Below are 132,123 nucleotides of genomic sequence, written 5' to 3'. Positions count from 1 at the left end.
ACCTGCTGCAGCAGTGGAGTAGCTGTTTGACATTCTATTTGTACCTAGGCCCCAAAGAATGCAGCCTTCCAAGATCCATAAGCCTCAAAGCTCCTTGAACATTCCTGCTCCTGTGGATTAGGAGGGTTACAAAGCTTCACAAGATGGCAGCAATGAAGAGGCAAAGGAGACCAGAAGATGAGCGGAAAGAGCATCAGAGGCTCATACAAGGGTAGTGCTGGCACTTTGCTCTAGATCATTAGGGTCAGAGTGGAAATGGACAGGGATTTCTATGCTGTTGTCATAGAGCTGACACTGTAAGCACGGGAATGGTATCTTTAATGCTGACCTTAACTTCTTGTCACCCTGCTGGTAAGGATGAGATGCAGCTACTCATGGACACATCAGTCTGGTTTCATTGCTGAAGTACTGATCCATCAGATGGAAGGTTCTTTGCTTGGCTTTGATAAGAAGTAAGGACATTATAAAGGAAACTGTCTACAAAGGTATCTTGGATCCAATGCCCTCATTGTATTTCAATTTAAATTGAAAAGAAGAAGTTGGTTGCTGCTAAATTTTTCAGAGGGGGGATTTGGGGAAATGAAGGGGATTACTCAGGGAAATAAACTGAATGTACAACAATCTGAACTGCAACCCCAGGCAAGAGAGGAAACCTCTCAGGGGAAAGGCCGGAGACTTAACTGGATGAAGAATTACCACAAAAAGAATATTAGGGATGACCACAAGCCTGCAACGGATGGAAAAAGGGGTTAACCAGCAAAGAGAGGTTTATGTTAAAGGTCAGGCGGTGCAGGGGAATCACCAAAGCTGAGCTGTGTTAGATCTTGCAAAGGAAATTAAAACAACCAGCAGAACGTTCCTGAGCCATACAGGAGAGAAGAAGAAAGAAACGCGGCTTCTGCGTGCCCAGGGCAGGACCAGGGAGTCTGAACGCACTAAAACCGCATCCCTCGAACGAGGCGGCTGTTTGGTGTCAGGCTTTGGGAAGAGAGAGGATGCTGAATCTCAGGCCGGACTGAAGATGGATGAATGGACATCATATAGAAACAATCACATCTAAAGGGGAAAGGAACCTCAAAGAGCTGGGTGCATGGAAACAGGACCAGCTCCACCCCGGAGTCAGGGAAGAAACAGCCACGAAATTGCACGTGCAGCAGGAAGTATCTGAAATTAGCCTATGGCGGTTCAGAAGTGGTGCTGGAAAACAGAGATTGAAGAAAGATGCCCTGGGTGAGTGCAGCTCCGCTCGTCTGCAGTAGTTCTGCCAAATGGGATCCTTGCTAGAGAACTCCTCAAGCTTTCCCGGACCACCGATTTTCTAGGCAAAGGAAAGGCATTCAGGCGCATTTTGCTGGACTTCAGCACTTTCTGTTATTGTGTTCCATGTGAAATTATACCTGGTGGGAGGGAACTGTGAGATGGGCAGCAAATGGACTAAGGCAGATACCAGTGTTCTGCCCCAGTAAGGGCTTTCTCAGGCTCCTGGTGATCCTCAAGGGTCAGTGCTGGGGATCATTTGGTGCTTCTGGCAATGCCAGTGGCACAGAGAATAACACGTGAATGAGTTTGCTGTAAGATAAATGTGTAATAATTTTCACCAAAAAAACCCCAATGTCATTTTGGAGGAGCTGAACAACCCTGTGGAGTGGAATAGCGGAAATGGGATTAAATTTAATAGGACAAAAAACCTGAATTCATGGATAATGGCGATGTTCCCCAGCAAATGGCATGCCAAAGAGAGTTGATGGTGAGCCATCAGCACAACGGGGTCCGGGAAGACCCAAATACCACTTAACGGCAGTCTCCTGCTTTTGGAGGAGACATCCACAAAGAGGGGGAAACACAGCACATCCACGTTGTGGGAAATGACTCTAAACTGGGAAGGGTCCCAGGCTGAATGAAGCAACGCAGAGCATGCGCAATGCAAGGAGAATGCGGTGCCTCAGTTTCCAGCTTGCAGGACAGGGGCTGGCTGGGTGCTCTTGCCCTCTGTCAGAGTATGATGAGGGAAGGTTAGAAAGATGCCGAACTACAGGATTGCCCTTGGGATGGGGTCTTGCAGCTGCAGGGTCATTTCCTTCAGTGTTCCATTTCCCATTCCAAGCTGTGCCGGAAGGGTCAGGGGTAATCTCCCTCAGGGATGGATCTGTCCCCACCAGCAGAACATCTGCATGTCCCCAGTTTGTTCTCCCATCTACACGTTACACAGCAGGAAGCCCACAGGTGCTGAGCCAAGTTGCACATGAGATTTGAGATCACAGCTGAGGGCTTGAAGCACAGCCCCAGCTACCTCCCGGCACCATACTGGACCCTGAGGTTCTGCTGTGCTGCTCACGCGGCTGAGCTGCCTGAGCTGTGGCGATGATGCTGGGGATGCACCATGCTTGGACCACGTAGTGCTCAGCTCACTCCAGGAGCTGCTTCCCTGCTGCTGCTCCCCAATGGAGAGGCTCAGGAGCATCTCCTGCTGCATCAACTGTGATTTCATTTAAGTGCGTACTTTCATCCCGTTTCCAGTAGGAAGGGTCAGGAAGAACCTCTTGGATTTGCTGCTTCTAGAGGAAACACCATCCAAGCACATTTTGTCCCAGTGTTTCCAGCTATAAATACCCCGGCACCCTCCTGGGACCATGCTGGCCAGGACATCCCCAGGCTCAGGGGGGGAGCTGGCAGTGAATAACCGAGAGTGGATCCGCAACAGTGAGCTGATGTGATGGAAACCAGCCCTGAATGGTTGGAAACCACCAAAAGGCTGTTGAAATGCAATTGCTTTTTCCTCCCTGCTTTGAAACAAGAATGTTTTGAACAACGACACCTTGGGATACCCTTTTCCACCCTCCCTGGGTGGACAGGTCCACAGGGCCCAGGGCAGCAGAGCAGGAGATGTTGCTCTGAAGATTTGTGTGCTTTCCCAGCCTCCTTCCAGAAGGGAAGGCGTTCGGGCAAATTGGGCATCAAAAGCAGCATCACCCAAATGGCACCATTAGGGCAAAAAGTGCTGCAAACCAGAAACCCCAGGAAAGCTGCGGATTGGTGCAATGACTTCTGACCCCACCTTGGGAAGCCTGAGCTTGCTGAGCACTCAGGAAGGGAGAGCTGTGTGTGAGCCACATCGCTCTTTTAGTCATGAGTAACCTCAGCCTCAGAGAGCAAAGTGAATTGTTTAAAGGTCAACAGGAAAATGGTCAGAAATTAAAGCTTCTGAGGCAAAGTCCACCCCAATTTGGTCATTCCCCCTCAAAAAATAACTTCTTCTGAAACAAACTAAATGTTCCTTGTTATTTGCCAGCTCACTGTGGCCTGGATGCAGAGCCCACAAGAAGGCAGTTCTCCCACCACCCACCTGCAGCACTGAGCCACAGGCTTTGATGAGCTCCCCGATACGGGGAATAGCAATGGAAACCAAGAGCACAGTGAAGTGACTCCGAAAGGGCCACCCAGAAACCAAGGCATCCAAAGCCATGAGTCACTGCTGCACAGCTCAGCCCACCCAAAGACGCTTTCTGCCAAAACCCTTTGCCTTGCACTTTGTGCAGTGATAGTCATTAGATGGAATGAGATGGTCTTAATGTCCTTTCCAACCCTAACTATTGGTTCTATGATTCTATGGTGAGAGGAAGCTCACCAAGCAGCACGGTCCCTGGAGACCAGCAGCACGTTGCACACCCTGAGCATCAGTGTCATGCTCCATGTCCAACTGCCCTGGGCACACTGACACATACACATTTTTTCCAGGAGAAAGGATTCCCTACTGATGCTGTAGGCCTCTTCCCACCAGATCCCTGCCAAGAAAAGCAGTTGTTTAAGCAAGAGGAGAGGATTTGATCTGCTGAGACCTTGGCCCCTTTGCCCTGGGCTTCTGTGCCCTGAGGCTTGAGGAGGTGCCATTTGGGTGATGCTGCTTTTGAATTACACATTGCTGTATGCCTACCCAAAAATAGCTGCTGCAAGGCCCACAGAGCTATAACCAATAGTGGGAGTGATAGCAATAATCTCTTCATTAGGACTGCAGCAATAGGACAGGTTCAAACTTAAACCAGACAAGTTTAGATTGGATATAAGGAAGAAGTTCTTTACTGTGAGGGTGGTGAGGCACTGGAATGGGTTGCCCAGGGAGGCTGTGAATGCTTCATCCCTGGCGGTGTTCAAGGCCAGGTTGGACAGAGCCTTGGGTGGGATGGTTTAGTGTGAGGTGTCCCTGCCCATGGCAGGGGTTGGAACTGGATGATCTTGAGGTCCTTTCCAACCCAAACCATTCTGTGATTCTATGGTTCTAACATCAACCATTCTTACACATCCACCAGCAAGCTTAACTGTCTCAGCTCACTCATTTTCAACCAGATGTTGCAATAGGCAACACTGCAATGAGACCTGCTGTCTGGCACAGCAGAACTGAAAAGGGAGGTGCAAATGCATCATGACATGTAACACTTTGCAGCAAAAATCCACCCAAGGACCGTGGGTCATTTCCCCAAGGCAAAAGGACCTACCCATGCAGCACCATGAAAAGGATCTGCCTGCCATCACCAGGGATGGAGGTGCTCAGAGCCAGACCATTAAACCCATGCGGTCGCCATGGAAATACACATCTGTTTTCCACTACACCTACATGCCTCGGGAAACAAGCCCACCGCTCCAATGGACTTACTTGCTGTCCTTGAGACCGGCCCAAAGCACTTCCACAGCTCCCCAGGGAGCTGGAGTGGGGATCAGCTTGTGGATAAATCACAACCCTTCCACTTTTCATCCACAGAGATATAAAACAATCCATACAGAGGAGCTGGAGGGCCCTGGAGAGGTCCCAGGTTTGGGACCCTCATTCTCACTCTCAGCCACATCACCTCTTGGTGTCACTCACTCAACACACAAAAGGCACGGCCTGGGGGACCAATGAGACCTCAATACCAAATGCAGGATGCACTTTTGTACACCGAATCAAGGTCCTCGAGGTTGGACCCACATGTAGACTGTGGCCACTGCTGCATGGGAGGAAGACTGTGCCTCCCCATCAGTGATGCTGAGCCAGAGCATCCCAAGACAGAGGGACGGAGGCCCTGGAGCTGGAACGGAGCCATCCCCTATGGGCATGGGATGGGGTCTGAGCAGGGAGAGAGCTGCCTCTGGCAGAAACATGGTGATTCCTGGCGGGATGCTGGGGCTGCCAGGAGTCCCTCCAGCTCCCAGGGAAGCTCATTGTTTCCGAAAGCCAACAGAGCAAACCTTCCCTCCAGCTTGGCTGGCATGGGGAGGGGTGCTCAGCGCCAGAGTGTGATCAAAGGGAAGCAAGGAGAGGAAATGAGTCAGGAAAAGATCATTCCTTTGGCACAGGGAGGTAATGGGAAGGTTTAGCACTGGGCATGGGCTAATGCAATGGGGCAGTGGTTGCCCTGCTGCCCCTCCACCCTCAGCCGCTCCAGCGGTGAGAAGAGTACTAGAACTGGTCAGCCTTATAAAAATAACAGCTTTTCTTCTGGTTTTCCAAAGAAAGAGGGTTCTGTTCCTGGAAAAGATCCTGACAATAGAAGTGACCTTGATGTAAAACACTTGATTTCTGTGTAAACAGATTACTCTAAGTGTTGTTAAAGTATTCGCCTGTGTTACCATGACCCAACACATCACAAACACCAGCCAGCAATAGAAGCTGAAAGCTCCTTCTTTGTCTCCTGGGGATGGGTTTTCTTTGACCCTTCTGAATCAGAGTTGAAATGTTTGGCTTGACTCAATGTTTCATTTCCCCTCAAACTTCCATAGCTGGAGGCACATGGCAGGGAGCAGGGTGCTGTAGCCTTGCCTCTGTTGCTTGTGAGCTCCTTGCTCAATCATTGTAGAAGGGAGAACACAAGCAAAAGATACTCTTCAAACAAGGCACAGAAAGACGACACTGTCCTTCGCTCCTAAATGAGAGCTGTCCTGTGCCAGATAAACAGTGCTTGGCAGAGAGGAGTCAAAAATGCAGTGTGCAAATTGAGCATGGACAAGAGAATGTACAGTGTATATAAAGGGAGCTTGTTTTCTTTTCTTCCTCTTGGGATCTCTGGCCTTGCCTTGACCCGTTGCACTGTATCTCATAGCCTGTAACATGGAAGAGCCCCTGGTGCTGTAACAACAAAGAGGTCACGGCAAGAGAGATCACTGATGGGCAGATGAGGTTGTTTTGTCTTCATTGTGACCCCCACATTGTGCTGGGGTAGCGTTAAAGGATGGCAAAGACGCAGCCAAGTGAGCCCAAGGCCTGGCTTTGGGATCTGGGTGCTTCAAAGCAAGATAATACAAAATTGGGATGTTTTCATGAGCATCGGGCTCCTTCCATGTGCCTGGCATTGAGGAGAAGGGGGTGACCCCTGTGGTCTGTGTGGACCACACAGTGGGGACCAGCTTTGCCTTTCTCTAGAGTCAGGCATTGCAGGGGCAAGAAGAGGATTAAAATCCATAAGGAGAACACACTGGATGCACCCCTCTGCTGGCAGAAGCTGGTTTAGCTGGAGTACCAGCGCTGGCCCCACCACGTCCCTGCTGTCCCTGCTCTTTCGGCTGCATCAGCAAAGAAAACTTGTGGGAAGTTTCCAACTTGCTGACAAATCCCTTTCCTTCGGAACAGCCGCCACTGGATTAGTCCCATAATGAAGCCATTCGGCATCGACCCATCTCTCCAGAGCCCAACCTGCCACCTCCAATGTGCAGCTCTCAGATGCTCAGTTATTACTGTCCCTGTGGCTGGTGGGGACGGCTTGTTCCACCAGACTCCCTGCACTCAGCAGGAAAAGAGGCGGCTGACTCTGGATGTCCAGGATATTCCAGAGCGGGCTTTGGTTTATTGTTATTTCCACTTAGAAAACACACTTCGCTAAAAAAAGAATTCCAAGTATTCAGAAACATCTTGGTCTTGCTCTCCCGTTTACAGCAATGAGGACCAAGAATAACTCCGCTGCAGCCAGCGGTGTGACGCTGGGATAGAACCAGAGCCGTGCCAGTCACAGGACTGATGTCTCAGAGCACTGGTTTTCAAGCATTCTGGGATAGAAACTGGATCTTCAAAGGCTCGCAGCTCCCTTTCAGACACTCCTTCACTCGCTGCAGTTTCAGATGTTGGTCAGCATTTTCCTGGAGCCGCTGGATGCTTTAGGAAACCTGTTGGCAGGTCCCTGAACTGGTTGTCAAAAGAACAACCATGTGTGCTAAGACTCTGAAACGCATCCTTTGTGGCAGCTGAAGCAAGTCCTGCTGGTCTGTGAGAGCAGATTGCATCTGGTCATAGTCAGTGAGTTACCACCTCCTTGGCTAAGGCATCTTATAGGAGTGGGAAGAGCTGCTCTCTGCCTGCGTTACTCTGCTCATCTTTCCCCTTCGTCCATCACATTCTGATCTCCCAATCTCTTCCCTTAATTTCACCATTTAGTATTACCTTTAACTTCCTGCATCTGCTAGCTCTGCTCTGTGTCCATCTCCAGCTGAGCACAGTCCAAACACCCTCCAGGTCCAAGTCCCTCCTCTCATTCCCCTGCACCAAGGCTCCTCATGGCATCTCTGTTTTCTTGCTGCAGGCTCGCCCCAGTTCTCAGGTTTGATATTCTTGGCAAGGAGTAACTACTGGGGAAGAAATGGTTGAAATGAAATAACAAACCCACTCCAAAGCAACAAACGCCAAAGAGGAGCCAGCCAGGCAGGCACAGCAGTATGGAAAGGAGAGGCTTTATCCATAAACACTCCCATCTGCAATCAGCAGTTGCTAGTGACTTTCTATTAGAATTAAAATTGTTTCTGAGACAGATCACTGCCAATTGACCAAAACCATGTAATTTTAATAAAATCTTAATGCCAAAGGTCCTAACTCCCCATTCCCAGCCTAGATCCAGCCACGCTCTTGTGCTCTGCAGCTGAGCTATGGGCAGCTTGCAGACAATGCTATGTTCCAAGCCCTGTCCTCCTGCGGGGTTTGACCTGGAAGGCAGAGGTCTATAAGGGTTAGTGCCAGCCCAGACACATCCCAGAGGGTGTCTGTATCCCCGATGAGACCACTGCCCACCACCTAAGTGCAGCACAGCCGTTGTCTATGCCAACAAGCACCTTCCTGCACCTGGGACTGTCGTTTCTTCATCTCTCTTCAGTGCTCCACCAGACCGGCAGCAGACATCAGTGCCCAGGTCCTGCTGCAGGACCACAGCTGACCGATAGCCTCCAGACTGAGGGACCAAGTGCATGAGCCATGAACTAACCAAGGGACCAACACTGAGCACTTCTCCCTCCATCCTCTGTCTCGAGTACTAGCAATTCAGACCTCTTGCACCTCTGTTGTGAGCACTGGGGCTTACCAGATGTTCTAAGGAGGGTCCTTGCCTTGTTCCCCATGGTTCAGCACTGCAGGGGTAAAGGTGCACACCCTTCAGCAGGAATGGAGCCAGGCAGAGCTGGTGCGGCAGCACCCTGCTCTCTGCTCGGGTCCTGGAAGGGTTTACTTCCTGAGCTGCTCCTGCAAATGCACACAACTGCAGCAGAGCCCAAAACCAAACCTTCCTTTCCTCCCATCTGAGAGTAGAGTGGAAGTCATTACTTCACCCCTTGGCTGCATGTCTGAGTCCACCAACAGACCAAGTTCTGCAGCCTAAGTCCAACAGGGGGAATGCAAACCAGGCCACCATCCTGGGTTAGTGGCTACAAATACTTTCCGGAGTCCTGATCACCATCCCCTGCTCTAACGTCTACCTAAGCCCATCTTGCTTGTAAATGTGCCGTCTCTGGAGATGTCCAAGGCCAGGCTGGATGTGGTTTTGAGCAATGTGATCTAGTTGAAGATGTCCCTGTTCATTGCAGAAGGGTTGAACTAGGTGAGCTTTGAAGGTCCTTTCCAACCCAAGCTATGCTATGATTCTCTATTGGAACAAATGGCAGAAAGGGGTATTACACACAGAAGGGCTTTAATTTGCCTTTTTTTAGGAATTCTGAGTCTGGAATTGTCTAAAATTATTCCTCTCACTGCCTGCACTGAAAAACAGAACATAGCTTTTAAAAGCTGGTGTTTGAAAAGCAAGCCTAAATTAAAAAAGGAGGTAGGCATAAAACTGTCGCTATAGATTTCAACACCGATGGATAATTCCTAAAGCTCTCAGAAAACGTGATGCATTGCTGTTATCATCAGCTTACCGTTACCATCAGCTTAGCCGTGCCTCCAAATGACATGGAATCAGCCCTGAAAGTATTAAACCACAAAGATGTTGCAGTGAAGTGGCATCTAAACTAACTCACAACTTTCACCGTCTTTGCTGCACTGCGCAAAACAAACCCTGCAGTAGGAAATAGATCCATATATCACTAGCAGGGGTAGGTTTTAATGGGGAAAGTTGGGTTTTGAAGTTGGTGACTGAATTACAGTGGTTGAAGAACTCAGTGTTGGTTTTCTTTCATTTATTTTAAATGAGTGACCTGGACACCTATGACAACATTGTTGTTCTGTCTGCTTATCCCCCCCCCATTCAAAAAGAGAACTCAAAGGAGCCATTTTAGGCATGCCTATCTGCACTGTGATTGAACCATATCTTGGGGACATAAAGCACAGCAATGAGGCTTCATCTGTTTTTATCACTAACCATAATGATATGCCAGTCTGCCCAGGGAGAAAGCTGCCAAACTCACAACAAACCTAAGACTGTATTTCTCTGGAAAAAGCATCCCAAATTTTTTCTCCCAAAGGAGCAAGACAACATTTGGCAGAAGTTCTGCTCTTTAACAACAACTACCTTTCATTCTAAAAGCTGACAGCAGAGGGAAGGAGAACTTCCGTGTACAGTAACATTTCTGTGGGTATTTTCTTTCTCCCCCTGAATCTGCAAAGCACCAGGCATAGAGAAGGCAAGCAAATCAGAGAAGCCCTCTGTGTGATTCTGACTTTCCTTGGAAGAGAATTAAAGCTTCAGTCCCCAGCCAGCCCTGACTGCAGATACAAGTAAGCACTTCAGCCCTAAGCACTTTCTGAGCATCAGCACATCCCTTCAAGGCTCAAGTCCTCCACACTTCCCTTTGAAGTGAAGCACTTCCAGGCAACATCCCACATCCATGTCACAGTTTGACCTTGTGCTCAGATCTCGCCTCCAGCATGAGAGACTTTGAGGTATTCGTAGTTGTAGGAAGAAGCAGAGATAGATAACCCATTGGGCATGGCTGAGAGGAGACACCAAGCCGCCACCACAGCAGGCACCAGCTGGGCTGCGTGCGAGGCGTTCAAATGTGAACAGACCAAGCACCATGATCACCTTTGCCCCAGGGTTCATTTCAGAGAGGGTTCAAACTAATGGGGAACTGGAACTTACCAAAAAGGTGCTCTTTTAATAACAGAATCATATGAAGTCTTTAATACTCAGCCATCTACTTGATGAAGACGAACAGATGCTAAACACTTCGGAACCTTGTATACAGCCAGCACAGTTATTTCCAGCTGCAGGGCTATCATTAAGCTTTATTCCTCACAGTGTTAATCCCTTTAGAATTATAAACCATATTCCAAGTAAAAGTTTTGAAGAGAAGGCTTAAAAAAAACAAACAACTTAGAAGTTTACCTTAGTCCCTGTGGAAAACAGATCCTGGGTTTCATTTCCAATGCTACACTGAGGATAATAATAAACAAGGGGAAACTATGAAGCAAGTGGCTTTGTTTCAAGCCACTGGTTACAGTAGTTCAGGTGTTCATTGTCACTGAATGATACTACAAAGCATCATGTTGTGTAGCTTACAAAACCCATAGGATTAAACAATCCCGATCACTAGGACCTGTAAAATACCGCATTCTCTTAAGTGCCCAATGTTTCCTCCATTCACCTCCCAGGACAGCTGCCTTCCCAGCTACACTGCCTTTGTTCAGACCTGTTTGTCACACTCAGCAGAGGTTCCTATGCTGGGAACAGAGGTGCAGATCACCAAAGGCTGATTTTCTTCCAGAACTCAGTGTCACACTGCAGCTTTACATGAACAAGTGATGTGCTTGGCTTTTCCAAGAGGCACAGTAGAAAATGGAACAACAGAGCAGCAGTACTGAAAGCACAGGGCTCTTCCCTGACAACAAGCACAGGGCGCTTTAGCTTTCCAATACTGGTGAAAGAAATTGAGTAGTTAATGATGCAAAACCCACCAAGAGATAAGGTTTGAGATGCCTTAATTATCACATTGTGTTAGTGTATCGCTGAGTCCTCAGGCTGTGGGTCAGCTTACACTGCAGGAGGCTAAAATACAAAAGCTTTAAAGGGAGGTCAGAGATAGGATCTGCAAATTCTATGGTTGAGCTGAACAATAATGCCACAAAAAGCCTGAAATAAAGCTCCAGCCTGAAGCTATAAGGTACCTATGGCTCTTGCTCCAGAATCAGAAAGGCAGAGAGCTAATGGGAAGAATGACTGAGGACACCCATGCATTATGCCAGGTTAAGGAAGAGGTGTTCTGCAGGTGTGAAGAACAACTGCCTGCGTGTCCAAGGAAGACCTCCTCCAACCCCAGCCATCTGAATTCTCAGAAGTATTATTTTCTCTAAGAAGAGTTTGTTTACTTCGAGTACACAGATGATGGCATTATGCACTTGTGATTTCCATGAATGCATTCAACTGGCCTTTCGGCTACATCTCCCCCTCTCCGATACAAGTGTATGCTCGCTTTGGCACAGTGATTACATCTTGTAATGCTGCAAGAACAGTGTAATTTTTGTCGTTGCTGTGACAACCATGCTGCTGGTCAGACCTGAAGCAGTAGCCGGCTTCTCCACTGCCAGTCCCTGACAAGCACAGCTCTCAGCTTCTTTCCCCTTCTAAATAAGCTGCCTACATATAAAGATTTTAGTAGCTTTAAAATAGAGAATTAAACCCTCTTTTTCTGCTTCCAAGAATCATACAGCAGTTTGAAGAAGAATCCCAGGTTGGTCTGGGTTGGAAGGGACCTTAAAGCTCATTCAGTTCCAAACCCCTGCCATGGGCAGGGACACCTTCCACTAGAGCAGGTTACTCCAAGCCCCGTCCAACCTGGCCTTGAAGACCGCCAGGGATGGGGCAGCCACAGCTTCTCTGCGCACCCTGTGCCAGCACCTCAGCACCCTCACGGGGAGAGCTTCTGCCCAAGATCTAATCTCAATCTCCCCTCTTTCAGTTTAAAGCCATTCCCCCTTGTCCTATTACTACATATCCTTGTAAAAAGCCCCTCTCCAGCTTTCTTGTCAGCCCCTTTAGGTAACGGAAGACTGTTATAAGATCTCCCCTGAGCCTTCTCTTCTGCAGGCTGAACACACTCTGTGTTTCTGTGAAGAAACAAACACATATTCCTTTAGTAGCTGTAGAAGCTCACATGACCTTAAACACACTGAAAATCTTGCTTCCAATTAAACGTGGGTATTAGCTGCTAGTATTAGTACACTAATGAAAGCATGGAAAACATAGCTAAACTTAATGAAAGCTTTTAAAGGATACCAGAGAGATGCCCAAGAAAAAAAAAAAACAAAAAAACCAAACACTGTGCTCTACATTAACTCTCTTTAAAAGAAAACCAGATATATTTTCAAGTTAAGAACTTGAAACTAATAATATTACTATGAAATGGTGTCTGTGAGGATGAACAAGACTGAGCATTAACATAGGCAAGGAAAAGGGCAAGAATTTTACACAAACACATCTGAGTTCTGCTGCTGCAGCCTTCTGGGTAGATAGGAAACTACCACATTTTGCAAACATTAGATTCATACCCAGTGCATCACTTGGCCATGATTTCAAATGCAACCAAGATGACAGAAAAGAAGAAACAAAAAATCCCTTTACAACCAAGATTTTCATTCATATTTTCATTCAATTTTTCATTCATATTTTATACTGTCTTATTAAGTGTTAAAATGGACATTAAAGAAGCAAACAAAGTCTACTTGGGTATCTTGAGGAGATCACTCCTTTAATAAAAGCACTCGCAAGTTTCTAACAGTGCTTAGTAATGGACCACACTGAACCATGCAGCCACATGGCTGTGGCTGAGGGACCCAGCACTGCAGGGGTCAGTTAAGGAGGAAAACTGCAATGGTTCCACAGAGCATCCCCTGCTCAAGCCTCCCCCGAGCATTACCTGGTGCTGCTCCACAAGTGCTGAGCCAGGAAAGTCCAGAAAGCAGGACTGCTAAAAACCTGGAGCTACCCCCAACAAACTGGAACTTGGTTGAGAGTAAAAGTAACTAAAAAGGAAGATTATTAACTAAGTTTCTAAGAAGCTATTCAGAGGAAGTCCAATTTGCTGCAGGAAGTATAGCTCTCTTTGGTTCACACTGCTTATCATACTCAGTCACTCCCCATCTTTGATATTACTGATGTTTACATAAGTAGCATAAGTTACAAACCAGCATCACTACAAAAGCAGCTTAAGCAATTGACAGTACTTATTGCAAACCAGCTTTTCTCTACCATTGACCTGGCAGCTAGCAAAAAGTAATGTGAACAGTAAAAAGCATGTGAACAGAAAAACATTCATGAAACACAAACTGATTTAATTAGAACTGAAAAGGAAGACATACTGCAGGAATAAAAACTCAATACACAGCAATCATGAATTATGAAGCTGATGATGATCTTGGAAAAGCATATGAGAATTCATGACCAAGTATTCGGCCTTGAATTCTGGGGGAAAGGGAGTGAACACCCATGACCTTCCGAGTCCTTCAGCACTACTGCACATAAAACTGTACTACTTGATGTATTTTTCCATGAATTTTTTGTGGAATTCTGATCGCAGAGTATCATTCACGAATCTTTTGTCCTTTTTGGATTCATCCAAACCCTTGGCACAATTCTTGAAGACAACATCATCATCCCATCTGAAAAGGAAAGTTTGGAACTTCAGTAAGCTTGTATGAAGATGAGGTGCAACTTACAGAAATACGTAAATGAAGCTTGGCCCTCCTATTTATATGTACATAGAACAAGTAGTCACTAGGATTAGATCTTAAAGAAAAAATAGAAAAGGTCCATTTTTCTAACCCAAGCCATTTCCTACATGCTCTTGAGTTAGAAGTGAGAGGAGTATCAGATTAAAGGTTATTTGATCTTACAGAAAATAAAGACCATCTGAGCAGAGCAGAAAAAAACCCCTTTAATCTAATGGCCCTATTTTTGATAAACACAACAGTCATTGGAATATCTGGAAACGAGAGCTGTATTGCGAAAATGACTGCCAATCACTAATTCTAGTTACCCTACAAGAAATACATAAAAGCTCCCAAAGCAGACAGATTTTAAAGGGAAGCACAACATCAAATTATTTTGGGAACTCTGGTCCCATTACTTTAGTCCTGTTTGCCTGCACAATGTCAGGCAAACACAATTCTCAATCTCTCTTTCCCTCTGTTTTAAACAACAGGAGCAGGACGATTTGTTCAGAGAAATGCAGAAGACAATCACCACATGCATCAGTATCCTGACCCTGTATTACACTGCTGTGACAAGGTCTGCAGAAGGAAATAAAATCCAACAGCAGTGATAACGTTGTCTGACTCGGAGTATCAAGAGGGAGCAAGGGGATGGGTGTCACAGTACAGGGTGCACAGTACCTCCTCTTCACTTTGAAGTTTGCTTGAGGCTGTGCTGGGCCTGTAAGGTTCAACAGTGGGTTACCACTCAGGATGTTCTCCATCCGAATTCTTTCTTCTTCAGCCTTTTGCTCTTGTTCCTGTGAACCAGAAATTGATGTATTACTTTTCTAAGCCACTCTTCTCGTCTAGTTGGTAGAAAGAAACATTATTTAGCCATGAACACTCACACAGACAGAGCTTTAATTCCTAACTGAGACGTCTCAGGGCATTTGACACTTACATACGAGTAAAATTAAGGACAGAAGCAGAGATACCCTAAAGAGCTTAACATGGCTAATGAAGTGTTGATCTAGCAACATTCCTATCTGCTCTGCTTACCTCTGATGTTCCATCAAACATTCAGTTCAATTCCAGCTTTACCATTTACATATTTATTATATTAAAAACTGTATACAGATTAAAAGCTTTTCTTTATCCTCATGAGAAAAGAAAGTACATTATACAGTAGTCATTAGGTAGCAGAAACTTTACAGGATACTGAAACTTCTTTATCTTCAGCAATCCGCTTGGGTTTTACAACTACAACTTCCCTAGGGATCAATTAAAAAGAACACTGAGAAATCTAAGGTGACACTGAGCAGTGGAAGTCATAAGACTATTTAAGAGTTCCAATATTAAGGAACAGAATAATTTTCATCTCCTCGTATTACCAAAAGCACGTAACTCAAGCCTAAGCGGAGCAATGCACTACAGGCAACACAAAGTACATTTCACTGCCCACACTTCCAAGCTGTATTAATATATTTAGTGAATTAAATGTTCAAAGAGATCAAAATGAATGTGTAATATTCATTTTACATCGATGCATCTTTCCACAAGCTTTCAAATACACTCCAAGGGCTACTCGTTGATGAAAGTACCAGAATAAGTTCAGATGACTAACTAGGTCTCCCACTTCCTATATGCTTAAGTGTGGTCTGAAGACATTCTAGTTAAAAAATACACTGACGCCTCATTAGCACTGTTGGAAACTAAAACCACGGCTTACAAGAAATTATATAAATGAAAGACAAAGAGATCACAAAGTTGTGTTGAGGTTTCTTTTCCCCAAAACAACACAAAATCCATGGCTGAGGGGATCCCAAAAGAGGAAACGTGTTTCTTGATGAAAGTGGTTACAAGGTTTAAGTGTAAACTTGAACACTGATGCGAGCCAGAGCTCTCCAGCATCAAACATTTAATCAATACCAAGTGATATATTACTAAAGCTATCTACAATCTATGACGTTTTTCAATTGGACTGATCAGGTATGTGAAATATTCCTATCACCCCAACTCTATTCCAACTCTCTTATGAACAATACCACATTAATATACGTAAGAATACCATGCATAGAGGATGCCTGGCCACTGGTACAGATTTTACCTTTTAAAGCCTACCTGAGTTTTAGTTATGAAAAAACACCTACACAAATACAATGTAGAACCAGCTGCAATTAATTGCCAGTAGGATGGTAGTATTATATATTTGCTTATTTACTGGGGTGGTAGTAACAACTGAAGCTGGAATGCAAATGTTGGATTTAAAGCTATGCTTGAAAATGCAAAACTGCAGTTTATTATAGACTGCTTTGGGCTGGAAGGAATCTTAAAGCTCATCCAGTTACAACCCCTGCCACAGGCAAGGACACCTTCCACTAGACCAGGTCGCTCCAAGCCCTGTCCAACCTGGCCTTGAACACTGCCAGGGATGGGGCAGCCACAGCTTCTCTGGGCACCCTGTGCCAGCGCCTCAGCACCCTCAGGGAAGAATTTTTTTCCTAATGTCTAATCTCAGTCTACCCTCTTTCATTTTAGAGCCATTCTGCCCTGTCCTATTGCTACAGGCCCTTGTCAAAAGTCCCTTTCCAGATTTCTTGCAGGCACCTTTAGTTACTAGAAGGCTGCTGTAGGGCTTCCCTGGAGCTTTCTCTTATCTAGGCTGAACAAGCGCAGCTCATAGCCTGTCTCCACAGCAGAGGTGCCCCAGCCCCCTGATCATCTTTGTGGCCTCCCCTGGACTCACTTCAACAGCTCCGTATCCCTCTTGTGTTGGGGGCCCCAAAGCTGGATGCAGCACTGTAGGGGATTGCCACAAGAGCAGAGTAGAGGCAGAATCCCTTCCCTCGTCCTACTGGTCACACTCCTGATGCAGCCCAGGACATAGTTTCTGGGCTGCGAGCACACACTGCCAGGTCATGTCCAGCCTTCCATCAACCAACACCCCCAAGTCATTCTCCTGCTGCTCCCAAACTAGTCCCTCTTTTATCTGCTTTACATAACCCATGCAATATCCTTCAGGCTCAATTAGCCTGACATAGTTCACTTTCTGGTAACAAAAAAAAAAAAGCATTACCAAACTGAAGTGATGAAATGTGGTGACAGAAAGGAAAAAAAAAAAAACAGCACAAAAAAGGGAAATCAAAACTGAAATAACAAGTTTAAGAAGCATTACACTACAAGTAGTATAAGACTAAGAGTACAATTTAGCTCCAGATTAAGACACCTACAAGTAGACATCTGCATCTGTTTGTAGGCAGCTGAGCTCACATCTTAGGGAGATCTATATAATATGGTTCAGAGAGATCTAGAGAGCACAGTAAGGAGTCAAGGTGGCTTTTCTGTTCACACTGAAGTACACACACACAGGACACCAACCATGCTCCAGGCTCTACTGACTGCACCTCCCCTGCACCACCATGGAAGCTGGGATATGGAACCTGCACATCGACCCGAACAACCTGGCACTTCAAGTTCAACTAAGTTCTGTCCAATACTGCTAACTGCTACCAAAAAGCTCCACTGACTCAAGTTAACCACAATTCCAGAGGACTGGAGGACAGCAAAAACCACTATAATTAAAAGAAGAGGTAGGGGCAATCTTGGGAATTTCAAATTATTACATTTTACTTTTGCACCTATTACATTACTAAACCCGATTATGAACATAATGCAAGCAGAAGCTGTCAAATGTTCTTGCATAGTGACAACAGGTACAGAAAATATCCATCAGTCTTATTTTCAAACACTGATTTTCCATATTCACAGTACGAGATCCTGCAGAGCCCCTGGCACTTGGTGTGATCCTTTGCTGCTTCTCAGCTCTACTCAAAACCAGAACTCTGTTGTCTTTCAGACACTCAGAGGCAGAACAAGCAGAAGTAGTAACAAACTGCATAAGTTTATCTTTGTCATTAAAGATCAACAGATGAAAGTCTGAAAGCAAACAGGGAACAGCTCTGTTGAGTAAGGCAGCGCCAGGTTTAGGCACATAACAAAGACCCGGCACACATGATAATGCATCTGTGGAATTCAGGCATTCAAAATCCCTGCCCATGGCAGGGAGGCTGGAACTAGAGGATCTTTAAGGTCCCCTCCAACCCAAACCACTCTATGATGGAGCTGTTCCAGGTTGGATGACATTTCAACGTATTTGCTACAAGTTTTAGGAAGAAGACCAATTCTAAAGATTAGTCTTGAAGATTTTTTGTATTATTTGGCTTCACTAAAAACTCCCAAAGAAGGTATCCAAGATTTTAGACAAGGTAATTTACTAAGTTTTGTGTCTTAGAGGCATGACATGAAGGAAATATGAGGGGTGGTGTAAAACTGACATTTATACTTAAGCTAAGTAACGCATTTTGGCCAGAACTGCAGAATCCCTCATCTCCAGCCAAAAGAGGTTTTCATTATGTTCCACAACTTTCCACATAAATCTTCCACTGCCCGTCCTGCTGAAAGCTCCAGGCAGTGGAGCATGGGTTGTATCAAATCTAACAGACCAGACATAACCTTCATAGCTGTCTGAGCTTCACACCTCTGAGGCACCATCAAGTGCAGCTGTTCACAGAATAAGAGGCTCTGGTTGCTCCAAAGCCTACACTGTTCTTTTGTGTGGTGGAACAAAGGCTTATTAAGCTGAAACACTATGGCTACAACAAACCCACAACACAAGAAAAGCCTAAGGGGAAAAATCATATTGTATTCACTTCATCCTTTCTAAAGTAATGCCTCTTTGCCTGTCTGTTCAGGAAGAGGTAACCAACTCTCTTCCTAAGCCATGTTCACAAAAATCGTGCTCTAGATGATTCCTTCCTTACAGACAGCCGGGCTGTGCCGGGCAGCATGTTGCACCAACTACCTAAAGAGATGAACTGGATGGCAACCATGTTGTAACCACCCTGCTAGAGGCAGAGGCCACAGAAGAATAGTATTATGGTGCGGGGAATGAGACTGGACGGGCAAAGAGTCCCATACCCCAAGAAAGCAGATGGAGACGCTGCCCTGTGAATGGATCTCACAGCAAGCGTCATTGTACAACTGAACTCACCATGTGGCATCACAGCTGGGGGAAGAAAAAAGGAGGACAAAACTGTATTAACCTTAACTAAACAATTATTCTTTATCTTGCTGTAAGAATAACAGTCCCTTGGCATATTTGTTTCTGACCACAAAGGAAAAAGAAACATTACTGTTACCATGGTTATTTTTTTTTTAGTATAGCTCCTACCCTTAGCACGGAGCAAGATTACTTTTACAGAAAGTGCTGAAATTCCTGAAATGGCTCTGTTGTGTTATAGTTCTCCAACTTGGTTTTTAGGGATGTGAAGTAGCTGAATGAAAAGCTGAAATACCCACGTCATTGAAGGCTGAAAAAAAAATAATAATCACACAACCTTATTTAAATGCTAATTTGCGAATGACAAACTATGACAGTACTGCCTTTAGCAGCAGGGAATGAAGCAAGCTTCATCCCAGTTATTTAATCCAATGCAAATTCCTAACGATGTCATACAGCGATTCACATAACTGATTGAAACCTCAAGAGCACAGAGTAATCCCAACTGTGGTGTCTATATACAGATTTGTTGTCATTTTGCTCACATGGGAGGGGACATTATCGTCAGATCTTGGAAAGAAAAAGTATTGTGAGCACGTCTCTAACAGTTAATGAAGAAACATATTCTGCTTTTGCCTCTTTTTGCATACATGCTTTTGCCTCTTTACCAAGTTTTTTTTTTCATCATCAATTTTAATCATTGAGACCCTTAAAATTTAAGTGAAAGGGCTAATGTCTATCAAGATTCATCTTCTAATTTTTTGTGTGAAGTCCGTGACACGGCTAAAACACAGGACACAGCTAAGACCTGTTTTGGCCATTGGTAAAGTGATGTATTCAGTTATAGAGGGTGGTGAGGCACTGGAACAGACTGCCCAAAGAAGTGATAAATGCCCCCTCCCTGGCAGTGTTCAAGGCCAGGCTGGACAGAGCCTTGGATGACATTTCTAGTGTGAAGTGTCTCTGCCCATGGCAGGGGGGTTGGAACTGGATGATCTTAAGGTCTTTTCCAACCCTAACTATTCTATGGTTCTGTGATTGATAAACACTTACTGAAATAAAACTGTTAAACCCAAGCCAACAACTTTCAGTCTGTTCTCAGATAAGCATAAAATGACTGGATGTTAAAACAGCTTTGCTGAACTGCACATTCAGCTGCTCACTGGTTTGAGGTTTGGTTTTAATTATTTACATTTACCTTTTAAGGAAGTGCTCAAAAACTGAAAATCAAGAGCACTGTAATGCTGGATTTGGAATATACTGAAATGTTATCCATGAAACCCATCCATGGATACTTCCCACACACACACAGCAGACCTCTGCTTGTAGAGTTTTAGACAGACTCAGAACTGGGACAGAAATGGCTTTCACCTCTAAAATGTTCTGGTCAGCTTAGTGTCTACTAGAAACAACCTGAGAGATTAAAACTGTGGAGAGCTGGAGAAAAGTCAGGAAGACTCCCCAACTCAATCAGGTTTTAAAAACATGTGTAGCATTTAATGTTTCTACAGAATTCAATGGAATTTAAGCATTTTGAGATGTTAACAAGCCTTGACAGGACTTGCTTATTTGGTTGACAAACTATTTGTGACACAGATTACAGGGAAGTTATCAGCATGAAGGAAGTTAGACATTAATTCTAATCCTTGTCAAAATTAGGTTAGAGGATTTTTATGGAAATTGGCATTACCACAGAAGGGAAATTAACAGAGGGCATGATGAGCTGAAAAAAAGCAGTTTCTCATCTTTTAACTGCTGTCTCACCAGAGATGCATTTGAAAAGGAGTCTTCCTTTCATGGCAACTTAAATAATGGACACCAAAGTGATGATGGAAAACAGTTAACAAAGCTACAGCTTACTTTATAAGAAGTCTCAGAAATTACTGGGCCAGCATTTTAATAAATCAAAATAACTATAAGGGAAAAACCTGCATTTTACACAAACTTGGGATATATTACTATATTTTACCCACTGTATCTTGTTACAACCCTGGTGTGTTCCAAGAAGATGCAGAGACATGTTAATCTATCTGTATAACAAAGAGATTTGAGAATGATGAGTGAACAGGCACTCACCCTGCAGTTTACCTTTGCTGTCCCACTCTGTCTACTATGGGCAGCAGAGTTTCAGCATATAAACCATCCCTGTACATGCATTAGGACTAACAGCAACTACACAATTAAGACTTTACATGAGATGTTATCCTAAAGTCAGCTGCATGACTAACATAGGGTTACTTACAAAACTGGGTTTAAATTATGGTTTGCAAACATAAACAACATGAAAAAAACCCCACATCTGAAGGGAAAAAGGATTTCTATAGGATGGCTACAAAATACTTTGACAGTAACACTTTATTTCAAAACCATGGAAAACAAGGCATAATCTAAGCAGACTTCACCACTAAAGCCAACATATATACATGATTGCTCCTAAGGAGACCTGTGCTTCTAAAGACTCCTTCCAAGACTGTACCCCACCTTGGTTTTTACTTTTGCCAACAACACTGACTTAGTTTCCTACTCTCAAAAACCCCACAAGAAAATAAAATCCCAAGTACCTGCAGAGCAATCACTATTTACTGAAGATGTCAATTTTTAAGAGAGCCTATGTGCCAACAACCAGTCTCAGGATGAACAGAACATACAATGAGTGTACAATAGTATGCACTACTGCAAGTAAATAACTGACGCAATTTTTTTAGGAAGAAACAAACATTAGTTTCAGGTAAGTGTGTGTGTATTCAGTATGCACACAGACAACACATGGACATGATAAACCCTGCATCTGGGGGAAGGAGAACATCCATGAAGGTAAAAAACAAGACCAGCTAAGAGACAGCAAAACAAACCAAGTGCTACCCTAAATACTTCATAGCTTTTAGCACCCTCTAGTGACAAAACATCCTTAGAGATGGTAACATTCCTGCGTTCTCCACAGGAACAGAGAAGCGTGCACTTGGTTTGCGCTGCAATTTATTGCCATTCTTATTATGCAAGTTTTCTATAGTGAAATGTGACAAGTTATGCTCTTTAATCCAGATGTGCAATTACAACTACCAGGCAAAGTAAAAACCCTTACCGGTCGCATTTTATGCATTGTTCAGAACAGCTAAAGTAGAGGTCTTTCCTAGACATTGCTACCCTTAATCTGTAAGTTTGTACAGTTCACACAGGAACACCTGGAATAACTGTTGCCAGTGTTTTTCAGTCATTTTCACAATGTTATTCTTGCAGAATACAGTTTAATTACTATGTGATGTATTTCAAATGCCTCAGTATAGAGATGAGAGATGCTTTCAGACACACTCCAATGTAAAAGACCCCTCACAAGCCAGATGGAGAATCGAGTTATCAACAGCCTTCTGCAGCAACATTTCTGCACCGAAGCAGCACAGTACAGGAGCTTTTACCCTTCCAAAGTACTTCATTCCAAAACTACTTCAAACTCTGAAAAGAGCTCACTGGTTTTGCTGGCCCAGCTGAATCTAAAGGTAGATTTCTGTATTAGCCTGGAGTAAGCAAGCCCTCCACTGCTGCCTACAGCAGCTAAAACATTATTCTCTGCTGGCTTTCCCTAGTTGCTGCTAGATGCTATGCCCTAGCTCACTGGCTCACTGACAGCTCACTCTTCTGGAGAGCATTCTTCAAAACCATTAAACGATAAAAGTTTGTGTGTTAATCCAGAGGAAAGGTTACAAATAGTTCAGAGACATCAAAGTTGTTACAGTACCCTTTGATGAGCCTCTTGATCAACATTTAATATGTTTATTTAGCATGCTCTGAAAAACATCTCAGATTACCCTATACACACATGACAGGTGGCTTGTCTGGGGGATGTGAGGGGTGTGTTTGCTTGCTTTGGAGTTTTTGTTTTGTTTTTTCACACTGATCATAGAATTGTAGAATCAACTAGGTTGGAAAGGACTTTTAATATCATCAAGTCCAATCACTACCTCAGGACTCGCAAGGCCACCACTAAACCATGTCACTAAGGGCCTCATCTACATGGTTTCTGAACACTTCCAGGGATGGTGATTCCACCACTGCCCTAGGCAGCCTGTTCCAAACATACAAAACTACTCCAACTGAAGCAGGCAACATTTTTCAAAAGCACTAAAACTATTTAAGCCCTACTCAGAAAGTGTCTACTAAAAGTGGAAGAGGGAATCCTGCACATACCCACCACTTCTGCTGCACCACCAGAGGCAGAGCATTTCAGTACTGCAGATGAAACACCTGGGCTCTAAACTCTGCTGTAATACAATGTTAGAGCTAGTACAGTTCATCCTAAATCCTGATCACCTTGGCAACACAGACTATACTCACAAACAGTCCCTAGAAGTCCATTCAACAATCAGAGATTTTGCTTATGCACTCCATCCCAACAATTTCTCTTACACCAAGGAGGTGCGGGAGCCAATAGCATAGGGTTTGATTCCATTCATGGGGAAACAATCTCTAACCACAGGATGTCCATTAAAGAAAAAAGTAATCTTGACACCAATTACTAGATAGAAGAACAAATTCATTATATCTGAGAAGAGTTTTGAAGGACACTTACTTCATTTATCAGTTCTCACTCATCCCAAGTATTTAAGGCACACCAGTTGTAACAAACACCAATTTGCAAAAAGCAGATGCTCTTTAATGTGTGAGATTTTACCTTTCGAGCCTGTTCCTCAGCTCGTTCTTTCTTGATTTTTTCCAGTTCAGCCAGAAGAGCTGCAGTGTCATCATCATCGCTGTCTTCCAACTCCTCATCTTCATCATCTTCCTAACAACAATAAATGGGAACAAGAAGCTGCTTGTTCATTTCATTAAATAGAAATAGCCTCAGTCTGCCCATTTAAGGTTGCAATTTGCTAATGGCTGATTTCTGAAGTACTTGGGTCCTTGTAGCAGCAGCAAACACAATACAAATGGTTTATTTGCTCTTGTACACTAAAGTCAAAACAAAAACATGTTTGTGCTTTTTGGATGACTGCAGTTAGAGCTTTTATAATTCAAATACTAAGTAGCTAATGGATTCTAGAGCATGGCTGTCCCAAATCACTCTCCAATCATTGTAATTTAAGTCATTATAATAGTGTGCCTGAATATCCTGTCCAATATTGCTGGGACCAAATATAAGAGGATTAAAAAAACCTTGCACTGTCAAACCTCAAACCTAACTTCTAGACATCAGCATAAGGAGAGGAGCCAGGAGCAAGAATCCACTGCCCATGAAGACAGTTAGTGTATCTCAACAGTTCTACCTTTGGGGAATTCTAACTAAACCAGTAGTTGACTGAAATGTAAAAAGCCTCCCATTCCCCATACTTCAAGTGGTATTTTCAGTTCCCTAATTTTTGTGTCCTTTCCAAGAATACCATTAGACTATGGACCAGAATCCTCCAAACCACTCTGGACTTCCACCAAAGTAAAGTAATCCTACAATGAAGATCTGTTGGAATCTGTCTTAAATCTTCAGCAAACTTAAAAATACATTTCTATTAACAGCAAATCCTGAATGCAAGACAATAAAAAAGGAAAGAAGACACAAAAAAGATACATACATCAGTAAGGGGATCATCTGCATCAAGATTTGCTGCTGGAATCTGGTCTAGCCGAGGCTTCTTAGACACAGAAGATGATGATGTTGTGTGTTCTATGGCATAAGATTTAAAAAACAACAAAAAATTACAAAGTCACTTCATTTAACAGAATCAAATGTCAGAAAGCAAAAATCTTCACAGACTGTCTTGCTTTAGAGTAAGAGATACAAGCTTACACTTACTTCTTCCTCACTTCTTAATCTTAACACCATGCCCAATTCCTCCCTGCCTCTGCTCAAGGGAAGCAGAAACATGCCCAAACTTCCATCTAGGCCTCTAGAAGTTTTCTGAAGTTATTATTTCACAAAGAAAGAACAGCAGAAGAAAAACCTGTGCACAAATATCCTTATTCTACATATCCAATTGGAAGGTTCCCATTGAGGATTACTGTTGGCTAGTATGGTCCAAACCACATCTGTTTTCATCTGTGAATTTGAAAGCCCCACAATCCCACCACACCTAAACCTGAAGTACGTAAATTCTGTCAAGCTTAATACTAAAAATGAGTATTTATCAAAACAAACCCCTCAGGTTTTCATTTTAATTATCATTTCACCTTATCTGAACAGAGTTCCACACTTCAAAAACAGATTTATTGTTACACTAGTGCTGAACACTAGAAGATGAGTCATTCCCCCTCTCCTTCCTGTCTCACTTGTCCAAGCACAGAAAAGAGCCCTCTATTAGCTGTTCAGACTTGTTGCCAATTCATTACACTCACACTGTATCAGCTAGCCTGCAGGAAGGCCTGTGCTCTCCTGCTGCTGGCCTGGATTTCTGATAGCACGAAGCCAGCAGGAAAGCCAGTGGACATTCCCTTTCAGGTCAACAGCTCTGAACTATCAGACCAGTACACCAAATTCTACTCTCATGACATGCTGTCTGCAGCCTGCAAACTTCTTACCAAGTTTTGTGGAAGAGCAATGCCACAAAAAGATATTAGGATGCTTGTTTCTTTGTTTTTACCTCTGGTTTGTCTGTCTCTGTTCTTCTCTCTAGCAGCAACGCGTTCTCTCTCCTCCAGCTCCCTTCTGAAATCCCGGTTACGCACCTCCTCAGGAGCATCCTGAGTGGCCTGTCTACAACAACAAGAGAGGGGAGAGAAAAGCTGAAGTTGACAGTCTGCAGCTGGGAGCAATTTTTTCATGGAGACCAATAAATCCTTGGGCGAACAGGTATGTACAAAGTAAGAATTGGGTACCGTGCAAACATGTTTGTTTATTCTCTCTTCATCAGTCTTCTTTTCTGTATGCATTACACACAAGACATGCCACACCACATACACATGATGCTTCCAGTGGCTCTCAAGTTGAAAGACCCTACATAAATTCCTACAAACGCAGGACAACCACATCTACCTTTTGTAGCTATGGCTAAATCTTCTGTTCCCCAGCAGTCCAAGGAGACATCCATGAGAATCATGGTCAACTTCCCTCACTGTTTTATCAAAGTTGCTGCTGCAAGCCCAGTCTTTAAAGCTTACATATAAGACCAAGACTAGAACATACCTTTCATAAACTTTTCCCCTCTGAGAGACAGATAATCTCCCATGACCATTAAAAACAAGAGCTAGGAGAACAGGCAAAACACTAGCTTTGGTGAAACATATTGCAAATACGTGTTTCTCCCCCTTTTCTATAATAAACACTGGCCAAAAGCAACAGACTATTTATATTTGAGTCACACAAAGTTCCACCTAGAGAGCACTGAATTTTCTGTGGAAATCTTGAAAAGAACTAATGAATAAAAGCAAGCAGCAATTCCTTTCACCTTTCTGTGAACTCAGTGCTGGAAATAAGAGTGCCTGGAAGAAACACAGGCATGAGCCATTATAAATAAATAGTGTGCACAGCCTGTCTTTATGATGAAGTATTTAATTTGCTTGTGTAATTAAAAACCTGGACTTGGAATCCCTGATACAGGTGAAAAATCCCCTAAACTCTGAACTTGAGTGGGACTAAAACACTGAACTTCTCTTGCAATGGTGCAGTCCTGGCAATTTAACAAAGACCACTTTGTATGAGGTATTTGCAAGAAAGACCAGAAGACACTTAATGGCCCCTCCATCTCTCTCACACACAGGAAGATACTTGTTGAAACATACATTGTATATTCCTGTACATGTTTGTCCCCACACACTTCATTCAAACAACAGACCCATGCCCCAACCCCACTTTTGTTTAAAGAAGCAAACCCACAGCAATGTTTCCCATAACAACAAAATGCATGTGAGAGCACTTTTTGTGCTGCTGATTTTGGTATTCTTCAAACCACTCCAACTCCCTTATCCATACATGTTCCCAAAAACCAAAGGGGCAGGAGGGAAGAGGTGAAAGGGTAAATATCTGGACAAAAAAGTACAAACATAAAACCTTTGCAGTAATTTCACTGACAAGAGTAACATCAGTTAGATAAAAAGAACATTTTTAGGCTGACACGATTTAAATTCTAGGCATCATATCACAATGACTCCAGTTTTCACTTAATCTTTCGAAAGGATAACAAAGATTCATTAGGCATTTCAAATAGAGGAAAATATTCCTAGTATCCCATTATCTTTCTCACTGATTAAATCCATTTCCTCTCCCAGCACCTGCTGTGTTTAACATCAGCTCTTCCAATATGTGCCATTGCCCAAGTGTTATTCCGTGATTTCCCTGTCTCCTCCTAATGCTCTTCCCCAGTGGTCAATGCCAAATACATGATGTGGCTTTACCCTACTTTAAAGATACGCTCAACTTTGCTCCTCTTATCCCATCTTGCCCATTGAGCCCTCTGTGGCTCAGTCCCAATGACAACTTTCTTCTACTCCACTGCTCAAAATGCTCGGTATCCAAAGCTCACCTTTTTCTAACACCATGTCCATAAGCAGTAATAAATACCACTAAAATTAAACCTCTCCTAAGTCTGCTTTTAAGACTTACACTTTCAGCCCACTCACTCAACACTGCCACACAGTTTCCAGTGTCTGTTCAAGCACATCAACATCTACTGTGAAAATTCCCAGCCTGTTTTGCTGTAAGACTAAAAAACCCAATACTAACCTGTATTTGATTTTAGTATGAGAAGGAAGGTCTCTGCTGGAATACTGTTTGGATAGCTGACTTAAGTCTCCTTCACCTTTTCCTCTTCCTCCTCTTGCAGGTTCAAATGTTGGCCTTGCTGCTGTCGTCATTTTAACTACTACAGAATGAAGGGATAAAACCAGGTGTTACTACAACATACGGTGAAAGACTTCCCCTGGGAGCTACTCTGTTACTGGAACTACTGAAGTTATAACAAGTCCCACTACAGAATACCAGCTATCACTTGGCTCACGATCCTTGAAATTTAAGGAGCTTTTTATTGATAGAATTGACAGAATCTATGCAGATTTTCAAAGTCTTTCCCAACATGCTTGAAAGATGATACACAGACTCTTAACTAGAGTATGAAGCTATGTCAGTAAAGTAAATAGAACTGTCCAGGAGCTGGTCTCCTGTCCTTAAGACAGCAGTACAGTCTTGTAACTAAACTCTTTCCCCTCCTGAAATATGATGGCCAAAAATAACAGGCTCCTGGGAATGACTCCTAATTTATTCCCCAAACCATATCTAGGTATCATAATAAGAAATGCAGGCTGACACATAGCACAGCATACCAAGGATGGTGTTGATAACTAAATACTGATGAAGATCATGCAACTTGAATGCTCCAGAACTTGTTCAGCTATGTAGTTCCAGGCACAGTACTCTCACTAGTGCTGCAGCACAGTCTTTCGGGAGTTAAATGCACAGAGCTCCAGCTGGCCAGCAAAACCTTCTGCAGGGCTGGTGTCAATGTCTCCCTGGTAGCACAAAGCTTTACCCTTTGGTAAGCCAAGTGCAATTAAAAATGCTCAGACAAACACAGAAGTTTTCACCAGTGCTCACACAGAACCTGCAGGAACTCACATACCACCAGCACATCCTAAAAAATTCACTAGCCAAAATTGTTACTATCAATTCTTGCGTGGCAAAGGACTGAAACAGACTCCATCAGCCTCAGCCACACAGACAGCCCATCAGCATGCACTGCATTCAAGAGCTGGGGACCCTGCAGTCCCAAACCACTGTGCCAAGAACCATAGAATCAACTAGGTTGGAAAAGACCGTTAAGATCAAGTCCAACCATTACCTCAGGACTGCCAAGACCACCACTGAACCATGTCACTGGGGGCCTCGGTTTTAAGATGTTTAAGATGTTAAGATGAGGGTTTTAAGATGTTTAACCAATGCCAAAAAACTCAACATGATGAACCAGTGCCGTCTTAAATCTACAATCTGAAACTATATTCGTTCCTGCTTCACCAAGACACACACATCCATTAGCCACAGACTGAAGATGCACAAGTCCATGGGACCTGATGAAATCCATCCGCAGGTCCTGAAGGAGCTGGCGAATGAAGTTGCTAAGCCACTGGCCATCATATGTGAAAAATCATGGCAGTCAGGTGAAGTTCCCGAAGACTGGAAAAGGGAAATATAACCCCCATTTTCAAGAAGGGGAAAATGGAAGACTCGGGGAATTACAGACCAGTCAGTCTCACCTCTGTGCCTGGCAAAATCTTGGAGCACATTTTCCTGGAAGGCATGCTAAGGCACATGAAAAACAACAAGGTGCTTGGTGACAGCCAGCATGGCTTCACTAAGGGCAAATCCTGCCTGACCAATTTGGTGGCCTTCTATGATGGGGCTACAGAACTGGTGGACAAGGGTAAAGCAGTTGATGTCATCTACCTGGACTTGTGCAATGCGTTTGACACTGTCCCACACGACATCCTTGTCTCTAAATTGGAGAGACATCAATTTGATGGATGGACCACTCGGTGGATAAAGAACTGGCTGGATGGCTGCACACAAAGAGTTGTGATCAATGGCTCAATGTCCGGCTGGAGATCTGACCCTCTACTCTGCTCTTGTGAGACCTCACCTGGAGTATTGTGTGCAGTCCTGGTATCCTCAACACAAAAAGGACATGGAACTGTTGCAACAAGTCCAGAGGAGGCCACAAGGATGATCAGGGGACCGAAGCACCTCCATATGAAGACGGGCTGAGAAAGTTGGGGCTGTTCAGCCTGGAGAAGAGAAGGCTGTGTGGAGACCTCATAGCAGTCTTCCAGTACCTGAAGGGGGCCTATAGGGATGCTGGGGAGGGACTCTTCATCAGGGACTGTAGTGACAGGACAAGGGGTAACAGGTTAAAACTTAAACAGGGGAAGTTTAGATTGGATATAAGGAGGAAATTCTTTACTGTAAGGGTGGTGAGGCACTGGAATGGGTTGCCCAGGGAGGTTGTGAGCGCTCCATCCCTGGCAGTGTTCAAGGCCAGGTTGGATGAAGCCTTGGGTGGGATGGTTTAGTGTGAGGTGTCCCTGCCCATGGCAGGGGGGTTGGAACTAGGTGATCTTGAGGTCCTTTCCCACCCTAACTATTCTATGATTGTAAGATAAGACACAAGAGAGACACATCTGCAGATGTACGCATGTATGACAAAAGAACATACTAAAGAACGTTAAAAAGCAAAGAAAACATGCTCTTGCTTCATACGCTTTTGTGATACACAAATAAGAAAAGTTATTAATGCTCTGCTTGCATTGCTGGTTATTTTTTTCACTTTCAATGAGATCACAAAACACGATTTCAGTGTTAAAACGATAAAATTATTTGTTGCTCAAAATGACAACCCATAGAACAGTTACTACGACTGAAGTTAATGAGACAGTGCCCAGCCTTGGCTCACTGACGTCTTTCAGTGGCACGGTCCAAGTCAGCTGGGCTCAGCAAGACACTTCAGCTCTGCAGCCCCGTGATCCAAGAAAGCCACTTGCTCTCAGAATTATCTCTGCTAATTAGACGCAACCTGGGGATTCATGAATTCAGGTGCAGAGCCACATCCAATGTGGCTGCATAACTGCATGAAGCATTAAGAAATATTCCGGAAACTGTCCTTGCTTTTCTTAAGTCAATTTGTATTCGGCTCGGCTTTAAAGGACCTAAACTCGACTTGAAACCACTCAGGGACCGTCACACAGCCTCTTGGGTTGCAGAAACGCAGCCCTGCAGAATCCTGAACGGCGCTACACTGAGACAGGACCGGTCACGCCGGGGTTAACACCCGAGAGACAGTGCCAGGGCTCGGCCTGCAGCTGAACTGCCCACAGCCAGACCCTCCGGACCGCCTGCGGCTGAACTGCCCGCAGCCAGACCCTCCGGACCGCCTGCGGCTGAACTGCCCGCAGCCAGACCCTCCGGACCGCCTTCACGGGCAGTCCGGGCCGAGAGCCAGTGCCCGCCGGCGGCCCCTCCACCCCTTAACCGACCCCGCCACCCTCCCGGCTCTCCTCAGAAACGCTGCCCCTCGCCCGCCCAGGGGCCCTGTCCTGCCTCAGCCCCGCGACCGTGTCGCAGCCCCCCAGCGCCCCGTGCCCCGAAGCCGCCCTGTTTCCCTTCAGGGACCCTGCCCTTCTCCCGCCCGCCCAGATACTCACACAGCGACCTTCTCCCACCTCGCGTTAGCCAGGCCCTACGCCACCACCATCATTCCGCCAAGCACCCACAATGCACCGCGCGGGGACTACGCATAACGTGACGGAAGCCGCCGCCGGAGGAGGACTTACCATAGAGAGGGCTGGCGGGACTGCCACCTGAGGGAGGCGAGCGTGTCCGCCATGATGGCTACCGAGGCGGAAGCGGGCGCTTGGGGCGGTGGTGCTGCTTGGGGAGCAATGGCAGCCTTCTGCTCTTTCTTTCTCCTCTTTCTCCTCTCTCTTCCTCATAGAATCCCAGACTGGTCTGGGTTGGAAGGGACCTTAAAACTCACCCAGTTCCAACCCCTGCCATGGGCAGGGACACCTTCCGCTAAACCAGGTTGCTCCAAGCCCCATCCAACCTGGCCTTGAAGACCGCCAGGGATGGGGCAGCCACAGCTTCTCTGGGCAACCTGTGCCAATGTCTTGTAGGGATGATGGGGAAAGATAGGAACAATGGCAGACGGAGAAGGGAATACCTCACATTACTAGCAACATGTATTAGCAACGTCAGCCTAAGCCCAGTAGCACATTCTTTCCTTTCCGTCCCCTTACAAAGAACTTTACAGGGTCTATATTCACTGTTAATTCTGTAAAGAAGCCAAAGCTTGAATGAGCATCACTCAGGGGTTAGATTCGCCCTCTTAAGATGCAGCTCCCTTGTGTTTTATATTGCTTTTAGACGCACTTTGTTATAAAGCGAATCCACACGAAGGCATGTGAAGTAAAAGGCTCTTTGATGCGTTTACAAGTTAACACGGAAACCTTTTCCTGGGCTCTCTTCACCCAGCATGCAGTTTAGGGGAGAGCCCACGAGAGGTCCTCAAAGATGCTGCTATCCAGAGAGCTGCAGCAGCAGTGTTAAGTTACACCCTTCGGGTCAGCGAGCCAGCAAGGAAAGCACCTGGAAGAAGTGGTATACAAAGAAACCGGCTATTTAAAGCAACTTGTCATAAATGTTGAGCTTCACTCGGAAGTCAGGTAAACATTAGCAATAATTACTGTGTCCTTTCCCGAGAGCAACTCCTGTCAGTAACTATGTATCCCTGGTACTGCATTCCCTTATCTGCAAGCTTCAGCCTGCACCATGTGAAATGGGTTTCTGTCACTACAGGCAATTTAGACTCACAGAGGGGCCTGGTTTTCCAGTGAGAGCTCGGCAATCCAGTACTGGGCTACAGATGACAGCAACTGAAATCAGCGCAGTGTCCTGTGATGGTGGGTGTTATAAACCTGTAGGCTTGAAACCAGGAGGAGCTGTTCTGCTAATTTGACTGTCGTGGTGCAGCAGAATGCTGTGATTTGCTCAGTAACCTGTTCTGAAGGTGGTGCCTACTGTTTAGTTGTAATATCAGTGTAGCAGAAGGGATCAGGTCTTAGAATCATAGAATAGTTAGGGTTGGAAAGGACCTCAAGATCATCTAGTTCCAACCCCCCTGCCATGGGCAGGGACACCTCACACTAAACCATGTCACCCAAGGCTCTGTCCAACCTGGCCTTGAACACTGCCAGAGATGGAGCCAACCTTCCTGGGCAACCCTTACCAGTGCCTCACCACCCTTACAGTAAAGAACTTCTTCCTTATATCCAATCTAAACTTCCCCTGTGTAAGTTTGAACCCGTTACCCCTCGTCCTGTCACTACAGTCCCTAATGAAGAGTCCCTTCCCAGCATCCCTATAGGCCCCCTTCAGATACTGGAAGGCTGCTATTAGGTCCCCACACAGCCTTCTCTTCTCCAGGCTGAACAGCCCGAACTTCCTCAGCCTGTCTTCATACAGAAGGTGCTCCAGTCCCCTGATCATCCTCGTGGCCTCCTCTGGACTTGTTCCAGCAGTTCCATGTCCTTTTTATGTTGAGGACACCAGAACTGCACACAATGCTCCAGGTGAGGTCTCACAAGAGCAGAGTAGAGGGGCAGGATCACCTCCTTTGACCTGCTGGTCACGCTCCTTTTGATGCAGCCCAGGATACGGTTGGCTTTCTGGGCTGCGAGCGCACACTGCCGGCCCATGTTCATTTTCTCATCGACCAGCACCCCCAAGTCCTTCTCTTCAGGGCCGCTCTGAATCTCTTCTTTGCCCAGTCTGTAGCTGTGCCTGGGATTGCTCCGACCCAGGTGTAGGACCTTCCACTTGTCGTGGTTGAACTTGATAAGATTGGCATCAGCCCACCTTACAAGCGTGTCAAGGTCCCTCTGGATGGCATCCCTTCCCTCCAGCGTATCAACCGGACCACACAGCTTGGTGTCATCGGCAAACTTGCTGAGGGCGCACTCAACCCCACTGTCCATGTCAGCGATGAAGATGTTAAACAAGACCGGTCCCAACACCGATCCCTGAGGGACACCACTTGTTACTGGTCTCCAGCCGGACATCGAGCCATTGACCACAACTCTTTTTGTGCGGCCATCCAGCCAGTTCTTTATCCACCTTTATCTTTATCTTGATTAAAGACTTCAAGAACTGAAGAGAGTTCTCCTGCTCTTGGGTTTGAGTTAATGGCAAGCGTTTCCTGTGTGGAGGATTAACTAAAGATGAGAGCCAAAAAACTGGCACAGTTTCTGCTCTGAACAGATATGACAATTCTTCTTAAGCCATAGTAAAGACATGGGTTAATGTCTTTGGCCAGAAATGTTCCCCACAACCCCAAGGTGCTTCCCTTTACCCCAACTTGTGTGTATCAATGTGCAGTACAAATAGCTACAGATGTGGTTTATGCTCAAGGGTTTGGTTTCCTTAGGAGACTTGGGCACTCAAGAAGGATGTTGGTGGTACAGAGGTGCCTGAGTCCAGACTCTTGAATATCTGACCTTAGTCTTGTTGTAGAGGAGCCCAGCCTTCACAGGTTCACAACTTTTGGGTCTTAAGACCTCTAAACATGCAGAGTTTTGCCCAGTTTTGAACTTGTCTGGACTTAGTTTAGGAGTAGGAAGTTCAGCATCAAGCTTTCACCATGGCATAATAGGTATATCTCCCACCTCAAGTGCTTAGAAAGCTTTCATGCAATAATTATTCTCAGTGCATGTCCAGCACTTGTGGATATCACTGTCAACCTCTCAGCCCCTCCGGTGCACATCCTATAGCTGTTTCCCAAGCAGAGCTGACCCCGCATATGGAGAATATGCCCCATCAGTCCGGCAGCTCTAGGCTGCTTTGATATTTAGGGATGTTCTCCCTGTGTTTTTTGAAGCTGACTAGTTGATTGTAAGGGAAGGAATTAAAGATTCATTGAGAAAGAGAGCATGTATGTAGAAGGGAGCACCAGTTGAGTTCAGTGGTACAGGTGGCAAGTGGAAATTCCTGGATTCCATGTTTATGCATTAAAATGTGATCAGATAACCTAAAGAATCAATAGCAAAACCTAGGTCTTCCCTGTTCCATGGCTGCTCTAATTACAAAGCATCTCAAGGCTGAAGGTGTCTTCTTTCCTGTGGTATGCTAAGCCTTGGATCTCTTTGCACACAGTAATTGACACCGAGGGTGCACCCTCAGTTATTCCTCTGCTGTGGAAGCCCTCAGAGAGATATTACGTACTGCATGGAAAACATGAAATGCAGGACAAGTCACCACTTCCCTTGATCATTTCTTCCAGTGATTAATTATCCTCACAGTTTAGAACTGCACCTTAGTTTTAATTTCAGTTGGCTTTATTCCCAGCCATGTGTACCTGTTGTGCCTTTCTCTGGTAATTTTAAAAGCCTGTTTTCTCTCCAAGTATTTATAATTTGTAGTCTAGTCTTGCAACTGCCTTTGGATAAGGTAAGCAGGCTGGGCTCTTCTAGTCTCTTAGAATTGTCTCCTTCCCCCTATCAATTATTTGAAGTCTTTTTCATAGAATCATGGAATGGTTTAGATTGGAAGGGACCTCAAAGATCATCCAGTTCCACCCCTCTGCCACGAGCAGGGACACCTTCTGCTAGACCAGGTTGCTTCTTGTTCTCTATCCAATCTATAACATCAAAACCGTATGAACAATTTTAACATCAGCTCCACTAACAGGAACTAAAGAGATAAAATCACTTTCCTCCCCCAGCTTTCTACAGGGTTGTTTATCTATCTGAGGATCACACTGGCCTTTTTACCCACGCCACTACCCTAGGTGCTTGAGTCCAGTGTGTGTCGGTGGTGACTCCCGAATCCTCAGGGTTGTTGCTTTCCAGGTTAAAGAATTCCATGTAGTCTTTGAGCTGAGACAAATAAACATGTCTGACTGTGTTAAAGGCATCTGTCTGGAAAAGAAATGCTTTGCTGGTGTCACTGGCATGGCTGCTTAGTTACTGTCCCAGATTCTTATGGTACCTGTACATATTCTCAGTGCAACTTTACATCTGCTTGTGGATCACACCGGGAGACCGACATTCTTTGGTTATCTCAGTGCTCTCAGAGGCAGGTCTCTGCTAAGTGCTGGCCCTTCTCTGAGATTACTGCAAGACTGCAGAAGTCATCACCTCCTGAAAGAACAGAAACGTCTAAAAATCTGATGCATGTTTGGAACCTTGTTAATGTCTCTTCTACTTCTTGGCCTTATAGCATTATGAAGTTTGCTTATGTTCCTCATGGACTTTAAAAACTCCCTCTTAGCCTTGCCAATGCAGAGATTTTTTCCCCATTTCCTGTGGTTTTCTGTTATTTAACGCTTCTCATGCATACTCTGTTATCTGGTTCCCCTTTCTTCCATCTTTAACATTGCTCTTAATTGTTGCTTTCCACTGATTGTTTCTGAATCCAGATGGGAATTTAGTTGAGGCAATTTTAATTTCCTGATTTTTTGGGTCTCTCACTGTAGCCTCTGGAGCTATCTTCTGCCCAACCTTAAAATCCAGCATCAGGGCATGCGGTCTCCTCTTTCAAAGCATCGTGGTACTGTGACCATGAGCATTATCCCCCAGCAGGGCAGAGGTTCAGTGCCAGAATGGAAATCTCCCAGCATGAATTTTCCCCTTGCCTCCCTTCCTGTAGAAGCCTGCCTTTTGCCATCCGGGTCCGACCAGCAGTAAATCCCATTTCTGCTTTGGAAAGGCTGCAGCACATTTCTTCCCTCAGGACATCATGTGCTTTGAAGGATCATGCCTCCTGCCGGGTTACAGACATGGAAGGGCTCAACAGGGGATTGTTGAGAGTGGAGGCTTGGTGCAGGAATGCTCAGCATCCAAACGGTAGCCTTAAAAGAAGCTTGTGGGAAGTGCTGTTTCCTTGATTGGGAAAAGAACAGAGGCCGGGTAAGGCTGTGACTCAGGCAGTGAGTCAGCGGGGTCTGCTTTCCAGTGAGGCCGCCCTGTGCTGTTAAGCACTGTCACACCCTCCCTGCTGCCATGGATCAGTAAAAACCTTGTGCTGCTGCTTCTCTGTGTTCACAGAGTTATCCTGGTCCTTAACCTCTTCCCTACCACCTCCCACTGCACTCTAACCAACTTCCTGCTTCCCAGCTCCATGCCCATGGCTGTTGTCTCCTGTTGTGCCTTCAGTGCTGGGTGGATTTAGTTGGTGTGAGCTCCTGCTCTGCAGCATGGGAGAGACCTTGTGATCTGTTCACAATGGAGGGAAAATCCTGGGAGTCAGCAAGAATTCACTGCAAGGAAAGGTACAGGGTAAGGACCTGATCCAGATCCTGCCCAGGGCAGTGATGACCTCCATCACACACTGCAGACTGTGGTGTCATGAAACGAGCCGGACCAGTGCTGCAGGTCCAGCATGCTGTACTTGAATGTATGTTGTGTTTACAGTGTCTGCTTCCCCATGCAGGGCTCTCCACTGAGATCCCAGAACTCTTTCAACGTGAGACATGATGTCAACCAAAAGGCACTCGGGGACATGGGGAGGAGGGTGCTGGAGGAAACAGTGACGCCCTGAGACACACACAGCTCATGCTTCCTGGCCCCACAGTCTTAGGCACACGCTTAGCTCCATGGAAGCTCTCTTGTTTCCACTGAGTTGACTTTAATTGAGATTGGACAAAGCAAATAATTTTAGCCATGCAGTATTTACATGTAGGCGAGCAGCCAGGACATACCTCTGTCTATGGTTGCATCCACTGTTAAACAAAAATGTCCCACTGTTTTATTTATTAGCCAAACATTTCTACTAATAGCTGAGCTAATTTTATCCTTTTCTTATTGCTGGCTGATGATGACTCAGTCTCACGGGGAGGAGTTCATAGCAGAGTGTCCAGGCTCTGAAAACTGGTGTTACGCAGAAAGAGGGGCTGGCTGTCCACCCGCTGGCTCTGGACCTTCTTGCTTTTCCACTGTCTTCTATGTGTGTGTATGAAACAAAGAAACCAGTGAAGTATTCCACAAGTGAGCTTGTCAAGCAGAAGGAGTGGAAATACCCTCATCTCTCTAAGAGCCAGCTGTAGCTATAATGCAAGAGCATCAGGCTGGTACCCATATTGCACTATAAATTTTCTCTCAGTTTTAGTTCTTTATCAATGTTTTCTGCCTGGGTCAGCCCTCAGTTAATGGGCTACTCTCCCTTAACTTGAGGCTTGCTTTCACAGGCTCCAGGTAAGTGAGGTACCTAGTCTTGGCAAATCTTTAAGGCTCCTTCTCTATTCAGTGGACAATGACAGGTTCCTCTGGAAGGTGATTTCACTTACTTGTCTTGAGCAATCTCAGAAAATCCTGCCTTGTATTTCATTAGTGTGTTATCGAGGCAGGCAGAAGAAGGTAAAACAAACTAAGTAGTTTTGTTCCAGAGATGAAGTTAGGTTAGATGATTTTAAACTGAAAGGGGGTTTTAGATTAGATATGAGGAAGAAATTCCTCCCTGTGAAGGTGCTGAGGCACTGGCACAGGTTGCCAAGGGAAGTTGCGAATGTACCATCCCTGGTAGTGTTTAAGGTGAGGTTGGACGGGGCTTGGAGCAACCCTGTCTGGTGAAAGGTGATCCTGGCCATGGCAGGGGGTTGGAACTGGGTGATCTTTAACTCAAACCATTCTCTGATTTTATGATGTGTCATTCCAACCAAGGTAAAATACAATTCAGGTTTCTTTGCAGCAATATCTCAGTAATGCAGTCCTCAAACTCATTGTAAAGGTCAGCCACAGAATCAACCCTTACCTCCTCCAAAGATGCCGTATGAACGTGTCACATTTTCCTACCTAAGAGGATTCTAGCTGGTATCACTCAGCAGTGACTTCTCTTAACCACTGTGATAACCCTTAGTTATCCTTAGCTATGCTTCAGTTACTGCAGTAACACACTGCACAAAGGGTTTGCCTAGTAGTGAGGCAATTCTGGCTACAGAAGGGTTTTAACCACTTGCATTGTTTCTTTCAGATGTGGGCAGAAACGAGTTTACTCTGATTCAGATGAAAACAAAGATCAGCTTGGAAAACAATGAACTCTTGACCCACAAAAGGGATCAACAATGTTGATTTTCCCTTAGCTCTTGATTGTAAATTCACAGTATTTTAGCTGCTAAGGCCTCAAGGGAGGCTTTTGCTTATGTGGGGCTGTGTCAGTGCAGAGGGCTGGCAGTCAGGAAACTGGTATTTTCTTCTCAGCACTGCCACTAGCCTTGGGATATTGAGAAAGTAACCCTTTTCCCCACGTCCTGTGCATTTCCTTCCTTGTAAACCCATAGATAATAGACCAAAAGCTTTTGCTTTACAATCTGTAGCTACAATATCCCGTGTGAGAGCAGGCTATGAAATTTGATTTCCTGTATTACAAAGGCCAGAGGGTTTTGCTGTGTTATTTTACTATTAGAACAATCATCACCTCTATTTGAGCTACAGTTGTACATTTAGTCTTGTGTACATCTGAGCTGTGGGACACACAGACTAGGGATACAGCAGACTTGTGCAAGATCAGGACTGAAGCCCTTCCTTAATAAGATGAGCCAGGCAAAAGTTCCCTTCCTGGGTTTTGATCTCTGTTTTGGGGTCTTGCAGAGGGGCAGGAGGTGTTCAGATGAGGTTTAAGCAGTTAGTACTGATTAGGAGTATCAAAGCCTGACTAGCAGGGCTGATTGGCTTAGGATTCGTGGTGGTTAGATCCTTCAGCTGAACATGAAGCTCTATGGTAGGTGTAAGGAAAGTGCTACCTGCAGAAGCAGGAGGCCTTTTGAACAGGGTGTTTCATGCTTCCCTGCAGACTAGGGGCACAATGAGAAAGTGCGTGCTGCAAACACATCTGCAGACATGCCTTGTCTTGGCAAGACTCTGCCTGTTTCTGTATCATTGGTGCCAAGGATTAGTAACTGAAACAGAGCTTGGCATTCCCCTCCCTCCTTTCCTGCTCTCCTCTGCTTGTTTTCTCTCATGAGCATGGTGCAAGAGCCACATCTCTCTTCTGTCCTTGCAAAAACCCTCAAAAGAAGCAGCTTGACCTGATCACTCCTGTTAAGTACTACTTTATTGTGCCCTTAGTAACTTTGTTGTGCTGTCCTTGCAGGTAAAATTTAGAGGGAGGAGTCCTGGTCCTGTGCAAGATGCTGTGTCCCACTGCTGGGGAGTCCCACCACAGCACCATGGTTCAGTGGGCAGCTGTGGTGGGAAGCACTGGTGGAGCTGGTGCCTGTGGGGGTAGGGCTTGCACAGGAATGCTTGGCATGTGATGAATGTGCTTTCTGAGCTATTCACATTCCCCCCCCCCCCTTTAAGTTTTCATTTTGTTGAAGCCTGCATACTCCAACAACTCCAACTCCTGCTATCTTCACCAGCTATGAGCTCTATAATCTGTCCTAGGTAGCACTTCCTATCAGGAGTAAAGGATGTTCAGTTAGAAACATGGAGTGGTTATGCACTGCCTTGGGCTGGAGGAAGGGTAGAGAGCTGGGGTGCCCTCCAGTTCTGGTTCACCTGGGTGATGCACAGAGGTGATTGAGAGCACCGTATCATGGCATAGGCTGGACCATAAGTCTCTTGCTCTTGCACTTTCACTACAGAACTGAAAGGCAGAAGGTGTTGCACCTTCTGATTTCATGAATAGGTGATTATGAGAAGTCCAGTAGCAAGCAGGACAGGGACTGAAACACTCATATGGAAGTGAGACAGTTGACCCCAAACCACTCCTATGTCCTGATGGAGGTAAGACTAGAACCTGGTCTTCAAGGTTTAGTTTAGATGCTGATGCTAAGCTTAAGAGAAAGAGAACAAAGTTATCTCTCCTTGAGCGTCTGCAGCCAGGAGAGGATTCGTGGTTACAAATCTTGAGGATATTGAGGCTTTTAATTCTCTTTGCAAAGCAGTGCCAAAGCCTTATATTTTGTCCTTAGTGACTGTCTAGCTTATGACTGTGACTGTGTAATGTGTTGGCTTCTATGATTTCTGGGGAGCCATAACACCTATCCCGAGATCTTGAGTTTTACTGCATGGAAGGAGATCTGGACATGAGACACTACAGCACTGAGGCTGAATGCACCCTGAATATCACCTGGTGAACCGTGTGTGTGGGCACTGGCTGCTCCCCAGCTGGTATATGACAAGCGTTGCACAGACACAGACAAGCTCGTTCCATCTCCCAAGCAAGGTAAGTCATGCAATTATGCAGCAGAGACACTGCAAAGTCCAGTTCTTTTCTTCTGAGCTGTTCTTGAAATCAGGAGGCTTCCAGGTCTGATCTCTAAAGGCTTTGGGTTTTTGTAATGTAACCTGCAGTCCCAACCAGCCACCCGCTTATTTAAAGCACTGATTTAAGGCTCGTACTTCCTTCCACCCTGCTGTCAGTTTGTGTGACTAGAAGCACTGCTGCTTTTGTTTTTTAGAGGAAATACTTTGTCCTGACTGTCATACACTGATGCTGTTCTGTGAACTCTAGGGGCAGGAGCTGTGCCCTGTACTCATGCAGTGACAGGATCCTGGGAGTGGTGTTTGTGTTTTTCACATCTGAATCTTCCCCCAGGCAGCACTGGCCAAGACACAACGTATGTGGAAAATATGATCCTATGTTAACGCCTAAGCAGCAGTTACAATAGGTATTTCAGGAGCAAAGGCCAGAAAGGAACATGGAGAAAGACCTGCTCACTCATCCTCCACACAGCCAACCCATTTGATTTTCATGGGCTAAATCCCTGTGGTGACAGGAGTACGTTAGGTCCTGACCAAGGTTTGTCAAACCAGCTGTGGACATCCTGGGTGTACTTTACATCTGGTGCAGAGACAGAGCACATCTGGAGTGCAAGTCACACTTGTGATGCCTACTTCTCTGCTTTGCCTGGTGGGACAACTGGCCTCTGTGGGGGCAACTCTGCTGCTGATCCGAGTGGCACAGACAGCATCAGAGCCTGGAGTAGCTGGAACCCCACCTCCATCAACCCTTAATGGAGAACATCTCAGTGCTCCCACTCCTTGCTTCCAAAACACAGTGGTGCTACTGGAGACAGGCAGTCCTGGGTGCGGCTGCTATCTTGCCTCTTGATGAAAGCTTCTGGATCCTGCCAGCAGGTTTAGCTTTCTCAAGGATTACGGCTTACACATTCCCTCTTCAAAGGTGATGCAAGCCTAGCAAGTCTGTACCTCTAATTTGGTTCCCACTCATCAGCCTCCTGTCAATGCAGACCGTCAGGAGCTGTCTTGCACCTTGTTTTCAGGCAGCACCTAGCATAGGGAGCTCTCAGCATTGACCGAATCACACCACACGTAGCACAAAATCTGACAAATAATAAAAAGTCAGTAATAATACCTAGAAGACAAGCATGCAAGTGGGTAACTTTCCTGTCCGAAACAGATTTAAGGTGGGAAAGAACTGCTGTGGTTCTGACCAACTGACAATCCGTAAAACAAAGGCTGTAAAACAGCTCCATTACAGTTGAAGTGTCAATTCTTTTATTGTAGTTTTTGTGTTAAAAAGTATTTCTTGATTTAAAGAATGAAAGTGTTGGAGCTTTTAGTGCATCTCTAAATAACTTGTTTTGATAGTTAATCATTTACACTATTAAGAATGTTTCCTTGTACTGCTAATCCAAATTTATCCTACGCCTGTCAAGCATGGGGTTGTGGTTGTGCTAGTTTTTAACAGCCTGAAGATTAACAGAGATCCACTGAACATGAAGGCTGTGGTAAAGTGCTGAAGGATGTGGGCTCTGGAATTTATTCATTTTATCCAGTATTAATGCAGTGCATTTAGTACTTCACAGTTTACAAGGCCCCTGTTGGACTCCCACTGTGCAAGTTTTTGTAGAAACCCCAAACTGGTCCCTCTCCTAATGTGTTGTCACCCAGAGAGCTGCTTCACCATTCCCAACTGTTACCCTCTCCTCTGAATGGGCACCACACATAACCTCCTCCGTAATTTTATGCTTTAAATTTTCACATCTTTTTCTCTTCTGATTTCACCACTTCAAGGCATCCACTGGCTGCTGTGGTTGGTGGCTGCGAGTGTGGCCAGGAGAAAAGGCAAGTGAGGCAGCAGAGGAGCCAGATCAGCACATCCCTGGCAATTTTGGGTGGGTAGTGGTCCCTCTCTTGCCCACCCCTGTTTGTGAGCCTCTCAGCAGAAGCAAGCACCAAGCAGCACCATCTGTGGTGGGCCATTCCTCATCAGCACAAGGGGGAAGGCATGAAGATCTTTGTCAGAGCACCTAACAAGTAGGCAGCAGAGACTGACATCAAGACCTGGTTTAAGGTGGGAATCAAAATCCCAACAGCGTGTTGCTAAGTTCTTCCTCCAAGAGTTTGTTGTCTTTTTGCCCACCATCCCTTGAATGTCTTAGTTTTAACAGGAAAATCATTTCACTTCTGCTTTTCTCTCCAGCTCAACACTGGGCTCCTTTCCCAGATGGAGTTTTTAAGCTAATTTTAATAAGAGGCTGTTTCCCCATGAGACAGTGAGGAGTCTGATGTGCTCTCTGACATGCCATGGCATGTCTGCTGGCACTGCCATGCTCCGAGCCCAATCCTTGGTATCTCCTCTGAATCAGATGGTGTCTCTCCAGTGGGCCTGTTTGCTCTTGGAGACACTTTCCTCTTCTTTTCCTTCTCAGGCAAATGGGACAGTGACATACAGAAAGCAATAGGGCCCTGGACAGAGTTCATGGTAGGAGACAGGAGATCCAGCCTGGAAAATATTTGGAATCAAGAATGTTTTGGAAGACCAGACCAGAGGGGTCAGGAATGTGGGGGATAAAATATGCTATTTGTAGCAAACCCAGTGTCAGCTCTATGAAAAAACAGGGATGGAGGCACAGTGTAGGAAAGCAGGCAAACAAGCCCGGCAGCTTCTCTGTAACTAAAGGGTTTGGATGCTGGCATGCTTCTCATGTTTGTTTTGCAGGAAGGTACTATTTTCTTTGAGACATTGGTGCTTGAGACCCTTAGGGAAGAGGAAGACTGGTCGTTATGTCAGGTCAATGAATATGGATGAAAATCTCCTTTCACTCTCCTTTCCCCCTTTCCCCCCCTAATGTTTTCTTTTCATTTTCTTACTACCAAAAGAGAAAGATTTCCTCAGCTTGCTCTCATCTCCTCACTTGACCTATCACAATCCATCTCCTGGGTTTCCTCATGCCTATTTCCGCTCATTTTCCTCCTTAATCTTCCCTTATTTCCCCAGGTTTTAAGGAATTCAGATCCCCCTCAACAATATTTTTTACCCAGTATTCTCCTTTTCCTCCTGTTCAACAGCATTTTCTGGATCCTAACCTCTTTTCTTGCCCGTCTCTTTCTTAATTTCTTTTTCCCTGACACACTTTATCTCCGGTATTCCTTGCAAAGTCTGTGTCCATACAGCCTATTGCTTACAGCCTCTTCTGTCTTCCTATACACTGTCTGCCACTGGGAGATCACTCTTCTCACATCCCTTTGACCACATCACCTGCCTCTGCATCCTCCCTGGGCTCCCTCATATTAAACCTCAGGGGATTGCCTGCACTGCTGGGCTTGTGCAGTGTCACCCGTCAGTGAGTCTGGAGGAGGCAGCCCCAGCTCCTGTGAGGCCACGCTGCTGCCATCAGCTCACACTGCCCAATTTCAACCCCATTTTGCCAGGGCCCTGCTGCTCCCATCAACAGCCTTAGGGTCCTTGTTTTGGATCTGGCCTTAATACTCCCTTGTGCAGCAGTCCCTATAGGCATCACTCCTTATCACTGCCTATAGGCAGTTGCTCCCTGTGATGCCTATAAAAGTGTGCGGTAGCAGATAAGCTACTGGAGCACTGAATTGTCAAAACCTCTGACCTGTTTGACTCTTTTGGCTGTCAGTGATCCCTTGGCTGAGAGTGTGATCTTCCTGAGGCAGGGACAGTCCTTTGGCCTTTGTCTTCTCATCACAGTGAGAGCCATACCATGATGATGGCACTAGTCACTTTAGTAATAGTGATGTTAGCAAGAACATGAAAAAATATACAGCTCCACATTCAAGGGTCACAACAGCTATCTTAAATTAGATAGAAACTGGACAGGGGCCTCACATGGAGAGAAAATGGGGTTGGGATTTGAGGAGTGGAACTACATACTGGCTTTCACACTGATGCTCTTTCTGGGAGATGAGAGCCCCAGGCTCTTGCTCTTCAGGCTGAGTCAAGGCTTATCTGTTTGCCAGCTAAAGAGGCAGACCCCAGCCTTGCAGACCTAAAGGAAAGAGATACTCAGAGTTCCCCCAAAACAGCTAAAACCCCTGTGAGGTTCAGAAGACAGTTGAGGAGGTGTGCACCCAAAGGGACAGATCTGCTGCTTTGAGGCAGGAGGTTGATGTGCAGGTGCAGGACAGAAGCAGGATGTTTCCTGGTGGAAGTCAGCATGCTGCTCACTGTTATACCCATCCTGAGAAACCTTATGCTGCCTTTTCATTGGGCTGGGACCATGCCTATCCTGGGTGATGGCGCCAGTCTTGGAGTGGGGTGTTTAAAGGCCTGGGTTTGCTGGGGAGCAGGGCTCACCACGCTTGTGCAAATGTTTTCTTCTGCTACTCAAGTAATTGCAGTCCTGGGATCAGAAAGAACACCTCATAGCTGAGGTTTGGCTCTGCTCTTGATTTCCCAAGTGCCTTCTGCCATCCATGAAATTTTAAGCCTAACTTTTGGAGCTGCTGTGTTGAGGTCAGGCTGTGCCTGTGCTTTCATTTACATCATGTTTCCTGAACATGACTCTTTGTGTCAGGGCTGGGTGACCAGGCTTCTGCCTGGACCAAAACCAAGCCCACTTTATACATTTCCTGTTGCTCCCCAGCCTGCCTGTCTCCCCCAGATGATTACACTACCCCAAGAGATGCTGACGTATTTCCATGCCTTAATACTTCTAGAAGTATTAAGTATTGAGTAGAGGAATGATAGTCTTAGAGTCCAGTCTATTTTTAGTGCTTTTACATGCTTGTTCTCTGACCTTGGGCAGGCACTTTAACCACACGCTCTCCCATCTCATCATCTGCTGTATGGACTGCTCCTACTTTGCAAAGCACTGGTGGGTTGGTAGCACTTGTATCTTTTGGTTGGAAATCACAAGAGACCTGTCCCTTATCAACACCAGGATTTTTAAGTTGTTGCAACACAGCTGATCACATCTAACTTCTTGGGTGGAAAAATGCTTATTTTCTTGATGCTGAGGAGACTACTCTGTGGTCTCCATCCCCACTACTCTGAAAGCCGTTATGGAGAGTAACCTGCAGGTTGAAGGAGGTGATCCTGCCCCTCTACTCCGCTCTTGTGAGACCTCACCTGGAGTATTGTGTGCAGTTCTGGTGTCCTCAACATAAAAAGGACATGGAACTGTTGGAACAAGTCCAGAGGAGGCCACGAGGATGATCAGGGGACTGGAGCACCTCCTGTATGAAGATAGGCTGAGAAAGTTGGGGCTGTTCAGCCTGGAGAAGAGAAGGCTGCGTGGAGACCTCATAGCAGCCTTCCAGTACCTGAAGGCGGCCTATAGGGATGCTGGGGAGGGACTCTTCATTAGGGACTGCAGTGATAGGACAAGGGGTAATGGGTTAAAACTTAAACAGGGGAAGTTTAGATTGGATATAAGGAAGAAGTTCTTTACTGCGAGGGTGGTGAGGCATTGAAATGGGTTGCCCAGGGAGGCTGTGAATGCTCCATCCCTGGCAGTGTTCAAGGCCAGGTTGGACAAAGCCTTGGGTGACATGGTTTAGTGTGAGGTGTCCCTGCCTATGGCAGGGGGGTTGGAACTGGATGATCTTAATGTCCTTTCAAACACTATTCTATGAGTCTATGATTTTCCCTGTCACTGAAAGAACACAGCCTTTTACCCAGCAGTAGCCAAGGTATCATGGGCAGCTGGCCGCTGGACAGATGATCATAAGCTCAGAGGAGCAGTTTCATTCCCTTTAGGTAGATTTTTCTTTCTTTTTCCTTTTCCTTCATTTTTTTTTCCTTGTCTTTACTTCTACAGATTTGATCAAAATATTCAGAGGTGGGTGTTCATTAGGGGTGTGTGATCTAAGGATCCGTATCCTTCTACCTTTCGTTAATCTCTTTTAAGAGACAATCTGCCCAGGTGAGGTGATACTGGAGGGGTCTGGATGCCCCATACAGCTCCACTGGAGACGGGAGGAGAACACCTTTCCCAGGCACCTTAGCAGCGCGTGTTTTGCAGCAATACCGGTGACAGTCATCCCAAAAAGGAGCGGTTCCAGTATCCTGCCACCCCTCTTCCTCCTCCCGCTCACCTTGGTCCAGGCTGGCAGTGAAGAGGGACAGCTAACACCTTGCTGGAGGAGGTAAGCCTGACTTTGCAGCATCCCCCTTGGCAGCTCCGGCAACGCTTCTGCCTGCGTCAGCCAAAATCCCTGCCGGGGACTGTGCTGCAATGCAGCACGGCACACCCCTCCCGCCGAGCCCAGCTCAGCCCCGGCCGCCATGCGCTGCCCTCCTCCTCTTCCCACCGAGCCCCGATGACTCCAGGTTGCTCGGCATTCCCTCCTGCGGGCACTTGGCGTGTGTCAGCGCAGCGCGGCGCACGTTCGGTGTCACAACGCGCCGGCTCCCCGCAGGGATCGGCTGTGGTTGCGCGTTTCGTTTCCCTCGCACGCTACACCCGGATTCCAGACGCTCTCTGGCTTGGCTGCTGCATGGACTCAGAGCACAGGTCCCTTGCCGCACGCAGCCGAGGCAGACGGGGCTCCCCTGGGCTCCAGGGAGTGGACCATGAAGACGCCAGTTGTGTTTTTGCTTTGCATCTCGGTTTTCCCAGGCTTTTCCCAGGGCAGAGTGGTCGGAAGGGATGAAGCTGGCTTTGCGGAGTGTAACGTGTTCTTCCCTGGACAAGTCCCACCCGAAGGGTTTACACAGCCGTTCCACGTGAAAATCTGTCAGCAGTACAACAAAGAGCCGCGCTTTGCAACCCTCTACAGCACTAAGGACAAAATTCCTCTTTATTCAGCTTTTAAGTACACAAAGCCAGCCCAAAGCGAGGAGGAGAGCTGGCTGGTGGAACCGCAGGTAAGTCAGCTTTTCCGTCCCTGTAAAGCGAATGTTTCCTAGGCAACATTTTCCTCTGGGGTGAAGCTGGAGAGAGGATTTTGCAGAGGAGGTGGGAGCTCTGCTTGTTTGACTTCTTTTGATAGGAATTTAATGCGAGCAGAACTTATTTTTGTGCTTGGAACTGAGGAAACAAATAGTTCCTTGTCCCACAGGGCTTATAATCATAGAACCATAGGATACTTAGGGTTGGAAAGGACCTTAAGATCATTTAGTTCCAATAAAAGCTGGGAGGCTGCTGCATGTGACATGCAACGCCAGGGAACAGGAAAGTCTCTTTGATACCAGCTCATCACGGGCAGGAGCACTGCTGGTGGGCAGCAGGATTAACCGTCGCAGTGTCAAGGGAAAGCATGTTCACTTGCCAGTGCGACTGCAGTGTTGATAAGAGTTCTTTCTGTGTTGATAGGAGTTTTTAGCTTTGCTGCACAGGGATAAAACATCCATTTGTGGTTCACCAAATTGATGCTGCAGCTATTTGTTTTGTTCCTGTGTTGCATACTCCCATAGAGAAATGAGTTGCCCTATCCTGGAGTCAGAAGTGTGCGGTATAAAGTTAACTTTGCCAGAGTCTCAGTAGTTTTTGTCTCCCCTTGGCAAAACCTGGAAAGTTTAAGCAAGTTCTTCAAGCTGTTATATTTCAGGGAAATCCTTAAAAAGTTGCTAGTGCCCTAAGAGAACAGGCACGTACACTTCACTTCTCTTTTGTCTTTCTTTTTTCCTTGTTTTTCAGTAGTGGTCATGGGGAATTCTGTAGCAAATTTCAAGCTACCCCTATCTGCTGAGCTCAGGGAAGATCAGCAGCATCCAAGGGCATTTTGTCAGAGCAGGAGTGGCTGCAGTAACAGAGCAGGGCGTTGGGACCTCAGGTGCTGGATGCTGTCAGAGTCAAAGCTTACCCCTGTCCCAGGAGAATGGCTGCCCTAATCATTTTCCTCCTTGTGTGAAGTGATGAGGTGCTAAGGCCACGAGGTCGCAGGCAATAAAGATAGGAGATCATAGAATCAACTAACTTGGAAAAGACCTTTAAGATCATCAAGTCCAACCAATACCCTTTGTGCTTACACCTATGTGCATGCACATGGAAATGCAAAAACAGGGCGAGCAGAGAGAAATCACTGTAAACCACTCTCAGCACTCGGGTGAGGGCCTCAGGGTTGTCACATGCTGTTTTTGGGGTAGTGATGTCAGTGGTGAGGGCACCGTCTCCCCCCCCCCGCTGGGTGCTGCCTCCTCAGGAATGTCTGCCTGAGGAGCAAATGCCAAATGTAGCACTGAGGCAGTAATTGGGTGAGGAAGGTGAGGAATGCCAGTGCCACCCACTGCCCATCGGCAGCTGGAAACAGCCAATTAATTCAGCAATCAGTGTCAGGAAGGGCAGGCTGTGATCAGCAGGGTACTGACAGGATTCTCCCAGGTTCAGGTATGGAAACCTGCTTTGCCACAGGTTTCCTAGGGGTTGAGAGCAAGTCCCTCAGGTGGCTTTCACCTCATCTCGTTTTGGCTGTCTGAAAACATATGGGTTTGGCTCTGCAGCCTTAGAGAGAGGTGGAAAACTCTGGAGTTGCTTTTTCTGCCCTAGTGTATAAGGGGCTGCATGAATCACTTTGTGCTTTAGTTTGGTTGATGACTTCCACCAGCCAGATGACCAAGGTGGGACTTGCATTGCCCAGCTATATACAGTATAGCTACCTCTGAGCTGCTCTTGCCATCTTTCTTGGTGGACAGTCAAGACAAACAGGTACTTCTAGAGCCACCCATGTGAATGTCCTACCACAGAAACCTTGGCGTAAGATGCACTGTGCCTCCTCCCTGAGAAACGAGTCCCACACTAAGGCTGGGTGAGATATTTCCACTGCAATCAAAGGTGTAAGCGTGCCTCAGGCAGTAGTGAGGGCAGTGGGATGCTGAAGCTCGCCTGGGATCCTAAGTACTAGTGTAGGGAAGGTGGAGGTAAGAGCGTCCTGCCTTGGTCCTATGACCAAACCTGATGGAAGCTGCCTGCCCTAATAACTGTGTGTTGCCATACTTTAAATCCCTCTGATACTCTGCCTGGGAACTGCAACCCCTACTTTGTGAAACACGTTGATGTATGAGTTAGGTGCTCACATCCGTACAGGTGCTCCGATGCATAATTCATTTCTACATCCCATGCAGTGAATGAGGCGTTTACCTGTCTGCTTGGATCTTGCCCTTGGCTGTTCCATGTTGTTTGGACAGATGGCCTCACGGCTGACTCCTTGAATGAAGATGTGCTTTGGCAGTGATAAAGCCCAAAAGCTTTTTGAAGCAGTGAGGAAAGGTAGCTTGCAATGCAGATTAGATGGGGTGCTGGAGGCAGCTTGGCTCTGGGGCTGAGCTGGGGGAGGCATGAAAACCTCAGTTACACAGGAGTTATTACAAACCATTATGTGAGTTATTATAAACACAACTGGGTGATGTCAGAGCCTTACACATGAGCAGCATTTTTATCATGTTCTTTTTTAATTGCACCCAAACAACCCCAATGGTATGTGCAAAAGCCTGCAGCTGGACAGGTAACCAGAGACATATTTTCCTGATAGGCACCTCAAGGTCTGCATGCATCAGCTCATAAAGAGAGAAAATTAAGTTTATACCTTATGCTTCCTGTAGGCTGGGAATCTCTGCCATGGGGCAGAGCTGACCTGTCTTGGGTCTGCATGTCCTTGTGGTATGGCAGCAATGCTATGGAAGCGAGAGGGCATGAGTGAGGGTGTCAGGCTTGGAAGGGCTGTAGGATGGAGGGCAGTTCCCAGGCACAGCCTTGCATTATGCCTGCTCTCCCCTCATAGTACTGCAGGGTTAAACACAGCGGGTGCATCCCTTGTCCCGTGGCACAACACCATCATCTCATCACAACAGGGAGAAGCAGCTGGGGGGGGGGCAAGAAGGGACAGTGATTTTGTGGAACACATTGTCTGGCCTCCTCAGCCAGTTGCAGCCTGTGAGTTTGGGGTGTCTGAGCAAGAGGAGCAGAATAAAGCAGAAGCAGAGCAGGATAAGTCATTTTAAATGGTGTATTTAGAAAAAGCTATGACCTGTTCATCAGCACATAGGGCTCACAACGATCCTTCCAGTCCTGAAGCAATAAGCATCAGATGCTTCAAGAAACCTCCTTAGCAGGAGATGGGGGTAATGCAGCCCTCTGCAATGGCACTGTGACCAGCCTTGGTGCAGAGAGAGCCCTGAGCCAGCACCGCAGGGGTTTGGCTGATGCAGGAGGCCAGCCAGAGCTCAGTGATGGATAGCTGCTGACACTCGCTGGCACTGGGCCTGTCACACTGACCCTCAGCACAGGCTGGCACAGGGCTGCGAGCAGGCGATGCAGCACTAAGGAGATACAAACACTGGGTAAGGTTGTAAGGACATAGCTGGACATCTGCCCAAGTGCACTGCAGGATGGCCAAGGGACGAGGAAGGATGGCTGGGGAGTGGTTCAAGGTAGACTATGAACTCTCTGCCACACATGTCTCCAAAGTACCTATTATACAGCACAGTAAACAGTTTATAGGCCAGGAGCAAGGAGTGCAGGTTTAATTGGGCCAGCACAGTGTTGGGAGCCGAGGGCCACAGCCTCTGAAACAGAGACTACAGGAGGCATCAAGGCCAGAGACCGTCTGTCACCCCCGAGCTTGTACCAACACATTCACCCTCTAATTTGGGGAGGAAAATGACAATCATCTGGCACACCTCCAGCGCTGCTGCAGGCAGCGTCCACAGGGGTGAGTAAGGAGCAGACAGTGTCCTGCCCACCCAGGAAAGAGCTGAGTGTGCCCTGCCATTTAGTGCTCCTCCTCCCACTGGGTGTTACCTCCCTGAGCAAGACTCTGTGCATGGCTCCGGGAAGAATTCGTGCTGCTGCAATTGCCACCTATGGCTCCGCAGCATGGGAATGGCAGGCACGAGCAGGGAGCACAGATTCCATCAAGGACCTGCACTGATGGCATCCTCACCCATGTTATGCCAGGAGCTGTACATTCATTAGGGATGAGGTTCAGACTAGTAATGATGAGCCCTGAGAGAGTCCTGGGAGCTCTCTGCTGTGTCTGTGCTCTAGGCAGGGAAGTTGAGGTCACCTGCCGTGCTGCCTGCCTTCATTCTGGCTTCCTACACAGCGGTGAGAGGTAAGTGCCTTTGGTAGGTATCTGATATACCATGGGGTTTTTCCTTCATGGTTTGAATTTGATAGTTCAGAGGGACTGAATTAAGGTGCCATAGGTCCTTACATGAACTGGAGGTACCACCACCATAGGAGGTGAGAACAAGGCCCTAAACCATGCATCTATTGGTCTTAAAAACCTCTTTGCACAAGTTAGAGGCTTGATGCACGGTGACTGATGGGTTTCTGAGGCTGTGTTGCAGACCAGGCTGCAGAGCTGCGAGGATCCATTGCAGCTTAAACTAACGTGTTTGACAGGGCAGCTAAGTAGAGCATGTGCTCGTCTGAAGTGCCACGGGGAAAGTAAGGAGGGAGAGCAGGATGTGGTCCAAGGCATAATATGTAGTAGCAGTCATAATGCAAAATGCACTTAAAGGTCCATTTTACACGTTGCTTTCTAAGAAGGCAAATTGCATCCGGTAACTCTTCTCTCCACCATTTCAGGTAGATGACCCAGAAAATGACCTGCAGGAGATGGTGCATGAAGCCGATATTGCTGGCACTGTGGCCAACCTTGGTGCAAACCAAGCCCTTACCTCAGACTACGTGGGCTCTGGCTATGAAAGGGGGTTGCTCAATCCCAGCCTGCTCAATGAGGAGGATTTCCAGATGGCCACTTACACCCTCACAAACGCCGTCCCTCTGAGCCCATCTGTGAGCAAAAGCTGGCACAGAGACATTGGGAAGGTAGTGGAGCAAGCTCTGGTCCCTCACTGCTCCAAGAAGGATCACCTTTATCTCCTTGCAGGGGCAATTCCTTCCAGAGCCCGGGCTAAAGGCAAGCTGTCAGTGCCAGAGACGCTGTGGCTGGCAGCCTGCTGTGATGATGCTCCAGAGGGATGGTCCCTGGGAATAGTGAAAAACATGAATGATGATAACAGCTTGGCAGACCTCACAGTAAGAGAGCTGGAGAAGAAGCTTCTAACAGGAGTTCACTTGTTCAAGGGCAGCTGTGGGGAAGACAACCAAAGCCAGGAGAAAACAAGAGCAATACTGCAAGCTGTCAGTCAGGTCCGCTCTGGAGAGCAAGTGAGAGCAAGTGACAGCCAGGATGCCAAGGAGAGCGGGTTGGTGAGGAAAGTGGCTGGCATCATCGCTACCCCTTTCATCAAACTTCTGGAACTCCTCATCTATGTGCTTGTGGAGCTGGTGAAATACGTGTTCTATTTTCTGTGGCTTGTTATCAAGCGGGTTGGTGGTACAGTTCTGGATGGAGTCTGCAACCTGTGGAACGGGGTGGTGTCCTACCTTAAAAGCATCACCATGGTGCTCATCAGCATCCCTTATGATGTGGGGAGGGTCATCGTCAACATCTTCATGGGCTTCCTGCACATTGTTGAAGATGTGGCGTCCCTCACCTACAGGATCCTGCGCATCCCTGTGGGGTTTGTCCTTCACCTCGCTGCTTTCCCTTACCACTCCATCTGTGCCATTCCCTCTGTCCTCAAAGACATGGCCAATGGGATCGGGGGCACCTTCTCCCTGGTCATCGATGCCACAGCCACCATTCTGCATGGCTTCTATTACCTGGCTTGTCACATAGTCAAACGCTTTGTCCCTAAAGCCTCCTCTGATGACTGATATGGATGGAAACCAAGGCTGCAAAGACACGGAGTAAAGGAGGGAGTGGGGCAATGCTTTAAGATACGTGGCCAAGCGCTGTCCATTTTGTTTTGGTATTTATTGTAGTGACATTAATAATAATGAACCAACTGGGGAGTAACAGGGAAGGCTGAAGTGACGTTGCTGGGGGCCACCACCACTGTAAAGCAAGTTCTGTCTCTTGTAAAGTGTTCTGGTTTCACTGGTGCAGGCCACAAACTTCATGTGATTTGCAGATCTCAAGATGCTTCCTCGGGGAGAGGTGCACTAATGTGGTACAAGGTTATTTCTTTCCAGCTATGATAACACCGAATCCTAGGCATTGGCAGCAAGCTCTGCAGAGCCCATCCCTGCTCGGGAGGAGGTGGTGGTGAGGATTTTAGTTATGGAGGTGTTTCCAGGGCCTGGAGAAAGGAAAAGAGGGAAAAGTACAAGGATTTGGGGATAGGAAACAGTGAGGAGCAGGGAAGGATGAGGGCAAGGTCATGCTGTTGGTTTCACTGCTCACTGCACTGGGATCCCACTGGTGGAGGGGATGTGACTGGGTATATCTCATAGTCCTCAGGCCTTTCCAAACAGCTGGAATCACATGAATCTGACTGTGAGGAAAGACCTGCTGCCTGTTCCTTTGCATGGTGGGAAAACATTTTCCCTTAGCATAGCCACCATCATCTTCCCCCAACTCTCGGGAGATCACTGAGAGTCTAAGCCCTGAAACTTCAAGGCACAGCATTCCCTGAAGGTCTGAGCCCCTGAATAAGCTCCAACAGCAGCATCCTGGTGTTATGCTTTTGGCTTGGATCAGTTGCCACCCGCTCTGCCTCCCTTGGTTGCTGCCTGCTCCCCAGGCATGCAGTGGTGTGTAGGTGTGCGAGGTCAGCATGAGATGATGGTGATGGTGATGGGTAGCACCAAGGTGTCTTTCTGAGGCTGGGGAAAATGGTCCTCCTGGGTGTCCCTCTAGGGCAAAAGAAAGCAGCTCTGCCCTTCCCACCAGCCTGGGCTGGCAGCAGGGGTGTCCTTGTAGGAAGGGGACATGGCAGAGGAGATGCATGGGGAGCGTGGGGGTGGATTTTGCTGCTTTCACATGAGGTGATTTGGTGTTTTCATAGCCCCCACCCAGAGGAAGAGTCAGAGCAGGGCAGGAGCCAGCTCCGAGCAGGGGGTCCTCTTAGAATAGAATCATAAAATCAGCTGGGTTGGAAAAGAACTTTAAGGTCATTAGGTCCAACCTTTGCCCCAGCACTGACAAGTCCATCACTGAACCATGGCACTGCGGGCCCCATCTACACGGTTTGTGAACACTTCCGGGACGGTGACTCCACCGCTGCCCTGGGCAGCCTGCTCCAATGCCTGAGCACCCTCTTGGTGAGGAAATTTTTCCCCACATCCAATCTAAACCTCCCCTGGCGCAGCTTGAGGCCATTTCCTTTTGTCCTGTAGCTGGCTGCTTGGGAGAAGAGACTGACCCCGCCTCACTACCACCTCCTGTCAGATAGCTGTAGAGAGCAATGAGGTCCCCCCTGAGTGTCCTTTTCTCCAGCATAAACAACCCCCAAATCCCTTGGTGCTGTGCTGGGAGTGAAGCTGGTCGGAGGGATGCCAAGGAAGGTATTCCTGCCATCGGGAGAGGAAAGGCAGAGGGAATAGGACACTTGTGGTGAGTCACTTGCACTTAGAGGCTTGGCAGCTCTCATGGAAGAGGCCTTTGCCGCCTGTGAGAGAAAGAGAGGTCGGTGTGGCTGCTGCCGCTGCAGGAAACAGCACGGCCAAGCTCACCCGGAGCCCTAGCACCAGCCTTTTGCTGGGCATTTCCCATTGGTTTTGGATACCTGGAGGAGGAAAGGGGCAGTTTCACATCCTCTGTCTCCCCGTGGGGACTGTGGACTGATCAGGGCTGCAGCACTGGTAAATACCCACCTGTGAGCCCATGCACCTTTATGTTAGAAGGAGATCCAACCCCTCTCCTGCCCTACTCATCCTCTCTGCTTGCTCTTCACCCCTTTTCCTCACTGGTGTGAGCCAGGACCCCCACATCTGGACCACTGGAGCCAGGGAGCACAGGGGCCTGCAGGGGACCATCAGGGGTTTGCAGCTGGATGAGGGGCACAGGGACATCACTGCTGCTGGAGGAGGGCACAGGCAAGCTGCCTGCCCAGGGCTCTGGATCTCCTAGTGCAGGAGGGAGGCTCTTGGTCTCAGCAGTGTTTGCTCTGGCTGGGCTCCAGGAGGCATTTGGGAGTCCTACACACATGGGTCCTTTCCTTCACCTGCTCCTCCATCCCTCCCTCCTGTGCCAGGTTGGTTTTGGACCCCTGATCTGCCATAGCATGCACAGGGAGTCCTAGGGGTGTGCAAGCTGGTGCTGCTGTCCCCACGGGGAGCCCTGCGGTGCTGCGTTGGCCAGTCCTGTGTTGAAGAAAGCCCAGTTAACTCAACAGGGCAGCTTTGCCTCTCTGCCTCATGCTGCCTGCAGCAGGGCTGAGCTGGGGGTAGACAGGTTTAGAGGGTAAAGGAGATTTGGTTGGCTCCTGGTGGTGACAGAGGGTTGTTTCCTTAGCCTGGGGGCTGTGTTTGACACAACCAGCTGTGTGTGCATGTCCCAGACCAGCACACCCTGACCAGGAGGTACTCTGTTCAGCAGTGATGCTAATGGCATCAATGGAGATGCCAACAATGGGAACAAAGTGGGGAGGCGGTGGTATGAGTGGGGACAGAGGATGACTCCTTGTCAGGGACCATGGCTAGGTTGTGGAGAAAAGCCTCCTGCAAGCTTGGCTGTGTTGGAAAGGAAAGGCAGCTTTCATGTGCCTATATGGGTATAGTTGGGTGAGGTCAGTGGTGTTTTACAAGTCCCTCCTTCATGTTGGAGCTGTTGGTTTGGGCATTTCAGGTGCAAGGGGCAAAGTGCAGGTTGCTCCTCCCAGCACGCAGACAGCAGCCTGTGGATGCTCTCCAAACCAAACGACGCATCTCTGCCTACTCACACGTGCCTTCCCTGCTGCAGAACCAGATGTGGAGCTGGCTTCCACCCCTTCAAGACTGTCCCAGCCCCAGCACTGCTCTCAGGCTACGTGGCAGCCACCAAGGCAGGGAAGCAGCCAGCTCAGGAGACACCAAGGTGGGGTGACCCAGCATCCCCAGCAGCCTCTGAAGGCACTTGTGGTGTCAGCAGCTCCCAAGCACAGGCCAAGCACGGTGCAGGAGGTGGCTGCCCCCCGCCCCAGCTTCCTGTCTGGTGCCTTCTGAGTTATCTCTGCCCCATCTTGGCTGTGCAGCGGCTGGCGATGCACTTCTAGGGGGTCCTGCACCCAGAGCAACTTCCCCACACCTGAACCCAGCAGCTTCCACATCCCAGATCCACATCCCGGCATCTCCAGTGCACCCCTGCTCGCAGTGACATGGATGTTCATGTGCTGAGATGCAGCAAAGCTGATGCACCTCAGGTCTGCATCCCCATCACCATCGCTACCCAGCCTAGCTTGGAGCTGCAGCCACATCTTCAGGCCACCTATGGACAGCCCTTGCGATCTAAGGGGCCGTGGCACTGTGGGATCTGGCCCGATGTGGAACAGTATCACTAACATTGTCTAAACATGCTCAGATTCCAAACCTGCACGGGGCATTGTGATCCTGTGCTGCGTGTCTGAGCGGGCAGTGGGAAGTGCGCCTCAAGCACTGAGCAATCATCGCAGAACAAGCACTATCCTGCTACAAACTCAACCATTGTTTGAGGTTATTCGTATCCGGGCATGGTTTATGGCTTCTGAGCTTTGCTCTACCCTTGGAAACAAATGGCTTCCACAAAATAAAAGTTACTTTTCCAAAGAGGGGCTGCTATCGCGTTCCTGTCACCGCTGCAAACAAGATAATGCCACCTGGGCTGCCCTGGCTAATCAGGAAAGCACCAGTGCCACAGTTGCTCTTTGTTATAGTTTGACATCTGATATTAATGGTCCTTTTGTGGTTTAAAACACCTCTCAGAGTGCTGTGAAAGTCAATTCATCAAGCTACAGAGTGTGCAGGTAAAAGCTGAGGGCTTGCAGGCAGGGAATGCAGCTCTGTGTGTGCCAGAAGAGAGGGGGAGAGGGGGTGTTTTGCTCTGGTGAGAAGCACCTGGGTTGCAGCACGATGGCTGGGGTGGATACAGAGATCACATCCCAACAGGATGATTGCTCACGGCCAACAGGGATGAACTCCCTCTTGTGATGCTGTTCCCTTGGCTGGTCTTAGCACAACTTCTTTAGAGAAGAAAAGTGGCCACGTTCCTCCAGTGACAGTATAGGGGTCCTGGGATGAGTAAACCAGATGCTGGCGCCTGCATTTTGCAGGTACCTCTCTTTGGTTCCAGTGTCCCTCTGAGGTCTGCAGGAACTGGCGGGGCACTGGCACAGGTTGCCCGGAGAAGCTATGGATGTCCCATCATGGCAGTGACTAAGATCATGTTGGACGGGGCTCTGAGCAACCTGGTCACCAGACACTTTGACACGGTGTGCACCTCGAGGTGTGCCTTATCTCTGCTGCATTCACCCTTGGGCTGAGCACCAATAACAGCGACCCCAGCAGCACGGCCCCTTGGTCACAGCCCTGGGCTCAGGTCCTCTGGGCCACCGCTCTGCTCCCATTGCAGGCTTTGGAGCTGCTCACCTCCATCTCCAGCTCCGTGCCTCCTGCCAGCCAGGGAGCTGCTCCAGCAGGGCAGGGACCGGAGCCATGCTTGGCCATAGCTTATCTCTCCAGCTTAGTCAGCACCAGTAAACGGAAAAGGTATGGATGGTAAATAGCAGTGTGATTTATCTAACAAATCATAACCCAGCCTGGCCAGGAAGGACTGCCTGGGAGCAGGGAGCGTGAGCTGTGTCTGGGTAGGGCTCAGCATAGGGCCATTCCTCTTCACTGCACAGCCTCCCACGCTGTTGGGTTTACGTTGATTTGGAGCTGGATCTCACATGGGGTAACATCTGCCATTGATTTCCACAGAGCCGCTGTTTCCAGCCAAGCAGAAAGGTTGCAGGCTTCCCAGCAGTGCTAGTGTTACAGCTGGCTGGAATTCCTCCAAGGAAATCTATCCCATCGGAACAGGGTGATTTATCAAACAGGGCTCCTTCTGCGGCAATCTGCTGCTTTCAGTGGAAAAGGTTTTCCAGGTCCAGGCTGGAGCAAGGAGAGAATCATCCAAGAGCAGCCCAGCGGCTGGGTTAGAGGTTTGCACATGGACATCCAGCACCCCCTCCTGCCCGAACCCGGCCTGGCATGTGAATGTGGCTGTATCCATCGCAGAGGAGCGCCCTCGCAGCCGTGGCCCATCTCAGCACGTCTCATTTTGCCCCATTCGTAAGGGTGAAAATAAACTGTTTCCTTTCCAAACCTACTGGATCTGTGACCATTTCCTGGGAGGCAGAAAGCCATTTGCCACTGAGCCAGCAGCAAAGCTGCTGAAGCCACTAAGCTGAAGCAGTGGCTTCAAGTTTCTCATCTTAGAATCATAGAATAGTTAGGGTTGGAAAGGACCTCAAGATCATCCAGTTCCAACCCCCCTGCCATGGGCAGGGACACCTCACACTAAACCATCCCACCCAAGGCTTCATCCAACCTGGCCTTGAACACTGCCAGGGATGGAGCACTCACAACCTCCCTGGGCAACCCATTCCAGTGCCTCACCACCCTAACAGTAAAAAATTTCTTCCTTATATCCAATCTAAACTTCCCCTGTTTGAGTTTCAATATTATCTTTATTAATAACTCGATGTTTTAAACCAATTTAACATGGAGGAGAATGGACATTTGGAGCAGGTGTCACTGTGTGGTTACTGCTGTGATACTGAGGGTCCTGCCAAGCCTCCCAGTGTCTGCTGGTAGGAGATGGTTATGGACCAAAGCCAGGAGCTGCAGCAGGGGTGCAGGATGATGGTGATGGGCAGCAGAGGAACAATGTGGGCTCATCACCGCGGGGGAGAAAAGCAGCAGATGGATGGGGTGTTTCAGACTTGATGTAAGGAAGAGGTTTCTTACAGTGAGGGTGGTGAGGCAGTGGCACAGGTTGCCCAGAGATGCGGTGGATGCCCCATCCCATGAAACATCCAAGGCCAGGCTGGACGGGCTCTGAGCAATCAGATCTAGCGGAAGGTGTCCCCGCTCATTGCAGGGGGTTGGAGCTGGATGAGCTTCAAAGGTCCCTTCAAGCTGAACCATTCCGTGATTCTATGAAATCAAGTGGCCTGTAGGTAAATGGTGAACAGAGATGGCTGAGAAGTGGTCGCTGCATGGGCCTGATGCCAGCAAGCTGCTGAGATGAGTGGGGCAGCTCCAGAGGGATGATACAATAGAGCCAGGGGGACTTCGCTATCTGGATTTATGCTCCTCAAGCATGGGCATGTGAAATCTCTTCTCTGCAGCACTGGACTCCCTCCATCCAGTATAGATATCTCAGTCGGCTTTCACCCGGGCACCTCAGCTGGATGCGCAAAGCTGGGGCCAATGAAGCTTACCTGGGGCTGGTGGATGAGGGTGCTTGTCCCATCCAGGTGAATGTACAGGTGGGGTCTTTCCCACAGCCGCTTGGAAAGCTCTTGGATCACCAAGTCCATCCATGTGGGCAGGAATGACACCAGGGGCTGATGCAGAGAGGTGCAGGTGAGCCCTGAGGCTCACCATCCCACCAGGAGAAAGGGTGACAACTCCAGTGCTGGGTGGCACGAAGGACTGGGGACCAGACGCTCAGGCTCCAGGGATGGAGGATGGTTTTGTCCACCCCCACAGGCTGCAATGCCACAGATCATTCCTGCAGGCCCACTCACAGGGAGGTTTGGGGACCTGGTACCCGTCCTTTATGCCAATCATGAGCCTATTCCAGTCCCACTCTTTCTCCATCCCATTCCCAGCTGTGAGCAGATGCAGGTGCTCAGCACCAAGCACATTCCTGCTGGCACTGCTGGCACTGAGGTTCTGGGCTGCTGTGATGAGGGTGATTTGCACTCAGGTCTACAGATAGAGCTGGTAACGGTGCCTCAGCTGAGCCACTTCTGCTCCTGGGCGGTTTCCTTGCAAAGACGGCACTTTTCTCACTTTGTTTTCCTTTTCCAGCAGGAAAAGCCGAACGGAAAAACCCCCTCGGGGTTGGCTTTAACCCCCCAGAAGCGTTTTCAGCTGACCTCTCCCGTGTCACCGCGCTGTGCTGCAGGCGGCAGCGGCAGCTCGGTGCCCTGCGAGCCGCTCGCTGCACCCAGCCGTGCCCGCCCTGATGGGCACGGAGGAGGCGGGTGAGGCTCCCGCAGGGCACGGCTGCGGGTGGCTGCCGGCCCCTGCTGGAGTCTCCCCGTCTCCCCCTGCGTGCCCAGGAGGGATTACCCGGGGATGCAGCCGCCCCGGGCAGCGGTGTGTGCTCGGGCAGCGTCGCCTCCAGCCCTGCGCTCCTCCTGGGGCCCTCAGGGCATCACAAGCGGCACCGGCCCGGGAGGACAGCGGAGCTAACCCCCGCTCTGGGGGGCCGCGCACCGCAGCAGCCAGCTGCGGGGGCTCGCTGCTGGGCAGGTCAGCGCCGGGGGATGCAGGTCATGATGCTGAAACTAGTGAGATTTGACCGAAATCCAGCTTTTTGGCACCGTTTTATTCCCTGGCTATGCGGATACTGCACCAGGAGCCCCAGGCAGGAGCAGGAGGAGGGCTTCCCTTCTGCAAAGGCACTTTCCTGCATGTTGGAAATGCTCAGTTTTCTCCAAGGGCTGAGGACAAGAAGCACAGGTGGAGGGTGCAGGGGGGTTTTACTTCAGCAGGAAACACAAATCCAGTGATCATCTCCTTACACACCAAAAAGCCTGCAAAAAACGGATTATACTTACACGAGCCGATTGGCACGATGTTATCTGTAACATCTATAGACTGGATCTCCAGAGCCCCCGCTGTGCTGTCCACAGGTCCCACCAGACTGCTCTGTCACGGTCCGATTGAAAGCTGTTGGGGGCAGTTTGGATGCTCCCACGTGGTCTGTCACTGGACTGATGCAGCACAGGGAGTTGAAACCAAGCCTCTTGCTGGTGGGTGCACTTCAGCAGCCATTAATGCAAGCGCTTGGTAAGGAGGGTTTGCTCGTGGCCCTCTAGGGCTTGTCTCTGCTCCTTCCCAGTGCTGTGGCCTGAAGGGGTGCTGGGCAGAGGCCAAGGAGACCCCAGCACAAGCTGAAACCCAACCTCACAGGTGAGGCTTGCTCGAGCCATGGCTGGGTACCAGGGCTGCCCTTATGGGTCACCCTGCTGGAGCTCCTGCATCCAGGAGGCTGCGGATGGCCACGCGCTCGGGTCATGCCGGCCATGGAGCACACCAGGGTCAGCCCAGCCGGGTTTCCCCAGGAACATGCTGCAGTGCCGGCCTGCACACCCTCAACCTGCCCATGAGCTTTCCCCAGATCCCATAGGGATCACCTATGGGATGCACGGGGGTCCCGCAGCCAGGTGGGCACAGGAGCATCCCTGTGACACGGTCCCTGGTCTGTCACTGCCCTTTGGGTTCTGTGTTCCTCTGGCCCTGGGCTGGGTTTTGAACCTAGCCAGAGGCAGCACAGCTGGAGAGGCCTGAGGACAACGGCCTGGAGTTACCACCACCACACAGAGCGCGTTTGGCTTTGGTGTTCCTGGGAACCAGGTAGAGAGGGGAGGGTGCTGTATGGTAAACCCACGGCCCCTGGGGAGTGCAGCTGCCCCCACCCGTGCTGGTCCCCCATTGAGCACTCAGATCATGCAGTAGGGGAAGGCGCAGGGACCAAATTCAGGGCTGGGCTCACCTGAGATCACATTTGGTGCCAGGAAGGGACTTTTTACAAGGGCCTGCAGTGACAGGACAAGGGGAATGGCTTTAAACTGACAGAGGGGAGACAGCTTAGATCTTAGGCAGAAGCTCTTCCCTGTGCGGGTGCTGAGGCGCTGGCACAGGGTGCCCAGAGAAGCTGTGGCTGCCCCATCCCTGGCAGTGCTCAAGGCCAGGTTGGACAGAGGGGCTTGGAGCAACCTGCTCTAGTGGAAGGTGTCCGTGTCTGTGGCAGGGGTTGGAACTGGATGAGCTTTAGGGTCCCTTCCAACCCAAACCAGTCTGGGATTCTATAACACACCCAAACACCCCGGATCTGCGGCTTGTGCAAGCTACTTTTGTCTCTTTGGAGGGGAGATGAGCAACTCTCCCAGGACAACCCCCTTGGTCATCCCCAGCCCTATGCCACCTTCCCTGGGGCAGGATGGGGCAGAGGGCAGGACTGCAGGCGCTTGGGGGTACTGTGGCTTCAAGATCAGCTTGGCACTGCCCCAGGCCAGCACCTCAGCACACATTTCTGCTCTCCTCTGCATTTCCTGCATTGTTTTATGGCTCTCACCCCTGAAGTGGGAGCAGCTCCTGGTGCATCCCATCATGTATGGTTCTCCCAGATCAGATTTCCAAGGGGAAGGTGACCAGCCCCATATCAAGAGTGAACATTGTGATGCCCATCACCCCATTCCTCATCACTAACTGGTGATGCCCTTAGGCAAGCGCTATCCATTTTCCAGGACCTATGTTCACATAGATTAAATAGAATTACTATCTATTACCTATCTATCTGTATATAGATCAAACAATCTATACATTAAATCAGAATCCAGGACAAGGGCATGGAGGTGAAGGATGCTTCCAGGACTGGATCTCACTCCAAACCACAGGATGCTGTGCTCCGGAGATGTGTTCCCCAGCGTGTGCCAAATGACAGCTCCAAGAGGAGACGGGTTTTATCCATTTTATTTAACCAATGAAATTCCTACTGATAACAATGAAAGTAATTTCAGCAAGTATAAATGCGATACAGTTTTAAACAAACCCCATTGTTCCGTACCTATAAATAGATTTTTCAAAACCTCATAAAAAGTGCAGATTTATGAATTGCTGTTAAAATGTTAATACACGATTCCTTTGTTTAAAAATGCATTTTTTTGTCTCTTAACTCACCAAAAAAAAAAAAAAAAGAAAAAAGAAAAAAAAGAGAAAAAAAAAAAAAAGAGTTCCTTCTGCATCTGTTCAGATAAATTCAAGTCGGGTAACTTAAAAACTAACACAAGTCACACACAAAGAGAAAAATCCATCCCGCCAGGTCAGCCCATCCTCTGGGAACAAAAAGGAATCCAACAAAGAAAACCCCAACCAGCAATAACAGAACAAGTAACTGGTAAAAGCTGCTGTGGAGACCCGCAGGGAGCTCCTAGCAGCTGCCTCACCTTGCAGCAAACCCTCCAGGACAGTATGGGGTCTGCAGCGTGTCTCCGGAGCTCAGGGCAGGCAGGATGGGAGGCCTGCGGGATGCTGGAGGGACTGTGGTACCCATGGAGCCACCTCGCTTCCAGGGGGTGGGATGGAGCAGCAGGACCAGAGCTTTGTCCTTAATCCTGCACCCCAAAACACCTCCGGGGCTGTGGCAGGGGAGGCAAGAAGCTGGGTACGACTTACCCCATGTCAGAGGGGGGAGATGCAATGAAATGCCAACCCCTGGGCACTGCCTTGCCACTGCCCCTCCGACCCACAGCTGCCCATGGGGAGCCGATGCCGCTCCTTATCCCACCATGCTGGGCTCTGTATACAGCAAATAAGGGCTAACGCTTGCACTCAGAGGGGCTCGGAAGCTTTCGGGCTGCAGAAAGGCCATGCCCATGTTTTCGGAGCGGCGGCTGGTCCATCCATCCCTCCACACACCAGCAAGGCTCATGTTCCCCTCATGCACAGTGAGCAGACCATGCCAGTGGTGGGCCTGTGGGTACAGGGGATGAAACACCCCCAGATCTCAGCCTGCCCCACGTTTGGGTCCAAATGTGTCCCAGCACAGGGTGGCCACGCAGCTCGGACCATGCTTTATGCAAAGAAGGGCCCTGCTCACCCAGGGTCTGCTGGAGCACCTCCCTGTATCTACAGTGGTATTTTATCTACAGCAGGGTCTGTTTAGCAAGAGCAGTTTAAAGTGGCTATGTTTATCAAGTTTGCTACTTTATGAATTCAAAAAACATCAACAAAACGAGAAATAAACCAACCCCCAACAACTATAAATACAAAGACTCTCACACACCAGACACTTGCAGCCTGCGTGACTCATAAACCGCATCAATATTCTGTTAAAAAGCTTATTCTACTTAAAACTATACATAGTACAAGAGACTTGAAGAGCGGCAGTCGTGCCCGGGCACGCTGCCTGCGCCAGGGTGGCCCACAGTCAGGTGCTTCCTAAAGAATCAAGGAGTTACAGTAACACGGCACAGGACTGCAAAGCCGATCACAGCTTCTGCTTACACCGCATACGAAGTACCAAGGGGAACACGAAAAAGAACTGGTGTTAATACTGATGGATTAAAGAGTAACTATAAGGATCAAAACAGACGTTCACAGCATGCTACATATATTGCTCACAAACTCTTTTTTTTTGTTGTTTTTCTCTAAAAAAAAAAAAAAGGAAAAAAGGCTAATACAAAACAAGGAGTTGGCAGTCTGATTCCGTTAGGTTGGATATAGAAAGAGAAAAGCATATACATTCATTGTGTGGCTTTCCAGCAAAAGGAGAAAAGGGTAAAACCGAGAGATTTCAAGTTTACAAAGTTCCTGTTTCTTTTATAAGCTACAGTTTATATCCAGTTCCAGGTCACAGTCGTGAAAGGATTCCTGACTGCGTTGCCTTGTCGAGTCCAAGGGCTGTAGCCTAATTGGGATTGTTTTCCCCCTAAAAGCCAGTATCTCCTGCAGCCACCCAGGCACATGGCGGCTGGGCTGGAGGGAGGAGGTTTGGGTCTGGTGGCACGACATGAGCGTGAAATGGGCAATGAGGAAGAGTTCTGGACTGTGGGTGCTTGGACCTCCTGCTGTCGCTGTCCCCCAGGGCCCTGAGCTGGAGACACAACGCTTGGGGGTTCACCCATCTGGTGGGGGCAAGAAGATGCAGTTCAACAGCAGCACATTCGTCTTGGGTAGAAGCAAATGGTTCCTTTACCCTGCTCCAGCTGTGGAGCAAGGAAAGGGTCCCAGCTCCTGTCCTACAGAAGCCCTTTGGACACCTCAGAATGAGGCATCTCCCACCATCTCCTCTAAGCAGAGAGAAGCACAAGAACCTCTCAGACACATCGGCCAAGTTTCTCCAACTGGCCAACGTGTCAGCTCCTCCTGCACTGGTTGTGTCCCCTCACGGGTGCCTGTGGTCTCTACTGTCTGATGCTGACAGCATGGCTTGCTCCCCACTATCAGTGTATTAACTGGTGTCTTCAATACCACCTCTAACTACTGTTGGGAACAAAAGCAGAACTCAGGTTTCTATTTTCCACGAGCCCTGGTGATACTCCATACCTGTAGGAACACACAACCCTGCCTATCTCTCCAGCAGCCACACCATGGAGTGCATTTGGATTTATCCCATAGATAACTGAAAAACCCAAATCCACTTGTTCCAGAGGCCAGCTGCAGGGCACCCAAGGAGCTGCCTGTCACAAGAGGACCTCAAATCCCCCATTAGATGTCCCCCAAAGAAACCTGCATGGCTGAATAGCTCGAGCATGGGGAGTCTTGCCAAAGAAAGCATTTCCTTACTGGATTCACTGGATTATCACTGTAACTCCAGAGATGGGACCTAACATGCTACTGGCAAATGCTACCTAGATGCTGTAAGCGAGTACTGACTGTCATCCTTTTGAACCAGATTTGGAATTTTCCTGTCCAGAAATAACCAAAACCAACAACTGAGTGCTTCTGAAGAGGAGAAAGTCCCTCTGAACTCAAATGGCAACAGAGGAACCTAGCACTGTTTTACAAGGCTAAGGCTAGGAGGCTGCCCCTGCATGATTGTGGGGGGTTGTGGGTTGGGAAGATAGGAAGCACTTGATGCAGGGTGGTTGTGGCAGGTTGGAAAATGACAATTTTTGCCCCTTTTGAGCAGCAGAAGGATTAAATGTCTCCAAGAGAGCGCTGATGCAAGCTGGGGGAGCAGCAGCATGACCACATGCCAGGAAACGTGCTCTAAGGGATGCATTAACACTGATCAAGATGCTCCTAAAGTTTCCGCATGCTACTGTGCTCTTTCCATCTCCCATACCTGTGATCTATGCAGTAAGGATGAAATGCTAAATTCAGTTTCATTTGGAGATAAACATTCTCAATTTCCAAATGTGGAAAAGCTGGTGGGTGCATCTCTTCTGACAAACGCAGTGCTGGGGGACATGAGGGAGGATAAATCTGGAGTTCATATAGTGAAAACTGACATTTCTGTCCAGCTCTTGGAATGATCGCTTACAGCAAACCAACTCTTACAGCTTTATATTCAGATTGGCTCTGGGAAGGTTCACTTACAATGAATCCGCTCCTTTCTCCCTTTATTTTGTGCAACATCACCCCTTATTTATGGGAGAAGGATCCAAACCTCTAAGGAAATTAACTGAACACTTGAAATCAAGATTTGGAGTATTTCTTTTTGGCCAAAACTTTTTAGTCTGGGCACAAGCTACCAAGTATTTGCTTGCCACCACCAGTAACTCTTCTAAATCCAATCCAGCTCTTCTAAGAGGGAGTCCGAACTCTGGAACATGAGCCTGAAATGCATGCCTATGTTCATGGAAAACACACATGCATGAGAAACATCAAGAACCTGTTCTGCAAGAGCAGCAGCTTACAGTTTAACTGCTTTGGGAAAGATTTCTCTAAGCCTATATAAAGTCCCCAAAACAACCCATTTCATTAACAATCACTGTGAATCACGTGGGTCTGCTACACATTATTCCTTTAATCTCTATGGAAACTGATTTTATTCTGTTGGATTCAGGTGACTAAGTATCTTTAAAAACCTGACTCAAAAATGCCAGTGGGCACCTTGCAGGATTTTGCTAAGTGCTTAAATTCCCACTGAAATTTAGGCAACTCCTGCTTTTTCCACATCCCATGAAAATATCTATGAGTATCACTACGAACAAAAATACTTTGAGGAACCTGGAACTTTGACTTTCTGCACTCAAATATCAGAGAAGCAAAATGCTTTCCTTTTTGTTCTGTTCTGATCTGTTCTATATTCATAGAGACTTACAATTATAATTGTTTACAACCACTGATTTTCCTGTCTTTAAGGTTTTTTAATACCTAGGAAGAGCTGACGGGGTAATTCTTTAACTCTTACACCTGAAGTACATCCTTTTCATTGCAATGAAGGCTTTACGACAAAGAATTTATGTTTCAGTTCAGTCTTGATGAAAATAAATCCATCTACAGCTCACAAAAATTCTCTCAGGGTACCACAACGCTGGCTTTAGTAGCTATCTGCACAAACTGTTCCCTAGTTTCAAATGGTTTCTATTCCTGTCTGACTCTTGTGATGTTCAGCTGCAGGTGGAGTGTTCTGGGAAATGCAAATGCTTTCTCCAATCGGCATCTTCTCCATTTCTCTTCATTAGCAAAAAAACAGAGCAATTTCATCAAGAATGTATCTGTCCCAGCACAGAGTCTGAAGTGATTCTGCAATAATAAGAAGCTGTCCGTGCTCAAAAACTCTGCTGCCTACTTAAGAGCATTCCCTGTGTAGCTGGTTAATTTGTGCCTACCAAGCTTTCCCTTCTGCAGACAGGAGACTGTACACTTCCTTTTATGTTGGTCATGGCTGGCATTTTGTGGACTAACATTAATGCTGGTAAATACCAATTCCAATAAAGGAACACGGAGGGTGAGTATCTATGCTTGCAGTGATTATGGTACTCATAAGGATAATATTAAACAACAAAGTGTAAAGATTCACATTCACGAGTGCTTTCAAAATGCAGAAACATCCAAGAACTCTTGTACATTGAAATTTGGCACAGTGTGAGCCTAAAGCGTGCATAAAATGTATGGTAGAGTTGTCTGACTTTAAACACCTATTCTGAACAAACATCTATTCAGAATCATAACTTTGAGTATAAAAACTAGGCTATAAATTGTTACACTGTAAATGCAATACTTGGAAAAAAAATGCCACGTGGAAAACATTTCCAGAAGTTTCAAGTTTGCATTTAATGTTTAAAAAAAAGAGAGAGAGAAATAGCAAACTAGTTGTACAGTGACATTTCCTATAGCGGAATGTCTTGCAGGCCATACGCGACGTGATATGGCACCTTAAAAAAAGAAGAAATCACTGGTTTACTATACATTTGATGAAGCAATCCACTGATGGTTTCTGTATTTCAAATCTGCTCATGTACTTTGCTCAGAAGGCATTTGAGCTGGCAAGTATGTATCATAAGGAAAGAAGTAAAGGCACTCATGTTTCCAAATGTAAAACTCCATCTACGCTAAGAGTCTTTGCTTTTCTGAAGGGAAACGAAGCTGTCATATTAGTTATCCAAATCCAAGTTTCACCTTCTTTCCAGAGCTCAACTGTGCTTCTTGAGAACTACTTGACTTCTCAAAGCAAAGGGATTTAAAGTAGTACTGCACAGTTCCCATCACTTGAGGAAAACTAAAAGTATTGCATGAAAACTTCTCTCAGCAGAACTGTTTTATGCACAAAAGCCATCAGGTATGGCCACTACACTCACAGGAGGGAGCAAAAAGGATCATAACAACTTAGGAAGTCAACCTAAGTTCATACATATGAGCATCTCAATACTTGTTGAGAAATCTTTGCAGTTAGCTATACAAGATAAATAAATGTGATGTTTTACCCAGTGCTCTCTCTGATGCTCGCTATTGGGTAGTTTGCTAAGCAGCCAACGTTACATTAAAAAAACCACATAATTACTGATTTCTTCCTCAAAAGGTTTTCACATGCAGTCTGCAGTCTGAAAGTGCAGGAAAGTGTACAATCATTTAGCTTTCCAATCTGGAACAGACAGATAAAGCAAAAAAACCAACATGTGGAGTCACAGCAAGGTTCAGGAAAAGGGAAGAAAAGAGAGAACTGACTTTAGGAGCGTTCTGGTCCATGATTTTGTCAATGAAAAGTGTTAGAATAGGAATAGTAGGTTTTTAAACTATTCTGCAATCACCAATGGAAAAAAATCCTGTATTAACTTGTACAGTCCAACGGCACATTAAAAATAAACCTATCCAGTTAGTTTTGAATGTCTGCAACAGAAATAAAGGTCACCCTCCTCAAAGAAATATGAAAAGCCCAAACCAAGAGACGGAAGCTGAAGCGGTGACAACTTGCATCCTACTGGGTAAGTTTAAGCATCTCTTTAGGCACTTCACTGGTTCATTAAATGCAATACAAAATAAAGCTATAAATATCAACATTTTGTGCTCTTAGAAATTAGCTCAAAGCAACAGAAAACAGCACAAAAGTGTGTGACATTTTTGGCAGCTTATTTCTTCCCTTCCCCAATATTACTGGTTGTCCAAGAATGCTTTGTTTTGGGGATGCTTTGGCATCTCAGTATCAGGTTGTCTGAAGCCATAAAAGCTAAAACAAAACTGCTAGGCCTTAGACAATAAAGAAATTTGGTTTTACAATTTCTTTATGGCTATATAAGAAGGACACTTTAGCAGTGGCATGAGAGGGAAAAAAGCTTGCTTTCTTTTTAAATATTGCACTTTTCTTTTGTTCACTCACACTAATGCATAGAAACTTCTTTAAGTATTAAAATTTCATGCTATGAAAACGTTATGGGAAATAAATTTCTACACATCCAATATGAAAGAACAGATATGCTAGCCTTCCTTTACTTTCCTTAGGTAGAACATTGAGAAAGAAGAGAGTGCAAAAAAACCCACCACCTTGTTTTTGGTCAGCCTGTGTATTAACTTTATAGGTGCCAACTAAACAAATTGCAACATGTGATGAACATGGATATTGTAAGGACAACTGAGGGTGACTGTCAGTAAAACAAGATTATGCATGATCGAAACACAGTAAGTGTGGCTGAAATGGGAAATCGTGAGGCCTCTTCTCTTGGGAAGGGGCACGACAAAGCAGATGAATTTTGCACTTCAGTAGCATGCTGTAGGATTTATCATGATTCATTTCACATTACAGTGTGCTCAATGTTTGCATCCACATCTCGCATCACCTTCAATTGCTGTAGTAAGACAGTGACTGGCAAGCCATCTCCAGGAGACACAGGAGAATCCAGTGGGCGATTCAATGCAACCCAGCCCGTGTGTCTCCATCACAAGTCACGACGTGGTGGTGTGTTCTCAGGACAGGCAGAACCCATCTCCTGCTGGACTCCACTAATCTGAAAAATGATTGCTTGGAAAAAGAAGTCTCTAAGCACTTCACTCCGGTGCTTAAAGAACAAAGCGCTAGGATTGGATATTAACAAAACCAGTTTCAGGATCCTGACCACTGCGCAGAAATCCAGCCGGAAACAATGCAGAGTAGTGCTCCTCAGTGTTACTTTTGTTATCATTAGTAATGTTAAGCATCAAGAAAAATAAAACACGTCATTGCACATTACAGCCGCCAAGAAGCACGGCTAAACTTTGACACTAGAGAATTGAATAACCTGATGCTACATCACAAACAGCTTCTGGTGTGTATCTATTTCAAAAGGTCTTTACATACTTAGTAAAACTCCTTTACTCCTGCCCAGCGGATGCTTCAGGTTAAGTGACGAGTTATGGCACGAAGGGCATACAGAAGTTCCGCTTGCATACGAGCCTCCATTAGAAGCAGATTGACATGAACCTGTTAGAAATTAAATCAGCCATTTAGTTCACCTGTGAATGCATCATTATTTATTCATTTAGGCTAAAATGTATAGACTTTAGTACAGTATCACTGCAAGAAACTACATCCTTTCTGTCTGTACCCTGCTGCAGGCCCCCAGTTCCTCTTCAAACAGCTGTGCTGTATGCCAGTACCAGGCCACAAGACTGCAAGGAACTAGCCCCAGCTGCTGCTTTGAGCAATCTTCCATCTCAGAAGTCCCAATAAAACCATTTTTGTCTCCTAATGACATTAGCTCTCTATGAATTATATTTTGCTTTCTTTACTACCACCTGTGATCGCTATATAGGGGCATAGACTAATGAATGGTTTACATTACAGATAGGTTATCAGGCACACAGGCACTGACTCTTGTCAGGAAGCATTTAACTTGGATATGTGAAGGCGTGTTGACATATTTATTGATGAAAACCACCATGAGGATTAACTCATATATATAAGTTAAGGTCCTTTTTGATCCACAAATCCCAAGTATTGGCGTAGTTGACTGCTTCTGCATTCCCAAGTTTATCCACTTCTCTTTCACAGCTGTCAGTTCAATTTTATGTAGAGATCACTCAAAATAATAGAATCGGCATTTCCAGGACACTAAGAAGTATTTCTGTAAAACTGATATCTAACACTCAATGAATTCATTTCTTTTTTTTTTTTTTTTTCCTGGGTAAAACCAGCTTATTTGACAGATACTGTATGCTAAGGTGTCACTGTACTTTAATTCTTAAACAGCATGGGGGTTTCCATGAAGCCAGTTTGGCTTTGAAATCCGTACCTTCTCCGAGTGCTTGAACTGACGCCAGTAACTATCGTACATGCGCTTGGTAGTTCTCTCTGGGTAGCAGGTCACTGTCTTTATGTAAACCTTCAGGCTGCGTTCAAGTAACTGATTAACTTCTCCATAATCATAGTCATCATACCTAAATAACACAGGCAAGCATTCTGTTGGACATAAGGTTTTAAAAGCATGGTCTTTCGCAGCATTATGTTTTTATGTTTGGGAATTGAAGCGTTTATTATACACGCTACAAACCCCACCATTAACAGAGGATCTCAAAGGCTTAGTACTAGGATGCTGCCTTTCCTGAACAAAGGATACATGCTGGCTTCAGAAAGGTAGTTCTGTCAAATTTCCATCCATATTCATAATAATTTTCTCCACTGGAAGCAGAAGTTATACTGATACGCCAGCAAAACCACTCTAACTTCCAGACGGAGGTACCATCTCCACTTTTAACACCTGGAGTCTAAATCATGCTTTTCACATGATTCAGTTTTCATTCTGTTTACACAGTTTAAAACGCACTCCTAAAGCCATGGGATTTCTGTCCATACCTGATTCCATACATACAGTGGACATAGTTAAATAAAGCTCTTCGTAGCGTAGTTGTATCAACATCTTCATGTGTTGCCATAGTGTTATACGTGAGGTTATATACCATCCGAAACTTCTCATCAAGGAGATGCCCAATATCAGAATAAAGCCTGTTTACAAGGGAAAAGCCATGATTTTCCCAAGTATAATCCTGCAGAAAGAGAAGAAAATATATAAATGTACAAACAAAATCCCTATCGGATCCTCTCTATAGCTCAACAGTTTTGTTGTCTGCTAGCTATAACTTTACTCTCTTCAGAAGATTTGTATTTTGAATCCTTCATCCATATCACCTGCTCCATTCCCTTAGGCTTCCTGGCAGTGAATATCAAATCACAACACCCCACTTCAGCTGGATATCATGACCCTACAGAACTAAAAACCCAAGTTTCTCCTGAGATGCTGAGGCAATTTTCCACTGTCTGCTGTGCCACTACAACCAGTGCCATTCTATGTTGGAGAGCCTGTAAGTTTAAAAACCTGATCTTTTTAGAGGCTTTGATGGTTAGCAGAGACAGAGTATTTGTTTCCAGCCAGGATCTACAATCACTGAGTAAAGTGCTAAACCATCCTTGAACAAACTAATAAAATCCAGGCCTCTTTGGTCTTAGACAAGCACCCAGATTGCAAGGATGAAAGCTTGCCTGCTCCTATCAGGAATGGGAAATCTTTGCAGAGTGATGGCCCAGCATCAGCAGGGAGAATGACCCTGTTTCAGAGCAGTGTGCAACCGCTTTCCATGCTGCGGTTACACAGAACATGTTAGTTCGCCCACATCCTTGGCAAGTGCTCAATCATTCAATAACTGATGCTACCTTTACAATTGAGGGCATCATCTCCACATCCTTCCTGTGTCTGGCTGGTTTCAAATGTTACTGTTGGGCAATGGTCCTCACCCAGGTGCTTTAGAGACTGGTCCTCCGATGAGGATAGTGGGGAAGAGTAGGTAGGACAGTATTCAACTGCCTAAGAGAGGCATTCAGTGATGTCTGAAACGTGTCACATCATATTTGGTCTCCAGCTGCCAGTCCAAAAGACTGTAAGGCTTATTGGACGTATGTTGTACCCACCAGCCCTGTAAAGGTGTCCAGGAGACCTGAGGCATCATAAAAGCCTCTGAAAGCCAGAAGCCCCATGAGGGGGAAAGTGCTGTTTATTAACAGCAGCTGATCCATACTAACAATGAAAAAGGGAAAAAAACCCAGTTTAAAGACATTCTGTGGTGTATGGAATACCTTTTTCTATTACTAAATTTAAACCCACACAGATAAAGGCAGTCTTGTTGTATCAGAATAGGGATCAGATCGATGGCAAGGTTTTGGGATGCTACTGCAATCTGAACAACATTAAAAGCAGAGCTTTTGGGAGGCTGTGGGTATATATATCTAACTGCTTAAGTGTAGGACTTACTAATAAGGTTAAATTATCAAGGTGACTCCTCTGAACGAAGGCAGAAGCTGTCCCATTTATTTAAGAGCAGAGATATTTTAGATCCAATTTCAACTTCTGTACAGCTTTTTTCCGTGGAAGGCTGATGCTCCTAAAGTAGTTAAGCAGAATGTCTGATTTACAGGCGCTCGCTCTGCCTTATTCTTTTTGGCAGTATCTACCTACTTCAGGCTCATATAAAGACCAGAGAATAAATTACCCAGATCAACAGAGACTGCTATATAGCTAAATACATTTCCTGAGAGTGATCATGAATTCTTCACTTTACATTCTTAGATACATCTTCTGACCATGGAGTTTTCCTGCACCCGCTGTGTTTTTAATTGAAATGCTCTGATTTGGTTTAAGATTTCTTCCACTGCTTTCAATTTATTACCAGACTGCTGATTTATCTACTTTATAAGCTGGAACATAAGCACCTAGAAAGTCGATCCTGTTAGATATATTATGAAGTTTACGAGTCTGGTAATGGAAAAAGATGCCAATATGCAAGAAAAAGTGCAGTTAAAACGAGTAGTTTTTTTCTTTCAACAGCATTAAAAAATACATATTCAAATATAGCCATAAACTTCAGTAATTGTATTTAGGAACTCTTTTTCTTTCCTGACCTTTAAAGTCCAGTGATTTGGATCATACGTGAGACTGATACTCACCAAACTGCTCTCATATATACATCTAGGTATTGATAACCACTGGACAGAGAATACTTGATAAAATGGCAGGAATAAAGAGTTCTTCCAGTGGATTTTTTTCGACAACATCTGAAGGGACAGGAAAGAAATTCTTTCTTTTCTACCTTCCACTTTTATGGCAGATTTAGTGATATGCTTTGCGGTTTTCAAACATTAATTGTGGTAATAATTGCAGTAAGACTGAAAGCTCAATATTCCCTTGACTGAATAGTAAAATGCTCATCTCAGGTGGATTTATGGAAGTTGTTTAATGGACCAGAACAAGAAAAGGAGCATGCAACAAACATGTCCCACTACAACCACTTTATGCTACTTGCCCTGTCATGAGATATACAAATATTGTTTCAGTGAATGTACTGTAAAGATATAGCACCTGAGCTCTGAATGTTGGCAGATGATCTTCTCCTCGCCTTGCGAAGTCTTTGTACCCAAATCCAGGATCTTCAATATAGCGGGAGACATCTGTAGAAACTATTTCATCATCAAATGCTGTGAATAAAACAGCAAAATGCTCTGCTTTAGGCTAGCACAAGAGTTAGTGCTGACTTCCAACTACCACCCTACTACAGGGCTAGAGAGCAATTTTCGAAGTTGTGCAAAGGAAGAGAGCGGTACAAACGAAAGAAACAGTTCAATCCCAACCTGCTTGTATGGGATCCATCCCTTTCATTGACCCAACTAAATGTCAGCCTACACCAAACATCTAATGTACTTCTAAAAAAGGGGAAGAGAGGGCTAAGTTCTCTCTGGAGTTGTGCTTTTCTCTGTGTTAACTTCTGAGGGAGGCTAGGTATCTTGAATCAGGAAGATGAATCCCTTTGGTAAAGTCACTATGCTGGGATAAGAAACAGAAAAATGTACCCTTCACAACAGGACTGCTATGCTGAGCAGGTATGGTGTCAGGAATTACACCAGCTCTGTTCTATAACCTGGAGTATGAGCAACCAGCAAGCAATGCAACACTCGTAAATACCAGTTGAAGATTACGTGAAAGCAAAGAGCTCTACAGTACATCAGGCTGAAATTCTGCCAGAAGCTTTAGTAACTAAGCATCTTCAAAGAGCTCCAAACCATGTCACTAAGCAAGCGCAGGTTCTCTATCAGGAATCAATCTTTCCCTCCCAAATAAACAGGTGGCTTGATTGTGTAACTACCTCTGCAGAAGTTGACTACTGCATAGCTGACTGCATTTGACCCTGATGTTAAAATCCTGGCTTGCTTCCACATGCATCGACAGAACAGTCGCCATATGTCCACTGTTAGCACCTTGAAAAGTCAGTTAATCTAAGAATTGCAGAAGTGCTTTATCTCCTCTTTGCCTCATTAAACAATCAAAACATAACTGCGTAGGAGGAAGCTCGCACAACATCTGCTGCAGCAAATCCTCAGTGAAGAATAAAAGCCTTGCACATAAACGCTCCTCTCCCCTGACAAGGACTGATCTCCATGAAAGAAAAAGGCTCAACACATACAGACTCCTTAACTCAAACTAGCAAAAGGCAAAGAGGAAGGTCAACAAAACTATCAGCAACCCCATCAAAAAGCCCCTTCTGTCCCAGACTCCTCTTCTGTATATACTTGAAGTTGCAAAGACTCTTGGAAAGTCCTGATTTGATAATGAAACTGCAATGGGTGTCTGTTTATCTGCACTGCTGATATTGTCTGTCCAAAGAAAAACAGCAAGAATAGACAATGTCCATTGCTTAAAATCCAACCATGACATTGTTGGATTTATCTTCTTTCAGAGATTTTGAGAGCCACAACACAATCTCTGTGCCAATCCACAATACAGTCTTTCTCCTTCTTGGGCTCACTGCACAAAACTAGATACCTTCAAACACATTTGGTCTGACACTATCAAGATCTAAATTCACAGTGTCATTAAAATGTGAAGCATTTTATGGGTCACTTCTTAGAAAGATGCAAGCTGTCATCTTCAAGTAGCCTATACTATGAGGAAATGGCTGGAGATTCTGATTGTCTTCCATATTCTTTCTTAGAACACTTTCTTTGGAAAAACAAATCCACCTTCCTGTCTACAGGAAGCAGATTTAATTGTAAGGTGTGTTAGAGATGAAAGCCTTCAGACCATATGAAGAATACCGGAAAAGAAGCTTTCAGCTCCGAATTCTGAACAGCATTTAAGAATAAAAAACCTGTTAAGAATCTCTACCACAAAACAGGCAGTGGAACAGCCCAGTGGTATCATCGCTCAGAATGGCAAGTCAAAAATGTCCTTTTCAGGTGGGAAGCAAATAGCAAAGATGCTGAGTCTCCTCCCAATCCATTTCCTGAACTAAATGTTGTTATCTGAAGGCTACTTATGAGTGTCAGTGAAGTTCTAAGCACTGTATAACCTAAACCTGTGAAATATTTACTGAATATCTATATGAATGAATGAATTTGAAGATACAGGGCATATAAAGAGAGAGAAAATTACACCCAACTTTTTAGTTTTTTTAGAGAAGTGTGCAGGCCTTTTTTTTTTTATTAATATACAAAAGCTAGATTTCAAGTAGCAAAAAGAGTGGTGTTTTTTGCCAATCAAGAAATCTTAAGCAGATCAAGTAAGTGACAGGACCACCTTTACTAGGCTCCTACCAGGCAAAGACAGAATGAAGACATGGACAGAGAAAGTTGTAGTCACTGAACTGGCTTCAAGTGTTTAGTTCTTACAAAGCACAAACAGAACAGAGCTGGAAAAGCACAAATACCTCCACTAATTACTAGCAGACTCTCCTTCTTCTCCTTTTCAAAGCGAGTTGCCATTTCTTCCTGAGAGGCTTCTTCATCCTCTTTATCTTCTTGTAGCCTCTTCATCCTTTCCATTAAGGCTTCCAGCTCACTTAAAGAATCTGCAATCTGCAAAAACACCATGACATTCTGCAAAATTAGAAGATAGACAGCGTGTGTCATCTTCAGATTTCATGCTTGACAACAAACGTTCTCAAAAACAGATAGCAGCAGCAAACACAGAAATTCAAGCCAGAATGCATTTTGCCACATACAGCACAGACAAACAGCTTCACACAGCTTTTGGACAGTGAGAAGGGAGCTGGGAAGTGCTAATCTAACCTATCACAGTAATCTCCTGTGGTGGGATTAACAGTGGAAGAGGTGGTGTTTGAGTGTGGAAACCACAGTTGCTTCTAATACATATTCCAACACGTAGGTGGTTTTGGTTTCTGTGATCTGCACTTATCATTCAGATTTTTCGTAAGTTGTTTGGGTTTTCTTTTCCATTTTTTCCTTTTGATTCTGTTTTTCTGCCCATAGCTGTAACTGCTTCCTAGTATGCTACTCACTGCTCGACAAGCAGCACAGTCAGCAGCAGCCCCTTGTCCACTACAAACAGGGAATAAGACACCCCTGTGATTTGAACTAGCATGACTTACAATCCAGAAATGTAAGATACAGCAAGTGAACTGAGTACCCACATGTGCACATTGTACTGTCTAGTGACTCTACTCATAATTCTGATCTTCCATCAAATGCAATGAGGTCAATTCCTCAGCCGGCATTAACTCGAGGACGTCTTCAAAGCATTATAGAGCTACTTTCAGGAAAAAAGTCCCACGTTTAAGTTAATTAGGTAGCAATCAAAGTTCTCTATTGGTTGATTCCAGACTGGAACACCAGCAGGAAGAATTAAGTCATTTTATTTCAAACATTTCCTCACAGAAGCATTTCAGACTTGACCAGTTTTGTGATTGCAGGCCTTGAAGCAAAAATTATCATTGTCATTATTGTTATTGTCATTATTATTAACATTATTATTTCTGTTGGGGCTTTTTTTTTCTTTTTTTCCCCCCTATTTCTTTTTTCATTCCGCATGTTTGGAACACGGATGATGCAACGCTTCAGTCAGTGACACGCTATCTGAAGAAACTGGGACTTTAAGTTTTCAGCTGAAAGCCAAGTTTTAGTCTTTCCCAATGGGTTGTGAGCTTAACTATCGACATCCCCTTGCTCTGACTACCACCCACCATTACAATGTGGTTTTCAATAGGTGACACTGAAAACTGCTGGAGTGAATGTAAAGAGTTACCAGACTCAAGCATTCCAGTAAAGTAGACAAAAACTTTCAAACTACCCGGAAATTCAGACAGGAAAGAATGGAAGAAAGTTTTCTAATGCAAAACAGAGTCAAGCAAAAGAATCTTCTTGCAACACTAACCCCAAAGTTGCTACTTGTGAGGGATGCATTTTCTATGTTGTTGTCATTGGCAAGATCACAGACACAGAAGTTGTTGACTGCTATAAGTCTGACTCCATTAGATGTATCCGGATCTCTTTCTGGATTAATGCCACTACCAAATACAAAACTTGCCAAGGCATGATAATGTGCCAACAGGACAACAGCATGCACCAGTTCAGGAAGAGACCAATTATTTTCCCCAGTCTTGACAAGTTTCTGAAATGAGAATAAAAAAAGTGTAAATATAAGATTTCTTTCGGACCCCAGCTTTTCTAGAAAACACTTCTAAAAAGGGATCAATTCCTTTCTTCCAACAATACCATAGTCCTCTTGCACACAAACTCGCACTGGTTGGAAAAGGAGACACCTCATATATCACCTCTTTCCTTTTGGGGTTATTTTAGCCACTGCTATTCCTAAAAAGCAAACCCTGTTGGCTTTGTCACAGAGAATTTATTGGCTTACTCGATGCTCTAGTACTTGCCTGAATGTTTTAACTCAGGGTAATGAAGACTAACCAGACGCTTGCATAGTTCTGAGCAGTTCTTATTACTGGACATTTACCACTGTTACAGGGCAGGACTGAGCAGGTACCTGAATGTGCTCTTTAGTGATCAGCCAGGGCCGGTGTGCAAGGAGCTTGTTTATTTCATTCAGGTTTTTCAGTCTTTGGGGAATGTATTCCAAACCGTTCAACCACTCTGCAATCCCGCCAGTCTTCAGAAACTCATCCACGTGCATATTTATTAGGTAGGAACACTGATGTCTGGCAGCAGCCTGGAACAGTTAAAACAGAGGGAAAAGGGCAGCACATTAGTGTGTAATCTGATTTCACTGCAGGTGGAAGACACACAAACCCCCAAACAATTTCATTCCAAAGGGCCACGTTTCATATTCATTTCTATACATATGGAGGATTCTCCAATAAAGACATGATTCATTACATTACTCTGAATTGCAGAACCTAATTTAGGTTGGAAGAGAACTCTAGAGGAGATCTGGTCCAAGCCCCTGCTCACAGGAGGGCTGACTTAGATCAAGTTGCTCTGAGCCAGCCAACGAGCCGGCTTCAATTGGAGCTCGTCTCAGATGCCTCTATACAAACGCCTGTAGCATGGGGAACAAACAAGAGGAATTAGAGATGTGTGCACATCTACGGAGGTATGATATAATAGGCATCACAGAAACATGGTGGGATGGCTCCTATGACTGGAGTGTTGGAATGGAAGGTTACAGGCTCTTTAGAAAAGACAAGCCAGGCAGGTGGGGAGGGGGAGTTGCCCTTTATGTTAGGGATAGGCTGGAGAGTATGGAATTCTGTCTGGGGACAGGTGAGCAGTTTACAGAGAGTTTGTGGGTCAGGGTTAAAGGGAAAACAGCCATGGGAGACATTACTGTGGGGATCTGTTACAGGCCGGCTGATCAAGGAGAACCTGTGGATGAAGCACTCTACAGACAGATAGGAAAAGCCTCACGCTCACAGGCCCTTGTTCTCATGTGGGATTTCAACCACCCTGACATCTGTTGGAACGATGGCACCGCACGGCACAAGCAATCCAAGAGGTTCCTCGATTGTGTGGAAGACAACTTCCTTCTGCAAGTAATAGAGGAGCCGACAAGGAGAGGTGCCATGCTTGACCTTGTGCTCACCAACAGGGAAGGGCTTATTGAGAATGTGGTACTCCAGGGCAGCCTTGGATGCAGCGATCACAAGATGGTTGAATTTGAGATCCCCAGGAGAGTGAGAAGAGTGTGTAGCAAGCTCACTGCCCTGGACTTCAAAAGAGCAGACTTTGGCCTCTTCAGGAGCCTGCTTAGTAAGGTTCCATGGGATATAGCCCCGGAGGGCAGGGGGGCCCAAGACTGTTGGTTGATATTCAAGGATCACCTGCTACAAGCTCAGGAGTGCTGCATCCCAACTAGAAGGAAGTGCGGCAGGAGGGCCAGGAGACCTCCTTGGATGGATAAGGAGCTGCTGAGGAAAATTCAAAGGAAAAAAGAGGCTTATAAAAAGTGGAAGCAAGGACAGGCGGCCTGGGTAGAGTACAGGGATGTTGTCCGGGAAGCTAGGGACCAGGTTAGGAAGGCTAAGGCCCAGTTAGAATTAAAGCTAGCCAGGGATGTTAAGGATAACAGGAAGGGATTCTACAGGTACGTAGCAAACAAAAACCAGACTAGGGACAACATAGGCCCCCTGAGGAAGCTTTCGGGAGAACTGGCTACTCAGGATTTGGAGAAGGCTGAGGTTCTGAATGACTTCTTTGCCTCGGTCTTCACTGGCAAAGGCTCTGACTGCACCACCCAGGTCTTAGAAGGCAGACGCAGGGGCTGTGAGAATGAAGACCTTGGGCCCACTGTAGGAGAGGATCTGGTTCGAGACCATCTTAAAAACCTGAATGCACACAAGTCCATGGGACCTGATGGAATCCATCCGCGGGCCCTGAAGGAGCTGGCGAATGAAGTTGCTAAGCCACTGGCCATCATATTTGAAAAATCATGGCAGTCAGGTGAAGTTCCTGATGACTGGAAAAAGGGAAATATAACCCCCATTTTCAAGAAGGGGAAAATGGAAGACCCGGGGAATTACAGACCAGTCAGTCTCCCCTCTGTGCCTGGCAAAATCTTGGAGCACATTCTCCTGGACAGCATGCTAAGGCACATGAAAAACAACAAGGTGCTTGGTGACAGCCAGCATGGCTTCACTAAGGGCAAATCCTGCCTGACCAATCTGGTGGCCTTCTATGATAGGGCTACAGAATTGATGGACAAGGGTAAAGCAGCTGATGTCATCTACCTGGACTTGTGCAAAGCATTTGACACTGTCCCACACGACATCCTTCTCTCTAAATTGGAGAGACATCAATTTGATGGATGGACCACTCGGTGGATAAAGAACTGGCTGGATGGCCGCACACAAAGAGTTGTGGTCAATGGCTCGATGTCCGGCTGGAGACCGGTAACGAGTGGTGTCCCTCAGGGATCGGTGTTGGGACCGGTCTTGTTTAACATCTTCATCGCTGACATGGACAGTGGGATTGAGTGCGCCCTCAGCAAGTTTGCCGATGACACCAAGCTGTGTGGTCCGGTCGATATGCTGGAGGGAAGGGATGCCATCCAGAGGGACCTTGACACGCTTGTGAGGTGGGCTGATGCCAACCTTATGAAGTTCAACCACGACAAGTGCAAGGTCCTACACCTGGGTCGGAGCAATCCCAGGCACAGCTACAGATTGGGCAAAGAAGAGATTCAGAGCGGTCCTGCAGAGAAGGACTTGGGGGTGCTGGTCGATGAGAAAATGAACATGAGCCGGCTTCAGTGTGCGCTCGCAGCCCAGAAAGCCAACCGTATCCTGGGCTGCATCCAAAGGAGCGTGACCAGCAGGTCGAAGGAGGTGATCCTGCCCCTCTACTCTGCTCTTGTGAGACCTCACCTGGAGCATTGTGTGCAGTTCTGGTGTCCTCAACATAAAAAGGACATGGAACTGCTGGAACAAGTCCAGAGGAGGCCACGAGGATGATCAGGGGAATGGAGCACCTCCCGTATGAAGACAGGCTGAGGAAGTTGGGGCTGTTCAGCCTGGAGAAGAGAAGGCTGCGTGGGGACCTCATAGCAGCCTTCCAGTACCTGAAGGGGGCCTATAGGGATGCTGGGGAGGGACTCTTTGTCAAGGACTGTAGTGACAGGACAAGGGGTAACGGGTTAAGACTTAAACAGGGGAAGTTTAGATTGGATATAAGGAGGAAATTCTTTCCTGTTAGGGTGGTGAGGCACTGGAATGGGTTGCCCAGGGAGGTTGTGAGTGCTCCATCCCTGGCGGTGTTCAAGGCCAGATTGGATGAAGCCTTGGGTGACATGGTTTAGTGTGAGGTGTCCCTCCCCATGGCAGGGGGGCTGGAACTAGATGATCTTAAGGTCCTTTCCAACCCTACCTATTTTATGATTCTATGATTCTATAATTCTATGAGCCTTGTCCAGACAACATCTCCATCCTTGGAGGTCACACAACCTCTCCTGCCCCGCGTTTACATCCTCATGGTAAATGTTGTTTTTCTAGTGTCCATCTGGCATTTGTTGTGACTTAAGTCCACTGCATCTCAACCTACTACTGTGCACTGAGGGTTAAATATCCAGAAATAAGGTTACACTGCACTCTGTAATACCTCACTCTAGTTGGCATGTGAGAAGCCTATCACTGTGGGAAACAGGGAAACATACAGTGCCAATTCTTCCTTCTCATTGAAAACCTTCTGGCTGGGCATGCTTTATTCTGATGAAAATCAACTACACAAATTCGCCCCTTGTCAAAATATCACCCTAATCTCTCCTTTCTAAAGTCTTCCTTTCTTCTTCTCTTTTAAATACACAATTCAAGGTCACAGAAGAAAATATATAGCCATTTGGTACATACCATTATAGCAATGTAGTGCCTATAGGGCAAAGGAAGGGGCCCATCCATGCGCAGCATGTAAAACTGGCTGCGCAGGAAAGACTCCAGGTACTGAGTATGGATGCTCATGACCTGCGTGATGTTGTCCAGGCGACCAGACGTAGAATATTCTTCCACAAGAAGATTAGTACGTTCATCCAAACCATTTGCTTGCATAACCTTGAAAACAAGACGGAAGAACTTAACAGAGAAAGATTTTCTCTAGTTTTAGACCTGCAGAGTAACATATTGCACTATGAAAGGTTTACTTGTGTATCAACTTAAAGGCAATGCTGGAGATCCAGACATATGCTTGTAAATATACACGCCTGCATGCGTGCAAATATGCACCTAGAGATGCTACTTGTATACTAAGAACTGAACAACACTCTACACTGTACCTCTGTTATTTTAATGTTTCTACAAAACCCAAAAGCCATTTTCTGCAGATCTTTCCAAAACAGCTAAACTTGCAGATGCTTAATGTCAAACCTGTACAGAGAGCTGGGAGTAAGGAAGAGCTAATGGAAAGTCAAGTCTTTATGGAAGTTAGGCTGTACCAACACACACCACCCCAGCATTCAGCCCTAAAACCAATTTCAAAATTAATGGAGAGGAACTGGGCTATGTAACCAAATTACAGAAACAGCCCTGGCAATCTACCCCTTCTGCGCCTGTATAATTGAAGAGGAGATCAAATGCTAATTTGTCCATAACATTCAAGTATTATTTAGAATAGGAATTTAATGCTTTCTTTAAACAAAAGCTGTTCTTTAATTATTCCAACCAATCCAAACCTTGGGCATGAGATGAAATGAAACAGCAAAAGAGTAAGTAGCTCTTTCACTGCAAGCCCTGACACAGTATTAGTGTTATTACTCAGTGTTTATCACCAAGAACAGCCATTCTCAACATGTTCACCACTGAAGTTACAAGCACAAGAAGAGAATACCCAGTATTTATTCTGAAACAGCACAGTATTAAACTAACCAGCTTACTATTGCACACACCATGAGATGAGACATTTTAGCTGGTTTCCTGCACATGAAGAAACAAAGTGCCTAAAGCCAAGAAGACATAATGCTTTTGCTGAAATATTCTATTTACAATATATTTTCCTTCTTTATGATGGGCTGATGAATGGATCGTGTCTCAAATATTTTCACATTAAATGTTATATAGAAGTTACATACAAAGAAACATGAGAAACATGCCACCTTCTTCATTTCTCACCATTTTAGCTGCCTGGTTTAATCTGTGGGCCCAGAAAGCTGTGGTTTAGTGTGAGGTGTCCCTGCCCATGGCAGGGGGGTTGGAACTAGATGATCTTAAGGTCCTTCCCAACCCTACCTATTATATGATTCTATGATTCTATAAAGAAAGGGAAGAAGCAGCTATGCACTTAGGCGGCTCCATCATTTAGCTCTTCACTATGGCAGCTTTTCTTCATTCTGTATCCAAAATGATTCCTCCTCAGTTTTCCTTAAGATTTTTTTTTACCCCTGGAAATCTATTCACACACAAGAGATCATTTTATCTCGGTACTGTACATCCCTTGCTCCACTCCAAGGAATCCTCCTTCTTCTTCAGCAAGTGTATCTCCCATGTATTTAAGAGATCATTGTCTCATTTAGTAGTTTCTTGGGGAAATCATACTTTTAGTGTCCCTGGTAAGGTTTCTAATCTTCTCCAGCTTGACAGGAGTCTTCCTTGTAACAGTACAAGTTACGAAGAAGAAATTTTGCTGACAAAATTGGAATATAATCCTGTAGGACTGCACTGTTGCTATGTTAGGTATAGCAAAATGCCGCATTACTGCTTCTGAGATTTATCTCCACCTATATTACTGTCCTCTTCATACTGCGTATATAATTCCTCCGGATTTATAATCATCCATGGGTCTACAAACATGGTTTTTTTATTCTGCTTGTAAAGCTTTATGGTACTTTAACAGGAACCTTTACAATTAGATTGTTATTGCTCTGTCCATATTCTTTCCATTATGACAATAAAGCAGGCTTTGCCACGAGCAGTATTACTATAAAGATCTGTCAGATATTCAGTGTGTTACTAATCTCTAACTACATCCTTACTTTCCACTGTACTATTTCATACTGATGAATGGGGGAAAAAGGTATTTCTTTGCTTAACAAACAATATTTCACATTTGTTTGTGATACTGAATACCTGTTTTTATCCATACAAGTGGAGATTCCCTCCTTGTACTGGGTAACCACTGGGGTTACTCCTTTCTGAGAGCTACTCAGTGATTCCTCCTGCACCCTTGACTAGTGCCTTCACCAGGTGCATCAGCCATGAAATAAACCCATTAACAATTCTCTCAAAATACATTATCATTTTAACAACAATTATTTTTCTAGTTTCTGTATTATTATTGACTTCTTGAAACAAATTAAGTTATTATGAAGTTTGATTCTCCATTTTATTTCATATTTCATACAAGACAGAAACCCCCTTCACAAGTCTGGCTAGCTGGAACTCATCCTGCTCTCCTCTTCTCAAGTTTAAAAGACTCTTTCTGACCTCCTTTCCTTTTTGCTTCTGTATGTTTTCTTGTTGCCAGCCTTTCCACTCTGTTTTTCTTTAAATTCAAAACTTGCCAGTGTATAAATGGAGAAAGACTTGTGAAACAGCAGCTATCTCATCGTTCAAAATGGCTTTTTGGCCATTCTAGCGTGTGAATTATCTGCTTTTAGAAACCGCTCAAAACAAATCAAAAGGTCCTAGGTTTATAGCTGGCCATTACAAATAATTAATTAATCAGTAAGTAAGATTCTGTGAAGACCGAGATCCCAGAGAACAGCACCACAGCAAAGTTTCTACTTACTACAGCAAGCTACAAAACAAGGCTTAAGCTGAACATTAAATTGTAGGCAGGAATCTTGCGTTTGAAGTCAAACCATACCTTTCAACTATAAATCCTCTCAAGAACCACAGTTTTGGTCTGAGTTAAGCCATATTTTCAGGTTCTCTCAAACTGAAGGTCAGACACAGCTCGGAGAGCTATATAATCATATTGTTGCATACTGGATAGGTCTCCCTTTGGGTCTGGCATTAAGAGAAGTGACCATCCCCCATGAGATCAGCAGAGCCACTTTCTATTCCAGGAGTGCTGGCAACTAAAATAATGTCAAATGGCACTACTTGTGTAGAAGGACAGGGTGGTTCTTACCCACTGGAGCCTGCTCCAGAGAAACCATCACTTTTGCTTGCATGTACTTTTACACATTTACTTTTACATCCACGTACCATGGACAAGCAGGATCATAAAACTGCCCTTCAGTATTCCCATTTGAAAAGCTGCCACCTGCCCAGCCCAGCTAAACTGCAAACTTACTTCATTCTCTGGTATAAAGGCACTTGGTCCTCTTGTCAGTGGTGGGGAGACTTGTACTCTTTTTTCCTGCAAAACAGTCACATAATTGGGTCAGTGTCAGGAAGAACATACTAACTCGCTTTATCTCATGAGATATGATCTTCAAGGCCTCGATTCGGTTCTCTTCCTAAGGCCACCAGGGTGTTTTACAGCCTGCTGCGGAGGTGAAGCCACCACACAATGTTGGTCAGATTTGTTTTGCAGCCTCTGTACTTTGCGCACCAGTTTTGGTAAGGGTAAGGCAGAAAAAAACCAGAAATCTAATCCTGACTGGTTTACAAACAGCTTGAAGATACACGAACAGCAGCAATAAAACATTCGGCACAATATTAAAAGTAGTCATTTACTGGATTGAATGGAAGTTTGGAAAGTGGAAGGGGAAAAAAGCTACACTCGGGAAGTTACACCAGCATCTAACGAGATCCTCAGTGTTGAGAACAGCGTAAGCGCTTTGCGTGCCAGACATTGGCATTAGAATCACAGTCCGTGCGAACCCCAAGACCCAATTAAAGACTCCTCCTAGGAACCTGCTGAAACAGCTGCCTTGCTTAGCTGCTGCGACCAGAACCGCCCCCCACAGCACAAGCCTTGGTGTGCAAACCCCAGCTATAAGTCATGAAACGCCCTGTGAGGATGATGTATTTAGTACAGAACAGGCTGACAGCATAGCAAGGGCCAGAGGACTTCTTTGGTCTATTTGTGGTAAAAAACTGAACTAAGATAAACTGTGGAGGCTTTCGTAGTGTGATGGAGAAGTGAAGGGGTCTGGGGAGACTGCCTGCTCCTCTGGTTCACCAAGGGCAGGACCAGCAGTCTCCACATCATTCCTGACCAATGTTGGTCCAACCTCCTCTTAATGAGGTTCTTCAGTCTCCTTCAGTCATTTATTTCAGTGACTAACTCCTCAGATTGTTAGAAAGTTTTCCTAATGTCCTACCTGAATTTCCCTTGTGGTACTTTAAAGCATTTGCTTCTTGTCTTCTTTTCCTCTTTACGGTTATATTCCACCTGCCTGGGAACTATGGCTGCACACTTTCTCAAGTCCTTAACTGCACTGCAACGTTGGTGACTCTTAATAAGTTATCCATCAACAGCAGTATCAGACTTGCATGCTAAATATTTCATGCCCCTAATGCAAAAGTCCAAGGTTTTCCACAACAAATGGCCCTTAAATACCTCTGTGAGGGGGGCTTAAGCTTAACTGCCATGTGCACGAACAGCAGCGCTGGTCCCAGAAGGAGCATGCCACCAATTTCCACACAGGAAAATGAAGCCATTGGAGCTGCCTAACTATTGTCCTCATCTTTAAAAACATCCTGTCCTTTCTAAATTAAATTATGAAAAAACATGCAAAAAATCAGCAGTGATTATTCAGGAAAGATGTTCCAAAGCAAACTCTTGCAGGACAATTACATTTGTGACTCTGCAATAATTAACTGCTAAAAGATGCAGAAATAATTTGGATCTACTGTATGAAGCCCAGCAGCGAGAAGACAGCTTACTGCAATTGCTGCCTGCTGTCACAGCCCCCAGATGAAATACTTCTTATGTTTCAAATGTACTCAGTCTGAGGTAAGAAGACAGGGTGTAGAGCGAGCAGGTATCTGTACATGTAACCCCTTCCTCACACAGCTACAGAAGGCAGAGGAAGACATCTTCTAGCTTGAAATACACAACCCTGACAGCAGCCAGTCACTCCTGCCAACATTAAAAACAAGAGATGCTTTTCAAGATTACTATTAAGGTTGCATTTTATGTGTTTTATGAAGTTTAAAATCTTCATTTCATACTCAATAACCTGGAGGATGCAGCTTGCATGAGTGAGACAACTTGGATAGCTACAGACTGCTAGCTCTCATTGGAGCACAGGTCCAAACCAGAGCTGAACCACTGCCTTCCCCATCTTGCTCTCTGACCTATACCCTGCTGCTTCAGGCTCTGCAAAGAAAACCTCAAAGCCAGATCAGGGCAAAAAAGTGCATACACTTCTAGCAGGAGCTGGGCTACATTCTGCTGTTTCCCCATTCAATGTGACTGCCGTTGACCCTGCAGATAAGCTGCTGCTGAGAAGGAAAGGAGGAAATGGTACTTGCGTGGATGAACATAGGCAAGTACCTCCAATTCCTGTGAATGATGACAGAAAGCCTAGTCAGACATGAAAAATGAGGTGTGTTAAATAAACTGCAAAAATGACAAAACCCAGCTCCTTTTGGGTGGTGGCAGCAATAAAAAACACAAACCTGGAAAAAACAGGCAAAGCACCAAAACAAGAATAAAACACCCAAAGCCCTAAACATGGTAATTCAAGTCAGTGAGTGTAATCACAGCACACTTCCAGGGAGCTATTTTATTCTACATTAGAAGTGTATACTCTTCCCTTCCATCAACACGAAAGATTATTTTGCCTTCATGCCAATGCCTTTATTTTATTAAAACTGGTTAAAACAAGCTTGTCAGAAGAAAAAGAGCTAATGTCATCTGGTTGCACAAGTTCTCAGGATGCTATTAATAAAAACATGGGAAGTTTGCAAGCATTAAGAATGATAACGTTGGCTTTGTTGAGCTGTAGATAAGAACCACTGTTTCTGGGCACACTTTATCTAAAGGAGTGATTTAAGGCCTACCCAAGAACCCAAATATGAAAAACTACGTATGGGAATTACAAAGCAACATTGCAGAGATACGGTCCTTTGTGGAGAAAATTCTTGCAAAGCTGCTTCTTTCCCAAGAAAGCAGGTTTGTTTTCCTGCCCAACGAGTCTTTGCAGGTTGCACTAACTACCACCAAGTCAGGCAGGGTCCCAAATATCTTATTTGAAATTGGATCTTGCTAAGTGGCTGAAGCAAGAAACAGGTTGCTCAGCAACTAAAATGCTGATTATCAGACATCTTCTGCTTGACTTTCCTCCAGAAACACATTGCTGGAGTATAAGCAAGTTACCTTAAAAGGTTTGCAGTCAATTCCAGTTATATTAAGACTAGTGCCTTTTTGGGAGGTGCTTCTTTGGAAGGAAAAAGATGATGAAGAGCTTCAAAGATAAGCAGAGAAAACTGAGCAGGTTACTGGGAGAAGGGCAAGCAAGAGCACAGAAGCAGGTTTTGCAGTGGCACACTGCAGTGACGGACAGCAGAATGACACCTTTGCAGACCACAGAAGAGCTGCTGCAGGAATCCATGAAGAATCAGCTCTGAGCACACTTCATCAGTGACTTGCTTTCTGTCCTTAAGCTGCAATTGCAATGGTGTCAGGAGCTTTCACAGGAATGGTAACAGTGACAAAGTAGAACCATTTCCCATTCACATGTCTATAATTTGCAAGGAACACCTTCATCCTTGGGCGAGCTCTGCCCAAACCCCAGAGAGCCAAAAGCTGCCACTTGCCATCTCAGGGGTTTATATTTAGTTGTGGCACTGACTGCACACCCTCCCTGCAGAGCCAAGAGGCTGCAGGCACTGGGACACGGCACCTGCATCCCAAATAGCTGCCGGGCTGCTGCAGCAAAGGAATGGATGCCAGAGCCACTTGGCTATGAAGCCCAAGCGGGAGCAACCATGAGTCGGTACCGGGACAGCATGGTGGCTTTCCTCCCAGAGCCTGCAGTAAAAGAAATAACCCTTCTTCCTCTTCGCTATCACGAGTCACCACGTCCTCAGGCTTTAAAGAAATGGCTATTTTTAGTGAGCTGTAAAAGGAGGCAGTTTGATGTGAGAACAGATCCGCTCGCTGGTGGAGCTGATGGAACAGCTGGCTTAGGAAGTGCTTCTCAATATCCATGAACACAAAGCACAGGAGAGATGCAAGCAGTTGCACTGATGAGGGTGTATGGGAGCTTCCAACACACGTGGCACATAAAAACTAATTCATCCTGAAGTCATTATCAAGGTGGTCATGCTGTGACTTTGGAGGTGTGTGTGTAAATCACTGGGAAGAAACGCTTTGTGAGCCATGGCAATGCTTCCCTATGAACTGTCAGAGCATGGCAAGTGAATGGGCAACACCCACGAAGGGGCTCAGAGCCACCACTCTGACTAAACCTGCCACCACCACAAAGACATCAGGATAATAAACAGCACTGGATCACATATAAAGCCTAAAGGCATCCCCAAATTAGCTGCTTCTGAGGAACAATCTCTTTTTCCTAAACAAACAGGGATTTTTTTTTTTTGGGGGGGGTAAGGGGATGAGTATGTATTTCTTATTCATTACACTGTTTCTTACATTATAATCTACAAGCAATTTTGCTACCATCTAGCTTCTCAAAGGATCTTTGTTATTTAAATTCACGGTCTATCTCTTTATAATGCACATTATCATCTTTGGCAATAACCTGAGTCAAGTCTGTCACTGGGTGGTGAACTGGGTGTCCTGTTTTTTGAAACAATTTCCATAAGAAAAGCCAAAAGCCAAAAGAGAAAATGTGACAAGGAATAACTGGAATGATGCGCAACACTTTATTTGCTGACAGTGCAGTTTCTTCATGACGGACCCATTCTTATAATTAAACCCAGGACCTATCTCCAGAAGCAATAGAGATGTTCAGAACAAACAATGTCAAAATGTTAAGAGTTCACAAAGCAAAGTCCTAGCCTACAGTCATTTGTTAAGGGTATTTCAAGTGATTTTGCAACGGTTTCTTCCTCTTAACAGACTGTACAACTCCAAAGATGCAAACTAAGCAATAAAGATGAAAATTAGCAGAGGAAGTCAAACAGTAGGAAATCTTTTTTATGGAACAGCATTTCAAAATACTTAAACCAGTCACTTTTAACATGAAGAATTTGGCACCTTTGTGCCTAACAGCTGATGAAGTGGTGCAAGGAGCTGGGAAGAGAGCCAGCGCAGTACAATTGATGGGGAGCTTTTACTCTGGTAACAGGTTACAGCCCTTTTGGATTTCACACAATAAAAGGAAGCCTATCCCAAGTTCCCAATCCCTCCACCAGCTATTAAGAACACAATCCACACTAATTAGAAACCAAAGGGCAGCAATTTCTACCCCAGCCAAGATGGATGACCAGGCAACAGAAGTTGAGCAGCGGTTCCTTGATCTTTGACAGACACCTTCTTTATTTAAGAAGCTGAAATGTGTTTTGTGTTTTTGTCAGAATTGTCCTGAATATATCAAGTAAAAGACACATAACCTTAAGGAAACTGAAGCAGAGTATGTCTAACTGAGAAAGTAAAGCTGAGACTTCTGACTGGAAAAATTGGAAGATCTTGATGGCATTTCCTCAACTACAGATGTTAAGTCAAACCTCGACATTGATTATTAACACATGAAAAGGATGAGAGACAAGCAGCGACTCTTCTACTTCCTCGCTACTAGAGAATCACTTCTATGTAATTTAAGCCAAATCTCAACATCTGAGCCCTCCATGTCCCTGCCCTCGGCAGGGGGGTTGGAACTATATGATCTTCAGGTCCTTTCCAACCCCAACTATTCTACAATTCTATGTCCCAGCTCTTATGAGATACTGAGGGTGAAACTCAACTGACCAAACACAGACGTGCAAATCAGAGTTAGCCAGCTGGATCCTGGTTACAACTGAAAAAGAAAGGTGATGTCTAACTCAGGATGAGATCAATTGTGAATCGTGCCATGGAAAGGCCTCACTTTCCTCCACAGACTAAGAGGAATCCATGGCTAACAAGGTCAAACACAAGATAGGCAAGACACCAAAGAGACAACAAAAGGTGTTCTGGTCTACTTCAGCCTTCAGGGAAAGAAAGAAAAGGCTTCCCTCCTCAGTCCATGGAGAACCTCACCTCCTTTCCTCCCCCCCCCCCCCCCGCCCCCCAACAGTAACACTGAGGTTAGTGTGGTCCCCAGGAAGTGCCCTCAGGACAGGAGATCTTGCGATCATCAAGATGACTCAAAATCCTACAAAAGCATGGAAGAAAAGTGTCTTCTATGTTTCAACAGCATCAGGTATCAACAGCAAAAGCTGCAGTGGAAAATTTCAGTGGTTTAAGCTAGGACTTGTTTTATCCGTACCTTGGCCCACTTCCACCTTCAGCTTCAGTCAAAGTCTGACATATTGAGACAGACCTATATTATCTGGTTTGGGGAACATAAGCCTTTAGCCACTAAATTGGCAAAACTGCATTGAGTTAATCCGCCTCATCATCAGCCAGGACAGCAATGCTTGCTAATGAAGAGCCTCTGAAGCAGCACAGCATATCCTTTAATCCGCAGCTTCCCATGCAGAGGGCTGCTTCATCCTGCCCGAGTACAGCCCATCTTGCCAAGCCTGGTTTCACTGTGCCAGCAGGGTCCCATGTGCCCAGAGGCATGCTTAGCATGGGAAGGGCAGCAACCATGGTCACGCATATGGTCTCCATCCTCCTACAGAGAGACTGTATCAACTTTCCTACTTGGTCCATGCAGTAAACCACTGCCAACAGGTAGAACAAACATCTGACAGAAAGTACAGATAAAGCAGCAGCTGCTTTGACAGGCCGGAATTAATACCTATATTAACTACTGATAGCATAGCCTCTTTACAATACAGCAATTGAATGGTTAAATACTTCAATTCATAAAGGCACACACATTTGATTTATTGGGCATACTGCCAATCAGAGAGGCATATCTGGTGGATATTAAAACACACACAAAAAAAGAGAGAAAACCCCCTAGGGTTATGTAAATCCATCATGTATCTCTGGCAGAACTGCCTCCCAAGAATGCTCTACAGAATTTTTAATAGAAGTATTGTCTGAAAATACATGCCTTGTAAACAAGGAAAATTGAATGGTATTCATCCATGCTGTAAATGCATAATGGCATCCTTCGACTGTGAAGAAAGTGGCTTAGTTCTGGGGCTTTTTAAAAGTATTTCTAAATGGTAAATGCTCAAAATATTAATGTAAGAGCAGTATACAGCAAAATACTCCAAGAATATATTTTAAAGAAAATATATTCTTGGAGTATTTAAATATAAATATATCTAACGGACTCCACTGCAATTCATGTTGGAACATTCTCAAGTGCTACAGTATTCCAGCAGACATCATCATCACCAAGAGTTTATAGGAAGAAGATGCGTTTAACTGCAGGTTACTATAAAAGCAGACTGGGAGAATTGTTTAACCACAGACTGGCACTGAGGCCACATTCTCTTACCTCTCCTCCTTGGCACAGCTGTCATATTCATTATAACAAAGAGCAGAGAGAGACACAATCAGGGGCAGCGTGCCTTAAAACATTTAGATTTATACTTTTACCACGCGTAAGACTCTTTAATAGTCACGTTTGCACCGTAGCTGCTAGCACAACTGCTGCTCTTCTAGACATACTGAAAGCTAGCTTTAAAGAAGTCCTTGGCTAACAGGAGTTTTACAGAAGTCCTTGGTTAACAGTTCCTATGTCAGGCGGGCGCATGGAGCTCAGCCGCACAACCTGCTTGAGAGACCAGACAAACGTTAATCCAGCCACTGCTGAGTTTCCAGTTGAAATGATGAAGCTAGAAAGGTCAGACTGAACAGTAGCATGAAGAGATCTGGTGGCAGCAAGCATAGAGTCCTACCTTTGCACTTTGATGGAAAAAATAGTAACAATATCCTCCTCTGATTAGCATCTCAATTCCACTGCAGTTGCAGCAGAGGAAGCTGGGCTCTGACCTCTGCACCAGCTCGCTAAAATTGTTTCCTCCCCAGCTTCAACCACTTGCATGTCAGAGGCAACAAGGCTGGACTGGTGTCCTGGTATATTGTATATGTGTGTATATATATATACACACACATATATATATATTGTATATGTATATATATACACATTAATATACTATATTAATATACATATATTGAATATATATGTATATTAATACTGAAGGTATTTTGATGGCTCTGTTAGTCAAGCCATGTTCATAACTGTCGTCAAACACTGTATTTACTAACTACTAAACACTGAAAAAGCTTTACTAGCGAAGTATGGAAACCTACCATAGGGTTTAATACCAGGAGGCAAAGGCTGAGGAATTTTCCAATGTGAAAAGCTGCTTGACCTGTGGCTATGAGATCTCAGACCATATAGTCCCCTGCTTCCCAGGCACTTCCACCACTTGTCACCAAATATTTCACTGTGCAATGTCACTGCCTGGTTACAGCACTAGCTTCTTGTAGCCCTTCCCTTAAAACGCAGGAGGCGATGCTCTCTGCCTGCCCCCCTGATCAGCCAACTGGTGAAAACCACTGGACCAGGATGTTCAAGAGGAAAGTCTGAATTATAGCAGAGGAGCAGCACATCTGCTGCACAGGAGCATTTGTTACCTGGAGCATATCACAGGTGCTTCTTTGCTGCACCTCAAGGAAAAGGCAAAATCACAGAAGCACCAGACTCTAGAAATAAACTCACCACGTGTCCCTGCTGACACTCCCTCTTGATAAGTCTGTGTCCTTGCAGTGTATTCAGCTCAACAGAAACTACTACTGAGCAAATAAATAGTGTCCCAGAACACTCTGCTACAGAAACATGCTCCCAAGCACTTTTCACTAACCGGGTACTATATAAAAACAAATTCTATTCTGAGACGTAAGAAAGTCAAGCAGATGGCAGAAGCGTAGGTTTCCAAACTGCTTTTGCCACACATTTATGTACAATGATCACAGCAGTTATTTTAAATCCATGTGCAGGAACTAGCTTCAGAGTTGTGGAAGTAACTTGCCAAAACTCAGAAAATCAAATCCTCTCACCCAGATAAAAGAGGGAAATGTGCTCAACTTAGTACTGGAGCTTCCCCAGCCAGCTTTCTGCCATCTTTTTCACATAGGATTGTGAAACACAGTAGCTTGAGTCTTGGAAAGCAACTCTGAACTGCTGAGCTTGCTGTCACAAGCATGTCAAGCTATTTTAATTGATTGCCTCCTGGCTGTCACAGTCCATGCATAGTGTGCTTTTACCACCTCCAATAAAAGGATTAGGAACCAACCAGCAGGTGACAAGCTCCAGCAGAGGTACTTAACCTTTTCCACAATGTGCAACTATGCTGTGCAAATCCCTGCAGTAAGATGCCGTGGACACCTGAAGTTGGTGTGTGTTTAAAAGTTAATTGTTCGCGCTTACGGAAGGGGAATGCAATAACAGCTATTAAATGTACATATATTAAATATAACACCTCCATCTTAGAAAGGTTTCAAGTTGCAAATACTTAAAGACTGGGAGACAGTGCTGAGGGAGTGTCATGAGGAACTTGCTCTATTTTAAGTCTTCTTCCTTAGATACCTTCCCTTGGCCACTGTCAGAGACCAGGACACTTGAGCTGCAATCTGACCCACTATACCTGCTCTATCGCTGCTATATATCTGCAGCAGATTGGTTCAAGAATCTTACTTAGTCTATAAATGCTAAAAAAAATGAACCCTGTTTTCTAATAGAGATAGGAACAGGCATCATCCAGTCAGGGAGCTGTTTTATCTAAACTGGACCACTGTAGAAACAAGCACTGTGCTAATGCAGGCTAAAAGATGCAGCCCACATCATGGAGCTAGTGCCTGGGTGAGCACATTCATACACTGTCTGCTCAAATCAGTTGGTATCATATCATTTAGGTATCATATAAGTTACTTCCTAATCTGGAGTTCATTACACTTCAGTTATTTACTAATACTGTTTTTAGGAAGGAAATGTTATTTTTCTCCCTTTCTGAATGCACCTCATCAGAAGTTACATCACTTTAGATCTGAAAAAGGTGACCAAAAAAAACCCTTAAGAGTTAAAATATGAAGACAATATAAATATGCACCCTCCCTACTCACCTGATGGGCAGACAATGTTTGCTTAGATTGGTGGTATCTACCTGGAAGAATATAAGCAGACATTGGCTATGCCACCTCACCAAGAACAACTTCAGCTAAGCTGTTCACATGAACATTCAAGCTGCCATAAACATACTAAAACAAGAGGCTTATAAAAGGTTTCTAGTTTGTAGCAAACAGAACTTAAAAATCTAAAAGTTAATCCATTGGAAAAGCACTTTAAAAACCAAGAAGCCCCCTTGGCACAAGTTTCTAAGACAAATGCTCATGTACCATTGATGACCACTGAGCATCTTTATTGCAATTCAACGAATGTAAGGAACGCTGATGATGCTGTTCTCAAAGCTCAGCCTGGAAAGGGCAGTCGCTCTGGACATCCAGAAGCAGCAATGCCCTCCTGCTTTAAGAGAAGCACCTTTTTTTACAGTCTTTCTTTGGTCGATGACTCAAACAGAAATAACGTGCCAGACAGAAAGTAAAATCTCCCTGACTAACACGCTTTTACCTCTAGCCTAAAGGTACAATTTCCAAGAGCAAGCGCCTTGCTGTCTAAGCCAGGAGTTTAAGCCTTTTTTGATTAGTTGACTTGTAAAAGCATTTTTCAGAAGGAGGTGGTATCTACACCATTCTTGAGTTTACTGAAATAAGTTTCCATATAGTCTCCTTGAAAGAAGTCCAGAGAAATCTTCTAGGTGATAGGGCCACAGATGGAAAACCACGGGTGAGCTCGCCTGATTCTTCACCTGATAGGAAATCCTAAAATAGTCACCAATTAGAGCAAATTATTCCTCCAAGGAGTCTTGTTTGCAAAGGCTGGAGACTGCTTGACAATGAGCAAGTAGCTGACATGCTAACAGGTTTGATTAGACTAGGAGAGGTTTGGGCAAGAAACTGCTGAAGGAAAGGCTTTATCTTGGGAGCACCGGAAAGGCTTCATCCTGGAAGCACCAACTTGCTGGAACAACCATAACAATACCTGCAGTCAGGCAGATTTTTCCTCTTTTTCCTCTTTTTTAAGAACATTTTGCCTCCTGAACTACATCTTACCAAAGTGAGTCACGACTGAGATACAATCTCCAAAACACACTGACTTAATGCAGCTGACCTGGTGGCAGCAAAGACCTACGGTACAAATGTGTTTCCCTGAGAGAGCTTAAAACAGATGCTGATTTTATAAAATGAAGACTTGTAACTGCTACAGAAGATTTATTGCATGTAAATAGACATGTCTACAGACAGATCAGCTATTCCTGCTCTCTTCAGCCATCCAAGTCAGCAGACTGGCAGGACTTTAGATTTACCTCCAACCTCGGAGCTGAAGGCACTACTGTCTCCTTAGATTAATGCCTACACTTTTACTAAGAGGACTTTTGGTTACATTTTAGTGACTTAGTGACTCCACAAAAAACTCACCAGTATTACAGAAATAATAAATACAGTTTATACCCTGCCTGAATAAGGACTTCTGTGGTTATGGAAGAGTGATTAATGTTCATTGTCTAATGAGACCTTCCACTGCTCCAGTCTGCTTGTCCTTTTTCTGAATGAAGTCACAAACCCAAACTGAGACCTTTGCATCACAGTAATCCCACCTCCTAAGGGACTCATTTACAGCCTTTATCTGTGCCCATCTTAGCTCTGCACACACAGAAGTTAGACCATTCAATAGGTATTCAAACTTTCCTGGGAAACAAGAACCAGTGCTGCAGACCTAGCTCCTCAAACAAGACAAATTACTCATGATGGATGGCTGGATGCTGCCTGTAAGTATTCATGAGGCACAGCTTAACCCAAAGGAGTGTCCCATACAAAACAGCAACAGCACTGGATAGTCAAACTGCTTTTGCTTGTACTGCAAGTTTCTGTTGGATAAATAGGTCAAGTAACTACAGCTTTATCTAATACCTTTTGCATAAATGACCTAAAGAGCAGGGGCACGGAGGGAGACCTTCCTTCCACCTCCACTCCCATTCTGCTTTTCTAAGCAAAGCGCGAAAGACAACTCCAGCATACCCTCCCCCGGTGCAGAGTGCTCTCTTCCCACTTGTCCTGCTCAGGTGTAAAAAGCACCCAGCTCCGTCTCCCCTGAAGAACTACAAGGCCAGCTGCAGGCTCCTTCAGCCTTTAATTACGTTACAGTTGACCTTTTCAACCAACACACCTTTTCTTCTAACTACTTGTGAAGCACCAGCATTGAAGCGAGACAAGTTTTAAACCACTGTCATAAAAGTTACCTATCTCAAAGCAGGTTCTACCTGCAATGAGCCCTGATGTTACTGCCTCATCCAGTCTTTTTCTAGTAACACAAATCCTATTGAACAGTTTGTTTGAACTTTCTGGAAGGAACAGAAGATGAAAATTTCTTACTTCTCCTGAGTGTTAATACAGCATAAACTAGTTGGAGTTCTTCTGGTTCAGCATTTCCACTGTGTTTGTTTAAATGTGGTGACTGCAAAATGTAAAACTATCAAATATGGTGAAGGAACAGAATAAAAAATCCCATAAGGAAGAAGTCAAAAGGCCACATTGGATTTAGTACAGCTTTAGAGCTTATCTTCTGTATTTCAGAGGGAAATTTAACCAGTCAAAATGAACTGTTGACTAACGAGCATCATGCACCTCAAGTGTTGTTTTAATTCACTTCCTACCACTAGGGCCTGGAAGTTTCCACCGCAGGATGTTTCTACTGCAGGATGCTAACAGACAGTCCTGATTCGGAGTTTTCCAGCAGCAGTGTTCTTAAGCAAAAACTGCTTCAACTGAGTTAAAGAGGACATAGAGCATGGGTGCTAAACCAGCTGCCATGGCGTCCATTGGGTGTTTCAATCAGCTTTTGGAGGAAAGAACGAGCTCGTAACAGGGACAGAAATGTGGTGCTTTAACTTTAAATTTTCATTTGTAGTGTGTTGTTATCAACTTATTACTACACAAGAACAGTGACAACTTGTGAACTTCAACAGCATGATTCTACCTCATATACACTTCATACTATGTGGAATGTATGTGCACAGCCGCTCTAAAGTCCAGATTACGGAGTGAGCAGTATGGGTGCTTCCACATAAACGATTGTCTTGATTTTCTAAGTCTAAGCTAGTTATTGCAGTCAGGCAATGAGTGCTCAGTGGAATAACCAAATCCTGATGCTGATTTCCAGGGAGGGCCAAGGTTCACTCTGCTCACTGAGCAGCCAGTGGGTATTTGCATGCAGGCAGCACAGCTGATTTTAAGACACAAAACATAATGTAGTAAAGCAACATTTCAAGTGTTCCTCCACACTGGATGAGATCCAACTGGTGTCAGGTAGAATATTTAGACAGCGTGTAGGCGCTCCGTTTCACTAGAGGTCTAATCAAGTTTCCAAATGCTAGAACAAATTACTATTTCCACACCTCTAATCAGCAACGAGGGTGCTTTACTGAGGAGAATGTCAATCAGCTCAGAGGGAATAGTTTTTATTTTTCCAGTTAATAGGGATAATTACATTAAAACAGATTTAGAACCATATGGCCCAAACCCCTCCAGATACATTTAGCCAATAATGCAACTATATTCCCTTCACCACATGCTGAAGCAGGAGATATTAAACATATTTACAAGCACATGCTATTAAATTAGGTTCAAAGCTGTTAAGATACTGTCTTATTAAGTAGTTTTTAACTGCACAATTCATACAGAGGAGAGAACATATGCTGGCATTCAGTTGTTTTGTTGGTACCAGCCAGATCAAATCCAACGCAGTAATGAAGAGCCCAGAGACCCGATGAAAGATGATTTTGAGTAAGCAGCTCTGTAGTGCTCTACAAATGGCTTACACCAAGACAGCTAGTACTTCTTCACTATCATCAACAGAACTCCATTTTACTGAGGCTATATGAAATTGCTCAGAAGCACGAATTCTTCATGTCCAAATAACCTCCAAGTCACATTTAATGTTAAGTTTTGTGTGAAAATGTTATATTACTTGCAACCATTCTCCCTAAGGAATAATTTAATGGATCCTTTAAAGTATCAAATGACTCTGAAACAATTAACAATTCTCTGTAGTTTCATGTCAAAACTAAATTCAAATCTAACATGCTTTAAAACAGATACACAATTGTGAAATATTGCTTGTATTTATGAGATTATTGCTCATTCTAAATACTTGAAAACCTGATTTTAAAGTCAGCTTTCTCTTTTCTTCTAAATGTCTTCTGCACTTGAAAAGACAGTAGAGACCTATGGCTCCACAGAATTCTCAAGAATGCAATTTCTCCTGGCTTTCATACATGGTAAACTAACATCTGTGTATGTGGGAAGACTGAAACCACAAGCCAGGGGGTGGTCTACACACTGACCACACAATACAGAGCAAGTCCATAGGAACTTACTTCTTGTGTGATGCAGGCTTATCACTTCAATTCTAGCCTACCCACAACACATGAAGCCAGGAATACTTCATATTCCTCTCCATGATTATTATTATTCACCTGATCCCCTGAGGCATAGGACTGCAGGCAGCCTCACACCGTTACCAAGTTCACTAGGCTGAGCTCAGAATCCATGAGATATCCCTTGTTGGTCTAACAAAACAAGATGCTTGCCTTGAGAGAAATATGAGGGTCACTAACAAGAACAAAGTAGTTGTTCAATCAGGAGGTTTAACCTGTTTATCTACTCTAAATCAGGTAACCAAGGACATTCAGGAAAGACTTAAGACATCTTTCTAGATTAAGAGCACCAACTTCTCAATCCTACCCTGAACACCATCATTTGCACCCTGCCAGCTGTCCCGAGCACTATACCCTAGAAGAAGAAAGCCCTTGCTTCAAAACACCTTACTTTCAATTTAAATAAGATGTGAGAATGAAGATACTTGAATAAACCAATGGTTAATGCAGTCTATATCAAGAACAAAATAGCATTCTAAACATGTAATATTAAACTACTATCTACACTGGTATTTTGCTCCAACTGATAGTCATCCAATGCCTGACATGCAAGCAGCATCACAGAAACTTTTAGGTTGAAAAAAAAACCCTTTAAGATCATCCTATAGTAAAATTTGGAAATCAGTGGCTGAGAGACACTTCACATTAATACCCCTTGATCATAGCCTCCCTATTATTAATAACCCCAGTTTGCCCAGGGTGGCATACCAATAGCCTCATAAAATTTCTTAAACTACCCCTAACACATTAAATGGACTGACTGATAGATAAACAGCCAGAAAAAAATTGCTTGTGCAGAATATCCCTACCTCCCTGTAATGTAATTTCACAAGATATTTGAGTCATCTGCATTACGCTCCCTATAGCTTCTACTTAAAGCACATAGACTACCACGCTGGGAAGCAGAGACAACAATGGGAAGGACCTCTGCATACAAACAGGAACACCTGCAAAGAACAGAGAAATTAAACAGCATAAATTATTTCCATACAGGTTTTTCCAAAGCTGATGAGGTGCAATTTCTCATTAACTGAGGTCTCCCTCCTGACAATTTGAATTTCTTTTCTATTGAAAACACCCCTTTTCCCCCCAGTCTGTCCTGACCCACTTAAGCAAATGCCAATATTCAGCCTGGCCAAGCGAACTACTGCAATCCCTCTTTATTCTCCAGCCCTGGAAATGGAAATATGATCATAAAATCTCCAGACAAGTCCCTAGCTACACAAAGCCAGGGGAGAATTTTACCACTATCTTCTCTCACTGAAATCGCCCTAGTCAGATAAAAAGGTTCAAATAAAGAACCAAATGAGTATTAACAGCTCCTTCACCAATGTGCGAGAGAAGAAAAACCAAGGATGCACAATGTACCATACTCTATTTTTTAGATTTCAAAACATCGCCATTTAGAGAGATGTGAGATCTGAAGCACTAATTAACTAACATGCATACATTTAAAACAAATGCTCACAGAGTCCACATCTCCAAACCACAGCCTGCGATTCAGCCAGTGCAACGCACCACTCCTACCTGCAGCAGTCAGTCTTAACAGAGGACAACCTCCACACTTGGTGAACCCACTCCCAACACTAAACCTCAAAGTTTCTTTTGGAGAAAATCCTCCTCCCCACTTTCTTTCCTTTCTTGCCTCCACTCCCGGCCTGTAATCCAGGGAAGACTGTGTTTTTGCTTTTGTTTTTTGAAATAAAGGTGACCATTCTAAACCAGTGTGGTTCCTACGAGGCCCCATCTTGCAGCTTTCCATTGCAAAACAGCATCCTTCACCAGAGGTTCACTTCACTCATGCCACTCTCATTACAGGTCTAATGAAAATGTAATAGCTCTGCCTTCTCACTTGCAGCCCGTAGGACTAGAAAGGTTCAAGGGAAAAATTTTACACTAGCTTTTAAGGTGAAAACGGAAGAACACAGGAACCCTCATCACCAGCACACATGTGCAAAGAACAATAACACTCCCGATTCCAGGTAATGAAGCCAATAATTACATGGGGAATGGGGAGAAAACAATTATTTCAAAAGGCTTTTTATCTCTGAAAAGATACAATATTCTGCAAGACTCTAGAGGATGGGGAAGGACAGAAACCATAGGCAGTCCTAACTGCCCTAAAAGGCTGGGTTTCTTGCTCTTGGTCTATAGGTTTAGATTTTGGACCCTCAAAGACCCATTTTCTCCCCCAGCTGCACAAGTGGGGTTAATGGAGAAGTGACCCAAGCTGGTTTCACCACGGCAGTGCTCCAGGGGACTGGAAGACACAAACAGTGAAGGCAGACACCATGTTTTACACAACAGAAAGTTGCTAAAATTAGAACCAATACAAACACAGTTGGGTTTTCATGACAGACTTTGCAAATCACTTTGAGAACTCCTTCAGGAAGAGGCACGTTGGAGATTTAAAGCCACCTAGGCAGCCGTAAATTAAGACAACTCCAGTGTGAAGAGACTATTATTAAGAGTGGTCAAACTATGGAGACATCATTTCATTTTACAAAATAAGATTCTCTGTGACAGTCAGGTTGGTTGGGATTTCCAAACCCAACTGCACTATGCAACTCACAAATAAGAAGATGTTGCCTTGTGGAAAACCCAGGGTGTTTTCCAAATAAAGGCATAGCAATTTTCATCTGCTTATGTTCAGAGCAGATTGAACCACGCTGACTTTCCTCAAAATAGCTGAGATGTCCTTGAAGGGCCTCTTGATTTCTACAGAACAGGTAGCAGCATCTCCATGCACCTTCATGACTCACGGTGACACATATTTTAGCTTACACGGGCTTATGAGACATGACATTAGACTATTTTTGGTTTGCTTTTGGGTTATTTTCTTACTCACCCACACAGAACAATAAAATGAATGAAAGTGTGTCTTTTTTGGGGTATGACCTCAACTCCTGGGCTCAGGTTAGTGCTATTGTAAGCACTGCATCATTTAATGCCGCTCGCCCATTTTTCTGTCTTAAAAGTAGGTGCTCTTTTTGACAGCACCAGAACTAGAACAAGCTCTTCCCGAACCTCACACCTCTGGACGCTTCAATTTTCTAGCCTAAATGTATTTATGACCATTTCATATCCTTTTACTCTTGAGCTAATTTCTCCTCACTGGCTCTTGCCATCGGATGTATTTATAGACAGGGATCATAACCCCTCTCAGCCTTTGTTTCTGTTGGATTAAAAAAGCAAACTCCCTTAGGCTCCTCCTGCAAAATCAGTACTCCCTTTCTCCCAGCTTACCTCTGAGCCTGTTTAATTAGGGTCCCTCCTTCCTGGTTTCCCTCCTCCCCATGAGCACTGCCCTGCAGGGTGAAAGTAAGCTGCTGGTCCTCCTGCACACTGACATCCTTCTACCTCTTCCAAGGAGCTGCTCATATTAAAAGTTATGAGTAACAAACAGCCAAGCCTATAACTCTTACATTTCATACCACTGCATTTCACCCCACTTCTAACTACACCAGCGCTCGAGGTCTCCCAACTGTGAGATGTTCCTCTCTTTCCCTGAGCCAACAACATTTACCCCTTTTGCTGTGTGTATGTCTTCTAGAAACACTCATGCTCTCGTTGTGATTAGAGGCAGTTTTAAACCAGATTAGCTTCACGTGATCCTTTGAAAATCCACTGGTAGTCTTCTCTCAGCACTGTGACTTCTCCTCTCAGCATGGCCCACTACCATCACCAGTCCCATCACCTCCCAATCACTCTTCTATAATTATCAGGAACAAGAAAATAGACAAAATGGGTCAGATCAAAGGTCCCCATTGCCCAGTAACCTGTCACTGCCAGGGGACAATTGCAGACATATAACAGCCAGGAAAGCATACAGGCACTGTACCAGAAAGTGCTACTCTTTCCTATTGACAGATCTCGTTTGATTTTTGCTGTTATGAATTTGCCCAAATACTTTTCAAACTTTTTTTGTATTTGGAACATGCTGTGTTAGTAAATCCCAAAGTTTAATTTGAACTGACTTGCTAGTGCAGCAAGGAGTTCAACCTTTGACATTAAGTCAGATGTTTAATGAAGTCTAGCTTTAGTCCACACAAAGCTTCCAGAGGAGGACACTCCAGCAGATGTCTTACCAACAGCAGAGTAGTACATCAGACCAGTGTGACCTACTTCTGGAGGTGTCATGTCATACACATTTTTTCACCTTTGAAGGAGCTGATTCTCCCCCTCTTCTCTGGTGAGACCCCACCTGCAGTGCTGGGGCCAACAATGCAAGAGGGAAGTGGAGCTGTTGGAGCGAGTCCAGAGGAGGCCAAGAGGCTGGAGCAGCTCTGCTCTGGAGACAGGCTGAGAGAGCTGGGCTTGCTCAGCCTGGTGAAGAGAAGCCTCTGGGGAGACCTCAGAGCAGCTTCCAGCGCCTAAAGGGGCCAACAAGAAATATGAAGAGGAGCTTTTTACAAGGACAGCTAGTGACAGGACAAGTGAGAATGGCTTTAAACTGGAAGAGGAGAGATTTAGATTAGATATTACATTAAAATTCTTCTTTGTGAGGGTGCTGAGGCACTGGCATAGGTTGCCCAGAGAAGCTGTGGTTGCCCCATCCCTGGCAGTGTTCAAGGCCAGGTTGAACGGGGCTTGGAGCAACCTGCTCTAGTGGAAGGTGTCCCTGCCTATGGCAGGGGGTTGGAACTGGATGAGCTTTAAGGTCCTTTCACTCCAAACCAGTCTGGGATTTTATGATTCATATATCTGTATGATTTTCCACCAAAATTTGCTTTAGTAACTCAGGGTGGTGAGGAGCACTGATTAATTCTATCCATCACGTTGATGGCTATTTCCCTCTCACAGGATCACCCTGATTGGGTATGTCTATGAGAAATGGGAACATATCCTGAATTTCATAGACCTTTATCCAGGACTCCAGCACAGAGACTGGCTCAAGGCAGAAGGGTCAGCTAAGTCGGGTTCATTTCGACCTTGCTAACAGCAATGGATCCTTACAAACGACACTCCCTCATCACCCATTTTCTCATTGCCCACGTATCTCCCTCACTGAAACCTAACACAAACCAAATATTTAATCCTGGAACCAGGATGTTTATACTCATTTTCTTTTCTATCCTACCAACTTGTATGTACATGTAAAAGAACCTTTTACTTCACATGCTTTGCAATTTGCAGCTAAGCTTGAACAGTTGGCAAACTCTCCCTGTTCCTACATTTCCTGACATATCAGGATTTTTCCATCCCCTGAAGACTTTTTGCTTATTCCTAAAAGCCTTCCTGAAGCAGTTATTTGTCCAAAGAAATACTGAGCCCTTCCTATATATTCTCTTCTTGCTTACTAGGGCTATTGATTCTGTTTAGGCAGGAGATCCCGGGGTTTCCATCAGGCTCCAGACCCCCTCCGGATTTATACCCCATAGCTCCCTGCCCACAGACTCCCCTAGATGTTGCATTTTCAAACATGAGAGCTGGATGCTGTCCTGGTTACTGCAATGGCAGCAAGTCTCAGCCACCTCTAGGAAAGACTTGGCTACAGCACTCCTATGCCATTTTAAGCACTTTTCCCACTGATATGCCACACTTTTGTTACAAAGCCTGCCCATCAATCCCACGAACCAGAGCTACTCATCTTGTTTTGCTTATTCTTCCATTTATGTTAAACTGAGTCAAAGCATTAGCCTCGGCTCTCTGTTCAACAAGCTCACTCACCAAAGCCAAACCAGCATCATCTATTACTGCTTGTCTCCTTTTTTTTCCCCCAAAATCAAATAATGATGTAGCTGTCCTACCTATGCCTAAGCACTTCTGATTAGCAGCAATTGTTCTGCAAGTATATCTGGTTATTTAAAGTGTCTCATAACAATACACCTAACCGGAAATTGTACCTTTTTAATACGAAAAACCTTCCTCATAGGCAAATTTAACCCATGAAACCATAGCAAGTTTCTAGCGCTATCCTAATAGAACTTCATATATTAAAACACAGCTTGGATTAACTTGAGATTAGCTGAAACCTAAAGCATTGCACCTAGATTTTCCGGTTTCCCTGTTGAAAGAGAAACTTTCCTTCACCTGTGAGAATCCAAAACCTGCTAGGCTATTTCAGATTTCATTACATCCCACTGAGCAGAAAGCTTCCTTTCTCCCTTCTAATTCTGATAACAGCACTACCTGAACTGCGAGTGTTCAAGTGGCTTCAAGTAAAGACTCAAGACTGAGGAGGGCAGAAGAGATTCAACATGTTTTAAGGCCAATCATTTTTCCAGTATATTATCACATGAGCATTAAAAAAACCCCAACACCATCAAAAGAACAGATGAGGCAGCACTTAGCTGAAGATTATTACTCTGAGACTCAGGTCAAATTTGCATCTCACTTCCACCAAGCCTTTTTTTTTTTTCCCCACTTTCTATTTGCATCCTTGCCAATGAAGTGCAAAAGGTTAAAATTTACAGTAATTTTTATTACACCAGCTTTTAAATAATTACAGATGTAGTCAGAAGCTTTGTACTTGTGTTTATTGTCCAGCCTAAGACACAGATGCAACCATGTCCTAGCACAACCACAAAACACCCATATTTCAAGTGGGTTTCATGGTCTGTCACTCAGTTTCTTTTTTTCCTCTCCCCAGTTTTGCAATGAAAGTACTTGAAATAACCACAGACAAAGCAGGACAGCGCTGAGCTGCCTGCCCCAAGAGACCCAACCGGGTACTTACTTTTTAAAAATTACCCTCCCTCAAAATGATTAAAAAAAAAGAAAGAATAAAGTGAAAAATAAACCTAATCTGGCGAGTTTCCTGTTACCAGAAAAGCAACATCTAGCCCTGCTGTGCTCTTGCTCCCCCCCACGCTCCCTGATATTAACGAGGTATACAAAGAAGTCCTACCCAGCAGGATGAGGCTATGGCTTCAAAAAAAAATCCAATGATTTAAATGTAATTTTAGATCTGCAAGCGCTGCCAAGCACCACTTTATTTGTCAACAAAACGTTTTGATTATTTGGCAGAACAAAGCAAGCTCCCTCCCTGCTTTCTCTACAGACATATTTGGCACCGGTTAATTTGTATGTCTTTAGACATATGTCAAGTCTGAAGCTGTTTCAGGCTTTAACCCCGCAGAACTTCTCTCTTTCAAGTGCTTGTTTTTCTTAAAGCAGTAACAGCAGCAAGTTAAAGCCAAGGAGGGATTCGATCCTGCAACGAAATGGTTAAAAATCAGACTCTGCTGATGTGGGCTTCTCTGATCCATTCCATTTCTCGCAAGCTGAGCTAAGAGCTGAGCACCAAGTATCAACTGTAACATGATCCAAGAGTTTATGGAAAAAATAACTGCACATACCAAGCATGCACATTTAATAAGATTTTGTTGCCATTAAAATATTGGAAAAAAACACGATTTTTTAGGATCTGCTTCTCCCCCGAATGATTTTTCGGTGTTTCTCCTCCCCCCTCTCCTCAACACACACCTCCTTTCCAAAAAACCAAACCCTTAAGAAGAAGGGGAAAAAAAAGGCAGTCCTACTGCAGGGAAGAGAGGCTTGAAAAACAACTTTGATTGGCACTTGGCCTGACCCACAGAGGAAGAAAAACAGTTTTTGGACAAAGAGCGCAAATATTTGAGCTCATTGACTTACAGGCTTTTCTTAGCACTTGCAAGAACCAACCTGGAGCTGAATGTATGGGGAAGAGATTGAATTAAACCAAACCCCCGGACGGCACCGCGCTCATCGCGGGCGCTCGGGCTGGCTCGGCGCGTTTGCACAGCTCAGCGATTTTAATTCATTTGCGCCGGACAAACAAAAAGCACCTCCGCTCAGGCGCCCCGTTAAGCAGATGTCGGGAGGAGGTGGTAAAGGGATTACCCTTCTCCTGAAGCACCCAGGGTTCAGCAAAGGAGCGGCTGGACACTGCAGGGAGAGGGGTGAGCGGCTTGGGGAGGGGGTAGGGGCTTTGGGGGGCTTTTTCTATGTCCTTAAAGCTCTGATTTTCTGTGTCTTTAAAGCCCCCCCCCCCCCCCCCCAAGACCGGACGGGGGCTGCAGTGATGAATTCTGCCGGTTAAGTACGCGGATAAACTTTTCCTAGAGCGGCTGGGCCCCAACTCAACCCCCCCATGCCACAGGGGAGGCAAGCACCCCATAACCCTCCGGCGCGTGGGGGGGGCAGCCCTATGCTGGGGCAGGTGACACCTGCCCCGATGGGGGAAAGGCAATGGGGGTGCGAGACCTGGCACCCCCCGGCGCCGCTGGGGCCGCATCCCCCCTGCCCCACACCCCATACCCCCCCCGGCACCCACCTCAGGGAATGCCCCCCAGATCCCCACACACCGATCCGGCTGCCCCACACACTGCCGCGGGTGCCCCACAGCCCCCACCCCACTCCCCTCCATCCCCCCGCCCCACCGCTGCCCTATGGCCCACTTCTCCCGGCAAACCCCATCCCCCCCCCCAAGTCTCTGCCCCATCGCCCTGCTCCAAGTCTCTCCCTCCTCGTCCCTCGCAGGCCCTCAGCCCCCACCGCCTCACAGCGACACCCCCCCCCCCCGGTACCTGTCTCGGCACCTTCCGGCAAATGCCGCACACCCGGTACTGGCCGGCGGCGGAGGCGGCAGTGGCGCTGCCCACGGGGCCGGGGCCGAGGCGGTTCATGGTGCCGCGGAGCGCGGCGCAGGCCGGGCGGGACGCGGGGAGGCGGCAGCTCCGCTCAGCAGCCCGCGCCGCCGGCCGCCCCCATCCTCCAGCCGCGGCCCCAGCGCCCCGCTCCGGGCCGCTGCCCCCCGCGCACACCCCTGCGCGCTCGGCCAATCCGCGCCCGCCCCCACGCCCCCCGCCGCCTCGGCGGACCAATCACAGAGGCCTCCCGCCGCCGACCAATGAGGTGAGCTCTGCCAGGCTCCCATCTCCAGGCAGCCTCCGAGCTGGGGCGGGGGAAGGGGCGCGGCCATGGTCCCTGAGGGGCGGGGCCTGCCGCGTCTCTGGGCAGTGTTGGGGAGAGGGGCGGGGCCTCGCCCCGTCCGCGGGCCTTCTGCTGACCAATGGGGTGTGTTATATGCAAATGAGGCGCGGCAGGCCCCGCCCCCGGCGCGGTGGGCTGTGAGGGAGCGGCGGGCAGGCGGGTCCGCTCGGGCTTCGGCTGTGGCCGCGGGGCCGCTCCGGTCCGGAGCCGTCCCCGGAGGCCCAAGTGTAAGGGTACGGAGCCGGGGTTACCGGTGGGCTGAGTGCGGGCCCGCCAGGCCCTCGGTGCCCCTTCCTACAGCCGCTGGTCCGTTAACCGTGGCCGAAGGGAGTCCGGGGAGGGGGGCTGCCTGTGTGGAGGCCGGGCTGTTCTGTGCAGCAGTGCCCGCTCCGAGGCGGCAAGGCCGCACATGTAGGGACAAGACTGCTGTGCTGCCAGGCAGAACAGCATTAGGTATTTGCTTTAGGAGAACGATGGGAGCACGCATGTGTGTGTGTGTGTTTGCCTCGGGAAGCCGGGGTTGTTAGAAATGATGAGTCAGGTTTTCTAGGCTCCATGCTAATGCACGGAGATGGAGTGTGTAATTAGGACAGAGGCAAATCTATAATCTGCAGCCTGAGATAGCTGGGGTATAAACCTCTTCTTTACATCATGGCCTCGCCATAGTTTTCCTTGTTTGTGTGCTCTTCAGCTTTAGGTTTTAAGTATGTCTGTAATGAGCTTTAACGTGTAGTCCCACTGACATAAAACTTTATTAAATATCGACTATTATATAATTCCTGTCTTGAAGGATGATGGCATAGATGGATTTGATTTCATTATGGAAACAATGCTGTAGCCCTATGAAAGTTCCAAGCAGATTTGGGATGTTACATACATTGTTTTCAAGGTTTCTCCTGGCGATGCACTTGTAAATCAGCTGCTTGAGAACCGTCATCTGCTTTGCCTGGGAATACTTTCTGCACAATAAAGTGTTGTGTAATTTAGTCAACTGGCTGCCTAAAAAGGGCACAATGCAATTAGTAATTTACATCTCTTAAAGGAGACTGATTGTACCTAGATCTGATTGAGAACTGCTGAAAAACTTCTCTGATCAGACTTTGCCACTGTAAGTAGAACCCCATCCACAGAAACACCCCCCTCCATTCTTCCCCTTCCATCCACAGCAAATCCTCCTCTATCCTTCCTTTTCCATCCACAGCAAATCCTCCTCCATCCTTCCCCTTCCACCCATTTCCAAAGGGATCTTTTCCTCAGGCGGAGCTGCCTTCAGCAGACAGGTGCTCTATGGACTCTGTTATTGCCAGTCAATTCAGTGTGGAATGCATCCAAATGTTGCAGTCACAGGCAGCCATGCAAAATGCTTGGAGAGGAATAAATGGAAGTGGGTTTCTTTTTCCAAGCAGTGTCATAGAAATGGCATCCCAATGTGAGAAAGCAGTTTGCTTGAGTGTAGGTATTTGCTGTGCCAAGTCTGAATCCCATGTGCTGCAGCACGGTGCTTTTAAACTGAGTGACAAAGGGGAGCCAAACAAGTTGGTTTCCATCACTTAATTTGAATGTAATGCTAAAATCACAGAATTGTTTAGGTTGGAAAAAGACCTTTACGATTATCAAGTCCAACTGTTAACCCAGCACTGCCAAGTCCACCACGAAACCACGTACCCAAGTGCCACACATGTAAAAATGTAAGTAAACAACATGAATGATGTAAATGGCTTTTTATTTCTTGCTGAACTCTGTGATAATGTTATCTGAAATAAGAAGTTTTGAAGCAGAGTAGGATCAGTTATAGCCACAAGCAATGGAGAGTTGACTCTTCAGCACAAGAAGCATCACTTTGAGTCGTTTACTGTCAAAGTACCTGATTCAGAACTCAAATCCATTGGCAAGGATGGTAGCAGGCAAGTTTGAAACACAGGTTGGAGAATGATTTTGACTCAGCTATTCCTAATATTTAACATTGGCACGTTGGTAGACACTCAGATTTCAATAACTGCATCCATTAATTTATTTTTATTTCCACAGTGGCAAGAACACATGACTGGACATGCTGAGAAATGGGGTTGGGTCCGTTTTCTCTGCACTGAAATGATTTCTGCCTTGAGTGACAACTTCAGACCTTTAGCAGAGCCCATTAAACCTAGGAAAATTTCCCATTTCCCAAGTGTGAAGGTTGGGCTGAAAATTGGAGAAATTTGATATCTGGTCTCTGTTCTGCCACAAACCTCTTGTGCAAGGGGCGGGATGTATTTGCCCAGATGCTTGAAGTATTTGGTTGACTAACCCTCACTTAAACCGTAAGCACTTAAGTACCTTTGTGGCTCCCAGTCTTGCCTTTCAGTGCTTTAGTAGCTGAGAAATGTCAAGAGAAGCATAAACTTTGAAACTGTTTCATTGGTTTTGGAAACAATACCGCAAATGGAAGTTGCCTGTAATCCTTTCCTGCACCCAACAGGAATTCTCTTGGATATATTTTCTGAAGTTTGGTGTTTTTTTTTTTTCGCTGCATTTTCTTTTTATAAAGAGTTTTGATGCCTAATGGAGATCAGAACTTGACCTAATAGGGCCAGATGCAGTGCTTATCCAGTACTAGGTAATTAGTGTATAATGTATAGATTATAAGAACTTGGCTTGTTCCATTTTGAGTTAAACATATGCAGAAGTTCTGCAGAGTAAAAGCCTCTCTTTGTGCAAGCTGGCTTCTTTGTGAATGTATTCATATTCTTGGAAGTTCTCCTTGTAAACTGATTTCTCAGAAGAAATATTGCAAAAAACATTCAGTGCTCCCTTCACAATTGTCTGACAGCTTTTATGATCCAACTGCACTTCACTCTCCATCCACTGCTATGGATTTCTTTCAGGTTTTGCCCAGTTACTGAGTTGTGCAGGAAAGCAGAAACCTGAAAACAAGAGGTAAATGAGTTACAAGCAGCCTAGCATCTTGACCTGCCTGGAAACTCAAAGAAGGTTGTCAGTCCTATAAACCCAACCAGTCTGTTGAGGTCACCTGGAGAGGCTGCGAGTCATTGCCATGTGTGGGAAAGGTGGAAACCTGTTTTCTTGATGACATGGAGCATACTGGCTTGAGACCATCACATCCTTCCAGAGAGATTACTGACCTGCCAAGATAGAGTTGCACAAGTGGTATGGCTTTAGACAGATTTTTATCATCAATGATCATAACTTTTGGAAAGTTTGAAAACCAAACACTATGATGAAACAAGACAGGAGCAAACTTCCAAAGGAAGTACGGATTTCTCTGCCTCCTCAAATCATCAGATGCACTTTTGGCAGGCACATTGCAGCCAGGTGTGGACTGCTGCCTTTGCTGTAGGAGTGGATGAGATGTGACAGCCTTTGCTTAGAAGGCTAAAGTTTTCCCAGTCCCTTATGCCATGTTAGCCTTCAAGCTAACATGGTTCAAACAGACTGACTAAGGGCTATAGTTCATCCAAACATCAAGCTGCTCCATCCCCCAGAATGAGCACTTATACCACAGTTTAACACTGTGATACCAGCTCTGAACCCCTGCTGGGGAATGCAGTATTTCTGCCTGGAATTTCCTGAAGAGAAGGTTAAGATGGGGACACAATCGCATCTGTGTCCACCAGGGATGGGGCAGTGCCTCATCACCCCCATACTAAAGAATCATTACATCCAACAACCGTTCCCTGCGCAACCAATCCATGAGGGAGCACAGAATGATAGGTTAAAACTTAACAGGGGAGATTCAGATAAGATATAAGGAAGAAGTTCTTTATTATGAAGGTCATGAGACAATGGCACAAGTTGTCTAAGGAAGTTGTGAATGCTCCATCCCTGGAAATGTTCAAGGCCAGGTTGGACAGGGCCTTGGGCATCATGATCTAGTGGTCTTAAGGTCCTTTCCAGCCCAAACCGTTCTATGTTTCTATGATTGTTCTTGCAATAAGTAGCTCTGTAGATCAACAGTACAGTATTGGCTCTGCAGTGTGTCCTGGCAAAGCCAGCCTAGCTGCTATGTGCTGTGCAGGCGCTACCAGAGCACTTGGTAGGTCTACACGATGCTTCCCAAGCTGTGCACCTACTGCACAAAGTGTGCAGTGCTTTGTTGTTCATACATTAATGCAACAGCTTGATGCTTCCTGAAAAGATTGGACTGACAAGATCAAGAGCTGTAAAATCGAACTCGTTATGCAGTGAATATGTTTGTGATTCATAGACCTCCAGCAGCTCGCAGAGAGGAAAGGAGGGGGCAGCTGCCACGCAAGAGTTCTGACAGGATTGCTGCAAGACTAGAAATCCTGCATGAAATTAAAAGATCCCCAAGGTTTGCCCAGGAGCGGGGAAGGAGTGCATGCTGGAGCACCCAGCTCTGGAGCTGTACCCACTCTCCCTGTCTGACTGCCACACTAAAGTGCTGCATGCGTGGTTAGACAAGGTGATTGACACATGTCACATGCCTTACATTTCAAGAGCCCATGAATCATTCAGTAAAGCCATCCCAAACATGGATACATAGGAAAATAAATCTGGTTTCTCCAGGCCAAAAATCCAGCCCATTGCTATTACGTCAAACGAGTGATAATCCTGCTTTCATTATCGTGGTGTTTGTTGCACCGTTTTGCTCTCATTTGCACAGGATTTATATTACACTGTTAGGGGAAGGAAGGGCAGCAGATAAAGTTTGTGCCCTGAGTGATGTTAACGCACACTTTGACACTCCAAAACGACTTCCCATCCTTATGATTACACATCCTAATTTGCAAAATGAGTGTTCAGATAATTGCACGAGACAGGGAGATATGATAGTTTGTGGAATTCTTCCTCCAGGGTGGGGGCACACGCCTTTTCATTTGCAGCCTTTAAACCCTGAGTAGATAAAGCACTCAAAATTATGTTTATCATAAGAAACAATTACAGCCTGGCGCAGGGGAGCTGAGCTTACTGACCTAATAGGCCTTTTTAATATCTAATTTCTTTGACAGTTAAATAACTCAAAAAAAGCATTAAATCACTACCCAGCCAAAAAACTCTTGTCCTCTCTCTTTATGTTCTGCTGTGGTTTGCATGGTAATTCGCTAAATATATTTCAACATGTTGTTTACTTCAGCCTTCTGAGACCACACTGGCCAGTGCTGTGAGCCTGTAAATAGGGATCATCTAGAAAAAGATAGGCTATGCTTTCAGTTAACTTTGGAAGTATTTTGTCCTGTACAGTTTCTGGGAGTGATACAGCAGGGAAATGCTTTAACTGACAAAGAATCTGAAAGGTAGGACAAAGGTAGCCTGGTCTTACTCTCTGCAAGAGGAGAATTACAAGTAATCCCTTGCAATGTATTCATATTAGTGTTGAAGATAGCCATGCCTAGCAGATTTAAAGACAGGAGCAGGACTATCTTTGGTGACAGAAATGTGTCTCTCCTCCAGGGCTGCAGGTGGAGTTCATGGGATGGACACGGATGCCTGGGGTCGTACATGCGGAACAGGGACAAGTCTGGGTCTTGACACTTGCCATGCAACTATGATGTGAGGCACTGTGAAGAATGCACCTGAAGTTTCATCCCTCTCCTAAACATGGGTGCCTGCATCAAAGCTGTGGTTATGGCATCTCTGTGAGATATTGGTGTCCCACAGTGCTGCGGGTCTGGGTCCGGGAGGCAAGACTTCCTCCAGAAGACAGAGGAATGCTGCTGACCTTTGGCTGGGACATGGGAGCTTGTGCCTTGGCCCCCAGGTACATCACACATCGTTGAAGAGTGCAACCCAACTACTGCAGGTCAGGCTGTGTAAAAACATGTCGAGCCCTCCTCTGCATACCATGAGTTCAAAAGCCAAGGAACCCAGAGAGAGTAAGCAGGAGGTGGCTGGCTCAGATGCCTGCTGGCTGGGGTGGTGAACTGGAAACTGGGTTTTGCTGCCTGTTTCCTTGCACTGCTTTGGCTCCGTTCTGTGCCCAGCCAGTAAGAAGCACACAAATGTCTTTGGCTGAAAAATCCTGAAATGTCTCAAGCAGCAGAACTTGTCTGTTCATATTTTGCAAATGAAACACATGGTACGGCAGGATGCCACATTAAGGATGGAGCTGATCAGTGAAATTAGCTTCCTGTATTCACTGGCAATGTTATGACTTTCATTATTTTCAAATACAAATACAAAAAGCAAATACAAAACTCAACAGCTTTTGGGATGCGGCGCATAATTTAGGTCCATTTCCTATTGAAGACCCTGAGATACGAACATAAGTATTTTGGAAGATCAGGCTGAATTATGGCAGAGTTTTATTCTTTGTTTCTAGACAAAGAAGAGCTGAAGTGCTGAAAGATTTGCATCTGTTATGGACTTGGCTTCTTTTGATTTAAAAATGGTTTTACCCTGTTTCATTATTTTTCTGACAGTTACACCCTGAAAAAAGAGTGTTAGTGAAATGGGATTTCCTCAGAAGGTACCACACTTAGAAGCAATTAGGCATGTGAGTGAAGGCAGTTAGCACATGGGATCTTCCCCAGCAAAATCAGCTAAGTGCTGAAGGCTTCTTTGCATGTCATGTTTTTTCTTTCATCGATTGCCATCCAGATGCCAGGAATATCCTTGGACAGGAGAGGTCCCAAATGTTGAGATTTAGTCTTAAAGCGAGACCCCTGAGGAGGAGCTGGCTGACTGAACCAGCAGCACAGCATGCCTGTGCGGAGCCATGCAACCCACTAACCTTGGCACTTCTGTCTCCTTCCCTCTTCATGGCCAGGCAGTGCCCGCTGTGACATACCAAAATAAAGCACACAGGATGGGCCCAGCCATCTGGTGCTGCAGAGCAAGAGAAAAGGAGCAGCAGCTTCCCTGGACCAACATCAGCCAACTCCTTTCTGCGCCTGTCTCCTCTAGCCTGCCAGTTTGTCTGCTGCCAGATGGAAATGCATGACTCCTGCATGTAGATTTGCCTTTGAAGACTCTCTGACCTATTTCAGCCTGGCTTTGCAGTAGGCATAAGCTCTATTTATAATCTTTGGAGAGGGGAAAGGGAGGGTCAGTCTGGAAGGAGAAAAATTGAAAAGATCATAGAAAAGATCATAGAATAGTTAGGGTTGGAAAGGACTTCAAGATCGTCTAGTTCCAACCCCCCTGCCATGGGGAGGGACACCTCACACTAAACCATGTCACCCAAGGCTCTGTCCAACCTGGCCTTGAACACCGCCAGGGATGGAGCATTCACAGCCTCCCTGGGCAACCCATTCCAGTGCCTCACCACCCTAACAGTAAAGAATTTCTTCCTTATATCCAATCTAAACTGCCCCTGTTTTAAGTTTTAACCCGTTACCCCTTGTCCTATCACTACAGTCCCCGATGAAGAGTCCCTCCCCAGCACCCTTGTAGGCCCCCTTCAGATACTGGAAGGCTGCTATGAGGTCTCCACGCAGCCTTCTCTTCTCCAGGCTGAACAGCCCCAACTTGCTCAGCCTATCTTCATACGGGAGGTGCTCCATTCCCCTGATCATCCTCGTGGCCTCCTCTGGACTTGTTCCAGCAGTTCCATGTCCTTTTTATGTTGAGGACACCAGAACTGCACACAATACTCCAGGTGAGGTCTCACAAGAGCAGAGTAGAGGGGCAGGATCACCTCCTTGGACCTGCTGGTCACGCTCCTTTTGATGCAGCCCAGGATACGGTTGGCTTTCTGGGCTGTGAGCGCACACTGCCGGCTCATGCTCATTTTCTCATCGACCAGCACCCCTAAGTCCTTCTCTTCAGGGCCGCTCTGAATCTCTTCTCTGCCCAACCTGTAGCTGTGCATGGGATTGCTCCAACCCAGGTGTAGGACCTTCCACTTGTCGTGGTTGAACTTCATAAGGTTGGCATCAGCCCACCTTACAAGCGTGTCGAGGTCCCTCTGGATGGCATCCCTTCCCTCCAGCACATCAACCGGACCACACAGCTTGGCACAAGTCCAGGTAGATGACATCAACTGCTTTACCGTTATCCATCAATTCTGTACCCCCATCATAGAAGGCCACCAAATTGGTCAGGCAGGATTTCCCTGTAGTGAAGCCACACTGGCTGTCACCAAGCACCTTGTTGTTTTTCGTGTGCCTTAGCATGCCTTCCAGGAGAATGTGCTCCAAGATTTTGCAGGCACAGAGGTGAGACTGACTGGTCTGTAATTCCCCGGGTCTTCCATTTTCCCCTTCTTGAAAATGGGGGTTATATTTCCCTTTTTCCAGTCGTCAGGAACTTCACCTGACTGCCATGATTTTTCAAATACGATGGCCAGTGGCTTAGCAACTTCATTCGCCAGCTCCTTCAGGACCCGCGGATGGATTCCATCAGGTCCCATGGACTTGTGCTCATTCAGATTTTTAAGATGGTCTCAAACCAGATCCTCTCCTACAGTGGGCCCAAGGTCTTCATTCTCACAGCCCCTGCGTCTACCTTCTAAGACCTGGGTGGTGCAGTCAGAGCCTTTGCCAGTGAAGACCGAGGCAAAGAAGTAATTCAGAACCTCAGCCTTCTCCAAATCCTGTGTAGCCAGTTCTCCCGAAAGCTTCCTCAGGGGGCCTACATTGTCCCTAGTCTGTCTTTTATTTGCAATGTACCTATAGAATCCCTTCCCATTATCTTTCACATCCATAGCCAAGTTTAATTCTAACTTGAAAACAGTTTATAAGCAATGCACCTTGTTCTGCTGGTGAAGCTTTGTCCGTCACAGCCTCAGGGCTGGAGCCCCCGAGCTGGAAATGGCAGAACCTGACTCCTGTTTGGGCACATAAATGAATAATAACAGGGGTCATCGCATCCTGCTCTGCTCACTGCCAGATCTGTCTGGTATAACTGAGACGTAGGCACGCAGACCTGACTGTTTGCTATCACCACTGAAGCATTTTTATTGATGAAGATTCAGGGGAATGCTGGACAGCAGAAGCAGAGAAATAACTTTAATAGGCAGAGCAATGTCTTTGTACAGCACAGGAGCATGATCTGAGATGGAAAACATAAAAGGATTGTGTTTTCACAGCAAGGTCATGTCTCTAGATTTTTATTCCTCTTTTCTATGAAAATGTCCTTTTACAGGGAGAAATAACTTTAGTCATGTTGTATTGCTCTTGAAACTTAACCTTTCTCTAGCTGGGCTCTTTAAATCACTGGAAATCAGGGTTTTCTTATAAACAGACTACAGATCAGTTTACATTTTTGTGTTATTTGGCTCCCTCATTTCAGAAATGGCACAGGCCAAATTCTTCCCTGGCATAATTCCAGTCCCAGTGCTCCTATTCTGAGAAGGCTGGGCCAAATTCCCGCTCCCTGTTTTGTCAATATATGTTCAGAGCCACTCTGCTGCAATCACTGGAGTCACATATCATTGACACTAATATACTGCTGAGCAGAATGTAACCCTTTCTATAAATATCTCTTTGGTCAAGGGAGGTAAGGAAAATAATGCTGAATGTGGCCTTAAGCATATTACTTATTCTGTTGAAAGATCATTCACTCTTGGCTTAACTTATTTCAAGCACGACAGTTCTGGAAAAAAGTGCATCTGTGAGTGGAATGAGACTCAGTAACAGTCAATAAGTCCCGGTGTATTGCGGTATTAATAAATGTATATTTGTGCTGAAGCATGCTAAACCTCAAAGACTGGATATAAATGTCAATGTCTATTGAATTTCAGGAAGAGATATCTGGTGGTAACCATGCTCAGTGTCATTCTGCAATATGTAATCTGTGCTAACACAGGGGCTATGCATAGGCACGTTCCTGTTGGGAGGCAGAGAATTTGTCTCTTCACAGTCAGTTTATGAGAAGTGAAACGTCTCCCTCTACTTCCCTGGCAGGATTGTGAGATTCCCTTTGAGTGAAGTAGCAGTGATGTGCTACCATGCAAGTAACATGTGAGCTAAGAATTCCATCACTGGATAAGGACAGTGCTTAGTTAAAGGCTAAGGGGTCCTGGTGCTTTGAGTAAGCTCCCACATCTGGTGGGCAAAGCATCCTTTCTGCAGACTGGGGATCCTCCACACCTCTGGAGCGACTGCTCCCCATGATAAACATGGCATTCATGCATCTAATCAGAAAACGTGTCACAAGCGGTGGAGACAAGTCACCCTGCAACAGAAGGATGTGGTTTTCAAGTGGTGTCTGCAATATGATTAAGCTAGGGAAGGCAGAAGAAAGTGACTGGTAACTGTTTGTCAGTGTGGTGAACAACTTGCAACCGTGCCAGGTAATTTTGTCACTTGTGTTCTGAGCCCCAAGGGCAGCTGTTAAAGCATCACCAACTTGTTTGGCTATCAGTGGGAGAGAGGGGTACCAGTGAGTAAATCATGTCTTTGGGTTCACAGACCTGTAGCTATCTGTCCTAAACCAGGGAAGCTGGCATTTAATCTGAAAAATACTGGAAAAAATAGTTGGTGTCTGGTAAAAAAATTAATTGGGGCATGTCCTTTCTGCAGCATGTTTTCGTTTTGCCCACTGGGTGATGGATATGAGAGATTATTCAAAAACAAGAAGGGTTGGCTGCTGTGGAGGCACCTGTCCTGGGCAGGCATCGCGGCAGCAATGAAGATCCTCAGTGCTAAAAATACCATCATCTTCCCAAGCTGCCTGGTACCCAAGCTGGCTCAGTGTGCTGTGGCTCACTCTTCATACAAGGCACTGGGAGCTGGGACTGCTGTTTTCTGGGGCTGCCACAGGCCTCTTGTGTCTTGTTTTGTGTGAGAGTTAGTCTCTAGAGACATGTTGCTCACCGGCATCCAGCTTCATAATGAAAAACAGCCAGGATCTGCAATTCCACGAGACTGGATTCTCCTTTCCTACACCTAGAATTGCTTTGGAGGTCTTTAAGATTTGTGCAGTTACAAAGGAAAGCACGAGGCACTGCAGAATCAGACCCCATCTGACTACTGATACTCACTTTCAAGGCTCTCTGAAGTATGTTGAGATCCACTTCTGCGAGGTGCTGAATGATGAACATAGGAGCCCAGAAAGCGCAGTTATCCATGGAGTTACCAAAGAACAGTGTCTATGCTTGATAAACTGCAGAGAAAGTAAATCAGGAAAATACTCAGACTGAAGACAAAGCTGATGTGGCTGCTGAGCTCTTGATAATAACAGCAATGGGAAGAGCTCAAAAGATCATGCACAGTTGTCTGAGTGGCGGATGGGGATACATTTTATTCTTCTCACCAAGAAGGACAGTGTGATAGCTTTAGCGTGATCTCATTTTCTTCTGCTATCAACACTTCCCTGCAGTTCGTGCTAAAGTGGTTATCCAAGGCAGGGTTTCCTAGGAGAAATACAAGGCCTGGTGGGACATTAACCATCTAATTATCTGCCTCTGGTTAGTACAGGTGAAAACCTGAGCAGGAGATTTTCCCTCCCCCTCAGTACCATGGTTGCATTCATCCCTCAAAGCTGGGAAAGAGGAATGAATAGAAAGAGGAGAATACTTCTTGTCTTGGCTAAACCATTGCATGGCCATAGTCAGTGCCAGACCTCCAAGTTTGTGTTTCTTGGAGCTTGTGCTGACACATCTGGTCCATGAGCAGAGCAGGTTAGCTTCTCTGATGCTGGGCTGGGTGTCTGTCCCTCTTCTACCCCCTGAGTAGAGCCAGTGAGCAGCGCCATGGGCCTCCAGCCCATTGCAGGGTGCTGCTGCTCCATCAGGCAGCTTTCCCTTTGAGGACAAAGAGCTGACTGAGAAGAGCCTCTAGGAAGGCAGGCAGGTTGTGGGCCTCTCAGTTATCTTAAATGTCAGGCCTAATTGCTGCAGAATCTGCAGGGGGCTTGGAGTGAATCTGATGCCAGGCTTCCCATGGCACTGCACCCAGATACCAGCTTGTTGGTAATTTGATGGTCTTCACAGTTCACCTCATCACACCCACAGTGCAGCAATGATGTAACGGGGGTTTCCAGCCCAGATTCCCGTGTGCTGCAGCTGAAATGTGTAGCTGAAACCAAAACCAGACCCACTCGGTGCAACAGCATTATGGGCATGTGGTGGGTTTGCCATTTTGCCACTCAAATCTCTTGCGGAAGTATTAACACTCTTTGCTCATCACCTTTTAAGAGGATGGTAGATATACAATGCTGTGGGCTCTTCACACCACTGAAGGCATTGGCAAATGTGTGGGGTTTGCTGCAGAGCTATTAAAAGGTGCTGGCTGAAGTCAGACGGATGTTCATGGTTAATGAAAACCAAAGGTGGTGTGCATCTGGCAGACTATCCTGAGCAGCTCCAAGAGACTTGCATGAACTTTTGCATAAATACACATTGGAGGTGAGAAATCCCCAAATAGTTGTGTTCAACGCTTTCCTTTGCCTTTTGCTCAGGAAGATGTATGGGAGACTTGCAGTCTAGAGTGGCTAGTGGCTTTTAGATTAAGAAGCAAAAACCAGTAGAAAGCAAGTGGACCCTCCAGAGATGAGGACAGGCCCTTTGCCATCATAGGCAGTATTCAAGTGACACTGCAACCAAAACTACTTCACAGCAAGTGAGGCCTCAGGAGTGAGTCTGAATAAGACTGCAGGAAGAGCCAGACATTTAAAGCAAACTCTGTGCCGTTCCTGGGTCCCCTGTGGCTTATCCATATGGGATAAACTTATCTAAAGTTTCCCCATGGCCAGAGGCTGCAGCTCCATGGAGCAAGAGTCCTGCTGGTAATTGCAGAGGTCAGGCAAGTGCAAGGGTTTTGGCTTCTGGCTGGTGAAAATGGGACTCTGAAGCCGCAGATGAGAAACACTGATACTGAAACTTCATCTGAGACAATCGCTACCAGGAAGATGAAACCAGCAGTTAAGGGTGTCGGCGTGAAATGAAGCAGCCAGTCAAAGAGGCACGTTGGCTTCGGGCACCTATGAACAAAAGGCTGTTTCATGAGGATGATGCCCTGGGAACAGTGCTGGTGGGGGGAGGAAGGCAGAAATCAAAGACCGGGTGAAAAACAAGGTGCCTGGCTATCAGTGGACAGGGTGACTCCAAAGGCTGCCAGTCCTTCCAGCTGAGATGAATGGTTCCTTTCTATTTACGTAGATCCGTATGCAGAAAAACATTATAAGTATGATCTAAGCAGAGTCACAGACATTTTGGCGCCTGGGCCAGTTCCCTCCTCCCACTACAACAAGCAGGGCTTGACCCGGGTGGTGAAATGCATCCCACAAGCCCTGCGTGTTTTACCCCACACCACACCAAGCACAGTGCCCTTCATCCACCACTGTGCAACCCGGCTCATCCGGAGGGGCTGCCTGCAGCGGGGTGACCCCATCATGAGGAGGGACGTGGGCAACATGTCCCCGTGCTCTACCAGTGCTACAGACCTCAACCATATCCCACACCCTTTGCCATGCATTTTGGCGTGCATTTGGCTTTGGAATTAACAGATCCATCGGAGCCCCAGCTGCTGTCCCAAGTTGAGCATGTACTGAAGTGCTCTGCGAGCAGCCAGCTGAGTCATAAGCCGATCAGCAATTCCCATTCAAAGGCTGCTGTCTCTGCCCTTGTGGAAAATGCATTTATTGTTTTTGTTTTTTCACTTCTTTGTGCTAAGGTTCAAGCAGTGCTTTACTTGTTATTGCATGTAATGGTTTGTACGCGGCACGCCAGCCCAGTGAGATCTGATGCCAAGATACAGGCAGCACCGGGATGGAGCAGGTACCCTTGGTGGAGCACAGCACAGCAGCATCTGTGCACCCCCAGCATCAGATAAACTGGGAAACTCATAAACTAACAAGATAGGATGGATACGAGCATAAAGCTACCAAAGTGAGCAATTTTACTTGCTCACCTGAAGATTTGTTTTATCAAATTGTAGGCAGCAGTAAGCTTTTCCCCCTGAAGTCTCAGGGCATCTTATGGGTGAGATCAGAGGAAGGTCTCACCTCCTCTGTCTCCCTTCACAAATCTAGCTGCAGGCAGGACTTTGCCACAGGCTCCTGGGCTAACCTGTGGGCAAGTAATTTTGCCTCCTACCTTTTGAGGGGCAATACTATAAACCTGCTTTCGAATTCCATGCAAGTGAATGCAATGGGAGGCTCCCCATGCACACTGTGCCCAGCTCCCTGGGGTGGTGATTGCCTGCCCAGCACCTCCCCAAAAGGCCCATGGGTAAGGTGGCCTTTGGGTGCTGTCGCCTAGCTGGTGTGTGTCCATACACCCGGGCACACCAGATGCTTGGCAGTCGCTTGCTGTCACCCAACACAGGCCATCTCCATCACCTGCTGGCAGCCAGTGCCAGGAGGAGAATTAAATAAAGATACACATTGTTATTGGCAGGATAATGACTCATTATCCTCATTCTAGAGGCGGGCTAGCAGGCCATCACACGCCATAACAAGCCAGCCATGGAATCAACAACAGCAAAATAGAAAGTCCATGTTTCCTCTTTGCCAGCCCCTTTTCTTGTTCTCTGGAGGGCTGCCCTGAGCAGTGCATAGGGAGTAAGCAGATTTTGGCTCAGCAGCACTGTTTGGAGGAGGGGCCGCCAGTGGCATTGTGCAGAGGAGTGTGGGGCTGATAAACACACTGAAAAATCCCCACCGACAACCCCACAGCCTTTGAATGGCAGCATCTTCCTTTGTAAACACAATATGCAGATGCATTATGCAACCCTGGGTAAATTAACTGTGTTTCCATACTGCTAAAACATGGTAATTAGATGCTTGCTTGTCTAGTGCCTTTGCAACAGGAGCATTTCGACTCTCTTTTAATTTTACTGTTGTGGGTATGTCATTTGTGCTCTTTCCGTGTTGCTGCTGCACTGCTGTTAAAACACGTGTTTTAACCAAGTGTTAAAAATAATGATTAGCACACCCAAAGTAGCACCACCTCACCTCTGCATTATTTCCATTCTCAAGGATGAACTTAGCTCCTGCCTTTTCAAGCTTGCCTAAATATGTGCTTTCCTTTTGAAAGGAAGATTAATTCAGCGCATCATCCCAGGACAGGAGCCCTCATGAGAGCCACCGACCATGCAGACATGCAGTAAATCCCTAAGAACTGGTACCATTGGCAGTGCCAAGAGGCACAAATCAGGCTGACAGCTCTGGTTTAGCATGTATTGTAGAAACACAATGAAACTCATCTGCCCAGCTCACAAGTCATGGAGATAAATGGGAAAAGGTTGGAGCGGAAACAGGAAGATGAAGTGACTTGGTGCAGGTCATGGTGCAGGTCATGGGCACAGCTGAGAACTGGACTTCTGTATCTGTTTTACTGCAGTGGTGTACTCCAGAAACCATTTGACTTGGCTGTACTCTTATGTTATATTGTACTGCAAGCACAGCAGCATAAAAATCCCTTGCGAGCAGAGATGCTCTTCAGCTAAGGGCATCACACAGGACATCCTGGTGTTACTGGCAAGTCATCATTTAAAGGGATAGGATCCAACAAGTGAGATGGAGATTTTGCTTAAATAGTACTTTTATAACAGCCACTGTTATGAAAAGTCTTCATTGATGTTTCTGCCTAGTTGTTGCATGTAAAGCAGGTCTTTGGGTGTAAACCTTATTTGAAAAACCCACAAAGGAATAAGATGTTCAGTAGAAGCTTCTACTGAATACGTGCAACAGGCAGCACTGTGCTGTGAGCTGCTGTTATAGAAATCTGGTCACTTCATTAGTTGCTGAAGTGCAGAGGAACATGAATGAGCTGACAAAGTATTTAGAGGGTGCTGCAGTTCCCCTGCTTACCCTTTGCATTTGTCCTTCTTGTAAGAATGAGGTAGGAAAAAAGGAAAGACTCTCAGGCAACTTCAAAACTGAACATATATATATATATGTGTATATATATATATATATATATATATATATATAGGCTGAGGCTTTCTTTCAAAAGCAAACTGCATCTTCCTTTGTGGTTCATACCTCCTTTTGCCACCTGTTTCAAAATGGCACTGCATCAGGAGCCCCTGTTTGGCACACAGAGCTAATCTCCGTTCCTAGTTCATCACTAATCTTGAGCAAAATTCCTTGGCTCTTTTAGCATTTGCAGCACACCAGATAAGGGATTAAGGAATGGACAAACATTTTCCTCCCAGGAGCTCAGTGCATGTTTGCACAGTTTCACAAACAGCTCTTGGGCATTATTCAGCTCACCTGAATTATGTGCAGAGCAGAGGTGTTTAAGTTTGGACAGTAGATGTGCCAGACTCCCTTTGCAGTGAGCTTCCCAAAGAGATGGACCTTCCCAAAGGGTAAATCAGTCCATTTGACATCTGAAGCGTCACTGTAAATTCCTGTAATTGTGAGTGATACAGGATGAGTCTGAGCCTTACAGTATATTGGTATATTGGCATTTCAGGGTTTACATGTGTCTGATGCTGACCTTTGGGTTCCCCCCTTAGCCTAGGTGATGTGTTCTATGCGTGTAGCCATGCCCTCCCTAGTACTGCAGTCAGCATGGTTTGGGGACCCTCCTTGGTTCCTGCATTGCTCCATGGCCATGTCCCATGCCCAGCTCTGTACACCATGAGAGAAATGGTTGAGTCTCCCCAGGGCTCTGGGCAGTTCAGTCCCCACTTCTTAGGTCAATAAACATAGACCCTTGAGGCTACCATTGGTAGTCACTCTCCAGCCATGGGTCCAGGGCACGAAGACAAACCAAGGCTTAGTGTTGGTGACAGCCTTGTCCTAGTATAGGCAAGAGAAACCAGGACCCAAATGCAGTAGACTGTTTCAGTAGTCACTTAGTGGCCCTGCTTCAGTAAGGAGGTTACACAGGCTGGTGAAGTGGAGGTGATTGATAAGGGCTTTAATAGACATAAATTGTGCAGTAAAATATGAGTAGCATTGAGTACCAAACCCCTGTCTATTGAAAGGGGGTGCACAGCTGAAATCCTCCACCCATGTAATGAGTGGAAGTTCATCAGCCAACCTTTTGCACTCAGCCTGAGTGTCCCAGCCATGCAGGAGTGACGAGGATTCAGGGTGCTGCAGAGGCTTAAAGGATGCTCCGTAATGCTCACCTAAAAATAACACTGCTGTATCAAGTCTGTTCTCCTATTTCCAGCTCTGAGTACTAACTCCCATCCCTTTTGTGATCCTGGAACAGCCCTTTGTCAGCTGCAGCAGTTATTTATACAGACAAATGAAGTTAGCAAAGAGCTTGATATCTTTTAAATTGCATCTGATGAAATCTGCCCGCAAGGGACACATTGGAGAGAAAGCCCCAGGGAACCCTTTGGCTCTCAGTGCCGGGCTCATCCATCACAACCACTCCATCAGCCCTAGCTCAGGGCCGTCATAACTTCGTGTGCAAAAGTCCCTGCCCTCTCAGCATTCATGAACCCTTTCTCCAGGTCCTCCCGCATACACCATGAAGCTGGTGCTTTGGCCATTGCCACACACAGTCACTAACCGATGGGCCAGGGCCACAGCTGGAAGGCTCAGAATTTTCTTCTCTTCTTTTTATTGCTGCGGGCTTTTTAATGTTTTTTTCTGAGGGGAGGCTTTTTCCTTACATGCACAAAATATGTAGGATTCCCCTGAAGCCAGAAACAGACTTTTAGGTGATCTTCACTTGCCTTAGTGCAGATCCTGGATGTGGAATTCATTTCTGAGCCAGTTCCAGTAGCATCCATTGAATTACGTACTTCCTACAAGCTGACCATACTCAGTGCACATCTGCATGTGCAGACCTGAGGGGAGAGAAAAGAGCAAAGTGAATATAACAGAAGTAAGAGCAATATGAAAAAATAAGAGACTTAACTTCAGACATTATTTCTATGACCTAACATGAAGAAGTGAAACTGTTTTCCTTCCAGGCAGCCTAATGACAACCTGAAGGTGAGCAGGTTGTGCTCTTGCCATATGAAGTAGCACGTTAAACTCTGTTCATATTCTATTAATACCAAAGAAGCTCAAATGAAAATGGAGCCCCATTTTCTTAAGTGCTTTTCAAGCCCTGAGCTTTCCCTGCATTGTCTCCTTGCAGCGTGATTCCAGGGTGGTGTGCTGTAACCCAAGGTGCTCATGCCGCTAGGTAGATGTTCCTGCCCTCCCTTGGTGGCAGGATGCACCCATGATGACCTGAGCTGGCAGGAGACAAATCTCTCTTCTAGACCTATATATCTACTTTGCTGCATCTCAGCTAATTTGAGTGAAATTCGTGTAGTTAATCCCCAAGTTGCTCCAACGTGCAGAAATTCCTGCAAAGCTTGAGGCATGGCTGAGACCTGACTTTCCGAAGTGACAGGTACCAGCAAGTTTCATTGCTGCTTGGGGAATGCAGGATGTTTGGGAAGTGCTGGGTGCAGATGCTATGTATAGGTAGAAGGCAGGATTCATGGCACCTAGCTCTGGTCATCTATAGGCAAAGAAGGGCTACATTTCAGTGGCTCATCTTCTCCAGTCACTTACGGAGGCAGGAGCCCTTAGGAGATGGTCTATCCTGTTCTCTCTCTGTTGGCATGGGGAAAACATCTACTCTGTTTTCTCTATTTCTGTTTTCTCTCTGTTGACAAGGGGAGCTCATGCCAGATGACTCCTCCTGCAGCACCATCACCATCCCTGATCCCATAGGAACATTATGTGATTTTCAGGAGAGCTGCTTAACTTTGGGCCAGACCACTCTGGGGGAAAGAGCAATGATGTGGAGCTGTGCCGGCCGTGGCAGACCTGGGAACAAAACCTGGGCTGGTTTTGTGCTGATATGGAAACAAAACAAGCTGTTGTTCCTATCCAGCACTGCGAGTGATGGCACAGGCTGTGCTCTGCCTGCCCTCGCCGAGCAGATGCAGGGGCTCTATTTTCTGCTCACCTACCAGGGCTGCTCAGGATAAGCAGCTGCAGCTTTCTGGGCTGAGAGTGCTAGAAGCAAATGCCCTGCTCAGCTTACAGATGGTTGATGAAGCACTTTAAAAGGTCCAAGTTTTATTTGGAAATCAAAAGATCTTTGTACCAAAGAGAACACAGCTTGTGTGTCGCTGAGACCGGCAGTCACTGAAAGCGAGCACATCTGCTGATGCAACCTAATTGCTGTTTTGATTGCCCAGCCATGACGGGGCATAAAAATATTGTCTGCCTACAAAAAAACAAGAAGAGAAAAGAATGAAACCTCACTTGACCGTTTTGTGCCCAAATACCTTGGCACTCGGCCCTGCCGAGCGGGAGTTGGGCAATCTCAGTTCAGAAATTCCCCAGTGGAACCAGCTCCTAACAATACAAAGCTGTGCCTGTCTGACTGGGGGACTATTTCCATGACTCTGAATAAAAGCCATGTCTAGAGCACTGCACGTTTCTTGGGGGGGGGGGGGGGGGGGGGGGGGGGGGTGTGTGCTATGGGAGAATGCTGGCCTGTGCCTTGGAGCTTCCCAAATTAAGTAGGCAGGGGATGGGCCGCAGCTGAGGGCCAGCCTCTTGAGACTCATGGGCTTTCTGCTTAGCCGTGGACAAGTACAGGATCCCAGCAAAATGCTGACAGGAACATTTCTGAAGCAACACGTCAGGGTTGAAGCTCATCTCCAACCGGGAGAGACCACATCTGCTTATTGAAGAGGTGCTAGATCCATCTTCTGAAGCTTCCAGTGTTGCTCACTGTGGGAAGCAGGAGAGTGACCTCCTCAGCCGTGCGTATAAATCATAAGGACGGCTCTTTCACTTGATTCTGGTCAAAACCAGGTGGTGTACCTCACCCTGTTGTTGAACAGTGTGAGTTATACCAGTGTGACTGTCACTGACTGCCCACCCCAGTGCCTGGAGCAATGTGTCCATTGCACAGCACCAAGTCCTGTGCCAGGGGCAGGTGAATACCAACTGGCCAGACTGGGATGGAGAGGGTACCCTTGCCGCAGACAGCACAGCACAGCAGGATCCTGCTCCAGTGCCAGTTTCTTAGGCCAAATCCAGCCTCCCACAGTCCAGCTCTCCCAGATGCACCTGGCTGTAAGGCATGAATACAAGGGAGCAGAGGTAGTGGTAAACCATGCAGCAGGGAAAGAGGAAAGATTGATCTTTCTCTCCCATTCAAAGGGGTATTGATTGATCTCTCTGTTTAATAGGCTTCAGCTGCTAAACCCCAGCTTGCAGCCTGTCTCTGTCCCTCCAGCCAGCTCCTCATACCACTACTGTGTTTTTCTTCCCCCATGGTGGAGCCTTTCAAGTTTTTCTTTAAAGAGGGAACCAAGTGCTTTCGATCAGCTGCCAGCCCAGCCCTGTGCCAGCAAGGGGCTCCCTGCTGTTCCTGGTCCTGCTTGCAGCTGCAGCATAAGAGAGCAGTGCCTGGCACTGCTGCACTTCAAGGGAGGGGATTCTGACCCTCTGCTCTGCTCTTGTGAGATCCCACCTGCAGTGCTGCATCCAGCTCTGGGGTCCCAAACTAAAGAATGATTTGGAGCTGTTGGAGCAAGTACAGAAGAGGCCACAAAGATGCTCCAAGGGCTGGAGCAGCTCTGCTATGGAGACAGGCTGAGAGAGCTGGGGTTATTCATCCTGGAGGAGAGAAGGCTCCAGGGAGACCTTAGAGCAGCTCCAGTGCCCAAAGGGGCTACAAGAAATCTCGAGAGAGACTTCATATAAGAGAAAGTAGGGATAGGAGGAGGGGTAATGAAAGGGGGTAGATTTAGATTAGATTTTAGGAAGAAGTTCTTCCCTGTGAGGGTGCTGAGGCGCTGGCACAGGGTGCCCAGAGAAGCTGTGGCTGCCCCATCCCTGGCAGTGTTCAAGGCCAGGTTGGATGGGGCTTGGAGCAACCTGCTCTAGTGGAAGGTGTCCCTGCCCATGGCAGGGGGCTGGATGAGCTCTAAGGTCTGTGCAGCAGAGGTAAGCTCTCACAGGGTTCTGACTGCAGCACTGACTGGGGCATGGCAGCCACCTGGTAGCCTGGTGAGAAAAAGATGGTAAAGATGGGCTGGAGTCACAGGCTGTGCAAAGCTGGTGTGTCACTGCTGCAATCACACCACCAAGGGACAAGCGGGGTGTCTAAAGTCAGTCCTGAGCTGCAGATTTCCCTAAATTACAGAAATGTGTAATCCTGTAGTCAAAAGAGCTGTCATGGCTTCCATCATGTCTGTAGGCTGCCATAATACTCCACATCTCATCTGCCTGAGGCTCTTTTTGGATTGTCCTTGGGAGTGCATCAGTCCCACATAGAGCCCGATCTGTGTCCTCCAGCCCAGGGGAAATGCTTTTGACCATTGTGGACTTGATGAAAAAGAAAGAGCTGCATCTTGCTGAATGGCTTTTCCTTGTGGCCACCAGGAACAAGAGAGGTTGACCAGATTAACACCTTGCTCTGCCCCATGGTTGAGAGCCCTTTTGGAGGATGTGTGGGTAGTGGGGCCTTTTATGGAGATCTTCCAGGGAGAAAGCATGAAGCTGCCAAGGAAATGTCACAGCTACACCTAGAAACATTTTCAGGTGGTGCAGCAACACCTTCCTATTGATGGAGTCAGAGGTAATCCGTAGTTTCGAACAGATGGATCTACGTTATACTCCATGCTCAGTTCCACGGATGGAACCAAAAAAAAGGAGGGAAAAGTCTGCTCCAAAAGCAAACGAAACTTTGAGATGGCAAAGTTCCGAAAGTCATCTGAAAAAACGTTAAGATGGTGTTTTGTGCGTCAGCTGCTTACAAGCATTCCCAATGAGAGAAGACTTGGGGAGGCTGCCTTTCTTAGCATTGCAACTCAGACACCTTTGCTGGCCTCTTTCCATGCAGTATAGGGAAGCTCTGGAAACTTTCTGTATCCCACATCCCTGTTCCTGGGATTCAGCAGGGCATCCTGCCAGGGGTGCTGTGTGTGAGCCGACAAGAAACGAGGAGGGTTTGGAAACCCACCTGGCAAGTGGGGCTGCTCTGGAAACATGCCCGGTTTCTGTCAGAGTATTGTCAGGATCATCCCATTCCCGAGGTGTGTGTCTTTGTGTCAGATCAGCGTTTTCAGGGGAAAAAAAGAAGCAGCAGCTAATTGGGAAGCCTGCAACCAGCAGCCAGCCCAATGGCAGTATGTCCCTGGTGGTCACAAGTCTCCAGAAGGAGGTTTCTCAGCCACCTCTGCAGTTTACACAGTGCTATAATGAGACTAAGGAGAGCAAAGGCATTTGATTCCTCTGAGATTTGTCTCTCCACAATCTGATCCCAAAAGAAAAGGCTGTAGATGAGAGTGACCAGGACTACAAATACTCGGCATTGACTTCTTGAGCAAAAAACACTTTATTGACTCCTTCAAAGCAGAGTGCAAAAAGCAAAAGCCGTGCTGACCATCTCTAAGTGAAGGACCTGATAGTTCTTCACCAGCTTTCATATGCCACAGATTACACAGATGCAAGATAAAGTCTGTTCTTCCAACATCTGGAACTAGATGGTTGTAAGGATCTTTCCAACCATAACCATTCTATGATTCTATGATCTTAGGAGTACCTATAGTCCACATTCCACAAGAGAAGATGGGACTGTGTTTGTTCCACCACCAGACTGGCCCTATCCACAAAAAAGCAATTCCTTCCTGGTTACAGACACCCAGCTTTGCTCTGAGATCAAGACCATCCAGACTTACCAGTCTATCTAAAATCAGAAGAAACCTCTCCTGGGATCCTGGATAGCGAAAGGACACAGCCTTAGCATGAATGGAAAATAGGTGGTTTCTGGAGGTATGTGCCTCTCCTCTGAAACACTGAGGTAGTGGTTGATGCGTGGTGTAAGATCAGGTTTC

General features: G+C 46.0%; 3 protein-coding genes across 7 annotated transcripts; 1 reads left to right on the top strand and 2 right to left on the bottom strand.

Moving 5' to 3' along the window:
- Window positions 1–13,468: 13,468 nt before the first annotated feature.
- Window positions 13,469–31,103, bottom strand: CWC15 (CWC15 spliceosome associated protein homolog). 3 transcript variants are annotated; one of them, XM_065678739.1, is made up of 8 exons: window positions 31,014–31,085; window positions 29,456–29,600; window positions 27,550–27,688; window positions 25,472–25,584; window positions 24,467–24,558; window positions 23,575–23,685; window positions 14,549–14,667; window positions 13,469–13,816 (listed from the first exon to the last, which is right to left on the bottom strand). In XM_065678739.1, exons 3-8 carry the CDS (start codon window positions 27,678–27,680, stop codon window positions 13,687–13,689), a joined length of 696 nt encoding a protein of 231 aa, XP_065534811.1. In that variant the 5' UTR covers window positions 27,681–27,688; window positions 29,456–29,600; window positions 31,014–31,085; the 3' UTR covers window positions 13,469–13,686. The 3 variants fall into 3 exon arrangements, with proteins under 3 accessions (XP_065534811.1, XP_065534810.1, XP_065534812.1); XM_065678738.1 differs by lacking the exon at window positions 29,456–29,600 and having other exon boundaries at window positions 31,014–31,103; XM_065678740.1 differs by lacking the exon at window positions 29,456–29,600 and having other exon boundaries at window positions 31,032–31,081.
- A 15,684-nt stretch (window positions 31,104–46,787) lies between these two features.
- On the top strand, window positions 46,788–57,034 carry ENDOD1 (endonuclease domain containing 1). Its single transcript, XM_065678737.1, has 2 exons — window positions 46,788–47,385; window positions 52,049–57,034. Exons 1-2 carry the CDS (start codon window positions 47,092–47,094, stop codon window positions 53,183–53,185), a joined length of 1,431 nt encoding a protein of 476 aa, XP_065534809.1. The 5' UTR covers window positions 46,788–47,091; the 3' UTR covers window positions 53,186–57,034.
- A 5,910-nt stretch (window positions 57,035–62,944) lies between these two features.
- SESN3 (sestrin 3) lies at window positions 62,945–109,308 on the bottom strand. Of its 3 annotated transcripts, none has more exons than XM_065678734.1 (10): window positions 109,102–109,308; window positions 86,367–86,432; window positions 82,991–83,188; window positions 79,177–79,359; window positions 78,562–78,798; window positions 77,099–77,267; window positions 74,758–74,873; window positions 72,204–72,394; window positions 71,644–71,788; window positions 62,945–70,832 (listed from the first exon to the last, which is right to left on the bottom strand). In XM_065678734.1, the coding sequence occupies exons 1-10, from the start codon at window positions 109,198–109,200 to the stop codon at window positions 70,746–70,748; spliced, it is 1,491 nt and encodes a 496-aa protein (XP_065534806.1). In that variant the 5' UTR covers window positions 109,201–109,308; the 3' UTR covers window positions 62,945–70,745. The 3 variants fall into 3 exon arrangements, 2 of the variants coding, with proteins under 2 accessions (XP_065534806.1, XP_065534808.1); XM_065678736.1 differs by having other exon boundaries at window positions 77,099–77,246; XR_010612483.1 differs by lacking the exons at window positions 62,945–70,832; window positions 71,644–71,788; window positions 72,204–72,394; ... (4 more) ...; window positions 82,991–83,188; window positions 86,367–86,432 and adding an exon at window positions 107,056–107,747 and having other exon boundaries at window positions 109,102–109,191.
- Window positions 109,309–132,123: the final 22,815 nt, after the last annotated feature.

The sequence above is a fragment of the Lathamus discolor genome, chromosome 4 (assembly GCF_037157495.1).
Source record: "Lathamus discolor isolate bLatDis1 chromosome 4, bLatDis1.hap1, whole genome shotgun sequence".
Classification (NCBI taxonomy): Eukaryota; Metazoa; Chordata; class Aves; order Psittaciformes; family Psittacidae; genus Lathamus; species Lathamus discolor.
The sequence above is the reverse complement of the archived record's forward strand: the minus strand, read 5'-3'. Positions and strand labels throughout refer to the sequence as shown.

What these genes read in the sequence shown, in the direction of transcription:
- CWC15 (XM_065678738.1), bottom strand. Translation starts at nt 27,680, where the DNA reads ATGACGACAGCAGCAAGGCCAACATTTGAACCTGCAAGAGGAGGAAGA. An exon ending in CAGATGATCCCCTTACTGAT is followed by an intron (nt 23,686 to 24,466) that starts GTATGTATCTTT and finishes TATTGTTGTTAG; the next exon opens with GAAGATGATGAAGATGAGGA. An exon ending in AACTTCAAAGTGAAGAGGAG is followed by an intron (nt 13,817 to 14,548) that starts GTACTGTGCACC and finishes TTTCCTTTTCAG; the next exon opens with ATGGGATGATGATGTTGTCT.
- ENDOD1 (XM_065678737.1), top strand. Translation starts at nt 47,092, where the DNA reads ATGAAGACGCCAGTTGTGTTTTTGCTTTGCATCTCGGTTTTCCCAGGC. An exon ending in GCTGGCTGGTGGAACCGCAG is followed by an intron (nt 47,386 to 52,048) that starts GTAAGTCAGCTT and finishes CCACCATTTCAG; the next exon opens with GTAGATGACCCAGAAAATGA.
- SESN3 (XM_065678734.1), bottom strand. Translation starts at nt 109,200, where the DNA reads ATGAACCGCCTCGGCCCCGGCCCCGTGGGCAGCGCCACTGCCGCCTCC. An exon ending in GGCACTACATTGCTATAATG is followed by an intron (nt 79,360 to 82,990) that starts GTATGTACCAAA and finishes TAACTGTTCCAG; the next exon opens with GCTGCTGCCAGACATCAGTG. An exon ending in TCACTAAAGAGCACATTCAG is followed by an intron (nt 78,799 to 79,176) that starts GTACCTGCTCAG and finishes TTCTCATTTCAG; the next exon opens with AAACTTGTCAAGACTGGGGA.